Consider the following 137,871-nt stretch of genomic DNA (forward strand, 5'->3'; position numbering starts at 1 on the left):
TCATCTGTCAGGGATGCTCTGAATTGGATTCCTGCATTGAGCAGGGGGTTGGATTTGATGGCCGTGTGGGCCCCTTCCAACCCTACTATTCTATAACTTCCTCCTGCAGAAAGTGGAGGAAGGAACTAGAGGATCGGCTATCCTTGACTTGATCCTAACCAACAGACATGACTTAGTGGATTAAGTAGCAGTTACAGGACCTCTGGGGGACAGTGACCATGTTATACTTGAGTACTTGGTTCTAAAGGAAACAAAAGCTGAGTGTAGCCAAAGACGTACCCTGGATTTTAGGAAAGAAGGTTTTAATAAACCCAGAACAATGATCAGTAAGGTCCCATGGCAAGCGACTCTAGCAAGAAACGGAGTCTAAGGTGGGTGGGAGTTTTTAAAAAAGGAAATTCTCAAGGCACAATTTCAAACAATTCCAACAAGAAAAAAAGGTGGAAGACAACAGAACTGTTGTTGTTGTTATTACTATTTATACCCCACCTTTTGGGACACAAGGTGGCTTACAGAAAGTAAAACATATGTGGCTTCACAAAAAGCTTAGAGATGACCTGAAAACAAAAAAAATACACATATAGGAAGTGGAAGGAAGCCAAGCAACAAATAAACAGTATAAGCAGGTAGCACAGAATTGCAGGGATGGTGTCTGGAAGGCTAAAGCTGAGAAAGAGCTGAGGTTAGCGAGGGATGCTAAAAGCCACAAAAGGGCTTTCTTCAGCTATGTGCATAGTAAAAGGCAGAGGAAAGAAATGGTTGTTCAGCTATTAAATAAGGATGGCAAGACGATAACAGATGACAAAGAAAAGGCAGAGGTGCTCAATTCCTACTTTGGCTCAGTCTTCTCCCAAAAGAGGGTCTATGACCCCCCTGGCAAAGGCGAAGTACAGGCTGAAGGGGCAGGATTGCAGCTTGAGATCGATAGGCATATGGTCAAGGAACACCTAATTCCTTTGAATGAGTTCAAACCTCCAGGTCCAGATGAGCTGCACCCTACAGTAATAAAGGAAGTGGCAGAAGAACTCTCAGAACCGCTGTCTATTCTCTTTGAGAAATCATGGAGGACGGGGGAAGTGCCAGATGACTGGAGGAGGGCTAATGTTGTCCCTATCTTCAAAAAGGGCAAAAAGGAGGAACCTGGGAACTACAGGCCAGTAAGTCTGTAGTTTCAAGTACTTGAAGAGTTCTATCATATCTCCCCTCAGTCTTCTCTTCTCAAGGCTAAACATGCCCGGTTCTTTCAGTCTCTCTTCATAGGGCTTTGTTTCCAGTCCCCTGATTAGCGAGAAGGATCTTGGCATTGTTGTAGATCACAAGCTGAATGTGAGCCAACAATGTGATGTGGCTGCAAAAAAGGCAAATGCTCTTTTGGGCTGCAGTAATAGAAGCATAGCTTCCAAATCCTGGGAAGTACTAGTCCCCCTCTACTCAGCACTGGTTAGGCCTCATCTGGAGTACCGTGTCCAGTTCTGGGCACCGCACTTTAAGAAGGATGCAGACAAACTGGAGAGGGTTCAGAGGAGGGCAACAAAGATGATCAGGGGACTGGAAACAAAGCCCTATGAGGAGAGACTGAAAGAACTGGGCAGTACCTGAAAGTACCTGAAAGGTTGTCACAGAGAGGAAGGCCAGGATCTCTTCTTGATCATGCCAGAGTGCAGGACACGGAATCATGGGCTCAAGTGACAGGAAGCCAGATTCTGGCTGAACATCAGGAAAAACGTCCTGTTACAGCAATATGACAATGGAACGAATTCCCTAGCAAGGTGGTGGGCTCTCCCAACACACTGGAGGCACTCAAGACGAGGCTGGACAGCCATCTGTCAGGGCTGCTCTTACTTGGATCCCTGCATTGAGCAGGGGGTTGGACTCAATGGCCTCATAGGCCCCTTCCAATCCTACTATTCTATGATTCTATGCCCCTTTGACACCACCCGCATCTGTATGAGTTGCCTCCCCCCCGCATCATACTGGCCTCTGTCCCCTGACTCACACGGTTCTGCCCCTTCTCAGGACACAGCCCTGGTCCTCTGGCTCACTTCCTTGGTGATGGCCGCCCTGGAGGCTGGTTTGGCTGCTTGGTGCTGTGCAGCATCGCTCCTGCTCTGTGGGATCAGAGCCCCTGCTGCCTCCTACCGCAAGGCATTGGTGAGGGAGGCCCCCCTCCTGTCATGCCTACTCCTCTGCTGAAAGCCCTGGCCAGCCCATCTTCACAGCCCACCCCCCAGGGGAGGAGGTGAGGGCCCAGCCTGCCCCCCTCCTGCAGCAGACCCTGGGGCTAGCTCAGAGACTTCTTTGTGCCTCTTCTCTCCAACTGTGGGAGGCTGCCCCACAGATGGAGGCTGTGGAAGAAGAAGTGCTGCACCCCGACCTTGTGGTCGAAACAGAGGAGGGGCTGCTTCCGGGGGGAAGATAGCAGCCCACGTTCTGGGCAATGCTGCCTCTTAGGCTGGGCTGTGCCTGGAGGGGCTCCCGGGCAGCCGGCCAGCATGGATCCGATTCTGCCCGAAGGAGCCCCCTAGGCCCCCCTCAGCGCTTGTGGAGGAGCTGGGCGTGCTTCCTGCAGAGCGCCTCCCCCTCTGCCATGCTCCAGCCTGACGCAGCCGCAGAGAGTGGGACTTGCCCGCACCCTCCAATCACCACCCTTCTCCAGGAGCAGGCGTGCTCTTGTGGCCGCTCCCAGGAGAACAGCACCGGGCCAAAGACTGCAATGAGACCTGCTGCCAGTCTGGGGTGGTGGTGCTGAAAACCGCCCATTTGGAAGACAGCCCCTGCCTCATTGGGAGAAGCAGAGCCCCTCCCTCCTTCTTGGCCACCTGCAGGGTTAACCCTTGCTGCAGATGGGTAGGAGGTGTCCAAAGGCTGCCCGGCAAGCTGTTTGACTGGAGCTGGCCCACAAGCAGGGAGGAGAGGAAGGTGGGGAAGGCCAAGATCCAAATGCTGGGACCAAAGTGAACTGTGCAGACTGTGAGAATGGAGCCCCTCCCTTCCCATGAACACCATGCCACAGGTGGCAGCACAGAAGCCACGCCAGCCTTGGGCCTCCACTTTGCCCAGCCCGGCCCTGTGGCTTGCCTCCCTCCTCGTGGGGCTCCCATGTGGGCCCACACAGGCCAGGCCAGGCCAGGCCAGGCCAGGCCTTGCCTGTGGCTAAACAGCTGGCACAGCAAGGTCAGGGCGCCCAGCTGCCTTGTCACGCCAGCCCATGGCCACTGATTGGCAAAAGTTCCAGGCTGGAGCTGCACCCCTTCCCTTCCCTTCCCTTCCCTTCCCTTCCCTTCCCTTCCCTTCCCTTCCCTTCCCTTCCCTTCCCTTCCCTTCCCTTCCCTTCCCTTCCCTTCCCTCCCTCCTCCCTTCCTCTCCCTCTCCACAGAAGCCTTTTTGGCACAGAAAGCTATGGACAGGCTGCTAGCCACAGCTGCACTACATCAGTGAAACAGCTTTCAACCAACTCTGAGCAGCCTGCCCTCCTTTCCAGCCGAGCCAACTCTGTCCTTTTTCTGGTGTTCCCCCCACCCTCGCCCCCGCCTCTTCACACTTCTTGAAGCCACTCTCACATCCCCAGAAACCTGGCCTGCACTAGGTGGCCCTCGGCCTAATTGGGCAGGCCCCTGCTGGCATCCTCCTTCAGCACCTCTGACTCCCTCTCCCCGGTGCCTGCACCTGAGGCCTTGAGAGACATTTGATACGTGCTGCTAGAGAGGGGCTACTTGCATACAGCCCACCAACTCAACCCCACCAAGTGCAGAGGGGACCAGAAAAAGAACCGTACAAACAAAACCTTTAATATGGGAGAATAAAGAACAGCCCCAGGCGAGGGATCCGGCTCATTGGAAGGAGAAGCTGGTGCTGGGCAGGCCCCCGCACCACTGGCTGATGAACTGGAGGACCTCCTGGCAAGGGGGGCTGTGTGACATCTACAAGGGGGGGCGAGAGTCAGGACAGGCAGGGGGCAGTGCCCGGGCCCAGCCAGGCTTTTGCCTTGGGCCCACTCCGTCGCCACCCCCGCCAATCCCCCTCACCTTGACAGCCATCAGGAACTTGTTCCAGCTTTCCTTGTTGGCCTCTTTGCCAGGCCGCTTGAACTCCACCTTGTTCCTCAGCACAGGGTAGCCTGGCAGGGGGGAGGGGGAGGACAACTCCGTCAAGGCCCGTTGGGGCATGGGGCTGGTCTGGCGCTCCCCCCCCGCAGAAGCATGGTGGATGGCTGCAGGGAAGGCCACCCTCCAGCAGAAACCTCTCCCTTGGGTTCTGGCAGGGGCAGCCCTCCCCAGAGAGATGCCCCTGGGAGCCCCATGCAGCCTCCTGCTTGTGCTGGGCGGCAGTCTGACGCAGACTTGCTGACGCTGGCTGGCCCCACACACAGAGGCACCGCTGCGGACAATTCATGTGGAGGCAGCCAAAGGGAAATGCAGCTGTTGGGAGAAACGAAGAACAAATCCTGCCAGATCAACTGTGTGAGCTGCCGGGAAAGGCAGGCTTGATCTGCTCTGAACGGCAGGCGCCCCGAGCGTGGCTTCTGCAGGCCCCGGGGAGGCTCCGGCCAGGGCTGCTCTCGCCGACGTGCTGCCGAGGGAGCAGGGCTGGCGCTCCACCAGAGGGGGGGCGGGAGGAGCCTGCGCGCTTTCAGCGGCCATTAATGGGGTCCGGCTGCAATCCTACACACTTGCCAGGCGGGGGTCCCCTGCAGTCAGTGCGACCCGCTTCTGATTAGAAGAGCACAGGATTGCACTGTGCATTTGCACACACCCGTTGTGAGAAGGGCGGGGGCCCTGCTTGGAAGACAGCCAAAATGGGTGCCAGGGCAGGTCTCTCCCGCATGGGGCTGGAACTGCCCGCTACTGCGACAAGGCAAGCATCCTGCTCTGCCAGAATCACACAGGCACCGCCCTGAGAGAGGCATTCCCCACATCCTGCTCCCACACCAGTGGGAATGCCTCTTCCAAGATGCTTTGGAAGAGGCAGCCTTTCTTCCTGTGTGGGAGAGAGGGAAGGAAGGAGTGGGAAGGGCCTCTTTTAAGACAGCACCGATTTCTGCCTGAGGTTTTTAAAGGTAAAGAAAACCCTTGCATAACCTGCTGCCCTGATGAAATGAAAGCCACTTTATTGTCAGTCACAAAGGCTCTGCAAGTGCTTCATCAGTGTGCCAGCCTGACAACCCCCGAGGGAGCTTGGAGCACAGGGACTGGGAGCGACACAGAAGTGCCACCGGTTCTGCACCTCCAGCAGCCCCCCGTCCACAGAAGGAGAAGGTGCTGTCCTGCACGAGGGGAAGCACAGGGGGGGCTGCTCACGGCCCTGGCCCTCTCCCCTCCCCTCCCCTCCCCACCGCCACGGCAGGGCTCCGTTCTCCACTCAGTCTTCTCACCAGTGATGAGGCAGGGCAGGGAACGCACGCCCGTGCTCGCCGCCACCAGCGAGGCCTCGTAGGTGTCCCGCTCGTCCCGCGGCAGCACCTGCTCCAGCCTCTGATCCATAGAAACGGTGAGGACCCAGTCCCGGATCTCCTCGCGCTGCTCCTCCTGCCACAGAAGGGGCAGTGGCTCTCAGAGGGCGCCAGAGGGCAGCATGAGTGCAGCACTAGCAGTGGCTGCCCTCAGGGAGGGGGTGTCAGGCAAAGAGCATGTACCACCCATGGCCCCCTAAGCAGGGCACCCCCCCACAGGGCTGGGCGGGCAGGAAGAGCAGGAGCACCCACCGAGACGTGTTGCTTGGCAGGCAGTGGCACTTCAAAGGGGATGTCAGTATTCTGGAAGTCTGAGTGGTCCAGTGCATCCAAAGAGCCCTCCTCAATCGCCTAGGGAGAGCAGACACAGTCGGGGGGGCTGCAGAGCCCCAGCCCCCATCACAGCACACAGGGTCGGGGGAGGCAGCAGAGCCCAGCCCCGGAACTCACGTCAGTCAGATCGAGGAAGCGGTTCAGGAAGATGAAGGCCATGTTCTCCCAACCAACTCCCTGGAGCAATGAGAAGGGATGAGCTGGGTGTGGGGGGAGCAGAGGGCACCCTGCCACCTCTTGCCTGACTCTCTGCCACCAGTCCAAGCCGATCCCAATGACAGCCTGCGCAGTGACGCCTGCCACCGACGATGCCCCCCCAGTGCTGGCACCCCAAACTTGGCTTGTGCTTCAGTCAAAGAGGAAGAGGAGAGACAAGTTGCTTAAGGTGTGGGAACAGCCACTGGAAGAAGGTGGAGCCTGGATGGTCCTGGGGCTGATGGGCGGGGGGGTGGGGGAACCAGTCCCGGGCTCCATCCCCAGCACCAGCTCCTGACCAAACAGAGACCTTGTGTGGCTGGGTCAGAGGCGCTGGGCAAGGCAGCCCAGAAGGAGAGCACAGCAGGAGGGCCCAAGGCAGGGCCGAAACGGCACCGTCAGGAAAGGCTCCCCACCACCCACCAGGGGACGTGCAGCCAGCCAAGCCTGGGGTCGAGCACAAAGTCTGTGCAGGCAGCTGTGCTTCACCCTCCCCCAAAAGCGTTCCTGCCCTCGCCCCCGCCCCGCTAGCCTTCTTTTTGGCCTTGGAGTCCCGAGAGGAAAGCAGGGATGGGGCATGCTGCCGGGATGGGGCAGGGGCTCCTCAGAGGCCCCCTGCTGGCTCGGGGGGGGGGGGGCTGGCTCCTGGGCCCGGGGCCCTCGCTGCAACCAGGGCCATGCCTGGGCATGCAGGGCTCCCCTGGCAGCAGCATCCTTGGGCTCCCGAGGGGCCTCTGTGCTCTGGCCATGGACGAGAGGCCAGGAAGGGCCCTGGGACACCAAGGCAGCACCCCTAGAGTGTTCCTGTGGCTCAGAGGACAGGTGGAGGGGCCTCTGGGTGACAAAACACACCATCTTGGGAACAAGAACAGAGCAGCCATGCTGGGCAAGCGCTACGACGGCCTCTCTGGTCCAGCATTCCATCCCGAGTGATCAACCAGATGCCCCACAGGAAGCCCATAAGCAGGAGCTGAGCCCCCTCCCACTGAGGTTCCCCAGAGAGCCCTCCCCCCTTACTGGAGGCAGCGCATCTCCCTCACAACCAGCAGCCAGTGACAGCCTCTCCTCCATGGCTGTATCAAACCCACTTTTAAAGCCAGCCAAGTTGGAGGCCCTCGCTACCTCTTGGGATAGTGAATTCCACAGTTTAACTCTGCTGTGTGAAGGCCTCCTTCCTTTTCTCTGTCCTGTATCTCTCACCAGTTAGCTTCATGGGATGCAGAGTGTCACAAAAGGGAAATGTGCTTCTCCAGGCCTACTTGGCACAATTCTGTAAATCTCCACCATGTCTCCACCTAGTCACCTTTTTCCTACACCAGAGAGTCCCACAGGTTGTAATGTGCCCTCATAGCTCCTGGATCTGCTTCTATCTCCCACAGGTTGCCTTGGGGATCCTTGCCGTCCACAGGCAGGGTCTAAACCTCTGCCCTCGCCTCCCCTCACAGAGGCTGGCTAATTCATTGTGTTCCTAGGAAAGCTTCCCAGGAGCCAGCTAGTTTCCCAGAAAACTAACTGGTATCAGCTGCCCAGGGTCTTTCCCAGTCCAGCTCCCTTTTAACTGAGGGGGGGGGGGGCTGCCCCCGGGGTGGACACATTCATCAGGTGTACACATAGCCGCCGCCACCAGACCACAGCCTCTCCTCACCTTGGCTGCTGTCCCAGCTTCATAGAAGGCTTTGTCTGCAGGGATGATCTCAGTGTGACGCAACAGGGAGATGGAGAGCTTGGCTGCCACGGTGTCCTGGGGGCAGAGAGCTCATCAGACACAAGCCTCAGCAGCTGCTTCCACGCTACAAGAGCCACCCCTCCCCATGCTGGCCTGGCCCAGCCTCCCTCTCCCTCCAACTTGGTTGCCTCTGGCCTACAGGAGGCAAGAGAGATCCCTTGTGATCAACTCAGAAGCGCTGCCAGGCGAGATCTTCCAAGACCTGCAGAGCAGGGCTGACACTTCCCTGGCTGTGTGGGGGATGAGGCCTATGGAGGGGGCCTGGCTCTTTGCAGCCCTCCCCTGAGAAACCTGAGAGGGGACCAAGGATCTTTACAAAGAATGACCATGGCAGGAATGTTATTCCCTTCTCAAAGGGAGTGGGCTACGCCTTCCCACAGCTAAAATGGCTCCAGGTCAACAAGTGAGAGCTGAGGGGCAAACAGAAAAATGGACTCTTGACAGAGTTGAAAAGACAGCAATGTAAATGGGTGGGAGCTGGGCTGCAGCTTTTCTTCCTGGTTCTCCTCCTGGTGTGTCAAAATGCATCTCCGACAGAGTGGAATCTGTCAGGCCCAACCAACTGTGGCAAGGGGAAGCTCCTGCCTGCCACCGAAGCCCCACGGGCCTGGCCTGCCTGCTGTGCCCCTAGACTCGGGGAGTCCTCTGCTACCAGCCTGGAAAAGAGCCAAGGGGGATGTTTTCCCAACTCATTACCCATTAAGGACTGTTGCCGCACGAGCACAGAAACAAGAGCAAATGGCAGCTTTGTAATGGTGATCCCTATCTGAGAAGATTCTGTAATCTTACATAAAATGGAAGCAGAGATTGCCATTTGGTTTTGGCACAAGGTGCAAAATAAAATGAATGGAAGGTGGAAATGCTGGCTGTGCCAACCCCAAGGGTACGAACGGAGGGAAGGGGTCTTCCCATGGGGCGCCTCACGAGGGAGCAGAAGGCTGCGAAAGCGAGCCGCCTGGCCAAAGGCTGGGGACCTGTCACTCGTGCCTGGAACAGGAGCACGCCAGCACAAAGCGTGAACTCGCTCCTCGGCCAACCAGGTGACCCTCCCGTCCAAGGCTCAGGCTGCCCATAGCCCTTTGCCGGTGGGGGGGCGGGCTGGGCCTGGCTGTAAAGAGCCCCTGCCTGCCCACGCCTCCTCTCACCAGCTGCTTGACACTCTGGGCTGCAGCCCGCGTTGCATAGTAGTGAGACACGAGCAGCATGGTTTCAAACTCCTCGTGAGCAGGTGTGTTGGCTTCGCTGGACTTCACAAGGTTCTCGCACTGTGAGAGAAAGGGAAGCATGTTGGCTCAGCCTGGCGGGTGGGGGGTTTGCACAAGACCTGCTGCCTTTAGCAGGCCACAGGATCACACCGGGCGGGGGGGGGATGAAGAAGGCTCTTTATTGTCCCTCCACTGAAGGAACCAAGACGCCACAGGGGCTGACGGGCTCAGGACTGTGCAGGAGCAGGCAGCTTCTGGCCTACTGGTCCTGAGGGTGGGTAGAGCTGAGCACCGGAGCACATGCTCTGCATGCAAGAGGCCCCAGGTTCTCCCCTGAGCACCCGCATCCTTGCTCGAGGGCCTGGGTTGCAGGCCATGAGGGCCTGGGTTGCACTCCCCCAGCCTTCCCATTTGGACTACAACTCCCATCACCCCTGGCCACGCAGACTGGGGCTGACAGGAGTTGCAGTCCAAAACATCTGGAGGTCACCAGGCTGGGGGCTGGTCTAGATGGACCCGTGGTCTGATTTTGTACATATGGCAGAATTCTGATTCTCTCCAGAAAGAAAACCAAATTAAACATGTTGATCTCCAGCCCCCATGATTCCCGAGGCAACTTAAGAACACTGGAAGAGCCTGGAGCAAAGGTCACATTCTCTAGTCCAGTGCTCTGTTCTCATAGTTGCCAGCCAGGCGTCTATGGGAAGACCTCAAGCGGGACAGGGGTGCAATTGTATCCCCCTGGCCACGTGCGTACGGCATACAGAAGATATCGACACTGATCAACTGACACCAAAAGGCAGGCCGCCTCTGATAGTGGAGGAGGTCCGTAGCCTTATCCTCCTCCACGGGCTTTTCTGGTCCCCCTTTAAGGGCATCCAAGTTGGGGGCTGTTGCTTCCTCGTAGTTTGAGACACAGGTTCAAGGAAGAATCTTGTGTTTTAAAAATGGGCTTGGCTCAGCCACTCCGCAAGGGCCACCGAGTTGGCCTCTGCGTGAGTGGAATGCTGGACGAGGCAGGCCCTGGGTCTCATCTGGCACGACTCTTCTGGCACTCGGATGAGAGCAGAGAAGGCAGATGCCCATTGCCATGAGCTGGAGACCTTTGGCGGCAGCCCAGACAGGAAGACCTTGCCAGCGCTCAGACGGCAACCCCTCCAGGGGCCCTCTCTCATTACAGGCGCAGGAAGAACGTCCTGCCTCAGAATGGTGCCAGGGGCAGCCCCCAGACCCCTTTTGCCCTCCCCTATGTTATAAATTCTGCTCTGCAAGGTGCCTGAATCCAAGCCCTTTGGGCCTGACTGTGGCAGAAAAAACAGCCTCCCACAGCGAGCCTGGGCCCTTTGGAGACAGCAAGCCTCTCTCTGTCTGCTGAGCCCAATTCCTGCCCGACTGCTGTGTGGGAGGCCAGGCCTCTTGGAGGTCTTGCCTAAGGAAGTGCTGGGTGGCTGCAACAGCAGCGCAAAGAGCTGTGAAGCCACAGGCAGGCAGGGCTGCAGCCCACAGGCAAACCTGCTCTCGCTACTCACCAGGCTGAAGAGCATGTCCCGCAGGTCAGCCCAGCTGCGGTAGGCCTCTGCGCTGTCCTGGTTGGCCGTGTTCACCATCTCCACAAAGAGCCGCTTATAAATGTTGAAATTCTGCGGGGGGGGGGGGTGTCTTTGGTCAGAGCTGAAGCGAGAGACCCACTGGGCTGCCTGCGGCTCCAGCCTCTCACCCAGCCCCAGCCGCCCTTGCTACCTGGGCATTGGCAGGAACGCCATGCTGGACGTAGAGGCCCAGGGCTGCGTCCCAGCGGCCCTCTCGGATGAGGTGGGTGGCATAAAGGGCCACATACTTGTGCAGCACCTTGTAGCTCTGCGGAAGCAAGAAGAGCGTGATGCAGATCTGGAGAGTTGCAGCAAGCTGAGAACAAGTGGCGGGAGGGTGGAGAGACCCCCGCCCTTTCCTTGTGGACGGTGCGCTTTTCTGTGGGTGGGGACAGCAGACCCAGTCATGGCCAGCTCCATCCCTGTGGCGACTTGTCCCTGTGCCAGATGACCAGTGGCCGCGTTCCCCTGCCAGGGCCATGCAACAGCTCTGGCAGGCAGGCTGGCAGGCAGGTGACCGGCAGCCTGCGCTTGGCTGCAGCACAGAGGGGGCAATTCCTCCGGAAGGCGGACCAGGGCAGCTGGCGGGGGCTGTTTCTCCCCTCCTTTTTGCAGGGGGGCTTTGCCTCATCCCAGAACTTTGCATGACCCACAGTAATGGGCGGTGGTGGTCCAGGTTCCTGGGAGCTCTGGGCTTTAGGGGAAACCGAGTCAGGCCTGGCTCCTTAGGGTCCGCATTTCCACCCAGGGGCTGCTGGGGGGCCCTGGGGAAGCCTGCCCCCGCCATACCTGCTTGGCTGCTGTCTCAAGGCACTTCTCCCACTGCTCCCTCTCCACGTACATGTCGAGGGCAGCCACGACGTCCACGCCCACCAGCTGTCCAAGGGGGAAAGCCGGTGAGCCAGGCGGGCGCATGCGCACAATGTACACGGACCGTGTGAGGCGCCTGCAGGACATGGTTGCAACCGGACCAGTACTACACTACACACACACACGCACGCACACACAGGCCCATACAGAATCCTCCCAGGAACGCCCCCCCTTTGCTCTGCAATCCAGGCCTGTCTTTGAACTCAATGCAAGAGTCTGCTGCCAGTGATTTTGATTATGGCTTCTGCTGCCTCTTCCTTCCTTGGTTGCTTCAACCTGCTGGGTTTGTCCAGCTACCCTGCAGCTGATTGGGTGAATGTTTCCATAAATAACCATTGATGGGTAACGTGACAATTTTGTGTTCGATTTAGGTTGCACTTTTACAAGTGGCTGTTTTTGTGTTTGTGGCTGAAAAGCAGAAGAATATCCTGCCTGGGCACCTGAACTTGTCTCCCATCTCTGATGGGTTCTGCGCCCCTTGCCCTTCTCCCTCCTCCTCTTGGGGTTCCCTCTCACCGAGTCCACTTTGCCCTGGTCCTTCAGATACTCCTTGTAGTGCTGATCCACATACTCCTCGTACCTGCCGCAGCAGAAGAAAGGAAGGGCCTGTTGATTGTAGTCTGGCAAAGAAGGGCCCCAAACACAGCCTCTGTGCGCTCCCTCCCTGCAAGCCCATGAGCTTGCAACCCCTAAGTGCCCCTAGGCTCTTGTCCTCTGCAGCAGGACAGGCAGCAAGCGGGGAAGGGAGATCCCTCTGTGGTGGAGAGCCCGCCTGGCATGTTGAAGGCAAAGTCCAGGCTCAGTCCCCAGCAGCATCCCTCTCGGGGGGCAACAGGGCCGGCAAAGCAGGGCCTCCTTTTCTATGCCTGAGAGCTCCTTGATGTGCCAGTGCCAAGGGAATGAACTGGGAGACTTGTAAGGGCCCAGGCCCTTACATACCTGGGGTCAAGCTCCTTGGCCACCCGCTTGGCCTTGTTCCACTCCTCCCCTTCCATGAACGCATCAATGGCTTCCTTGATCAGGTCCAGGTTGAGGTAGAGCTCTGCTGCCTGGGGACAGAAGAGGCACTGCGGGGAGGGGTTTGCCACCATAGTGCAGCACAGAAGCATCCATGGGGCGGTAGGGCGGAGGAGGAGTTGCCACACACACTTGGCCTGGGGCAAGGCACACAGCTGGACTGCCCACCACAACCCGACCCCCGGCCAGGGTCGCTGCAGCAATCCCAGGCCAGTGGCCCAGCTGATCCCTGCACCCAGGCCTTACCGTCTCCTTACCACACTGAATTTCCTGATGCCAACCAGCTGGGGCCCAACAGTCCGCATTACCTCGATGCTCCGGGGCTGGCCAAGGAACTTGATGGCAAGCTCAGCTGCCTGCCACGAGAGAGGGGGGTCAGAGGCAACGCTTGCCCTGCCAGGCTGGAACAGGGGAGGAGCTCCAGGGATGACAGCAGCAGCAGTGCCTCCTGCTGTGCTGGCCGCTGCCCCTCATGAGGCCTCCCTGGACGAGGAGCTCTGGCCACCGGCACCACCGAGCAGCGAAACTGGGAAGGCTGAGCTCTCGAGCTGCGAGGCAACAGCAAAAGAGAAGCGCAAAGGGCCGACAAGGCCCCTGCCCCCACCATGCAAACCCCCAGGCTCTGTCTTTGCCAGCAGATCCTGCCTCCCACTTCAGCCTGCGTTCAACTCGCCCGGAGCCCCCAAGAAGCAGGGGCCGTGCCTGGACAGGCGGAGGACAGGCCTACCTTCACCCAGCACTTCTCCAGGAGGGCACTGCTGTTGCTTGGGTCCCGCACCTTCAGGTAACAGTCCACGGCACGCGCGTATTCGCCTGCCTGCTCCCATTCCCGCGCCTGCTCCAGGATGCCCTCAGCACCCCTGCCAGCCAACAGGGTTTCCGTCAAGGCCCAGGGAAGGGCAGAGAGAGGGAGGGGCAGAGAGAGGGAGGGGCCCCCCAGTGCTCACACGCAGGGGCCAGGGGAGGGGGCACACGAGGCCTCAGGCCACAAAGGTGCTGGCCTGCGTGAGGCCTGGCCAGCGACTGGGGCTCTGGGAAAGGCTACGTGGATCCCAGTGGGCCTGAGACCCCGTTGGCCTCCCACGTCCTCCTGGGCCCCACTGACCTGGGCCCCTTCTTGGCCACCTCCCGTTCGTACTCCTCTTGCAAGGCCTCCAGATCACCAGGCAGATACTCTTTGCAGACCCGGAGGGCATCAGTCCACATGGCCGCCTCCTGAGCGAAGGAAGTGTGCCCAGGGTCACCTACGACTGCCCTGCCCCCCACCAAGACGCACTGCGCCACCACAACCCCCACGTGAACCATCGGCCTCTCGTCTCTCAAGCCAGACCTGCTGCTGCTGGGGAAACATGCCCACCTTGCCCAACTCAAGGCAGCCACTCAGAGGGGGTCACTGGGGGCAGGACCCCAGGTGCTTTGAGAAGCTGCAACGGGGGCTTCCCAGGACCTGGCTCTTCTGCGGCATCCACACAGCTGGAGAGGGTGCCCATGGCCATGCCATAGCCCCCAGCCCATGGGACCAGCACCTGCAGCACACGGCCAGAACGGGCAGCAGCACCCCCACCCCCGCCAAGCTGGCCCATCTTCCCTGAGGCTCCTTTTCTCCCACTGCTCCCTCCTTCTTCCCCTATCTGGATACAGTCCCACCCACGTCCATCCCTTTCCACTTTGTCCCACACTGCCTTCCACAGGACCCTGAAGGTGCTGCCCTAGGACAAGGCCCCTCAAAGCTGGCCAGGGCCTCCAAGGACCCCCAGTGGGGCGGGGCGGAGCCTGCTGGGACACTCCCCCTCCCCTGCCAAGCTGAGTGGTCCCCCAAGGCCCCTGCTACCTTGTAGTGCTTCACAGCCAGGTCGAGGCGCTGAGCCCGCAGCAGCAGTGCCTCGGCTTTCTGGAGCTCCTTTTGCTTGAAGGCAGCATCAGCCTGGCCCACCAGCACAATAGCCACGCTGTCCGGGTCGTGGGCCTCGGCGACTCGCTGGGCCGCTGCCCAGTTCTGGGCGTGGGCGTACCTGGGTGGGCACAGAGAGCACAGCAAGCTGCTGGCACGGATCAGGCAGCCCCAGAGAGGAGAGGGTGCTGCAGTGGGCGCTGCCACGAGGAAAGGGTCCACGAGGGGGGAGGGAGAACTCACATCAGCACTGCTTCCTTCGGCTTCCCAGCCTTCACAAATGCCACTTCTGCCTCCTCAAACTTGCCCTGCATGAGACAGGCGGGTGGCACATCAACATCCGCTGCCTACCTTCCGCCAGGGAAGACAGCAGCCTCCCCACCTGCCCGCCAAGATCCTGACCTCATCCTCCAGGAAGGAGCCGTGCTTGAAGTGGATCTCGGGCAGCTTCTGTTTCAGTGAGAGCCTGGCCAGCTCAAAGGCAAAGGCAAAGATGCTACGGAGGAAGAAGCCGAGGAGGAGGAGGCACAGTGAGAACTACAAGCCACGGGGCCTGCTGGGGATGGCACCAAGGCACGTGTGGGCATGGGCGATGCCACAGCAAGAGCCACCCCTCTGGGCCATGCCAGAAAGGCCCACTGTGGTGGCTGCGTGCAGAGCAGCCTGCCCTGTGGGAAGCCGGTGTGGACCCCGCCCCGTGGGGGATCTCTGGGCCATAGGGCTGTGCACGTGTAACATGAGATGGGGGGACCCTCCCTGGACCCAGCCGTGGCCTCTCCTCACTTGTTGTCCGCGGCATGGTTGATGGCCATCTCTAGAAGCCCAAACTTGTTGAGGAGCTTCACAGCAGCTTCTCCGCCAAGGCTCTTTGCCCACAAGAAGGCCACGTGCTTGTGGGAATTTGCCCCGCCGTGAGCCTTGGCCACCTGTCTCAAATCAAAACAGAGAGAGGGCCAAGTCTGGGGCAACCTCCAGATAGCCTGCCCTGCCCCAAGGAAGGCACCCTCCCCAGATCCTTCAGCACTGCCTCCCCCAACGCAGGCGGCGTCATCGGTCCGCAGGGGCGGCGTCTGGGAGCCATGGCTAAGGCTGGAATGATGCTGCAGGAAGCCCGGCCGCCAAGGAATGGCTACTGGGAGCCGCTCTTACCCGGTAGGCCTCATCCCACATGTTGTTCACGCGAAACATGTTCACCGCCGCCTTCCAGTCCTTGGCTTCCAGGTAATGGTATTCAGCCTCCTGCAGGCGTCCATCAGCTTCCAGCTCCTGCCACCCAAGTGAGCTGGTCACTACACTGCCCATCCTGCTGCGCCCCCCTCCACCGCCCACTCTACCTTGCCAAGGTGCAGGTGTGTATCGCTCAGCAGGTCCTTGTGGTATTTGGCCAGCAGGCGGATCATCTCATCATACATCCTGCATTTCTTGTACATGGTGATGGCCAAGTCGGGCTCGTCCACTGTAATGTAGAGCCTGGGAAGGGCACCTCCAGTTGCTGAGGGGGGTTGCTGACTGCGGCCCTGGAGCCCTCGTCAACCCCTTCTCCTTCCCCTGCAGAGTCCCAGCCCAAGGCATGGGGCGACACCCACCTCTCAGCCTCCTTGTACTTGCCCTGCCGCTCCATCTCCTGGGCCTGTGTGATGTACAGCACGGACACGTCCTCTGGCCTCATGCACTCGGATGCTAGCTGCAAGAAGATGCCAGGGCTGGAATTGGCGTGGGCAACACAGCCAGCCCCCCCCCCCCCTGTCCCACTGACAAAGAGGGCTGTTAAGGGGCTGGTTGGCGCCCTTTCCTCTTGGAGCAGCCTCCTGCTGCCAGATCTACCCTGAGGTGGAGGCCAGAGGCCGCTGAGCTTCCGTGGAAGCTCAGCCAGCACGGCCAAAGGAACAAGCTGGAGTGCAGCTGTGCCCCTTGGAGGGCAGAGGCAGCTCCTCTTCCTCACCTTGTGCGCCTGCTCCCAGCGCCCGGCCTGCGTGTACATGCTGATGGCCTCCTTGGTGTGGCCTCCTTTGACATACAGCTCCTCTGCTATCTGCAGGGACAAGGGCCCAGTGAGCCAGCCAGCCATGGAGCAGTGGGTGCTGCAGGTAGGGTGGGGGGTGCTGGGCTTTACCTCGTACTCTTGCAAGGCTGCATAGTGCTGAGCAATCTTGGGGTAATACTTGGCCGCTGTGCTCTTGTCCTGCATGTCCAGGATGTAAATGGCCTTCTTCCACTGCCGTGCCCCCAGGGCCGCTTCAATGGCCTTGACAGCACACCTGGAACAGGCCACACTCCTCAGGGCAGGACTCCCACAGGCCCCGCACAGGTGCCGAAGGTCAGGGGTCAGCCGTGGGGCCCGCCTCACACGCACAGGCTGGGCCAGCATGCCCCCCTCCCTCCCAGGCCAGTACCTGGCCTCAATGTAGTGGTTGATGGCAGCATCCAGCTGCTTCTGCTGCACAAGGTGGTCCCCCCAGCCCTCCTCTAGCTTCACCACCTCTGCAGGGAAGACTGCACGCGCCAGCTCCACAGCTGCATGGAGAGGGGACACAGGCAGCACGTCAGGGCAACTGCAGGAACCCAGGAGACACCTCCTGGCCCACGACAAGCCCATCAAGGGCTGGGAAACAAGCTCAGCTCCTGAGGATGCCACCCTGGACTGGAGAGGCCCACCGGGAGGAGCAGATGCAAGCACATCTCGAAGGAGCTCACGTGAGTCCCCTCTTCCCCTACAGTGGCTGGCTTTGGGTCAAGGAGCTCATTTGTTTTTGCATGCTGTGGGAAAAGGTTTCCCTAAAGGAAAAGGTTTCAGGAAACATTAGACACAAAAACAAATCAAACCCTGGACTTGAGAAGCTACGTGCAGCCAGGGCAGAAGCTTCACAGAAGCCCTCCCCCTGCCCCCCCTACCTTTCAGAAAGGAGCTGCCTTTGCGATAGCACTCCAGTGCCCTTTGTGGGTTTCGGATCTTCTCAAAGAGCTCCCCAGCCTGAGACACAGAGGAGGGCCAGCGTCACTGGCAAGGTCTCCTGAGAGGAACTGGCTAGCAGCAGCAGCCATTTTGTGGAGGCAGAAGACCAGCCTTGGATGAGACATACCTATGGTGACCCGAGTAAGGAGATCCTCAGAGTACACTCCCCTCCCCCGGCCAGCCTGAGTCTGGGTGGACCCTGCAGCCCCCCAGACTACGGTGCCCTTCTCAAAGAACCACGACTCTGAACTGCTCCTGGGCAAAAGCAGAAGGCCTGGGGCCTTTCCTCCTTAGAAACCACAACAGCACCCACACCCAGAGCCCTTGGGGTGGGGGAGTATTTAATAATGGTCCAGAGATGGACTGTCTCACTGCAGCACTCCACACCTCATAGGAACACTTTAGCCTGATTGGGATACATAGAAGCGAAGTTTTAGGAAAAAGAAAAGCCGTAAGAGATAAGGAGAGGCTCGCACTGCCAGAGAAAACAAAATGAAATCCACAACATATAGGCTCAAATGGCCTACAAGAGAGCTTGGTCTTAGCCTGGACGGAACAGCCAGCCGGAGCCATGAGAGGTTGCCAAGACCATGGCTACCATCCTGCACACGATGAGGCGGATTGAGTAGGACAGACAGAAGGTCAATGTAGTATGGAGGTCAAGCAGCAAGGCCAGCATGGCCAGGACTTCTCATTCCCTGGCCCTGCTCCTCCTCGACCACGGGCACTGCCTCACCTGCTCAAAGAGCTCCCCTCGGACAAGGGCCGTGGCCACACGGTTGACGAGGTCCACGCTGCCCAGAAGCTCCTCTCGGCTCATGGCTAGCCGTGCTGCTTTGGCTGGCAGCCCCGCTTTCAGGTAGAGGCCAATGGCTGCTTGCAGGTCCCCATGGCTCTCCTGCACCTCGGCCGCTCGCTCCTCTTGCTGGGTCTGCAGCAGCCACTCGTAGTAACCCTGGCGCAGCTTCTCCAGTGCGGGATGGCTCTGGAGGGTGGGACAGTAGCGGTGTAGTGGACGCAGCTGGGAAGCCCCCATCCACAGCCCAAGATCACCAGCCACAATGCCCCCCCGCCCACCACTTACTTTGGCCTCTGCCACCGAGATGCACTCATCCCACAGGTGCAGCTCTTGGTACATCTCCATGGCCTCCTCCACGGCATTCTAGAGGGCAAGGAGGAGGAGAGCGAAGATTAGGGAGGGGGCATGGAGGGAGGGGGGCTGGCAGCCAGCAATCCTGGCTCCTGGCCTCACCTGCTCCAGGAAGATCATCTCGGCCAGCTTGTAGTTCTTTTCCAGCATGGCCAGGCGGACTCGGACCTGGTAGTAGTCTGTGGCATCCCCTCCCTAGAAGTGGGACAGAGAAGGAGGGGTCCCCTGTCCCTGCTGCCCCCCCCCCCAAACTGGTCTGCAAGGATAGCAGGCTCTCACCTCCTTCAGGCAGCCTCTGTGTGGGAGCGGGGCAGCTGGCCAGGGCAAGGAGAGCCAGGTATAGGTATGGGGCTGAGGCGGGTGGGACGGCATGCCTCGGAACACTGATAGGGAGGGGGGAGGGGGGAGGGGGGGAGGGGGGAGGCAGCAACCGCCTCCCCGGCACTCCACTCACGTATTCCTTGGTCACTTGATCTGCAATCTCATTGGTCTCATGGAGGAATCGGGCCTTGGCTACGTGCCCAAGAGCAGCAAAACACCTGGGGAGAGATCCAGTTCTCAGGGGGATGGGATGGTTGGATGGCCTCAACAGGGCTGGGAAACACTGCACAACAGCCCTCCATCTGAAACAGGGTGGGGGGGGGGCACTCACCCAGCCTCATCCTGCCTGCAGTAACAACTACGGCATAACAGGGCTTTAAGAAAAACGTAACTATTGGATGACACGAGGAGTCACCCGTCACCAGGGTACCCACTACATGGTGCCTGAGCCAAGGGAGTTCCTTCAAACAAGGGGGCCAGCCGAGCCAGGGCAAACCCCATGGTCCAGGAGGGCTGCATCAGCACAGCGCTCTGGGAGATGCTTCCTTGGGCTACTCAGAGCTCCTCCCCTGGCCCACCTTTCTGCGACGTGCAGCTGTTTGGCCTCCAGCGCCAGCCGGCTCAGCGTCTTCCACATGGCCTCTGTTTCAGCAGACATCTCCAGTGTCTCCAGGAAGGCAACAGCCCTGAGAGGGCAAGGCAAAAGGGCTGAGGACAAGGGCATCTTGCGGTGGTGGGGGATGGGTGGGCTCGCCTCACGTTCTGCCAGGGCCTCACTTGCAAGTGTTGAGCCCAGCCAGAGGTTGTCTGGGACCACTTCCTGATGCTCTCCACCTCTGCTGCTGGAATCCCCACCCCGCCCTGCCCCTCACCGGTGGTAGTCCCCATCGTCGATGGCAGTGCCAAACTCAATGAGCCCCTCGTCCAGGGTGTACGAGACGGTGTTCACGCCCTCGGTCACAATCACCTCAGTCTTCCCGCTGCTCCTCTCGAGGTCCACAATGTCGCCCTGCCAGGAGAGCAATGTCCCTCAGCGTGGCTCTGCCGATCATGTTGCCTGGGGGCCACCCTGCCCACAGGATCTGCCCCTGTCCCAGCTGAGGGCTGCCTGCAGCCTCACCAAGCTCCCGCTCCCCTTCACCAGCCCGAGAAGCCAGATGCTCACCTGGCTCCGGCATGGGGGCCAGCATTACCTTCATGGGGAACATGGTCACTCGCTCGGGGGTGTCGATGTTGTACCAAACGCAGAGGCTGTTCCGGTTCTGGGCCACAGCCACATCACTGCCAGGGACCCATTGCACATAGGAGCAGTAGCTCAGGATGGTGGTCTTGGTGGCGCTCTCAACGTCATAGAGGTGCAGCTGGGGATGGGGGTAACAGAAGAGGCACAGGCTCAGGGCTGGCCTCCAGACCTCTGGCCTGCCCCCCCCCCCCCCCCCCGGTCCTGCAACCATATCATAGAATCATAGAATAGTAGGGTTGGTAGGGGCCTACAAGGCCATCGAGGCCAACCCTCTGCTCAATGCAGGAATCCAAGTCAGAGCAGCCCTGACAGATGGCTGTCCAGCCTCGTCTTGAACGCCTCCAGTGTGGGAGAGCCCGCCACCTCCCTAGGGAATTGGTCCCATTGTCATATTGCTGTCCCATTGTCAGGAAGTTTTTCCTGATGTTCAGCCGGAAACCTTACCTTCATTTTCTTGTCCCGAAAGAGCAACTTGTGACCCGTCTCGTTTAGCTCCAGCCAGTCAATCTTGCTCTCATGGCTGATGGTGCCGATATTACAGCTCCCCACAAGGTCCACTGGGCGGGGGGGGGGGGGGGAGAGAAAAGCCAGGGGTCTCAGGACCAAAGTCTGGGACCGGGCAGGTGGAGAAGGGGAAGGAGGAGCCTTGTTCACCTGCTGCTATTGTCTTGATGTCCACCAGGTAGGCCAGCCGCTTGCTCTCCTCAGTTCCCCGCTGCCTCCTCTCATTGATGCGGACACTGAAGGGATCATGGGAACGACAAGGCTGGCTGTGTTGGGATGGGGCCACTGTCCCTTGTCCAGAGGTCCCCGCCAGAAGGAGAGGGCCTCGCCACTCACCTGATGAGATGGGGGTTCATAAACTCAGTGCGCACAGAGCCCAAAATCTCGTTGCTCCCATACTCCACCAAAGTCAGCTCCCCTGCGTTGAAGATCATGCAGACCTGGAGCAAGTAAGGAGAGAGAGGAGGCAGGCGCAATTGCCTGCACTACAGGAAAAAGAGAACGGAGGGGGGGCGATGCAGCAGCCTCCGGGGGCCAGCCCAGCTTAATATCCCTCAGCCTACGAGACCTTAGACATGGGGGGAGTCCAGCAGTCCCAGAGAGATTCAGCGGCCAACTTCCCACCCAGGCACTGCTGCTGTCCCTGCAGAAATGCCACTGGGCAAGAACAGACCACGCCTGTTCCCGGAAGCCAGGTCAAGGGAGGCAAAGAGCGGTGCTACTCCCCCCGCCCAGCCCCACTTACATTCTCATTGTCAAAGGAAAACTTCTCGTTCCCACCAGAGCCTGGCCAGGCCACCTGGGGAAGAGGAGCAGTCACATGAACTCCAGGCTGGCTGCGCCGCACTCACCCCACTGCGGGGGGGGGGGGGGCATGCTGTGCCAAGGCTGCCTGATGGCACAGTACAGCCCCCTGCCTTGGTGCTCCCACCAGTCATGGTGCTCAAACAGGCTCGGGGACCACGGCCCTCCCCCAAGGCACACAAAGCAGCTGGCTCCCCCCACCCCAACCAGCCAAGTCACAGTGGGCCCCAGGCAGCACTCCAGCTCCTGGCCTCTGACATGGCTGCAGTTCGGGAGGAGGCCAGAGTGCTGAGCAAGGGGCAGCAGGGAAGGGCCGTTAGCTGGCCCCGGCCAGCCAGGGGGAAAGGATGGAGGGTCAAGCAGCGGGGGGGCAGCATGGGCATGCAACAAAGGGGTTGGGCTGCAAAAGAAGAAAGGGCAGGAAGATGCAGCCCCACCCTGGGCGAGAAGCTGAAGCTGAACCCGAGGGCTGGAGAAGAGCAGAACAGAGCCAAAGGGCCCCTCGGAGGCGGCGAGGTGGGTGGAACTGGGAGCTCTGCAGGGCAGCCAGAAGCAGCCTGGGTCTCCTGAGCCTCCACAAGCAGAGTGCAAGGATGGAGCAGGGAAGGACGGCACTGCCAGAGGGGCCTCACAGGGCACAGGAGGTTTTGGGTGGGGGCCTGGCTCAGCCAAGCTGCTCCTGTCCACGTCTGCTCCCAAGGCCCTCAGTGAGGCCCTCAGGGCGCCCAGTCAGACTCCGCAACCCACGGCAGCCAGTTCTGAGCCAGCCACGCCTTGCCCCCCCCGCCCCCTGCACTGGGCCTGCCAGACCCCGACCCTCCCCCCCCGCGCACAGTACCTCGCTGAGCTTGGTGGAACTGAGGTCCCCCAGGAGCAGCGTGTCTGAGGTGTGGGCCACCAGGTAGCGCTCCTTCCCCAGGATCTTCACCTCGTCGATTTCGTAGCCATAGTGGGACTTCAAGACGACCCGCATGCCAGTGGAGAGATTCCTCACAATGACCTGGCAGGGGACACAAGCCAGCTGCTCCGCATCCGGCTCTTGGGACCGAGCCTGCAAGGCAGCTCTTCTGGCCCCACTGCCCTGCAACACTGACACAGTAGAGACTTGGGGGGGGGGCAGCCTCGACTGTCCCAGCTGGTGCCAGAGGAAAGCCCCGCTGACTTCCAAAAGGGGCAAGGCGAGTGTCATCGCCAGCTACCCCACAGCCCCTCCTGGGCCAGGGGCCACCTGCAGTCCAAGCCAGAGGCATTCTTATTCTTCGCCAAGGATGCTTAAGTAGAAAGAGCGGGACTTTGCCAGGTTGGCTCACAGGAGAAAATGCAGAGTAAAGACGTCCAGTGTGAGCGGTTTACAGGCTGCCCTCCCACGGTGGCATGAGCTTCTGTGAGCTACCCGACCGGAGAAGAGGCGGCTGGTGCCCTTTTCAGCTGCCAGTGGACTCCGAGGCATCAATGAACCTGCTTGAGAACAAACCTGCGCTTCTCAATGGCTTCATGGCTGTCCTGCACAACAGTGGCCTTTCTCCAAAGGTCCAGGATGGGCACCCACCCCGGCCTCCCCGGGAAATGGCTCCAGAGCACCTTCTGAAGGCCCCCCTCAGGGCCACTTATCTTTCCCGCAGCAGCAGATCTTAGGAAGGCCCCTTCCCTCCTGCACTTCTTCAACCCCCAACACAACCTCCCCACATCCCACCCCCAGCCAGGGCCTGCTCATTTCCAGCCAGCTGCTCAGGAGCCAGTCCTTATGTGTCCCCACCCCCCAAACACACACACACACCTGGCTGGGCCCCACGTAGGTCATCTCAAACTTGTTCTTGTAAATGCTCCTGCGAAGGCAGCAGTCAAACTGCTCCACTCCACCACAGAGTGTGCCCTGTGGGAACAAAGGCCTCCTTTAGGGGCCCTCCGGCCCACCACAACCTCTTTGGCCCCACCTGCCTGCACCCGAGGTGCTCTGCAAGGAGCAGGAGGCCTCCCTAGGATGCTCCATCCAATGAACATGACCCAGGCAGGGAAGTCTGCCACAAACGCACCGCACAGAGGCGGGAGCCATCCCTTTTCCAGGCCAGAGCCGTGATGGTGTATAGGTGTGGAATCTCCTTGGGCTTGGCTTCCTCCCAGGCACTTCGGCGGGGACTCCAGTTCAGCACCCTCAGCCTGGGGGAACCAAGGAGGGCAGTGAGCAGCCAAAAGGCAGCGTCAACCTGCCCTACAGCACAGCCCACCACCTGCCCCCCCGGCCCCCTCAGATACCACACCTGTCGAAGCTGCCGAGGACCACGGACTGGCCCCCAGGGCTGGAGGCTGCCACTGCAAACTCCTTCTCTGAAGCGTCTCGGCTGTAGTCGAAGGTTTGGATCACGTGGCCCTCTTTCCCGTAGGCCACAATCTTCTTGTCACAACCAGCAGCCACAATGCTGTTGGAGGCCCAGGCCAGGGCGTAAGGGGGGCAGGGGTGCATCACCAACTTTCCCTGTCCAAAAAACAGAGGTGGCAAGAGCAAGAGTGGGGTGAGCGGCAGGCTGGCCAGGGTCGAAGTCGGGAGGGCACAGCAGGGGCTGTGCCATCACAGCATTTGCTTTGTTCCAGGCAAGAGAGATTGGGCTGTGCCCCCTGCCCTGTGCCGCCTGAGCTGCTGAGAAAAGCAAGGAGCCTCCTCTGCAGGGCTGGGTCTTCTCCCGCTGTTTGGGTCAAGAGGTGTTTTCAAGCTGGTTATTCCCCCCAGACCCCCACCCAGTCTCCCTGTGCTCTGGGAACAGAGTGCCCTAAAAGGGTGGCCTAATTTCTCTGCATAACTCTCAGGGACACGCACTCATCAGCTGGCATAAGAGGCAGCAGGGCAGGGGTGGGGCTCAATTTGCTTGGGGGAGCTCCAGCAGCCACATTTGGGCTGGGGCTCCATGTGGGGATATTTTCTAGGGTGACTGCTGGCGAAATCGCACACCAGAGAAGTCTACTCAGGAGAGGAGCATGAATCAGCCAACGCCCAAGTCCCCCCCACCCCTTTGAGGCTCTGTGTCCTTCCATCTCAGAAGCATGGCAGGACCGGTTCTCCTGCTGATACAGACATGGCAAAACTACCCCCTGCCCCACCCCCGGTCCGGCAGGTGGACCACAGCTGCTAGTGCTGCAGTCACAGCTGCCAGGGACAGCAGCCTGCGCCCAGTCCCCACCTGCTGCCATGGGGTGGCCTGGCCCCGGCTGGGGGCCCTCGCTGCCCCTCAGGGACAGTTTCCTTCTTTGTGTGCCAGGAGGGACTTGTGCTACATGGCTTGCAGGGGGACGGGACACCGTTTCCTATGGCTGGGGGATGAAAGAAAGAAAAGGGGTTACTGAAGTGAGAGGGGCGTTGCTGGAGACACCCTTCGTGCACCGCTTTATTTCAAGGGTTGCCCAAAGGTGTTGTGCAGGGCTGGGGCGCTCGAGTACGCTGACAGCACGAGTAGAAGAGAATGCGACATTCTCTGCAGGGCAGGAAACGAAGCATGGGGGGGGACCTATCACAGCCAAGCAAGCGGTGCTGCTCCCACCCCAGTCCCTTCCACGTTCTTCCTCTCAGGGGAAGAATCCACCTTTCCCAGTAACTCCACTGAGGGCTGGGAAACTACCACTCCCAGAAGGCCTTCCTGAGGGATCACCATTTCCATGTGTGTGTGTTTTATAGGCCTTGTCTGGCTGGGGAAAGAGCGCTTCTGCACCTGTGACTCCCCAGAGCCTTCGTCGTCAAAGAAGTAGCGCACAATGGTTCCATCTGCATGCCCGGACAGGATCCCCTTTCCTGAGATGCTACAGAGGAGGAGGCACACAAGAGGGGATCAGCCTGGAGCCCCCTGGCTCATTTCTTCCCAGCCTCCCACCTGCCAGCCGGTCCGGCTTGTGGAGAGGAGAGTAACTATCACCTTGGAAGTGCATGGAGTCAGCCAGGGCAGCAGGGCCAAGGAGCCAAGGAGGAGTGGGGTGCAGCTAACAAACCCCTCTGCTAGGGCTAGAGAGAGGAGCATGCTGTGAAGGTGGACAGGTACTGAGCTTTCCCTTAGGGCAGAGCTACTGACTGGGGTATGGTGGGGGGGGTGGGATCAGGGCTTGCCACCCTTGGATATAGAAGTGGGGGCCTCTCCTCCCCCCACACTCACTTGGAGGCCAACGACACCACATAGGAATCCGTCCCATAAATGGTGGATGATTTGTTGGTTTTGGTGTTTGCCAAACGAACCTTTAAGGGAGAGAAATCTGGTCAGCCCAACAGTCTGTGATAGGAAAGGGAGGGGGATGAGAATAGAAGCGCCTTTGTAACTCCCACCTCCAGCAATGAGCCAGGGAGGACTAGGAGCTGGGAGGGAGGGGAGGAGGCAGAAGCTAGACCCAGCTGAGATGGACCACTTGGCTGTGCTGTTTCCCAGCTCCCAAACCCCACTCCTGAGGGAAAGGCCTGAAAGCCAGCTGCCCACCCTTACCTTGCCCTCAACGAGCCCAAAGACAATGGTGTTTTCCTCTGGCCACAGCAAACATGTCACAGCACTCTAGCAGAGAATGGTGGAAAGGGCAGCATCAGAGGCAGGAGAGAGCAACCCTCCCCTATGCTGACAGAGAAGCCGGGCTCAAGCCCAAGGGCTGCTCCAGAGGGAGCTGCAAAGACCACCCAGGCTCTGAAGAGGGTCAAAAAAACACCGCCCCTTTCTCTGCAGTCCTGCCCTCCCCTGTCCCCACAGGCAGAGTTCCATCCAGCCAGTCAGGAAAGTGAGGTTCCTGCCAGGCTGAGCTATTCTGGCTGACTCACCCACCTGCCCTCCCAAGCCCGGGCTCTGCTCAAGGCCGGAATATACCATGGCTCCTTCCCCCCCCCCCGAGCCATGGACACACAGGTTGTTTTGCTCAAAAAGTGCTTTAGAAAACAGCTCAGGAGCTACAGGGACACTGGCCAGAATGCCACTCAAGGGCCCAGCTCTTCTTAACTGGAAAATGTGGAGAAGAGCAGCCCCCCTGAGAGTCTCCTGCAGAATAGGGAAGAAGAAAAAGGAGGCTCTTGCTTACCGTCTGAATGAACTTGTTGCAAATCACCTTCTTGTCACCCCTGAACCAGAGTAAGCATAAAAAGAGAATGTCATAAGAATGTCATGCTGGATCAGACAAATGTCCATCTAGTCCAGCATTCTGTTCACACAGTGACCAACCTGCAGGCCTCCGGAAACCCACAAGCAGGAGTGCAACAGCAGCACCCTCTGTCCACATTTCCAGGCAAAATGTCCCTTGAGGAACATATCAATCTCAAGGGCCGTTCTGGGAATCCCACTGGATGAAATAATATGGAAAGCCATTGCCAGCAAAGACCACCTTGCCCCTCACCCCTCAGAGCCACCTGGGGCCTGAAGGAAGAACATAAGAAGAGCCCTGCCGAACCAGACCAAGGGTCCATCTAGTCCAGCATTTTGTTCACACAGTGAGCAACCAGCTGTTGACCAGGAACCCGCAAGCAGGGCACGAACGCAACAGCACCCTCCCACTCATGTTCCCTAGCAACTGGTGTGCACAGACTCACTGCTTCTGCTACTGGAGATAGCACATACCCATCAAGACTAGTAGCCACTGATAACCTTTTCCTCCAGGAATTTGTCTAACCCCCTTTTAAAGCCATCCAAATTGGTGGCCATCGCTACAACCTGTAGTAGCAAACTCCATAGTTTAACTATGCGTTGTGTGAAGAACTTCCTTTGATCTGTCCTGAATCTCCCACCAATCAGCTTCATGGGATGACCCCGGGTTTTAGTATTTTGAGAGAGGGAGAAAAATGTCTCCCTATCCACATTCTCCACACTATACATACTTTTGTACAGCTCTAGCATGTCTCCCCTTCCCCTCCTTTTTTCCAAGCTAAACAATCTCAGCTGTTGTCACCTTCGCCCATAGGGGAGATGCTCCAGCCCCTCGATCATTTTAGTTGCCCTTTTCTGCACTTTTTCCAGTTCTACAATGTCTTCTTTTAGGTATGATGACCGGAACTGGACACAATATTCCAAATGTGGTAGCACCATAGATTTGTATAAAGGCAGTATGATATTAGCAGTTTTATTCCCAATTCCTTTTCCAATTACGCCTAACATGGAATTTGCTTTTTTTACAGCAGCCGTACACCGGGTTGACATCTTCATTGAGCTGCCCACCACAACCTCAAGATCTCTTTCCTGGTCAGTCACTGCTAGCTCAGATCCCATCAGGTTATATTTGAAGTTGGGATTTTTTGCCCTGATGTGCATCGCTTTACACTTGCTTACACTGAACCGCATTTGCCATTTTGATGCCCATTCTGCCAGTTTGGAGAGATCCTTGTGGAGCTCCTCACAATCCCTTTTTGTTTTAACCACCCTAAATAATTTGGTGTCATTGGCAAACTCAGCCCCTTCACTGCTCACTCCTAATTCCAGGTCATTTATGATCTGGAAGGCCACCTTCCTTGCCAAGAGCAGGAAGCTGTATTGGGAAGAGGGAGGAACCTTGGGCATCTCGGGATGGGGATGTGGGGGGACGGCCTCTGGGAGGCAGCCAGGCGCCTGCTCCTGGGGTGGCTCTTGCCCATGCAGAGGCCCTTACCATTCCTCTCCAATCTTGTAGACAAAAATGATGTTGTCCGTTTGCCCAACTGCAATCTTCGTGGAATCTGGGGAGAATGCCATGCCTTTCACCACATAGCTCTTCCTGCCATACTGGAGAGAGAAGAGAAACGAGAGAGGCAGCATGGACTCGGGGCCAAGAGCAGACTCAGGGCCAAGGCAGGGACCCATAAAGTTACTTGCCATGGCAAGGGCTCCTCTCCCCACTAGCCAGCACGAAGCTGACTGTGGCGGGTTGGGCCCCCTGCCCTGCTTGCCCCAGCAGTTGCACTGTGCTTTGCAGGCCCTTGGAGCACCTACAAAGCTGAGTGTGAATATTGGCGATGTCCACACACACACACACACACTCACACACACAGTGGAGCAAAACCTAGTCAGCTTCTAGGATTAGGGCAGAGCCTGCTTCATACAGGCACGCAACCTGGCCTGAAAATCTGGTGTTTTCTGCTCATTCTGCATGTCTCCCTCCAACAGTGACCATTACCAAGAAGAAATGGTCACCGTGATAATAACATAGAATCATAGAATAGTAGGGTTGGAAGGGGCCTACAAGGCCATTGAGTCCAACCCCCTGCTCAATGCAGGAATCCAGGTCAGAACATCCCTGACAGATGGCTGTCCAGCCTCGTCTTGAAGGCCTCCAGTGTCGGAGAGCCCACCACCTCCCTAGGGAATGGGTCCCATTATCGTATTGCTCTAACAGTCAGGAAGTTTTTCCTGATGTTCAGCTGGAATCTGGCTTCCTGTCACTTGAGCCCATGATTCCGTGTCCTGCACTCTGGGATGATCGAGAAGAGATCCTGGCCTTCCTCTCCGTGACAACCTTTGAAGTACTTGAAGAGCGCTATCATATCTCCCCTCAGTCTTCTCTCCTCAAGGCTAACCAGGCCCAGTTCTTTCAGTCTCTCTTCATAGGGCTTTGTTTCCAGTCCCCTGATCATCTTTGTTGCCCTCCTCTGAACCCTCTCCAGTTTGTCTGCATCCTTCTTAAAGTGTGGTGCCCAGAACTGGACACACTACTCCAGATGAGGCCTAACCAGTGCTGAGTAGAGGGGAACTAGTACTTCCCGGGATTTGGAAGCTATTCTTCTATTAATGCAGCCCAAAAGAGCATTGGCCTTTTTTGCAGCCACATCCCATTGTTGGCTCATATTCAGCTTGTGATCGACAACAATGCCAAGATCCTTCTTGCTTGTAGTGTTGTTGAGCCACGTATCGCCCATCTTGTAACTGTGCATTTCGTTTCTTTTTCCTAGGTGCAGAACTTGGCATTTATCCCCATTAAATGTCATAGAATCATAGAATAGTCAGGTTGGAAGGGGCCTACAAAGCCATCGAGTCCAACTCCCTGCTCAATGCACGAATCCAAGTCAGAGCATCCCTGGCAGGTGGCTGTCCAGCCATCTATTTTGACTGGAAGAATCTCCCTGGGGTCCGAGGAAAGAGTAATTTCCGTTACTTCCTGACTTATCCTTTTTTTACTTGGAGGCGCTGGGTTTGAATGTTACTTTCTGCATGCAAAGCAGGGGCCCTTGACCTCCGAGAGCCCTTCCCGCATCCCAGGCTAAGGCTCTGCGACTGGCAAGTGGTGCCAGGACCACGCGGTGGGAAGCTTTGTCCCGAGTTTGCCCTAATCAACCCTTGCAGGAGAGACGTTTCTGGAAGGTCAGAAGACGGCCTTCTGTCAAAGAGCTATTTCGAAGTGAGTGACAAATTGTACCCTTTCCACGAGACATTAACACATGTCTCGGACTAAGCGCAGCTGTGACGGAAAGGCTCCTTGCTAATTAAAGGCTCAACAGAGCCTCTGTGGTGTAGAGTCGACGGGGAAGAAAAGTTTATATATCCTAAAGGAGAGGTGACTTAACCCACTTCTCTCCTAAAGCAATCCTACATGCGTTACCAGGGCTGTGTTTATACTGAAATTCCATAGGAATCGGGGGGACGGGGACGGGGACGGACAGTGTCAGTGTTTCCTCTCGTTTCTTTTTTTTAAGTATCTAGCCCTCATGACTGCAAAGATCAGCTTGAAAGTAGATGTAAAGCCGGGTGCAGAACTATTTTGGGGTGGGGGCGGACATCCCCCCCACACACACCAGTGGAAGGGTACTTTTGCACCATCCAAACTCCCTCCCAGCCAGTGAATCTGGTGGTTAGGTTTGCTCGGTCAGTTCCCAAAAATGTATCACCAAAACACTAGAAATTTGAGCTATGGCTCAAACAGCATGATGTGCTCAGGTTGCACAATTCAGCTTTTTTAGGGTGAAGATATTCCCTTGGGTGCAGAATTATATATACAAATGAAAGATAGACTAACAACAGAGTAATTTTGAAATATATTTAAAGCTAAACATTTCGGCTTCTGCCCTCACTAGTAGCTGTGATATTAAATATATATAATGGAACTGCAACCTCCAAGAATAAAAAGAGTTGCCGATTTCTAGGGATGCTTCCACAATTTTGTCTCTCCCCATCCCACCTCTTTTACATGCATAAAATGCTGCCTAAAAAAGCAATATTTCATGTGACTATACAAGCAGGTCAAGATTCAACATGTGTGGTGTTTTTCCAACACACAGGAGCACATGCATGTTTCTGTAAAACAAAAACAGCAAAAACAAACAAACAAACCATGATGCCATTATGCATATAAACATATCAAGAAGGTTAATTTTTTGAGGCGTTTTATCCCTGTGCTTTTTTTATAGTGTTTTATTCTCATGCTTTTTTGCAGTGTTTTATCCATGTGCGCCAGTAACATAGAGGGGGTGAGGGAAGATGCACATGAATTGAACTGCTATTGCTGTGGCAAGCTACTTATGCTCTAATTCTGGAGCTCATATTTAAAGTGCTCCACGTTGAAGTAGATTTCAGGAAAAGTAATAGGAAAGCAGAGTGATCCCAAAGAATGGAATCCCTACCATTCTCTGTATTGCAGGATGATCTAATTTGGTTAGCAAGCTAGTATCAAGGTTTTCACTTGATAATATTTGCCCTTCAGTCCTCGGATTCAATTTCCCCTTTGTTCCCTGCTTCCAAATGGGTGTTCTTCCTTGCTATAATTAGATGCTTTTGACACACTGAATCCAGCTTGTACAATGCTTGCATGCTCCTATGGGACGGGAGATGTGGATTCCCACAGAACTGGGGAAGGGAGACGTGGAAAAAACAGTCATCACTGGGGATGTCAGAGAAATCCGCAACAACGAGTTCAAATTTTGATAAATCCAACCAGTAGATTCTGGAGCAGACCGGCTTTCCCCGTTGGATGGATTCTGTGGACTTGCAGATGTTTTTCTGACTTTCCCAATTTTGTGCAAATTTCATTGTAGAAAAATATGCAAAATGTTTTTAAAAACCAGCCAAAAATGCATATTTCCCCATAGGCTAAAGCATGCCAGTGCACACTGGGGGGGGGGGGGGGACTTGCACATTTTCGCACATGCAAATTTGCACAAATGTGCATTTGTGCAAATTTGGAAACAAAATGTTTGATTCTGCCGATGGGTGGACAATGGAACGAAGGGCAGCACCAGACAATCTGCAAAACACAGACGGAACGGATTTTACACAATTCGTACATCCCTAGTTGTCATACATTCCTCAGTGGCTATTGATTCTGCTTGTTGTTGCCCATGGATTTTCTTTTTTTTTTTTTTAAGCCCACCAATCAAAATGGGGCAAAAGTCACTTGACTCTGGTGACTGCCGCTGAGGAACCATTGTGGGAGATCAGTGGGTGAAGTACAGGGGTTGAACAGACTGTGTCCCCTAAATGTGCCGCGACAAAGCTTCATGTCAAAAATAACATAAAGGTGGGATTTAAATTCTCTAAGTGAGCATGCATACATGAGCGCTGGGCCAGTCGTTACATAGAACCAACCAACTCGTGGCAGAGATGTATATCAGGGCTGCAGCATGGGGGGAGAGGGTGTAGTTATTTGCCCCTGCCCTAATTCCCTGACTTAAATGGTCCCTGAAAGATGCCCATATGTTTCATCTCCATGGTTAATAACAGCTTGGGGGTGGGTGGGACTGGATCATGGCCAGAGTCATTGCTAAGCCTGGGCACATCTATTTCTTAGGACCCCAGATCTACTCCCCCAGAAGCCAAGTGTCTGTTGGTACCAATGGAATGTTTTCTTTTTCTTGGCTCAATTGCAGTGCAGGAGGAGATTTTTAAGGTGAATTGCAGCTGGGGAGGGAAGAGTGAACACTCCCCTCCCCACATGCTGCAAACCCCTCCCCTCCAACTCTTCCCCTGCATGGATTTTAAGTGTAGAGGTGTGAAGGTTTGAAGCCTACAGAGGCAAGGAAAGAGCCTTCTTCCATGTCCTGCACTCTGGGACGATCGAGAAGAGATCCTGGCCTTCCTCTCTGTGACAACCTTTCAAGTACTTATAGAATCATAGAATAGTAGTAGGGTTGGAAGGGGCCTACAAGGCCATCGAGTCCAACCCCCTGCTCAATGCAGGAATCCAAGTCAGAGCATCCCTGACAAATGGCTGTCCAGCCTCGTCTTGAAGGCCTCCAGTGTGGGAGAGCCCACCTCCTCCCCAGGTAATTGGTTCCATTGCCGTATTGCTCTGACACTCAGGAAGTTTTTCCTGATGTTCAGTCGGAATCTGGCTTCCTGTAACTTGAGCCCATTATTCCGTGTCCTGCACTCTGGGATGATCAAGAAGAGATCCTGGCCTTCTTCTCTGTGACAACCCTTCAAGTACTTGAAGAGCGCTATCATATCTCCCCTCAGTCTTCTCTTCTCAAGGCTAAACATGCCCAGTTCTTTCAGTCTCTCTTCATAGGGCTTTGTTTCCAGTCCCCTGATCATCTTTGTTGCCCTCCTTTGAACCCTCTCCAGCTTGTCTGCATCCTTCTTAAAGTGTGGTGCCCAGAACTGGACACAGTACTCCAGATGAGGCCTAACCAGTGCTGAGTAGAGGGGAACTAGTACTTCCCGGGATTTGGAAGCGATGCTTCTATGAATGCAGCCCAAAATAGCATTTGCCTTTTTTGCAGCCACATCACATTGTTGGCTCATATTCAGCTTGTGATCGACGACAATTCCAAGATCTTTCTCGCTCGTAGTGTGGTTGAGCCACGTATCCCCCATCTTGTAACTGTGCATTTGGTTTCTTTTTCCTAGGTGCAGAACTTGGCATTTGTCCCTATTAAATGTCATTCTGTTGTTTTCTGCCCAGCGCTCCTGTCTATCCAGATCACTTTGAATTTTGTTTCTGTCTTCCAGGGTATTAGCTATGCCGCCCAATTTTGTGCCATCTGCAAATTTGCTCAGCATTCCCTGCACCTCCTCCTCCAAGTCATTCATAAAATGTTGAAGAGCACTGGGCCCAGGACTGGGCCCTGCAACTGAGGGTGCAACTGAGTGGTGGTCATCTGAACTGAGCGGTAGTCAACCTGTTTGGGAGGAGGCTGCCTCTCCCAAAAGGGTCGGGTTGGCAGTTTGGGGAAAGGCATGCTCTGCGGGGCTCTGCCTGTAGGGCCTCTAGGGGCGGCTGGGCTGAGAACCAAGGCCACGCCTGGACAGCTCTCCCGCTCGGTTAGAGCCCCTCTTGAGCCGCAGGGTGTCCCGCAGGGAGCGGCACGGGGCTCCGGCAGCACGCCCGACGTCGCAGGCCCGGCCCGGCCCGGCCCGCCCCGGCCCCCTCCTTCCCAGCCAGCCGCTACCTTGGCATCCGCAGGCTTGGTGGAGAACTTGTCCCGGCGCTCGCCGTGCTCGTCGTACAGGAGGACCACCCGGTCCACGGTGCAGACCGCGAACCTGGCGTTGCTGGGGGCCCAGGCCATGCACGTGACCTTGGCCGCTCCATCCTGCGCGGAAGACGCGGGGAAAGCGTCGGGCGCGCGTGTCGGGACACCCGGGCCGGCCGGCGAGGGGCCGGCCGACTCCCCCCCGGGGCCCGTGCGCTCAGCGCCCCCGCCCCCGCCCCGACGGCGGCTCACCTGCGGGGTGAGCAGCGTCCGAACGTGCCGCAGCTGCATCGCCGCGGCCTCCGGCAGGCCGCGTCCCCGCCCGTCGCCCCGGCAACGGCCCAGCGCCGGCCACCGACGATGACGCCGCCGGCGCCGCGCGGGACAGGGAGGAGGGCGGGCGCGCGAACCCGCGCGGTGCGTCGTGGGCCGCGTGACGCCATCCGGGGGCTGACGGCGGCCTTCCGGCCCTCCCGGAGAAACCGCCTTGACCGCGGGCTTCCGGTCGCGGAGCTCGGGGCCCTCCGCAGCTCGCGGGCGGGGCGGGGCGGGGCGCGGCTGCCCTGGAGCCGGCGACAGCGCGCGAGGAGCCTGGGGGCCCGTCTGCTCCCGCGGCGGCCCGCGCCCCGCCCCGGGAAGGACAGGGCGGCGCCCCGCCCGCGTCTGCCTCGGGCCCCTCGCCTGACGCGCGGGCGCCGCCGCCGGCCATGGAGGCGCTGCGGGCGGCGGGACGCGCCGTGCTCCGGAGCCCCGGCCTCGCCCGCCGCCGCCTGGGCGTCTCCCGCCTGCGCCGCCAGCGTGAGTCCGCTGCCGGGAGGCCGCCCCGCCCAGGGAGCCGCCGCTTTCCTCGGGCTTCGCCCCGCCGCGCCGGACCTGGGCCTGCCGGGAGCGGGTGGGGGTCGTGAGCGGGGCCCCCGCGGCAGGGGCAGCCGCAGGGCGCGGGGCTCCCCGCCCCCGGCAGCCCCGCGGCGCTGGCGGTTGTGCCGCTGGCCGTGGGACTGCCAGCCGGGGGGAGGCGGCCCGAGGGCGAGGGCGCCCCAGCGGCAGATGCGCTCTTGGGCTCGGCGCCAGGGCGGACCCGCGTGCCTTCCTCGAGAGGAGCCCGCCGCGTTGGGCCAGGCTCTGCGGGGGGATGCGGCGGAGGCGCCCGCGGTAGCCGGTTTAGGCCTTTCCGAGTGGCAGGGCGACGGCGGGCTGCCCCTCCCCCAGCCGAGCCTCCCGCTGTTGCTCCCCACGCGGATCGTGCTCCTCGCTGCACAAAGGGTGATCGCTTGGGCCCGGTTGGGGGCATTCCAGGGCTTGGAAGAGGCCAGGTGTGCGTAGCGCTCGGGCAGCGATAGAGACCCGTTGAATCCACGTTTTGCGAAGGAAACAGGAATGCAGGCAGCTGCCGCATCGAAGCGGCCCCTCAAATGTCAGTCTGCCTTGGCACACGGAAGATACGATGGGTTCAGCCCAACTTGGCACAGCTTTTGTAAGCGGTCTGTTGTCCCCATCAGCTCCTCTGCTTGTGACGTTCAGGCGGTGCGTGCTGTTGCCCATGCAACCAAAATGGCCCCACCTGCACGCCAGAAGGAGGTATCAGCAGGTCACTTGGGGAACCCCAAGTTTTGCAGAAATCAAAAAACTTTAGGAAAAAGCCTTCCTTTGTAGCCGGGAAGGCAATACATTTCTGATCTCTCTAAACACTCCCCTTGGATTGGCATGTGAGGGGGCCTAGGCCGTGCCCCCCTCTCCTACTGAACCAAGCTCCCTTGTCTTGCAGAATTCCCTGAGAGCTGGGCTGACATGCGCGAGCCCCTCCTGGAGGGCCTGGGTTTTGCCCTCAAGTACCTGGGCATGACACTGGTGGAGAAGCCCAAAGGGGAGGACATGGCAGCTGCAGCCATCCACCGGATCATTGCCATGGTAGGGATACCCCCCCCCCCGTGGTTTTATTTGCTCCTCCCTAAGTGAAAACGCAGCCTGGCAAAGACATCCCGAAAGGAGTCTCTCTGGGGGAAGTAGCTTCTCCCCCCACCCAGTGGCCATGGGTGTTGGGGTGCTTGAAGTCTTGACTCTTCTGACTCTGGAGGAGAACACAGACAGCAGCAGCTCCCAATCCAGTTTTATTCAGCCTTGCAGCCTGTTGCCACGTTTTGATGTTCGTACTGTTATGGTCTACTTAATTAACACTCAGAATGGCTTACAAAAAAGGAAAGACCAGTGTCATGAATGGTAAAATACAGCATTAAAACCAGGCTTAAAACAAACGGTCGTTACAAGCAGCGGTAATTAAAAACAGCAGTAGCACTAGATGCCCTTTTTGGGTCCAGCCATTCTCAACATCAGTCTGAAAGGCAACAGGGAGCCTCTAGGGGCCCGGGGGGGGGGGGGGGCTCCCTCACGCTCCCTCACGCTCCCTCACGCTCCCTCACGCTCCCTCACGCTCCTTCACTTAGCCATTCACGGTGATGGCCCCTCTGACAGCAGCGCCTCTGTGGCAGACAGTCCAGCTCTAGGGTGTGGGACCCAGCTGGCACTTAGGCTTTTAGAGCCCAAATACCAGTGTTTTATTTTGAGCCTGGAGGTGACGGACTCGACCTTGGGGGAGCTGGGGGTGGCGACAGCCGACAGGGAGCTCTGGCATGGGCTGGTCCATGAAGTCACGAAGAGTCGGAAGCGACTGACCAAATCATAGAATAGTAGGGTTGGAAGGGGCCCACAAGGCCATCAAGTCCAACCCCCTGCTCAATGCAGGAATCCAAGTCAGAGCATCCCCGACAAATGGCTGTCCAGCCTCGTCTTGAACGCCTCCAGTGTGGGAGAGCCCACCACCTCCCCAGGTAATGGGTTCCATTGTCGTATTGCTCTAACAGGCAGGACGTTTTTCCTGATGTTCAGCCTTTCAAGTACTTGAAGAGTGCTGTCCTATCTCCCCTCAGTCTTCTCAACGCTAAACATGCCCAGTTCTTTCAGTCTCTCTTCATAGGGCTTTGTTTCCAGTCCCCTGATCATCTTTGTTGCCCTCCTCTGAACCCTCTCCAGTTTGTCTGCATCCTTCTTAAAGTGTGGTGCCCAGAACTGGACACACTACTCCAGATGAGGCCTAACCAGTGCTGAGTAGAGGGGAACTAGTACTTCCCGGGATTTGGAAGCTATTCTTCTATTAATGCAGCCCAAAAGAGCATTGGCCTTTTTTGCAGCCACATCCCATTGTTGGCTCATATTCAGCTTGTGATCGACAACAATGCCAAGATCCTTCTTGCTTGTAGTGTTGTTGAGCCACGTATCGCCCATCTTGTAACTGTGCATTTCGTTTCTTTTTCCTAGGTGCAGAACTTGGCATTTATCCCCATTAAATGTCATAGAATCATAGAATAGTCAGGTTGGAAGGGGCCTACAAAGCCATCGAGTCCAACTCCCTGCTCAATGCACGAATCCAAGTCAGAGCATCCCTGGCAGGTGGCTGTCCAGCCATCTATTTTGACTGGAAGAATCTCCCTGGGGTCCGAGGAAAGAGTAATTTCCGTTACTTCCTGACTTATCCTTTTTTTACTTGGAGGCGCTGGGTTTGAATGTTACTTTCTGCATGCAAAGCAGGGGCCCTTGACCTCCGAGAGCCCTTCCCGCATCCCAGGCTAAGGCTCTGCGACTGGCAAGTGGTGCCAGGACCACGCGGTGGGAAGCTTTGTCCCGAGTTTGCCCTAATCAACCCTTGCAGGAGAGACGTTTCTGGAAGGTCAGAAGCTATTCTTCTATTAATGCAGCCCAAAAGAGCATTGGCCTTTTTTGCAGCCACATCCCATTGTTGGCTCATATTCAGCTTGTGATCGACAACAATGCCAAGATCCTTCTTGCTTGTAGTGTTGTTGAGCCACGTATCGCCCGTCTTGTAACTGTGCATTTCGTTTCTTTTCCCTAGGTGCAGAACTTGGCATTTATCCCTATTCAATGTCATTCTGTTGTTTTCTGCCCAGCACTCCTGGTCACCCTTAATCACCTTTTTGTGCTAAATCAGAATGGCCCCCACCCTGTAGCTTTTCCTGGTAGTGGAGGTACTCCGACCCCTGATCATCCAATCTGCCCTTCGCTGCACCTTCCCCTGTGGCGCAACTCCATTCTTGACGAGAGATACTCAGAAGGGATCAGGACTTCATAGAATCATAGCACAGCAGGGCTAGAAGGGGCCTAGAAGGCCATCGAGTCCCACCTCAACTTCAACATGTTCCAGAAACCAGATACAATCACACCAGCGCTTCACACTGCATGCATGTCTGTGGGGTGGGGCGTAGTATACAAGCAGAATTCCCTTATGTACAGTGGGAATGCTGTAGACATCATATACTTCGACTTCAGCAAGGCTTTCGACAAAGTGCCCCATGATCTCCTGATGAGGAAACTAGCTCAAAGTGGGCTAGATGAAACAACGATCCGGTAGATCCACAGCTGGCTACAGAATCGGACTCAAAGAGTGCTTATCAATGGGATCTCCTCAAACTGGGGTGAGGTGACGAGTGGGGTACCGCAGGGCTCAGTCCTGGGCCCAGTGCACTTCCACATTAGCATTAATGACTTGGAGGAGGTGCAGGGAATGCTGATCAAATTTGCAGATGACACCAAATTCGGCGGCAATGGTAATACTCTGGAAGACAGAAACAAGTGATCTGGATAGACTGGAGTGCTGGGCAGAAAACAACAGGATGACATTTCATAGGAATAAATGCCAAGTTCTGCACCTACAAAAAACAAACCAAATGCTCAGCTAAAAGATGAGGGATACTTGGCTCAACAGCACCATAAGCGAGAAGGATCTTGGCACTGGTGTAGATCACAATCTGAATATGAGCCAACAATGTGATGTGGCTGCAAAAAAGGCCAATGCTCTTTTGGGCTTCATTAATGGAAGCATAGCTTCCAAATTCTAGGAAGTACTAGTTTCCCTCTACTCAGCACTGGTTAGGCCTCATCTGTACTACTGTGTCCAGTTCTGGGCACCGCACTTTAAGAAGGATGCAGACAAACTGGAGAGGGTTCAGAGGAGGGCAACAAAGATGATCAGGGGACTGGAAACAAAGCCCTATGAAGAGAGACTGAAAGAACTGGGCATGTTTAGCCTTGAGAAGAGAAGACTGAGGGGAGATAGGATAGCACTCTTCAAGTACTTGAAAGGCTGTCACAGAGAGGAAGGCCAGAATCTCTTCTTCAGAGTGCAGGACATGGAATAATGGGCTCAAGTGACAGGAAGCCAGATTCTGGCTGAACATCAGGGAAAACTTCCTGACTGTTAGAGCAATATGACAATGGAACCAATTACCTGGGGAGGTGGTGGGCTCTCCCACACTGGAGGCCTTCAAGACGAGGCTGGACAGCCATCTGTCGGGGTTGCTCTGACTTGGATTCCTACACTGAGAAGGGGGTTGAACTTGATGGCCTTGTAGGCCCCTTCCAACCCTACTATTCTATGAGAATGAGCCACCCCACTCCATATGCCCCTTGGCAAGCAGCCAGCCATTTTCCAGCCTTGGCTGATTTGTCAGCTGCAACCTCCCTTAGAGAAGGCAGAGCTGGCATCAGTGGCCCAGGCTAGACTACTGCAAAGCTCGCTGTGTGGCGCTGCCTCAGAAAATACCCTGAAAATGCCACGTGGTCCAAACTTCTGTTCCTTGGCCCTCAGTCTCTTTCCAGGCTCAAAATTTTGTTGTTGCTTATTTGTAACACGCACTTCCACACCAGTGGGACTCTGCTTTTAACCTCTACTGAGTAGAGGAGCAGGCACAGGCTAGTCTAGAACAATCACAAAGCTAGACACAAAAAGGGAAAGAGGCTATGGAAGGACAAGACTCTCCCGTGGTGGTGACCTGCAAGGTGTGTGCATTGTTTGCTTTCTTGCCTGAGAACAACATGGCCTACACCTGCAACAAGTGTAGCTTGTTACTACTTTTTACTGGAAGAAAAAGTAAGTGGACTGGAGCGGCGACTGTCGACCCTCCGGGGAATAAGAGCACACAAAGAGTTCTTGGACAGAATGGGGGAACTACAGCAGCAAAGGGCAGACCAGAAGCCTGAAGAGCAACAGCAAGATGAGGCAGTGGGAAATGCGGAGGTGAATGCTGATCAGATTTGCAGATGACACAAAATCGGGCGGGTTAGCTAATACTTTGAAGACAGAAAAAAAATTCAAAGTGATCTGGATAGACTGGAGCACTGTCTCTATTATGCACTGGAACGCTGTCTTCTATTATGCATTAATAGAAGCTTCCCCTCTATTCAGCCCTGGTTAGGCCTCATCTGGACTAGTGTGTCCAGTTCTGGGCACCACACTTTAAGAAGGATGCAGACAAGCTGGAGAGGGTTCAGAGGAGGGCAACAAAGATGATCAGGGGACTGGAAACAAAGCTCTATGAAGAGAGACTGAAAGAACCGGCCCTGGTTAGCCTTGAGAAGACTGAGGGGAGATAGGACAGCGCTCTTCAAGTACTTGAAAGGTTGTCCCAGAGAGGAAGGCCAGGATCTCTTCTCGATCATGCCAGGATCTCTTCTCGATCATGCCAGAGTGCAGGACATGGAATAATGGGCTGAAGTGACAGGAAGCCAGATTCTGCTCTGACTTGGATTCCTGCATTGAGCAGGGGGTTGGACTTGATGGCCTTGTAGGCCCCTTCCAACCCTACTATTCTATGATTCTATGAGAGAAGCTGATAAAGCAATCCATGCTGTGGAGGAAGTGGAGAGAGGCTTTCTCTCCCTCTCTGGACAGGTGAGAGAAAGGAGGGCTTCTCCATGGAGCACAGTGTTAACAGAGGGAATGTCCTGCCACAAGATGTGGTGACCACCACCACCAGCTTAATGGGCTTTAAAAGGGTTAGGGGAGGATTGGTTGCTCAGGGGCCATTAACCTTGTTAGTGAAATAGAACTTGCATCTGCAGACACAGTCTGCTGGGTACCCGTTGCTGGGGGGTGGGGGGCGACAGCATGGGAGGGTACCTGATTTTCTAGGCTGCTTGTGGGGCTCTTGGAAGCAGCTGCTGCCCAAGACAAAATGATGGGCCAGGGGGACGTTTGGTTTGATCCAGGACAGTCCGTTGCACTGGCCCAATCCCTGCCCACTCCCTCTTTTCCTGCCCTCAGGCTCGGGTGGGGCCCAAGAAGTTCCAGAAGGTGCTTCTGACTGTCTCCCCTCGGGGGCTTTCTCTGCAAGATGCTGAGACAAAGGAGACCATTGAAACCGTCTCTATTTACAGGTGTGGTGGCAGTGGGGGGGTGGGAAGAAGCACCCGCGGGAGAGCGTTGCTGAGGGAGGGGGAGCTGCCTGTCCGTCCTCTGCCGCGTCTCCCTGATGATGTGCCTTTCAGCACTGCTGGTTGGCTGAGGACCTTCTGGCTGCCGGGGAAGGTGGTGGGTGGTGGGCGGCTTGTATGAATAGCCCGCAAGCCTGGTCAACTTGGAGACCCCCTGGGGCTGTGGGAGGGGCCGTGCTGGGTCGTTCTGTCTCTTTCTCTTCCTGCTCGGGGGGGGGGGGGCTCTGCTCTCCCTTGTTTGGCGCACTTCCCTCCTTGTGGCCTGGGGACAAGCGAGCATCCCCTGGGGCCCTGGCTGGCGCGTGCCGTAGGCAAGCTGCTCTCCATCAGCGCGCCAGTGGTGCTCTCTCCCTGGCTGTGCCCTGGGGCGCCTGCACGTGCAGTGTCCCACGCCCCCTGCGCTTTGGCCCGTGCTTGCCCTTCCCACAGCCTGGGGCGAGGAGGGGGGCCGCTGAACACCTTTTCTTGCCGTCTCCCAGGATTTCCTATTGTACCACAGACAAGCTGCAGAACAAAGTCTTTGCCTACGTGGCACAGAACCCCCGGAGCGGTGCCCTCGAATGCCACGCTTTCTTGTCGCCCAAGAAGAAGATGGTAAGAGCCCATCTCCTGATGGGGCAGGCAGAGGGCGGTGCCCAGGCCAGGGCTGCTCTCTTGTGGGCCTCAGGAGGCCTCGGGGGTGTGTGCCTTGGCCAGCGGCCCTCCGCCTTCCCTGTCTCCCTCCTGTCCTCCTTGCAGGCGCAGGCGGTGACTCTCAGTGTGGCACAGGCCTTCCAGCTGGCCCTGGACCTCTGGGAAGCTGCACGGGCAGGTACAGCAAACCATGCGGGGGGCCTGGACGCGTGCAGGCGCTCCTGATGCCACCCCCCACCTCCTGCACACGTGCAACAGGCCTGCTCTGCTCTGATGGGCCCCAGGCGGCACTGGCCCTTCCTTCCCGTGGCGGGGCAGGGAGGAGGGCGCTCCGGGGGCCGGGCTTAATCTCCTGAAGGGGTGGGGGCGGGTCCTCAAGTGATGGGGGGACAGTGCTCAGATGCTCATTCTCCTCTCCCTTCCCGGAAAGGCGGAAGGGAGCGGCCAGGCGAGTCCTCCTGGGGGCATCTACGATAAAGCCCTATGAGGAGAGACTGGAAGAACTGGGCATGTTTAGCCTCGAGAAGAGAAGACTGAGGGGAGACATGATCGCGCTCTTCAAGTCCTTGAAGGTTGTTGCAGAGAGGAAGGCCAGGATCTTGTCTCGATCGTCCCAGAGTGCAGGACACGGAATAATGGGCTGAAGTGACAGGAAGCCAGATTCCGGCTGAACATCAGGAGAAACTTCCTGACTGTCAGAGCAATACAGCAATGGGACCCATGACCCAGGGAGGCGGTGGGCTCTCCCACACTGGAGGCATTCAAGATGAGGCTGGACAGCCACCTGCCAGGGATGCTCTGACTTGGGTTCCTGCATTGAGCAGGGGGTTGGACTCGATGGCCTTGTGGGCCCCTTCCAACCCTACTATTCTATGATTCTAGGATCTTTCCTTTTCAGGCTCCAGGGAGGAAGCGGTGGCGGAGGCGGCGCACCCCATGGAAAGCACCCGCCAGCCAGCCAGGTCGCCTGTGGGCAGCCCCCCATTCCAGGCAGACTTTGAGGTACAGTGCTGGGCACGGCCCCACACGCTCCCCCTTTCGCGTGGTGCAGTGGCTGCGGCAGCCAGCCGAGAGGCCCCACCCCCGTGGTGCTTCGCCCTGCCTCAGCAGTGGAGGTGGGCCAAGGTCTGCAGGCAGGAGCCACGCGCTTCTGCTTCCCCCACTTCCTGCGTGTGCGGGGGGGGGCAGGTGGGCTGCAGAGACGCCGGAAGGATGTGCCCCTCCTGACTTTCTCTGGCACCAGGATGAAGACGAGGACGAGGAGGACGCTGACCTCCGGGAAGCCTTCTCTGGGTAGGCTTCTGAGGCCCATGCCAGCCTCTGCCCTTGATGCACAGGGGGAGGTTTGATCCAGGGACTTCCCTTGCCTTCGGAGGGGTGGGGGTCCCTTTGTGGGCCCCCAATGGCTGCAGGACTTGTGGACTGGGATGGGCCCGGCGGGGGCGGCACTGGGGATTTCTCTGACCGTCTCTGCTCTCTGCTTCAAGCTGCGTGGAGGAGGGGCCCTGCCCCCCTGGCCCAGGTAAGGAGCCGTGGCGGGGCTGCCCTCCCCCCCCTCCTTGGGGAGGGCCCTGCAAGGGGCTCAGGGCGGGCTCCCCATGTCCTCCTTGTCCCCACGAGGTGTGGAGGGCCCTGCTCCCCTCCCCAGTGGCTCTGCTGACACCCTTGTGTGTTTCAGGTGCTTTGGGGGGCCTTCCTTTGGGGGGCTCCTCAGTCACACCGTTCCAGTCCCTGCCTCCAGGGGCGCTTTCCTAAGGCTCCGGGTGTTGCGGCCGCTGCCCGTCTCCAGCCTCCTTGCCTGCCGCACACGAAGGGCCGGCTGGGCTCCTGGTCTGCTCTCCAGCCGCACGTCCCCCTGCCCAGCATCGCCTTCCGCAGCCTCTGCCCCTGCCGCGCTCAGGCACTCGGGGCCCCTGTGCTGGAACCCTGGTGAGGGGGGGGGTCTGTGAGCCCCAGGCCTGAAGTCTGGGGGGGGGGTGACAATGTGGGAAGAGCCATTGGACGTCCCCCCCACATGCTGCACTGGTTCTGGGGGAGCTGTGTGGGTGCTCAGACACGCTTGGCCTCTGCTGCCTCGCCCCCCTGGCCTGTGCGAGGAAGGCAGCCCCCGCCCCCCGCTGGTCACTCCTTACTGCCACATCACAGCTTCGTAGCAAAAGTAGTTTTTAATGTCCTTTTTTAAGGGAAATAAACCATTTTTACGGTTGCGTTTGGGTTTCTTCCTTGCAGTAGCCTCTGCCCAGGCCAGAGTGTGTGTGTGGGGGAGGGGGGCGCAATGCGTGCTGTTGGGGGAGATGGAGCAGCACCACTGTGGCTGATAGCTTCGGCCTGGGCCTGGATGAGGCCTGGTGCACTGTGGCCTGCACTCCTGGCCCTTCTCCAGGCAGGGGGCAGCAGCATTTGGGCCTCCGCTCTTTGCAGGCTGTGCCAGGGCAAGCGGCTGGCGCTGTGCCGAGGGGGCATCTCTTGGTCCTCCTTGAAGCCCTGCCCCGCATAAGCAGATCTTTCCAAGGAGGGGGCAAAGCAAAGCAGCCCTGGGCAAGGCCAGGAGGGAGGTGGAGCTGCTCTCCGGCGGGGGGCTGATGTTGTGCCCCCCCATCCTCCGTGGTAGCAGCCCCCTTGAGCCTGGGTGGGGCAGGGGGACTCGTGGGGTGTTTGCGGGCCGGCTCTTGGGAGGCGGAGGGGTGTTGCTGCCTGCCTTGGGGGTGAGGGAGGAGCGGCGGCATGGGCTGGGCTTCCCTGCCCTCGCCACTGAAGGCCCAGGGGTCAGTGCTGTCCCGGACAGGCTGCCTGGGCAGGAAGGGGAGGGCTGGCCCAGCAGCGCCTCCCCCCTCCCCTGGGGCAGCGGGGCTTCCCTTGCACTGCTGCGGGGGGGGGGGGTGAGGAAGGGGGAGGATGGTGCGTCCACGCAGGGCCCAGGGCTCTCGGTTCTGCCTCCCGCGCAGGCGTTCAAGGCTGCGCCGACTTGATCTGTGTGCGCCCCGTTGCTTTCCGTGTGCGCTGAGAGCAGGCGGGGGAGGCATGATAGCCCCAGCTGGACGGTCGAGGGAAAGGGCCTCGGAGTCCCTTGGGCGCAAGGCAGGGCGATGCGTGTGGAAGGTGCCTCAGTGTGACTGCCGCTCCCAGGCCGGGAGGGCTCCCAGGCCAGCCGCCCAGTGACAGCTTCTGCTTTGGTCAGTGGAGGCGTGGCCTGCCGCCCCGCTCCCCCGGCTGCTCGATGCTGTCTTTTCCAAGAAGGGCCTGGCTGAGCAGCGCTTCCCGTGCCTTCTTTTCAAGGCGGGGGGGCTGGCTGGCTCAGCAGCTCACGCTGCTCCCCTTCACTCCTGTGCCCGCTGCTCCCCTGTCCTAGGCAAGAAGACCCAGATTATTCCTGGAAGACGATGGGCGCTGCTGGTGCTCACGTACCATGGGGGGCCCAAGCAGCAGCCCCCTGGCCCCAAGTGGCTGTGGCGTGGGGGGAACCTTCTTCCCCTGGCACTGGCAGTCTTGCTAGGGGCCTGGTGCAGCCAGGAAATGCTGGTTGGCAAGCATCTGGCAGGAGCGGCTGTTGCTCTCCAGCTGCCAGACGGGGGGGCCCTGCTCCAACTACTGCTCCGTCACCATCCCAAGGGGGGGATGGAGGGACTCTGCGTGCCTTTGGCTGGAAGCAGAGGGGCAGGGGAGCTGGTGCTCTCACTTGGGAGGGCGTGGATGGAGGGGCACTTGGCACGCCAAAGGACACCTTTGGCACAACAGGGAGATCGGTGGGGGCCCAAATTGCTCTGCAGGGGGCCGCTTGTGGCAAGCCTCGTGGAAGGGAAAAGAAAGGAGCCCTGCCGCCGCCGCCTCGAGATCCCACTGGCCCTTTTCTCCCCGCTCCACTCAGGGAGATGCCTTCCCCCGGGGGCGCTGGCTCCGGGGCCAGTGCTGGGCCAGAGCGCTTGGCTCCCTCCCCTGCTCCCCACGGATGTGTTCTGAGCACCACAGTGTTCTGCAGAACGGCAGCGGCGGCCCGGGCCTGTGGTGCTCTGCCCACCGGTGCTGCCCACCTCCTCTCGTCAGTCCTCCTTGCCCCCCTGCCTCGCCCAGAGCCTGCCCGCCCGCTGGGCCGGCCAGGGGGCCCCACAGGCAGCGCGCTCAGCTCCCGCTCTGCCAGGGGACAGGGAAGTGGAGCCACGCCTGTCCTGAGAGCAGCTGCCGGGGGGGGGGGGCTGCTTTGCGGGCGTCTCCAGGCAGCTGCTGCATGGGGCTGGTTGCAGCCTCAGTCTCCCGCCTGGACTGCTGGGCAAGGGGCCAGCCAGAGACCAGCTTCTGCATGCACCTGTCCCGGCAGCTGTCCATGCAGGTCTTTCCCCCTGGGGCAAGAAGCGTTAATCTTTGCATGCGGGCGAGGAGACGGCCAAGAGCCTAGCGAAGTCCAAGCTGTCTCCCCAAGTGCTTCTGGCCTGTGGCAACAGCTACACTTCAATGATGTTGATAGACGGCGATTTCTTCTGTTTGAGAGAGCAAGAGGGTGGGGGTGGGGGGAGAGGGTGGGAGTGGGGAAGCATGATTCAGTACCAGAACTGAGCTCACTGTCCCGTTACACCCAAATCCACTTTTGCTTTTCATCCCAAGCTTCCTTCCATACAGGCAGCCTGATTTAGAAGGGGCGGCGGGGGGGAGCCTTTTCCTTGTTGTTAAACAAACCACCCAGAGATCTACTGGATTGGCTTCTGCCCAGCCCTGCTTTGAGGTGTCAGGTTTTTCTGCCACCCTTTTCTAAAATGAGCCCCCTCCCCTCTGCTGCACTGTACTGCTCCAGGGCACTTGCTCAATGGCCAGTCCACGGGCATTGCTAGGTTCTGAAAAGATCCATGGCACAGGCCCATAACAAATTTGCATGTGGTATATGTCTGAGTTGAAGTGTGGGTGAGTGCACACCTCTAATACGTGCATGCGTATACACACACAGAGATGCATACATACATTCATTAGTGCATACATACATTCTTCACCCCACTCCCCCCATAGTTTGGTGGTCAATTTGTATAAAAAATGCATAGCTCATACAGGTATCCCCAGGCAAAGAACATGCAAAGTTTCAGAAGGATAGGAGCAGGGGCTAGAGAATTATGATGCTTGAAATCTGTTATGAAAAAGCCTTAAACTGAAATGTGCTGGCACTGGAAGAATAACAATGGAACCCATGACCTAGGGAGGTGGTGGGCTCTCCCACGCTGGAGGCGTTCAAGACGAGACTGGACAGCCATCTGTCAGGGATGCTCTGACTTGGATTCCTGCATCGAGCAGGGGGTTGGACTCAATGGCCTTGTAGGCCCCTTCCAACCCTACTATTCTATTATTCTATGAACAGCCGTCTCATGGTCCCATCCTTGCCCTCCCACAAAAGCACAGTGATGGGAATCCATGGTAAAAATGTGCCCTAGGATTAGAAGGTGGACCTGTAAGTCATTGAACCACACTCCCTCCATCCTCCTGCAGCATTTGTTGTAGATCACAAGCTGAATATGAGCCAACAATGTGATGTGGCTGCAAAAAAGGCAAATGCTATTTTGGGCTGCATTGGTAGAGGCATGGCTTCCAGATCCTGAGAAGTACTAGTTCCCCTCTACTCAGCACTGGTTAGGCCTCATCTGGAGTACTGTGTCCAGTTCTGGGCACCACACTTTAAGAAGGATGCAGACAAACTGGAGAGGGTTCAGAGGAGGGCAACAAAGATGATCAGGGGACTGGAAACAAAGCCCTATGAAGAGAGACTGAAAGAACTGGGCATGTTTAGCCTTGAGAAGAGAAGACTGAGGGGAGATAGGATAGCACTCTTCAAGTACTTGAAAGGTTGTCACAGGGAAGAAGGCCAGGATCTCTTCTCGATCATGCCAGAGTGCAGGACACGGAAGAATGGGCTCAAATGACAGGAAGCCAGATTCTGGCTGAACATCAGGAAAACCTTCCTGACTGTTAGAGCAATACGACAACGGAACCCATTCCCTAGGGAGGTGGTGGGCTCTCCCACACTGGAGGCCTTCAAGACGAGGCTGGACAGCCATCTGTCAGGGTTGCTCTGACTTGGATTCCTGCATTGAGAGGGAGTTGGACTCAATGGCCTTGTTTGCCCCTTCCAACCCTACTATTCTATGATTCTATGTGACAGTCTCCCCTCTAATTTATACGGCTGGTGCATTCATGCTACAATTCCTATTGGTCTGCTAAGGGAGTAAATCCTAAGGCCTCCTAGTAACTGCAAAGCTACTGAGCTCAGAGGTAAAAAGCAGGCTTGTATTAATGCAGATAATTGCAATTTGGAGAACTCTAAAGGTCTGGGGCAGAACTCAAAAAAGATCCAAGGCCCATGCCCAGGTGGACCCTTCTTAACAATGCCTATGGGCCAGTCCCATGGGCAACACAGATCCCGCTCTGCCCCTGGCTCCCCAACTTAGGCCCTGTGTGGCCAGACTAACCTTGCTGCGTAGCAGGCCCCCCACTGGCCGCTCTGGAGTGCTGTGTTCCGAAGATGGCTTGATCTTCTCCTTGTTGTTGGAGTCATTGTCCTTGATGATGTCGTATTGCTTGCAGAAGAGTGCAATTACCACTGGGGCAATGGGGGGGGGGGGAGAAAGGAAGGAGTGGCTAATATCAGGGAGCGTCCTGGGCAGTCTGATGGTTGCCTGCCCTCTAATGTCTCCCCTGACACTCTCTTGGCCAGGCTGCCACAACATTTTCCCCCACCTGAAAAGCCATGGCGCCTCATGCAAGCAACCCCCCGCCCCCAGCTTGGGGTGTGATTCCTTGTCCCCAGAATGTCCAAAGGCTGCCCAGGGCACGTGGCAGCCCTGGAGCCCCATGCATGCTGAGGGTCTCTGGCGGGAGGCAGGGAGGACAGGCGTCAGGGGCCAAGCACAGAGTCCCTCATGGAAGCCCTTTCTGGTGAGGACCCAGGCAGAAAGTGCAGAAGCCACTTCAGGGCCCACGCCTCTCTCTGCCCAGTCACAGCGCTGCTCAGGCCAGACAGCTGCATGGGGCACTCGACAGTGCCATCCATGGAAATAATTTGCACATCGCAGTGGTGCCCCGAGAGGTGTTCCTGGTGGCTGCTCTGCACTGTGGGGTCTCAAGCTGGGGATGTACTACAGGCATTAGAAGAACTTTTGGGCTGGCCTGGATTGCAGTGATCAGAATCCAGCTGTTCACTCCCTTAGTATATGGTATAGTTTTACAGATGCGCTTACAGGTAGCTCTGCTTTTTATAATGTATTAATCTGCCAGTAGATTAGTAGAATTAATCCAGTAGTTAGAAGAGGGATAGAAAGGGAACGAAAAATACTCCGGGTGAATGACTGGCTACGAAGGTGGTGCCGACGAGAGAGATTTGGCTTCTGGGACCACGGGCTATACTTCCTGGAAGATGGGCTGTTGGCTAGGGATGGGTTGCACCTCACAAAGGCTGGGAAGAATGTGTTTGGCCACAGCATGAAGAACTTCATCAGGAGGGCTTTAAACTGAATCCTACAGGGAACGGAGATGTAATGATGGGGGTAACAATGGACGAAGGCTCATGCACTGCAACGGAGAGAACAGCTCTGATAGAGCTCAATAATAGTCTTTAGACACATGTAGGAAGAAAGCCAGACTATGAAGCACATGGTCTTCAATGTCTATATATTAATGCCTAGAGTATGGGAAACGAACAGAATGAACTTGAACTCTTAATACAAGAGGGAAATTATGACCTGATAGGTATAACTGAGACTTGGTGGGATGACTCTCATGACTGGAAGACAGCAATTGAAGGATATAACTTGTTCAAAAAGAACAGGAGGAACAGAAAGGGAGGTGGGGTTGCACTGTATGTGAAAAATACATATCCCTGCACAGAAATACAGGAGGAGGAGCTTGGTAGCCCCATCGAGAGCATCTGAGTTGAAATAAATGGAGCAAAGAATAAAAGGAACCTGGTGGTCGGAGTCTACTACCGGCCACCCAATCAAGGAGAAGACAAGGATGAAACTTTTGAAAAGCAAATAGGCAGTGTTTTAAGAAAGCATGATGTAGCAGTAATGGGGGACTTCAATTTCCCCGATATTTGTTGGGAGACAAATTCTGCAAAACGTGGCCCCTCCAGGAAATTCCTGACTTGTGTGGCGGATAACTTCCTCCTACAGAAAGTAGAGGAAGGAACTAGAGGATCGGCTATCCTTGACTTGATCCTAACCAACAGAGATGACTTAGTGGATAAAGTAGCAGGTACAGGAACTCTGGGGGAAAGCGACCATGTTGTACTTGAGTTCTTGGTTCTAAGGGAAGCAAAAGCCAGGTGTAGTCAAATGCGTACCCTGGATTTTAGGAAAGCTGATTGTCATAAACTCTGATTTTAATAAATTCAGAACAGTGATCAGGAAGGTCCCATGGCAAGCGACGCTAACGACAAAAGGAGTCCAAGATGGGTGGGAGCTTTTAAAAAAGAAAATTCTCAGGGCACAATTACAAACTATTCCAACAAGAAGAAAAGGTGGAAGACAACAGAAGAAGCCAATGTGGCTTCACAAAAAGCTTAGGGATGACCTGAAAACAAAAAAGGATACATATAGGAAGCGGAAAGAAGGCCAAGTAACAAAGGAAGAGTACAGGCAGATAGCACAGAATTGCAGGGATGGTGTCAGGAAGGCTAAAGCTGAGAACGAGCTGAGTTTAGCGACGGATGCTAAAAACAACAAATCTCCAGGGCCAGATGAACTGCATCCTAGAGTCATAAAGGAACTGGCAGAAGAACTCTCAGAACCGCTGTCTATTCTTTTTGAGAAATCATGGAGGATGGGGAAGTGCCAGATGACTGGAGGAGGGCTAACGTTGTCCCTATCTTCAAAAAGGGTAAAAAGGAGGAACCTGGGAACTACAGACCAGTCAGTCTGACATCAATCCCTGGGAAAATTCTGGAGCAGTTGATAAAGGAATCCATCTGGAAACACCTTGACAACAATGCCGTGATTACTCGAAGCCAACATGGATTTGTCAAAAACAAGTCCTGCCAGACAAATCTGATCTCATTTTTTGATCAAGTCACCTCCCTTGTAGACCGTGGGAATGCTGTAGACATCATATACTTCGACTTCAGCAAAGCTTTCGACAAAGTGCCCCATGATATCCTGATGAGCAAACTAGCTCAAAGTGGGCTAGATGAAACAACGATTCGGTGGATCCACAGTTGGCTACAGAATCGGACTGAAAGAGTGCTTATCAATGGGACCTTCTCGAACTGGGGAGAGGTAACGAGTGGGGTACCGCAGGGCTCAGTCCTGGGCCCAGTGCTCTTCCACATTTTTATGAATGACTTGGAGGAGGAGGTGCAGGGAATGATCAAATCTGCAGATGACACCAAATTGGGAGGGATAGCTAATACTTTGGAAGACAGAAACAAAATTCAAAGTAATCTGGATAGACTGGAGCGCTGGGCAGAAAACAACAGAATGGCATTGAATAGGGATAAATTCCCAGTTCTGCACCTAGGGAAAAGAAACGAAATGCACAGTTACAAGACGGGCGATACGTGGCTCAACCACACTACAAGTGAGAAGGAACTTGGCATTGTTGTCGATCACAAGCTGAATATGAGCCAACAATGGGATGTGGCTGCAAAAAAGGCAAATGCTCTTTTGGGCTGCATTCATAGAAGCATAGCTTCCAAATCCTGGGAAGTACTAGTTCCCCTCTACTCAGCACTGGTTAGGCCTCATCTGCACTACTGTGTCCAGTTCTGGGCACCACACTTTAAGAAGGATGCAGACAAACTGGAGAGGGTTCAGAGGAGGGCAACAAAGATGATCAGGGGACTGGAAACAAAGCCCTATGAAGAGAGACTGAAAGAACTGGGCATGTTTAGCCTTGAGAAGAGAAGACTGAGGGGAGATAGGATAGCGCTCTTCAAGTACTTGAAAGGTTGTCCCAGAGAAGAAGGCCAGGATCTCTTCTTGATCATCCCAGAGTGCAGGAGACGGAATCATGGGCTCAAGTTACAGGAAGACAGATTCTGGCTGAACATCAGGAAAACCTTCCTGACTGTCAGAGCAATACGACAATGGAACCAATTACCTGGGGAGGTGGCGGGCTCTCCCACACTGGAGGCGTTCAAGACGAGGCTGGACAGCCATCTGTCAGGGATGCTCTGACTTGGATTCCTGCATTGAGCAGGGGGTTGGACTTGATGGCCTTGTAGGCCCCTTCCAACCCTACTATTCTATGATTCTATGCCCAGATGGAAGGAGCAAAGCAGAACTTGGTGAAAACATACAGGGTCTGAGATCCAAACCAGACAGCATCACATACGGATGTGATCTCCCCAAAGGATCTTTGAATTCCTAGAAGAAGCACCGCTGAGGAATGGGAAGCAGAAAGGTGGCAGGGGAGCAGGGGCACTTAACACCCCCTACCATAGCTCTGTGTGAACTTGGCACTGAAAGCCCCCCCCCCCCGTCCCAAGCTAGTGGGTGGAAGGGCAATTCATACGGGGGTGTGTGTTGATTTTGGCCAGAGAAAAAGCAGATTGGAAAGGATTAAGTGCCCCTCCCCCACCAGTTCTCCACTTCCAACCCCCTGCTTAAGGACAGAGGTATATGAAATTATGTGTGGTATGGAAAATGCAGATAGACTTTTTTCACCCTGTCTCATAATACTAGGACCCAACAGGGATAGAATCAAAATTTTATGATTCTAGGGTCATCCCATGAAGCTGATGGGTGGGAGGTTCAGGACAGATCAAAGGAAAGACTTCTTAGAATCAGAATCAGAATAGTAGGGTTGGAAGGGGCCTACAAGACCCTCGAGTCTCGGAGGCAACTCATATAGATGCGGGTGGTGTCAAAGGGGCATAGAATCATAGAATAGTAGGATTAGAAGGGGCCTATAAGACCATCGGGTCCAACCCCCTCCTCAATGCAGGAATCCAAGTCAGAGCATCCCTGACAGGTGGCTGTCCAGCCTCGTCTTGAAGGCCTCCAGTGTGGGAGAGCCCACCACCTCCCTAGATCATGGGTTCCGTTGCTGTATTGCTGTAACAGTCAGGAAGTTTCTCCTGATGTTCAGCCGGAATCTGGCTTCCTGTCACTTGAGTCCATTATTCCATGCCCTGCACTCTGGGATGATCGAGAAGAGATCCTGGCCTTCCTCTCTGGGACAACCTTTCAAGAACTTGAAGAGCGCTATCCTGTCTCCCCTCAGTCTTCTCTTCTCAAGGCGAAACATGCCCAGTTCTTTCAGTCTCTGTTCTTCATACAGCGCAGAGTTAAACTATGGAATTTGCTTCCACAAGATGTAGTGATGGCTATCAATTTAGATGGCTCTAAAAGGGGGTTAGACAAATTCCTGGAGAAAGCTATCAGCAGCTACTAGGCTTGAGGGCTGTGTGCCAGAGGCAGTATGCCTATGTACTCCAGTTGCTGGGGATCATGGGTGGGAGGGTGCTGTTGCACTCACGTCCTGCTTGTGAGTTTCCTACAGGCAGCTGGCTGGCCACTGTGTGAGCAGAATGCTGGACTAGATGGACCCTTGGCTGATCTAGCATCAGGGCTCCTCTTATGTTCTTATGTTCCAAAGAGGTCGCGTGGGTGTGGGTGTGTGTGGGGGGCTGCCCATGTGCTTGCATGTGATACAGCCCCAGGCCTTAGGCTCTGGATGGCTCAGCCATTAGAACACCGTGCTCAGCCTCTGGGTCTGGGTTCTTGTCTTCCCCAAGCTGGTGTTCTCTAGGTGTGTTGGACTGCAATTCCCATCATTCCCAGCCAACGTGGCCAGGAGTGTCGCATGGATGCCCTCTGGACCTGAGAGTTCTTAAAGAACTCAAATGTGAACATGCAGATCTTCTAACAAAAATACAACATTTGTCCCTAAGGCCTGAGGCCTGGAGCGTGGCCAGTGTAAAGCCAATTTTTAAACAGGGGGTTCCTACCCGAGTCCAGGAAATTCCAAGCCAGTTAGCTTAATGTCTGTTCTGGATAACTTGGTGGAAAGTGTTCTTAAAGATAAAATGATCTGCCATCAACCTACTGCAGAGGATAATTTGCTTCCGCTCAAACAGCATGGCGCAAAGCCACGTCTGATCACTGGGCAGGGGTGGCAGAGAGGCAGCCTGGGGCACCCCAAGGAGGCGCCAGCCGCCCCCCTCAGCCAGAGGGTCTGGGAGGACTCACCCGCCCACATGAGCAGCACGGCCGCGATGATGGCGATCTCGCCGGCCTGCAGCTGCCGCTCCTCATCTAGGCCCTCCACGGTGATGTCCCCTGCAGAGACATGAGGGCTGGAGATTGGCCTGGGGAGCCTCCGTGCCCCGCTGGGCACGGTGGGATCGCCTCAGAGGCTCCGGGCTGCTCTGCCATGGCGCCTGCCAAGGAGGGGGCAGGAGCGGCTCTTTCTTCCCCTTGGCCAGTTTGCGAGAGATCTGCCTTCGCAGGGCTTGAGCTCCTCCGGGGGTGGGGGGCCCACCACCAAGGGGCAGGCAGGCAGAGCGAGAGGTGCTGCTGAAAGACCTCCCTGCCCATCGGGATGGGCGCAGAGGCTGAAGGGGGGAGACGGGCACTGGAGGGGGTGGTAGAGAGGCTCCCCAGCCTGCCCGTGGCCCAATCTCCCTTCTCCATCCCAGGCATGCTGACAGCTTCCTCAGACCTCCGAGGCCCTTGTGCTGAAGCAGCTCTGCCTACCTTGGTTGGAGCTGTTGGAGGGGAGCCGGTCGCTCTGCTTCAGGGTGCGGAAATGAACCCTCTTGCTGGCTTGACTCTCTCCGTGGAGACCAATACTTTGCACCTGGATGATGTAGTCTGCGTCCTCAGCCAGGTCCCACAGCACGCAGGCCCGATTCGTGGTGTTCACTTCCCGGATGAACCGCTGCATCTGCCCATCTTGCCGCTGCCAGAGCCAGGGAGACAATGGTCAGCAGAGCCAGCCGGGCAAGCTCGGGGGCGGGGGGAGGAAGGGGCCCTTCCTGCCCTGCTCCAGGGCCCCATTATGTATCAGGGAGTGAGGTGTTCTCATGGGGGGGGCGGGATTGTGGAGTCTTGGCCTGCGGGGGGGGGGGGCCCTCTCAGGAGGAGAAGTGGGAAGCCAGAGGGAGTGGGGGAGTGAGGGGCTCTGGTAAGGCTGTGGGTCAGAAGGGCAGTCCTGCCGCCGGCCTCCTGCTGTGCTCGAGGCAGTCCCCGTGCCCCCTCACCTGCTGCGAGACGGCATAGCCGATGATGACGTCTCCTTCGGGGACATCCCAGGAGATGGTGGCAGAGTTTGCCTTGAGCTGCGTGACGGTGACGTTGACAGGGGAGGGGGGCCTATCTGGGAGACAAGCAGAGAGGAAGCAGGACAAGATCAGTGCTGGAGAAATCTCCAGGCCCCTGCTGCTGACCTGACCCTGGCTAGCCCCTCAGCAGGCTGGGAAATGTGTACGACTCCCTCCCCCAACAGCGCAGCTGTAGCTGGTGTTCTGCTCTTCTCTGCTGTGCCAGCACCTGCACCCGCCTGGCAAGGCGCATCCGGCATCCCTTGCCTGCCAGGCCCAGGGCGAGACGAGACCCGCTGTGCTGCCCAGCGGGTGTTAATTTGCTAATGGAAGGCTGCCTGCAGCAGCCCCGGCACACCAGCCAGGCATGCAGCAGTGCTGGCAGCCAACACGTACGGCTGGCCTGTGGCTGGCTTGGCCCACTGCTCGTCCCTGTCACTCTGCCTGCCTCGCCCCCGAAGGAGGCGCAGGCCAAGTGCCGAGGCCAGGGCCGCATTCCCACTCCGAAGTAGGGCTGTGGTGCTGAGCGCGGTCCTCCCTGCCCTTCAGGGACCAAGGAGAGGTTGCTGGCGCTCCCGGCCTACCTGTGGGCTTCCCACTGGGGCACCTGGTTGGCCACTGTGGGAACAGAAGTCCCCTCGGCTCCAAGCCACCTCCCAGGCACTTTACAGCCCTTCACGCTGGCTGGCTTTTGCCGCCCACTGATTCATAGAATCGTAGAATGGTAGGGCTGGAAGGGGCCTACAAGGCCATCGGGTCCAGCCCCTGCTCCATGCAGGAATCCAAGTCAGATTCAGGATATCAAGGAGTGCCCTATTTACTGCTGACCCTGCTGCCCTGTTTCCAAGGAGAGTGCAGCAGAAGAGACATTTCCCAGGCCAGAACTAGAAAGGAGGAGGAGGAGGCTGCTGGGGGAAAGGGAGAGGCCGTGCTTGGAACCAGCAAGAGCTTTTCCACCTGCTCTGCCTTCCTTGGGCTGCTCCCCTGCCTGGGGCCCTTTTAAGAAATTCTCCATCTTTTGCAACATATTCATAGAATCATAGAATAGTAGGGTTGGAAGGGGCCTACAAGACCATTGAGTCCAACCCCCTGCTCAATGCAGGAATCCAAGTCAGAGCATCGCTGACAGGTGGCTGTCCAGCCTTGTCTTGAATGCCTCCAGCGTGGGAGAGGCAACCACCTCCCTAGGGAGCTGGTTCCATTGTTGTATTGCTCTGACAGTCAGGAAGTTTTTCCTGATGTTCAGCTGGAATCTGGCATCCTGTCACTTGAGCCCATTCTTCCACGTCCTGCACTCTGGGATGATCGAGAAGAGATCCTGGCCTTCCTCTCTGTGACAACCTCTCGAGTACTTGAAGGGCGCTATCCTATCTCCCCTCAGCCTTCTCTTCTCAAGGCTAAACATGCTGAGTTCTTTCAGTCTCTCCTCATAGGGCTTTGTTTCCAGTCCCCTGACCATCTTCATTGCCCTCCTCTGGACCCTCCCCAGCACGTCTGCATCCTCCTTCAAGGGGCAAGGGGGTCCAGGCTGTGGCTCTGCTGGCCAAAAATGCCTCTTGGCATCTGCTTCTCTCACTGGATCCTTTCCAGCTACCCTGAGGAAAAGCAACCCCTAACCCTGAGTGCCTTGCACATCTGGACTCCACAGCATGGTCTGCATCAGCTACTGGTTATGTTATTCCCTGCTGTGGATGTTCCAGGGTGCAGGACAGCCCACCCCACCCCACCCCTTGGAGCTCTGCTGTTTCCACACATTTCACACACTTCATTCATGAAATGCAAACATTTTGTGCCATTGTTGAGTTCTGACTTCTGCTTGTCCCCCGCTTCCTGAATAGTGTCCTGAACCTCTTCCTTCAGCAAGACTCTTTCTTTCCTTCTTGCTTTCCAGACAACTCCCAGAACTTCCTGCTGCTGCAGCAGGACTGTCTCCCTGTGGGGGCAGTGGGAGGAGGGTCACTGGTCATCCACTGCGTAGTGGGGAGGAATCCTGGAGCGGCGGGGGGGTGGAGGCAGGCAGGCAGGCAGGCAAAGGCCACACCAGGCACCTGCTTCTCTTCTTGCTCTGGTGGGGTGTGTGTGTTCTGTTTTGGTTTTAGTGTCCCTTTCTGAAGTGTTGTATAAATGTTATGAGCCACTTTCAGGAAGCCAGTCGAACAGAGGCATAATTCTATTCAGATGAACACCACAGCTTTCTCGCATTTATATTGCCACACACATTCACCTAGACAGATGCATTATTATTTTTTTCTCCTAGCAAAAGCTCCAAACTCACCTATTTCAGACCCCCACCTTCCTGGCTACTCTGAGAAAGCAGCTACCTACCTAGCAGACTGCATACATGTTATTCTATGCTATACAGGTATAAGGGTGCAATTATTCAAATTCAGCTTGAATTCATTACAAATATGAAATCTGCCAAGCAGGCCAGCGTGGGAGATGGAAGTCGGAGACCCCGTAACCAGGAAAGCTCCAGGAGAACTTCTGTGCACCTGCCTCCCCCCCCCCCCGCACTTTGGCCTCGTCCTGCGGCCCCTGAGCCGAGGGGTGCCTCGGGTCTGGCCAGATGGGCTCGTCCTGCGTCGCTGGCGAGGCTTTGGCTCCCCACGTGCTCCCTGCTTGGGCACCTCGAAGCGGCGAAGAGCCGCGTCCCCGGCCTGCTCACCGGCAAATCAGGCAAGGCCTGGGGACTGCGCGTGCGCGCATGCCGGCACCCGCGGGTGCGTGTCCGTGCGTGACTGCAGCTTCACGCGTGCCCCCCGAAGGGAACTGGCGTTTCGGGGCGGCCGGGGGCCTCGCTTCAGCGCTCAGGCGGGCGCAGCGGAGGGAAGGCTGCTCGCCACGCGCGAGTGGCCCGCTTCGCCTGCTCCTCGCAGGCCCGGCGCTTCGGTGAGCGCGCGTCCGCGTGCAGCACGAGGGGCCAGGCGCTTCTTTCCAGGAGGGCCGCGCGACGGGCGGCGGCCTTGGGCGAAGGCGGCTTCGCGCTCCAGCAGGCCAGCTGGCGGCGGCCCGCTCCGGACTCGGCTTTCACCCGAATGCAGTCGGCTGGGATGCCACTCCGGGCAGGGCAGTCTCGGCCAGGGGGCCGGAGCGGGCTGAGGACGGCTCCGCCGCGTCGGAGCGAGCCGCCCTGGCAGGCGCCCCGGGCCAGAGCGGACGCCCCCTGCCCGCGCGGGCGCTGGATGGCCGGCCCTCGCCCCGGCCCCCGGGGGCAGCCCCAGCAAAGGCCGGCTGGCCTGCGCGCGCGCAAGCGGAGGGCAGCTTCAGCGCCAAGGGCAGCGGGCGCGGGGCGGGCCAGCGCGCGGGCCCCGCGGCATGCGAGCCCCTTGGGGCGCCGCCCCAGAGCCACGGGGGGCTGTTCTCCCGCGCCCCCTGGCGCCCCGCCACTTACTTGCGCGCACGAGGCAGAGGTCGCAGCTGACCAGCACCAGGACGGCGGCCGGGCGGAGGTACGCGGGGACCGGAGCCATGGCCGCGGCCAGACGCTGTCCCCGGAGCCGGGCCAGGCGGCGGGAGTCCCGCGGGCGCAGCAGCTCCTTCGCGCGGCGGAGCGTGTTCGGGGGCTCCCGGCAGGCGGCTGGCCGGCGCCGCAGTCTCCGCCGCAGCGGCAGCCCGGCAGTCAGTGGCACGGGAGGGCCGCGCTCGCCGCCCGCCCAGCAGCAGCGACGGCGGCGCCAGAGGCCGGCGCGGAGCCGCCGCCGCCTCCTACTCCGCCGCCGCGCTGCTCCATGCAGGCGGGCCTGGCCCGGACGCCGCCAGACGGGAGCCCTGCCGCCGCGACAGAACTCCGCGTGGGGGACTGGCCGTGCGGCGGCCGCAGCAGCAGCGTCCTCCCGCTGCACGCCCAGCCCAGCCGCCGCCGAGCCCGGCCTCCCCCGCCCAGCGCCGCCCGCGCGGCTCCTCCTCGCCCGCCCCCGCCCGCGCAGGAGGGCGGCCCCGCCGCCAGCCCCGCGAGTCGCGACTGGCCTGAGCGGGAGGAACCTCGGCCCAGCGCCCACGGTTTGCGGAGGGGCTGCCGAGGGCGCCAGGCAAGCTCCGGCCTTCCTGCGCGGGATGGATCCGGCCACCTGTGGGGGCGCGGAGCTCGGAAGGGATGGTCTGTGGGGCGGTAAGGCGCTGGCTCAGCCCGCCTGGGGGCGCTCCGGCGCCCCGCGGGACTAGCCTGGAAGGAGCGAACAACCCGGGGGGCCGAAGACGCTGCCGGTTGGGGCCCCAAGCGAGTGGGTGGGGTGCCCCGGTAGGTGTCACGTCGGGGCGGTGAGGTCTGCAGTTTAGGACCCCTCTTAAAATGGGGATTACAGACTGACCGAAGTAGTCACTGGTAGGTGTTGCGTTTTCCCCTTCATGGATCACTGCCTTGTTGTGGCGAAGGGGCTCGCGTAACTCAGTGAAGCCATAAGCGATGCCGTGCAGGGCCACCCAAGACGGACAGGTCATGGCGGAGAGTTCTGACAAAATGTGGCCCACTGGCGAAGGAAATGGCAACCCACTTCAGTATTCCTGCCAAGAAAACCCCATGGATCACAAGGCTAAAAGAGATGACGCCGGAAGATGAGCCCCTCAGGTCGGAAGGTGTCCAATATACTACTGGGGAAGAGCAGAGGGAATTTCCAAGTAGCACCAGAAAGAGTGAAGCGGCTGAACCAAAGCCGAAAGGACACTCAGCTGTGGATGTGTCTGGTGGTGAAAAGAAAATCCGATGCTGTAAAGAACAATATTGTTTAGGAACCTGGAATGTCAGATCAATGAATCAAGGTAAGCTGGAGGTGGTCAAACATGAGATGGCAAGATTGAACATTGACATCTTGGGAATCAGCGAACTCAAATGGACAGGCATGGGCGAATTTAATTCAGGTGACCATCATATCTACCACTGTGGGCAAGAATCCCTTAGAAGAAATGGAGTAGCACTCATAGTCAACAAAAGGGTGGGAAAAGCAGTACTGGGGTACAATCTCAAAAACGATAGAATGATCTCAGGACGAATCCAAGGCAAACCATTCAACATCACAGTAATTCAAGTCTATGCCCCAACCACTGAGGCTGAAGAAGCTGAGGTAGATCGGTTCTATGAAGACCTACAACACCTTCTAGAACTAACACCAAAAAAAGATGTCCTCTTTATCATAGGGGACTGGAATGCTAAAGTAGGAAGTCAAGAAATCACCGGGATAACAGGCAGGCATGGCCTTGGTGTAACTGAAGCAGGACAAAGGCTAATAGAGTTTTGTGAAGAGAACAGGCTGAAGAGAACTGTCTGTTTCCCGCCTCCCAGCTGAGCAGAGCAGAGCAGAGCAGAGCAAGCTGCTCCAGCTGGTCCAGGGACTACAGAAGCAGGCAAACTCCCAGAGAGAGAGCGAACAGGGGGAGCAAACAGGAGTTTGCCAGGGGAGTTCGGCAGGGGAGGTCAAGGGGGAGGCCCCTAACATTTTTTTTTTAACTAACTTTTTCCCATTTATTTGTCTTGTAACACACACTTCCACACCAGTGGGACTCTGCTTTTAACCTCTACTGAGTAGAGGAGCAGGCACAGGCTAGTCTAGAACAATCAGAAAGCTAGACACAAAAAGGGAAAAGAGGCTATGGAAGGACAAGACTCTCCAGTGGTGGTGACCTGCAAGGTGTGTGCAATGTTTGTTTTCTTGCCTGAGAACAACATGGCCTACACCTGCAACAAGTGCAAGTTGATCACGCTGCTGGAGGAAAAAGTAAGTGGACTGGAGCGGCGACTGTCGACCCTCCGGGGAATAAGAGAACACGAAGAGTTCTTGGACAGAATGGGGGAACTACAGCAGCAAAGGGCAGACCAGAAGCTTGAAGAGCAACAGCAAGATGAGGCAGAAGTGGGAAATACTGAGGTGAAGAAAAATGGAGTAGAGGATACTCCTTGGAAAACGGTGACAGTTAGGAGAAGAAGAACTAGACGCCACTCTGCACCAGTGGAAGCGGTGGAGCTGTGGAACCGATTCCAGGTACTTGCAGATGAGACTGGAGGACAGCCTGCAGAAGAAGAATCACAGGGGAACCTGCATGAGAGTGAGCAAGAGGCTAAAGGTCAGTCAAACAGAGGCGATGAAACCCAGGCCTACAAGAAGAAGAAGAGAAGAGTGGTAGTAGTGGGAGACTCCTTGCTGCGTGGGATCGAGACCCAAGTATGTCGCGAAGACCCGTGGACTCACCAGGTATGTTGTCTCCCGGGAGGACAGATTAGAGACGTGACTGAAAGGTTGCCTGCACTCATAAAGCCCACTGACAGGTATCCCTTTCTTCTCATCCATGTGGGAACAAATGATACCGCCAAGCGGAGCTACGAAGAGATCACGTCAGACTTTGAAGCTTTGGGAAGGAAACTCAAGAACTTTGGGGCCCAGATAGTTTTCTCATCCATCCTTCCAGTAGTTAGAAGAGGGATAGAAAGGGAACGAAAAATACTCCGGGTGAATGACTGGCTACGAAGGTGGTGCCGACGAGAGAGATTTGGCTTCTGGGACCACGGGCTATACTTCCTGGAAGATGGGCTGTTGGCTAGGGATGGGTTGCACCTCACAAAGGCTGGGAAGAATGTGTTTGGCCACAGCATGAAGAACTTCATCAGGAGGGCTTTAAACTGAATCCTACGGGGAAGGGAGATGTAATGTTGGGGGTAACAATGGACGTAGGCGCATGCACTGCAATGGAGAGAACAGCGCTGATAGCGCCCAATAATAGTCTTCAGACACATGTAGGAAGAAAGCCAGACTATGAAGCACATGGTCTTCGATGTCTATATACTAATGCCCAGAGTATGGGAAACAAACAGAACGAACTTGAACTCTTAATACAGGAGGGAAATTATGACTTGATAGGTATAACTGAGACTTGGTGGGATGACTCTCATGACTGGAATACAGCAGTTGAAGGATATAACTTGTTCAAAAAGAACAGGAGGAACAGAAAGGGAGGCGGGGTTGCACTGTATGTGAAAAATACATATCTCTGCACAGAAATACAGGAGGAGGAGCTTGGTAGCCCCATCGAGAGCATCTGGGTTGAAATAAATGGAGCAAAGAATAAAAGGAACCTGGTGGTCGGAGTCTACTACCGGCCACCCAATCAAGGAGAAGCCAAGGATGAAACTTTTGAAAAGCAAATAGCCAATGTTTTAAGGAAGCATGATGTAGTAGTAATGGGGGACTTCAATTTCCCCGATATTTGTTGGGAGACAAATTCTGCAAAACATGGCCCCTCCAGGAAATTCCTGACTTGTGTGGCGGATAACTTCCTCCTACAGAAAGTAGAGGAAGGAACGAGAGGATCGGCTATCCTTGACTTGATCCTAACCAACAGAGATGACTTAGTGGATAAAGTAGCAGTTACAGGAACTCTGGGGGAAAGCGACCATGTTGTACTTGAGTTCTTGGTTCTAAGGGAAGCAAAAGCCGAGTGTACTCAAACGCGTACCCTGGATTTTAGGAAAGCTGATTTTAATAAACTCAGAACAATGATCAGTAAGGTCCCATGGCAAACAATGCTAGCGAGAAAAGGAGTCCAAGATGGGTGGGAACTTTTAAAAAAGGAAATTCTCAAGGCACAATCACAAACAATTCCAACAAGAAGAAAAGGTGGAAGACAACAGAAGAAGCCAATGTGGCTTCACAAAAAGCTTAGGGATGACCTGAAAACAAAAAAGGACACATATAGGAAGTGGAAAGAAGGCCAAGTAACAAAGGAAGAGTACAGGCAGGTAGCACAGAATTGCAGGGATGGCGTCAGGAAGGCTAAAGCGGAGAACGAGGTGAGGTTAGCGAGGGATGCTAAAAACAACAAAAAGGCTTTCTTCAGCTACGTGCATAGTAAAAGGCAGAGGAAAGAAATGGTGGTTCAGCTATTAAATAAGGATGGCAAAATGATAACAGATGACAAAGAAAAGGCAGAGGTGCTCAATTCCTACTTTGGCTCAGTCTTCTCCCAAAAGAGGGTCTATGACCCCCCTGGCAAAGGCGAAGTACAGGCTGAAGGGGCAGGATTGCAGCTTGAGATCGACAGGCATATGGTCAAGGAACACCTAATTCCTTTGAATGAGTTCAAATCTCCAGGGCCAGATGAACTGCATCCTAGAGTAATAAAGGAACTGGCAGAAGAACTCTCAGAACCGCTGTCTATTCTCTTTGAGAAATCATGGAGGATGGGGGAAGTGCCAGATGACTGGAGGAGGGCTAACGTTGTCCCTATCTTCAAAAAGGGTAAAAAGGAGGAACCTGGGAACTACAGACCAGTCAGTCTGACATCAATCCCTGGGAAAATTCTGGAGCAGATGATAAAGCAATCCATCTGGAAGCACCTTGACAACAATGCCGTGATTACTCGAAGCCAACATGGATTTGTCAAAAACAAGTCCTGCCAGACAAATCTGATCTCATTTTTTGATCAAGTCACCTCCCTTGTAGACCGTGGGAATGCTGTAGACATCATATACCTCGACTTCAGCAAAGCTTTCGACAAAGTGCCCCATGATATCCTGATGAGCAAACTAGCTCGAAGTGGGCTAGATGAAACAACGATCATGTGGATCCACAGTTGGCTACAGAATCGGACTCAAAGAGTGCTTATCAATGGGACCTTCTCAAGCTGGGGAGAGGCAACGAGTGGGGTACCGCAGGGCTCAGTCCTGGGCCCAGTGCTCTTCAACATTTTTATTAATGACTTGGAGGAGGAGGTGCAGGGAATGCTGATCAAATTTGCAGATGACACAAAATTGGGAGGGATAGCTAATACTTTGGAAGACAGAAACAAAATTCAAAGTGATCTGGATAGACTGGAGTGCTGGGCAGAAAACAACAGAATGGCATTTAATAGGGACAAATGCCAAGTTCTGCACCTAGGAAAAAGAAACCAAATGCACAGTTACAAGATAGGGGATACGTGGCTCAACCACACTACGAGCGAGAAGGATCTTGGAATTGTCGTCGATCACAAGCTGAATATGAGCCAACAATGTGATGTGGCTGCAAAAAAGGCAAATGCTATTTTGGGCTGCATTAATAGAAGCATCGCTTCCAAATCCCGGGAAGTACTAGTTCCCCTCTACTCAGCACTGGTTAGGCCTCATCTGGAGTACTGTGTCCAGTTCTGGGCACCACACTTTAAGAAGGATGCAGACAAGCTGGAGAGGGTTCAAAGGAGGGCAACAAAGATGATCAGGGGACTGGAAACAAAGCCCTATGAAGAGAGACTGAAAGAACTGGGCATGTTTAGCCTTGAGAAGAGAAGACTGAGGGGAGATAGGATAGCACTCTTCAAGTACTTGAAAGGTTGTCACAGGGAAGAAGGCCAGGATCTCTTCTTGATCATCCCAGAGTGCAGGACACGGAATAATGGGCTCAAGTTACAGGAAGCCAGATTCCGGCTGAACATCAGGAAAAACTTCCTGACTGTAAGAGCAATACGACAATGGAACCAATTACCTGGGGAGGTGGTGGGCTCTCCCACACTGGAGGCCTTTAAGACGAGGCTGGACAGCCATTTGTCAGGGATGCTCTGACTTGGATTCCTGCATTGAGCAGGGGGTTGGACTCGATGGCCTTGTAGGCCCCTTCCAACCCTACTATTCTATGATTCTATGATCATAGCAAACACTCTTTTCCAACAGCACAAGAGGCGACTCTACTCATGGACATCACCAGATGGTCAATATCGAAATCAGATTGATTATGTCCTTTGCAGCCAAAGATGGAGAAGCTCTATACAGTCAGTCAAAACAAGACCTGGAGCTGACTGTGGCTCAGATCATGAGCTGCTTCTTGAAGAATGTAGGGAAAACCACTAAACCGTTCAGGTATGACCTAAATCATATCCCTTATGAATATACAGTGGAGGTGAGGAATAGATTTCAGGGATTAGACCTGATAGACAAAGTGCCTGAGGAACTATGGACGGAGGTCCATAACATTGTTCAGGAGGCAGCAACTCAATCCATCCCAATGAAAAAGAAATGCAAGAAAGCCAAGTGGCTGTCTGATGAGGCTTTACAAGTAGCTGAGGAAAGAAGGGAAGCGAAGAGAAAGGGAGAAAGGGGAAGATATAGCCAACTGAATGCAGAGTTCCAGAGAATAGCAAGGAGAGACAAGAAGGCGGCCTTAAATGAACAATGCAAAGAAATCAAGGAAAACAACAGAATGGGAAAGACTAGAGATCTCTTCAAGAAAATCGGAGATCTCAAGGGAATATTTTGTGCAAAGACGGGCATGTTAAAGGACAAAGAAGGCAGGGACCTAACAGAAGCAGATGAGATTAAGAAGATGTGGAAAGAATACACAGAAGAACTATACAGGAAAGATCTGAATGTCCCTGATAGCCATGATAGTGCGGTCACTGAACTTGAGCCGGACATCCTCAAGAGTGAAGTCAAGTGGGCCTTAGGAAGCATCACTAACAACAAAGCTAGCAGAGATGACAGTATTCCAGCTGAGCTATTTAAAATTCTAAAAGATGATGCTGTTAAAGTGCTGCATTCAATATGCCAACAAATTTGGAATGCTCAACAGTGGCCACAAGACTGGAAAAGGTCAGTTTACATTCCAATTCCAAAGAAGGGCAACGCCAAAGAGTGTTCAAACTTCCGTACAATTGCGCTCATTTCACATGCCAGCAAGGTGATGCTCAAAATCCTACAAGCTAGGCTTCAGCAGTATGCGAACCGAGAACTACCGGAAGTACAAGCTGGGTTTAGAAGAGGCAGAGGAACAATCGCCAACTTTCGCTGGATCATGGAGAAGCAAGTGAATTCCAGAAAAACGTCTATTTCTGCTTCATTGACTACGCTAAAGCCTTTGATTGTGTGGATCACAACAAACTCTGGCAAATTCTGAAAGAGATGGGGGTACCAGGCCACCTTACCTGTCTCCTGAGAAACCTGTACGAGGATCAAGAAGCAACAGTAAGAACCAGACATGGAACAACCGATGGGTTCAAAATTGGGAAAGGAGTACGACAAGGCTGCATATTGTCGCCCTGCTTATTTAACTTATATGCAGAGTACATCATGAGAAACACCAGGCTGGATGAATCACAGGTCGGAATTAAGATTGCCGGGAGAATTATCAACAACCTCAGATACGCAGATGATACCACCCTAATGGCAGAAAGCGAAGAGGATCTAAAGAGCCTCTTGTTGAGGGTGAAAGAGGAGAATGCAAAAGCTGGTTTGAAACTCAACATTAAAAAAACTAAGATCATGGCATCTGGCCCCATCACTTCCTGGCATATGGAAGGGGAAGAAATGGAAGCAGTGACAGATTTTATCTTCTTGGGCTCCAAGATCAACGCAGACAGTGACTGTAGCCATGAAATTAAAAGACGCTTGCTCCTTGGGAGGAAAGCTATGGCAAACCTAGACAGCATAGTAAGAAGCAGAGACATCACCTTGCCGACAAAGGTCCGTCTAATCAAAGCTATGGTTTTCCCAGTAGTAACGTATGGCTGTGAGAGCTGGACTATAAGGAAGGCTGAGCGCCGAAGAATTGATGCTTTCGAACTGTGGTGCTGGAGAAGACTCTTACGAGTCCCCTGGACTGCAAGAGGGTCAAATCAGTCCATCCTAAAGGAAATCAAACCTGAGTGCTCATTGGAAGGACAGATCCTGAAGCTGAAGCTCAAATATTTTGGCTACCTAATGCGAAGAGAAAACTCTCTGGAAAAGACCCTGATGCTGGGAAAGACTGAAGTCAAAAGGAGAAGGGGGCGGCAGAGGATGAGATGGCTAGATAGCATCACTGATGCAATGAATATGGACTTGAGCACGCTCCGGGAGAGAGCGCAGGACAGGAAGGCCTGGCGTGCTGTGGTCCACGGGGTCACGAAGAGTCGGACACAATTGAACGACTGAGCAACAACAACAACAAGGTGTTGCGTTTATCAGAGCACACCCACCAGTGCCTTCTAGGAGACAAGCAACAACGGGGCCCTGTTTCTGAAAACATGAAGGCCAGCTGCAGCTCGGTCCTGTCTCTCGCCTTGGGCGAAACACACTCGTTTCTGGGCATGGGGGGGAGCAGAACTAGTAGGAACTAGCAGGCTGCCTGAGTTGGTACTGCTGACACTGACGGGCAGTAACAGCTCTCCAAGCGTCCTGGCAGGCGTTTCCCAGCCCGACTTGATCATAGAATAGTAGGGTTGTATGGGGCCCACAAGGCCATCGGGTCCAACCCCCTGCTCAATGCAGGAATCCAAGTCAGAGCATCCCTGACAGATGGCTGTCCAGCCTCGTCTTGAACACCTCCAGTGTGGGAGAGTCCACCACCTCCCTAGGGAATGTGTGCCACTGTATTGCTCTAACAGTCCGGAAGCTTTTCCTGATGTTCAGCCGGAATCTGGCTTCCTGTAACTTGAGCCCATTATTCCGTGTCCTGCACTCTGGGATGATCAAGAAGAGATCCTGGCCTTCCTCTCCAGGACAACCTTTCAAGTACTTGAAGAGCGCTATCATATCTCCCTTCAGTCTTCTCTCCTCAAGGTTAAACATGCCCAGTTCTTTCAGTCTCTCTTCATAGGGCTTCGTTTCTAGTCCCCTGATCATCTTCGTTGCCCTCCTGTGAACCCTCTCCAGTTTGTCTGCATCCTTCTTAAAGTGTGGTGCCCAGAACTGGACACAGTACTCCAGATGAGGCCTAACCAGTGCTGAGTAGAGGGGAACTAGTACTTCCCGGGATTTGGGAGCTATGCTTCTATAATGCAGCCCAAAATGGCATTTGCCTTTTTTGCAGCCACATCACATTGTTGGCTCATATTCAGCTTGTGATCGGCAACAATGCCAAGATCTTTCTCGCTTGTAGTGTTGTTGAGCCACATACCCCCGTCTTGTAACTGTGCATTTGGTTTCTTTTTCCTAGGTGCAGAACTGGGCATTTCTCCCTATTCAATGTCATTCTGTTGTTTTCTGCCCAGCGCTCCAGTCTATCCAGATCACTCTGAATTTTGTTTCTGTCTTCCAAAGTATTAGCTATCCCGCCCAATTTGGTGTCATCTGCAAATTTGATCAGCATTCCCTGCACCTCCTCCTCCAAGACATTCATAAAAATGTGGAAGAGCACTGGGCCCAGGACTGAGCCCTGCGGTACCCCACTCGTTGCCTCTCCCCAGCTGGAGAAGGTCCCATTGAGAAGCACTCTTGGAGTCCGATTCTGTAGCCAACTGTGGATCCACCGGATCGTTGTTTCATCTAGCCCACTTTGAGCTAGTTTGCGCATCAGGATATCCTGGGACACTTTGTCGAAAGCTTTGCTGAAGTCGAGGTATATGATGTCTACAGCATTCCCACGGTCTACAAGGGAGGTGACTTGATCAAAAAATGAGATCAGATTTGTCTGGCAGGACTTGTTTTTGACAAATCCATGTTGGCTTCGAGTAATCACGGCATTGTTGTCAAGGTGCTTCCAGATGGATTGCTTTATCATCTGCTCCAGAATTTTCCCAGGGATTGATGTCAGACTGACTGGTCTGTAGTTCCCAGGTTCCTCCTTTTTACCCTTTTTGAAGATAGGGACAACGTTAGCCCTCCTCCAGTCATCTGGCACTTCCCCCGTCCTCCATGATTTCTCAAAGAGAATAGACAGCGGTTCTGAGAGTTCTTCTGCCAGTTCCTTTATTACTCTAGGATGCAGTTCATCTGGCCCTGGAGATTTGAACTCATTCAAAGTAATGAGGTGTTCCTTGACCATATGCCTGTCGATCTCAAGCTGCAATCCTGCCCCTTCAGCCTGTACTTCGCCTTTGCCAGGGGGGTCATAGACCCTCTTTTGGGAGAAGACTGAGCCAAAGTAGGAATTGAGCACCTCTGCCTTTTCTTTGTCATCTGTTATCATTTTGCCATCCTTATTTAATAGCTGAACAACCACTTCTTTCCTCTGCCTTTTACTATGCACGTAGCTGAAGAAAGCCTTTTTGTTGTTTTTAGCATCCCTCGCTAACCTCACCTCGTTCTCCGCTTTAGCCTTCCTGACGCCATCCCTGCAATTCTGTGCTACCTGCCTGTACTCTTCCTTTGTTACTTGGCCTTCTTTCCACTTCCTATATGTGTCCTTTTTTGTTTTCAGGTCATCCCTAAGCTTTTTGTGAAGCCACATTGGCTTCTTCTGTTGTCTTCCACCTTTTCTTCTTGTTGGAATTGTTTGTGATTGTGCCTTGAGAATTTCCTTTTTTAAAAGTTCCCACCCATCTTGGACTCCTTTTCTCGCTAGCATTGTTTGCCATGGGACCTTACTGATCATTGTTCTGAGTTTATTAAAATCAGCTTTCCTAAAATCCAGGGTACGCGTTTGAGTACACTCGGCTTTTGCTTCCCTTAGAACCAAGAACTCAAGTACAACATGGTCGCTTTCCCCCAGAGTTCCTGTAACTGCTACTTTATCCACTAAGTCATCTCTGTTGGTTAGGATCAAGTCAAGGATAGCCGATCCTCTAGTTCCTTCCTCTACTTTCTGTAGGAGGAAGTTATCCGCCACACAAGTCAGGAATTTCCTGGAGGGGCCATGTTTTGCAGAATTTGTCTCCCAACAAATATCGGGGAAATTGAAGTCCCCCATTACTACTACATCATGCTTCCTTAAAACATTGGCTATTTGCTTTTCAAAAGTTTCATCCTTGGCTTCTCCTTGATTGGGTGGCCGGTAGTAGACTCCGACCACCAGGTTCCTTTTATTCTTTGCTCCATTTATTTCAACCCAGATGCTCTCGATGGGGCTACCAAGCTCCTCCTCCTGTATTTCTGTGCAGAGATATGTATTTTTCACATACAGTGCAACCCCGCCTCCCTTTCTGTTCCTCCTGTTCTTTTTGAACAAGTTATATCCTTCAACTGCTGTATTCCAGTCATGAGAGTCATCCCACCAAGTCTCAGTTATACCTATCAAGTCATAATTTCCCTCCTGTATTAAGAGTTCAAGTTCATTCTGTTTGTTTCCCATACTCTGGGCATTAGTATATAGACATCGAAGACCATGTGCTTCATAGTCTGGCTTTCTTCCTACATGTGTCTGAAGACTATTATTGGGCGCTATCAGCGCTGTTCTCTCCATTGCAGTGCATGCGCCTACGTCCATTGTTACCCCCAACATTACATCTCCCTTCCCCGTAGGATTCAGTTTAAAGCCCTCCTGATGAAGTTCTTCATGCTGTGGCCAAACACATTCTTCCCAGCCTTTGTGAGGTGCAACCCATCCCTAGCCAACAGCCCATCTTCCAGGAAGTATAGCCCGTGGTCCCAGAATCCAAATCTCCATCGCCTCTGTTTGACTGACCTTTAGCCTCTTGCTCACTCTCATGCAGGTTACCCTGTGATTCTTCTTCTGCAGGCTGTCCTCCAGTCTCATCTGCAAGTACCTGGAATCGGTTCCACAGCTCCACCGCTTCCACTGGTGCAGAGTGGCGTCTAGTTCTTCTTCTCCTAACTGTCACCGTTTTCCAAGGAGTATCCTCTACTCCATTTTTCTTCTCCTCAGCATTTCCCACTGCCTCATCTTGCTGTTGCTCTTCAAGCTTCTTGTCTTCCCTTTGCTGCTGTAGTTCCCCCATTCTGTCCAAGAACTCTTCGTGTTCTCTTATTCCCCGGAGGGTTGACAGTCGCCGCTCCAGTCCACTTACTTTTTCCTCCAGCAGCATGATCAACTTGCAGTTGTTGCAGGTGTAGGCCATGTTGTTCTCAGGCAAGAAAACAAACATGGCACACACCTTGCAGGTCACCACCACTGGAGAGTCTTGTCCTTCCATAGCCCCTTTTCCCTTTTTGTGTCTAGCTTTGTGATTGTTCTAGACTAGCCTGTGCCTGCTCCTCTACTCAGTAGAGGTTAAAAGCAGAGTCCCACTGGTGTGGAAGTGTGTGTTAGAAGACAAATAAATGGGAAAAAGTTAGTTAAAAAAAAAAATGTTAGGGGCCTCCCCCTTGACCTCCCCTGCCGAACTCCCCTGGCCAACTCCTGTTTGCTCCCCCTGTTCGCTCGCTCTCTGGGAGCTTGCCTGCTTCTGTAGTCCCTGGAGCAGCTTGCTCTGCTCTGCTCTGCTCAGCTGGGAGGCGGGAAACAGACTGAAGCTTCCCGCCCAGTCAGCTGCTGGGAGTACTCAGGCCACACCCCTCCAATTCAGTTGGAGCTCTCAGTTATAACTTGTTCTTTTTGAACAAGTTATAACTGCATCCTAGTGTAATAAAGGAACTGGCAGAAGAACTCTCAGAACCGCTGTCTATTGTCTTTGAGAAATCATGGAGGACGGGGGAAGTGCCAGATGACTGGAGGAGGGCTAACGTTGTCCCTATCTTCAAAAAGGGTAAAAAGGAGGAACCTGGGAACTACAGACCAGTCAGTCTGACATCAGTCCCTGGGAAAATTCTGGAGCAGATGATAAATGAATCCATCTGGAAGCACCTTGACAACAATGCAGTGATGACTCAAAGCCAAGATGGATTTGTCAAAAACAAGTCCTGCCAGACAAATCTGATCTCATTTTTTGATCAAGTAACCTCCCTTGTAGACCGTGGGAATGCTGTAGACATCATATACCTCGACTTCAGCAAAGCTTTCAACAAAGTGCCCCATGATCTCCTGATGAGCAAACTAGCTCAAAGTGGGCTAGATGAAACAACGATCCGGGGGATCCACAGTTGGCTACAGAATTGGACTCAAAGAGTGCTTATCAATGGGACCTTGTCAAACTGGGAGAGGTAACGAGTGGGGTACCACAGGGCTCAGAACCCCCCGGAGCTCCATTCCCTGGGCTTCTATACCCCTGCTCTGGTCAAAGGTGGGGCCCAAGGAGCAATGAGACAATCAGCCTCCAATAGAAATGGGGTGCACATGGTTGGAGCATTTGTCCACCAATCAGAAGCAAGGTATCCCATCTATCTCCCACAATTTCATGTGTCTGGGGAATGTGTCTGGCACCGTTACAGATGGGCTACTTTGAAATGTCCCAACATATGACCCAAAGTCTACCATCTGGGCATGCTGTCTTGATTGACACAATGTTCTTTGGTATATCTTCTTTGAACTCCTGGTCATCTTTGGCCATTTTTGGTGCTATCCGCCCAAACGCCTCCTCCTAGTTGTCGCTCGTGCTCAGGGCTACACTTCCCCGCCCAACTCGCATGGAGCAGGGACATTCTCTTATCAGCAGGTATACACCACGAGAAGCCAAAACAGCACTTCTCCTCTCAGTAGGCATCTGAGCATGCTCAGTTCTGCTGTTCATCTCACTTAGACACTCTGCCAGCCCGTCGTGGCCTTGAGCAAGCTCTGTGAAGCGGCTTGTAAAGACAGCTGCATTCCCCCCCCCCCCTTCAAAGACAGTCCTGCAAAATCTCAGTTAGAGTCTCAGTTAGTGAAATAACATCATTTAGCATAGAATCAAACTTCACGGTCTTCTCACCCGGTGTCAAGAGTCTGGAATATAAAGCTGGTTATGGAATATAAAGCTGGTCTTCTAGGGGCTGTTCTTGTTGGCCTCCCCCAGATTAAATCAGCCATCTTTACTCTTTGTTAACCCCTTTAGTATCAGATTAACAAGTGGTATGCAAATGCTGTGAATTAACTAACTAATGTGCGCTTGCACGTGCTCATGCATGCAAGTGCACTAATGTGCACTTGTAAATGAATGACGTTCTTGTGGAAAAGATTCAGTTCCATCAATGAGTGGACAACAAAGCAAAGGACACTTGACAATCCACGAAACACAGATGGAATGCACTGAAGAAAATTCATACATCCCTACCCATGCCTCCCTTTTACATTGCCAAAAAGGCATGCAGTTGCAATGTAAACTGCAGGCACAGGGGAAAGCTTAAAGCCCCCTACCCACCAGTCTAGGTTCCTGATCCATATGAGGTCCCTTGAGCTTATTTTTGTGTAAAAAAGAAAACCTAGCTACATCTCTACAGTAACATAAAGTTTGAAGTGGACATCATATACCTCGACTAAAGCAAAGCTTTCGACAAAGTGCCCCATGATCTCCTGATGAGCAAACTAGCTCAAAGTGGGCTCGATGAAACAACGATCCGGTGGATCCACAGTTGGCTACAGGATCAGACTCAAAGAGTGCTTATCAATGGGACCTTCTCAAACTGGGGAGAGGTATCCAGCAGGATATAGCAGGGCTCAGTCCTGGGCCCAGGGCTCATCAACATTTTTATGAATGACTTGGAGGAGGAGGTGCGGGGAATGCTGATTGAATTTGCAGATGACACAAAGTTGGGCGGGATAGCTAATACCTTGGAAGACAAACAAAATTCAAAGAGATCTTGATAGGCTGGAGTGCTGGGCAGAAAACAACAGAATGACCTTTAATAGGGATAAATGCCCAGTTCCAGTTTCCAGCTGAACATCAGGAAAAACTTCCTGACTGTTAGAGCAATACGACAATGGAACCCATGACCTAGGGAGGTGGTGGGCTCTCCCACACTGGAGGCATTCAAGACGACACTGGACAGCCATCTGTCAGGGATGCTCTGCTTGGATTCCTGCATTGAGCAGGGGGTTGGACTCGATGGCCTTGTGGGCCCCTTCCAACCCGACTATTCTATGATTCCGCACCTAGGAAAAAGAAACCAAATGCACAGTTACAAGATGGGGGATACGTGGCTCAACATCACGACAAGCGAGAAGGAACTTGGCATTGTTGTAGATCTCGGGCTGAGTATGAGCCAACAATGTGATGTGGCTGCAAAAAAGGCCAATGTTCTTTTGGGCTGCATTCATAGAAGCATAGCTTCCAAATCCTGGGAAGTCCTAGTTCCCCTCTACTCAGCACTGGTTAGGCCTCATCTGGAGTCCTGTGTCCAGTTCTGGGCACCACACTTTAAGAAAGATGCAGACAAAGTGGAGAGGGTTCGGAGGAGGGCAACAAAGATGATCAGGGGACTGGAAACAAAGCCCTATGAGGAGAGACTGAAAGAACTGGGCATATTTAGCCCCGAGAAGAGAAGACTGAGGGGAGATATGCTAGCCCTCTTCAAGTCCTTGAAAGGTTGTCCCAGATAGGAAGGCCAGGATCTCTTCTCGATCATGCCAGAGTGCAGGACATGGAAGAATGCGTGCAAGTGACAGGAAGCCAGATTCCAGCTGAACATCAGGAAAAACCTCCTGGTTGTTAGAGCAATACCACAATGGAACCAATTCCCTAAGGGAGGTAGTGGGCTCTCCTATGCTGGAGGCATTCAAGATGAGGCTGGACAGCCATCTGTCAGGGATGCTCTGACTTGGATTCCTGCACTGAGCAGGCGGTTAGACTTGATGGCCTTGTAGGCCCCTTCCAACCCTACTATTCTATGATTCTATGACCTTACACTGCCTTTCTGAAAGCAGAAATACAGTACAAAGGTCCCAATCCTTGTTCTTACTTTCTGTGTGGTGGGGAAAAGACATGCAATGATTGTTTCTCACACTATATTCATGTTTCACTGAACATGCATTCACACTCTGTGTACGCCCATTTCATAGAATCATAGAATAGTAGGGTTGGAAGGGGCCTACAAGGCCATCGAGTCCAACCCCCTGCTTAATGCAGGAATCCAAGTCAGAGCATCCCTGACAGATGGCTGTCCAGCCTCCTCTTGAATGCCTCCAGTGTGGGAGAGCCCACCGCCTCCCTAGGTAATTGGTTCCATGGTCGTATTGCCCTCACAGTCAGGAAGTTTTTCCTGATGTTCAGCCGGAATCTGGCTTCCTGTAACTTGAGCCCGTTATTTCATTTCACTTCATGCACCCACACTTTTCTTGGGCAGCAAAGATGCCCCATGTTGTCCTGGTCCTATATTGCTTCATGAAGCATCTAGAAGAGGTCTTCCTCTCATTGTTTAGCCCATCCTGCTAGCTACTGGTATAACTAACAAACAGGCCTGGGTCCATTCACAGGAGGATTCCTCTAGCAATAGAGTAAGGCTCAGGTGTTTCATAAGGCAATACAGGACCAGGAAAACATGGGGCATCTTTACTAGTCGCAGATACTCCATACCCCTTGTGTGGATATGGGCATGAAAGACCTGGAAGAAATGTGGATGCATGGATGGAAATTGTAAGCAAGCGTAATTCATGACATTGTACAACATCATCACTGATCACGGGGCATGTCAGTTAAGGCACCAGACTTTGCTTCCAATTTCCTGGATTGGTGAATCTTGAACAAACATGAGATGGCTTTAGCTCTGGTCTTAAACCAGCAGGCTTTAAAAAACCCCATTGAATATAAATTACATTGATTTAACAGTAGACAAATTTAATTTGATTATGTCAAATGTGACTTGGTAGGTTAAAAGTTAAAGATGCACGTCGGTAATTTTTGAGGTGGGTTTGATTCTGTTATGTTATTGTAATATACATTAATAGAATCATAGAATCATAGAATAGTAGGGTTGGAAGGGGCCTACAAGGCCATCTAGTCCAACCCCCTGCTCAATGCAGGAATCCAAGTCAGAGCATCCCTGACAAATGGCTGTCCAGCCTCGTCTTGAAGGCCTCCAGTGTGGGAGAGCCCACCACCTCCCCAGGTAATTGGTTCCATTGCCGTATTGCTCTGACACTCAGGAAGTTTTTCCTGATGTTCAGCCGGAATCTGGCTTCCTGTAACTTGAGCCCATTATTCCGTGTCCTGCACTCTGGGATGATCAAGAAGAGATCCTGGCCTTCTTCTCTGTGACAACCTTTCAAGTACTTGAAGAGTGCTATCATATCTCCCCTCAGTCTTCTCTTCTCAAGGCTAAACATGCCCAGTTCTTTCAGTCTCTCTTCATAGGGCTTTGTTTCCAGTCCCCTGATCATCTTTGTTGCCCTCCTTTGAACCCTCTCCAGCTTGTCTGCATCCTTCTTAAAGTGTGGTGCCCAGAACTGGACACAGTACTCCAGATGAGGCCTAACCAGTGCTGAGTAGAGGGGAACTAGTACTTCCCGGGATTTGGAAGCGATGCTTCTATTAATGCAGCCCAAAATAGCATTTGCCTTTTTTGCAGCCACATCATATTGTTGGCTCATATTCAGCTTGTGATCGACGACAATTCCAAGATCCTTCTCGCTCGTAGTGTGGTTGAGCCACGTATCCCCCATCTTGTAACTGTGCATTTGGTTTCTTTTTCCTAGGTGCAGAACTTGGCATTTGTCCCTATTAAATGCCATTCTGTTGTTTTCTGCCCAGCACTCCAGTCTATCCAGATCACTTTGAATTTTGTTTCTGTCTTCCAAAGTATTAGCTATCCCTCCCAATTTTGTGTCATCTGCAAATTTGATCAGCATTCCCTGCACCTCCTCCTCCAAGTCATTAATAAAAATGTTGAAGAGCACTGGGCCCAGGACTGAGCCCTGCGGTACCCCACTCGTTGCCTCTCCCCAGCTTGAGAAGGTCCCATTGATAAGCACTCTTTGAGTCCGATTCTGTAGCCAACTGTGGATCCACATGATCGTTGTTTCATCTAGCCCACTTCGAGCAAGTTTGCTCATCAGGATATCATGGGGCACTTTGTCGAAAGCTTTGCTGAAGTCGAGGTATATGATGTCTACAGCATTCCCACGGTCTACAAGGGAGGTGACTTGATCAAAAAATGAGATCAGATTTGTCTGGCAGGACTTGTTTTTGACAAATCCATGTTGGCTTCGAGTAATCACGGCATTGTTGTCAAGGTGCTTCCAGATGGATTGCTTTATGATCTGCTCCAGAATTTTCCCAGGGATTGATGTCAGACTGACTGGTCTGTAGTTCCCAGGTTCCTCCTTTTTACCCTTTTTGAAGATAGGGACAACATTAGCCCTCCTCCAGTCATCTGGCACTTCCCCGGTCCTCCATGATTTCTCAAAGAGAATAGACAGCGGTTCGGAGAGTTCTTCTGCCAGTTCCTTTATTACTCTAGGATGCAGTTCATCTGGCCCTGGAGATTTGAACTCATTCAAAGTAATGAGGTGTTCCTTGACCATATGCCTGTCGATCTCAAGCTGCAATCCTGCCCCTTCAGCCTGTACTTCGCCTTTGCCAGGGGGGTCATAGACCCTCTTTTGGGAGAAGACTGAGCCAAAGTAGGAATTGAGCACCTCTGCCTTTTCTTTGTCATCTGTTATCATTGTGCCATCCTTATTTAATAGCTGAACAACCATTTCTTTCCTCTGCCTTTTACTATGGACGTAGCTGAAGAAAGCCTTTTTGTTGTTTTTAGCATCCCTCGCTAACCTCACCTCGTTCTCCGCTTTAGCCTTCCTGACGCCATCCCTGCAATTCTGTTTATTTAAAGATGCAATTTAAAGATGGCCTTTAATTCTAATATTGGGTGGTAGTGTTTGTTTACCGCGTATTGTATCACTCCCACCTAGTCATGTGCAACTGGTGAATTTGGTTGATTTGCCTCACTTGGAAGTTTCGTTCTGGGCCGTTTTACAGAAACAAAATTCAAAGTGATCTGGATAGACTGGAGTGCTGGGCAGAAAACAACAGAATGGCATTTAATAGGGACAAATGCCAAGTTCTGCACCTAGGAAAAAGAAACCAAATGCACAGTTACAAGATGGGGGATACGTGGCTCAACCACACTACGAGCGAGAAGGATCTTGGAATTGTCGTCGATCACAAGCTGAATATGAGCCAACAATGTGATGTGGCTGCAAAAAAGGCAAATGCTATTTTGGGCTGCATTAATAGAAGCATCGCTTCCAAATCCCGGGAAGTACTAGTTCCCCTCTACTCAGCACTGGTTAGGCCTCATCTGGAGTACTGTGTCCAGTTCTGGGCACCACACTTTAAGAAGGATGCAGACAAGCTGGAGAGGGTTCAAAGGAGGGCAACAAAGATGATCAGGGGACTGGAAACAAAGCCCTATGAAGAGAGACTGAAAGAACTGGGCATGTTTAGCCTTGAAAAGAGAAGACTGAGGGGAGATAGGATAGCACTCTTCAAGTACTTGAAAGGTTGTCACAGGGAAGAAGGCCAGGATCTCTTCTTGATCATCCCAGAGTGCAGGACACGGAATAATGGGCTCAAGTTACAGGAAGCCAGATTCCGGCTGAACATCAGGAAAAACTTCCTGAGTGTCAGAGCAATACGGCAATGGAACCAATTACCTGGGGAGGTGGTGGGCTCTCCCACACTGGAGGCCTTCAAGACGAGGCTGGACAGCCATTTGTCAGGGATGCTCTGACTTGGATTCCTGCACTGAGCAGGGGGTTGGACTCGATGGCCTTGTAGGCCCCTTCCAACCCTACTATTCTATGATTCTATAAAGCACAAACTGTTGCCTGAAACAGTTCAAAATATGGGCTGTTGCCCAGAACAGGTATCTGAATGTGGTTTCTGTGCACATTTTTGTGGCTAACTGCATGCCTCCTGCGTATTTATGTGTGACTGGAGAATCCGGTTGAGTTGGCTCACGTGGAAGCTGGTATTCTGAGCCGTTTTTTGAGAATCTCGACAACTGCTTGGAACTGATACCCGAATGTGGTTTCTGTGGAAATTTTGTGGCTTATTGCATACCTCCCATACAGTCGTGTGTGCTTGGTGAATTTGGCTAACTTGGAAGTAGCTGTTCTGGGCCTTTCCATTCTGTTCCGAATGTGCTCTGGGCATGAAGGAATTAATAATAATGGCCTTTTTCAAGGGTTTCTGCCCTAAAATATTGTTCTCAGGCGTCTGTAACACACGCCATAGTATTTGGCATGGTTTTCTTTAAATAAAGAGGCCGTTCAAGCCCGTTCCAGCTCTCACACTGTCCCTTCCACTTGCCCCGACACGTGCACAACAGCCCCGTGAAGTAGGCCGTTGACACCCCCATTTCACGTCGCCTTGCCAAAGCCGGCCTGCAGCGAGCCTTCGCCCCTTCGGCCGAGCCCCGGCCTCCCCCGTGCAGCGCCGGACGGGCCTCTTGCCAGGGGCGAGACGATGCCTGCCCGCCTCGCCCCGTCGGTGTCGCGCGAGGAGCTTCGGAGGGGACCCAGCCCCGAGGGTCTGTGAGCGTGACCGAGGACGGGGGAGCTGCCTGACTGGCCAGGCCCCGCGGGCCGAACGTAAGGGGGCTCCTCCGCGGAGGGCGGCGGGGAGCCTGGGGCGTTTCGCGGGGCAGTCCGACGAGGCGGGCCCGGAGCTGCGTTGGAGCGCTGCGGCGGGGAGCCGCCCGCCGCGCTCGCAGGCCGGTGGAGCGCCCCGAAGCCTGCGGCCCGCCCTCCCAGGGGCTCATCCCGCGGGACCCTCGCCCGCCCGCGCCCGGGAGCACTGGGGTGGCGGGCCCAAGGCAGCGACGCTCTCCTCGGCCAGAACCGCTGGTCCCGGCCTCGGCCTCGGCGGACGCCGCTCACTGCCTCCCTCGGGGGGCCCGCGAGTCTCGGCTGCTCGGGCTGCGGCAGACTCGCCCAAGGGCTGCCCTCGGGAAGCGGAGGCACAGGCGGCCCACGAAGCAGCAGCCGTTTCTCCCCACGCCGCGATGCCTCATCTGCAGGCAGCCCCGTCCCGCGGAACGGGGCTGAAAGGAGGCCGCGCTCCCTCTCCCCCGCCCGCCCCGGGCTCCCCCCTCCCGGTCACCAGGAGACCAGGAACACGCAGAGGCGGGGCTCCTCCAGGGCACCAGGAAGGACCTGCCGGGGCAGCTTGCAGGTAGGCCCCTATCGCCCTGGGGCTGGCTGCCCCCCACCCCCGGCAGCAGGCCGGCCCGGCCCCCTCCGCACCAGCTGCCCCTTCTCCCGCAGGTTGCCAAGCCCCTCCGCGGTCCGCCCCTTCCTCCCGCCGTTCTTTCTCACCGAGCCACAGGCACCCCTGTGGGCCCCCTTCCCATCGCTCTGCCTAGCCCAACAACAGGGACACCCCGAGTTCAGCACGGAGTTGAAAGGAATATGTGCAAATACTCCACATTGCCCCGAGGCCCCCATTTGAATTCCAAATGCCGTATTTGGACTTTAGATTTTGAACATGCCTCTCCCCCCCCCACCGTAGCACTTGAAACGGGGTGCTTTGGGCGTATTGGCACCCCCTCATCACTCTGATTTTGACGAGAGTCAAATATGAAATCTGCTACGTTGTCGAGTGCCACCAAGTGCCCAGGATCAAGCCCTTTCACAGACTAAACCAGGGGCTCTGCAAGCAGCCAAGTCTGCTCAGACACAAGTCCCACTGAATTCAACGGGACTTACTCCCAAGTGAATGGATAAAGGATTGCAGCCCCAAAGGCCTGGGGAAATAGACATGCCTTCTCCTGGCACTGAAATGACCACAAAGCAGGTGCCAAGGCAAGGCTTTCTGGGGCAGGTATTCCATGGCCGGGGAGGACACTGCTGCCACTGAGGAGGTCCTTTCTGTGCAGCCTGCTGCGGCAGCTGCTCCCCAGGCAGTGGGGGCATCCAGGAAAGGCCGTCCAGAGACGACTGCAGGTACATGGGGAGAGGTGGCCCTTCAGAGGCCGTGGTCCTAAGCCACGTCCTAAGTCCAGGTCATTCTGAGCTGGGCCCAGGAACAGACGGTGCCAGTGCCGGTGGAGAGGCACAGGGGTGGGAGGAGCTCCTTTTGCCCAGGCCCAGCCAGCAGCCATGTTTGGACCCAACTGGTGTTCCTGGGCCGTTTTCAAAGGCAGCCTTGTGCGCAACACATTGCGGTAGCCCAGGCGGGAGGCTGGCAAGATCACTGAGCCAAGAGGTCCTTCTCCAGGCAGCATCCCAGCTGGCGAGCCAGATGATGCAGGCGGAAGGCTCTGAAGACCACAGTGGGCCTTGGAGCCAAGATGGATCAAAGGGCACCCCAGACCACGAGCCCAATTCTGCCAGCTCAGGCAGCCTCTTCAGAAGGAGACCACAGCGAGTGGTACTGGAAGCCCCTGAGAGGGCCAGGAGAATCAATGGAGCTGCACTCCACCAGTCCCATTTCTCTCCCGGCAAAGGAGAGGCAACCAAGGCAGTTTCCACGCCAAACCAGGCGTGGGACCTGGCTGAAATGGAAGGGAAGCTGGAGTCGGTCCCTGGCCAATAATTGCCCATACCCTCTGGAGCCAAGGCAAGCTTCTTCAGGTGTGGCCATACCACAGCCTCCTTTCAGGTAGCTTGGGAACACCCATCCGCGCTCTCCTAGCAACAGTCACCACCTCCTGGACCCAAAGTAACTCTGAGCTCAACTACTCCCCACTGCCCAGATCTCTCGGGACCCACTTCCTGCCAATTTGAAGAACAAGGAGTCTTGCTCCCCTGGGTCATCAGGTGCCTCCTCGACTATGCAGCCCTCCCCTGCCACCGTGGAAGAGGAATCACAGAATCACAGAACAGCAGGGCTGGAAGGGGCCTAAAAGGCCATCGAGTCCAACCCCCTGCTCAATGCCCAAGGAATGCCCTTCCCCAAGGAAGGGGAGAGGGTGCCCCTTTTTACTGTCTTAGGCTGCAAGCCTACGCTGGAGATGCAGCAGAGAGGGGACATGGATGAGGGAAACCCCACCAGGCTGGCGCAATGCAGGAGACGCCACCCCATGAGATATGATCGCACCTGTGAGGGCGGGCGGGGTGCTGCCAGTGCAGCCCTGGGCCCTGACGGTGCCTCTGCTATGTGGCCCCCCCTCGTATCCTGGCCTGGGTGAGAATAGGAAACAGCAGCCCTTGTCTGATGCCAGTGTAGTGGCGCCAACTCCAGCAGACCCCCCCCCCCCTTGCACAGAGCGTTGCTCAGCCGGTGACCGACTGACCGCCATTCATCCTACGATTCCAGGGAGGGTTGCGCCCTGAAGTTCATACCACGCTCCCCGCCCCCCGAAGAAGTGGGTGCCATGCGGGGAAGAAGGGGCGCCCCTACGCTTGGGCGGTGGAACTATGGTCTTAGGAGAGGAGGCTGCTTGGGCAGCGGCGCTTGCCTGCCCCGCCGCGCCCGGCGTTCCCCGCTGCTGCCCCATGCCGACCGGGCCACCTCTCGCTCCGTTCTGGCGCAGCGAGGCCCACGGCACCTTCCGGGCATGCTGCATCCAACGCCGGTCCGCCTTTCTCCCCCTGCAGGTCTCACGATGCCCCCCAAGCGGCGTGGGAAGGAGGAAGCCCGGCCTGCCCGGACGACGCCCGCAGCCGCAGGGGCCGCTGCCCCGGATTCCGCGCAGGGGGCGGCCGCGCTGGCGCCTCTGCAGGAGGAGCACGCGCGCCTCTGCCAGGCCCTGGAGAGCTTGAGAGGGCGGCGGGCGCGGCTGCGGGCGCAGCACGAGTTTCTGCAGCAGGAGGCGCACAGCCTCCGCGCCGACAGCCTGGAGTTCACGGCCTACCTGGCCAAGCGGGCCCAGCGGCGCCAGGGGGCCGCCGTCTCGCTGAGCGAGGAGAGCCGGGCGCGCTTGGCCGACATCCAGGCGCAGCAACGCCAGCTCGTGGCCCGCGCGCAGGAGCAGGAGGCGGCCCTCCGTGGGCAGCTGCTCCAAAAAGAGGCCGAGCTGGCCCGCCTCGGCGCCGAGCTGGACGGGCTGCGCGGGGTCCAGGCGCTGCAGCGCGAGCAGGCGGGCCGCCTTCGGGAGCTGCAGCAGGAGCTGGCGGCCGCCCAGACGCAGCAGGCGCAGCGCCTGCGGGCAGCCAAGGCCTGCCTCGGGCAGGAGGCGGCGGCCCGCGAGCGAGAGGCGCGGCAGCAGGCCGCGTGCCGGGCCCAGGAGGCGGCTACGCGCTGCCTGCGAGAGCACGGCCAGGCCGCCCAGCGGCAGAACCGCGCGCTCCGTCAGGAGCTGGGTGGGCTGGTCCAGCGGGTGCGCGAACTGCAGGCGCACAAGTGCCGGCTGCAGGAGCGGGTGCAGCGGCTGCGCCGGGAGCACGCGTCTCTGCAGGACTTGGCCCTCTTGCGCCGGCCGAGCCCGGCGGGGGAGCCCCGGGACGGCGCCCCTTCACAGGGGAGGCCGAGCGCGGGCGGCTGCGCCAGGCTCGGCCTCCCGAGCGGCCTGCCAAAAGGGCTGGCTCCACCCCGGCCCCGCCGTGATGTGGCCGAAGTGTTTTCTCTCCGAGAGTCTCGAGGCCTGAAGGGAAGGCGGCGGGAGCATTGCGCAGCCGGGCAGAGTAGTACCCGGGACTAGCCCGCGCCTCGACGGAAAGAGCCCGTTGAGCAGCTCCGGCCTCGGCCCAGGGACTAGCCACCCATCCGCGGGGGAGGACCCGGTCAGTTGGAAGGAGAGCTTGGCGGTTGGGCGGTGGGGAAATGTAATAAATAGGGCCTGGAGGGCGCCCAAGGGCGTGGCGGCGGCTCCAGCGGCCGCTGGTGATCGAGGCCCCTCTGGGTCTGGGCGGGTCGCTGGTGGAGTGTGCTGCTTGAAGCGGCGGCGGCTGGTGCGTTTGCACCACAGTGCAGCTTACGGTGGTGGGCCGTGCTTGGGGGCCACTCGGGCCATCCACCCTTTTCTGCCTGGCTGCCCTGCGCTCTCAAAGGAAGTCTCCAAAGCAGTAGTGCAACAAGGATAGTTGAGAATGCCTGAGCATTGGTAAAGGGGCTTGAGCATTTGATAGCCACGCACCTCCACGGATGCTCTACATCTATTTCAATCCAGGTTGCGGTCTGGCCCAGCCGTAGTCGCTCTGGTGAATGATCTACATTGGGTCCCTCTTGGTTCTGATGGGCCTCTCAGTGGCTTTTTTTACGACCACCAATCACAGTATCTGTCCAGACTGCCTGGCTGGGATGTGCTTGGGGGCACCATTTTGCCATGATGGTCTTGGCCCATCCTAGATGGTGGGTTCCATATTGTGGTGGTGCTGAGGACTCGTAGGCTTTTGGCCTATGGTGGCCTGCAGGGTTTCATCTTGAGATGTACAAATATTTCTGTGCTCATCCTAAAAGGGGTTTGATTTTTTGTGAATGGGCCATGAGAGCTCATCTCCTGCCCCCAAATAAATGTACTGTACATGCTTTGTGAGAGCGCTTGCAAATTGCTTGTAGTGCTGGAAGCACCCATCTCCGTCACCTTCCCCACAACCTTTCTTTGGGCAGGAGAAGGGAGAGGCTAGAGGGGGACTTGGAAAGAGCATCATTTTCCCATGTGGGGTGCTGAGATGTAAGGGGATGTGGAGAATGGGGAGGAGGAGCATCTCTCTCCCTCTGTCAAAATAGCAGAACCCAACAGGGCCATCTCATGAAGACGATTGGTGGGAGATTCCAGACAGATAAAAGGACTTTTTCATACACCACATAGTTAAATTATCTAGTTCAATACCACAGGATGCAGTGATGGCCACCAATTTGGATGGCGTAAAAGGGGGTTAGATAACTATCTGAATGAGAAGTCGATATGGCTACTAGTCCAGATGTGCTGCTGTGTGCTGCCTCCAGTAGCAGAGGCAATGAGCCCATGTGCTCCAGTTGCTGGGAACGTGGGCGGGAGGGTGCTCTTGCGCTCATGCCCTGCGCGTGGGTTCCTGGTCGACAGCTGGCTGGCCACTGTGTGAACAGAATGCTGGACTGGATGGACCCTGGGTCTGATCCAGCAGACCTCTTCTTATGTTCTTTTTTTATGCTACCTGTCTGATTTATCTCTTCACCAATGATTACTCTCCATCCCTGATCCCAATAAACTGTTCTTAATTTGCACCAACTGGGGTTGACTCAATACTTTGATAGCCCAAAGACTCAGTTCTGCTATGCAGAGGGCTAGTGTGCAGAGTAGTAGAAGGCAGGCCAAGGTAGACTCTGTGGAGATGGAGGAAGAGTGAGGCTGATTCTCTGACCACCCTAAAGGGGCCCCTGCTTTGGGACACAGGCTAGAAAAAGTCTCTGTGTGGCAGATGTGCTACTGTGGAAAGCGGATGCTTGTGTGGATTAGGAGCTGGCTGTGGGTCCACAGCAATCCTGACCTTTGGTTCTCTTGACAAGGAGGTCATGGCACGCTGGCTGTCATGGTGGGTGCGTGAGACAGGCTGAGGCAAGGCACAGCTGCTGCACTGACTTTTGTTTCTACAGCTACCGTTGTGCTCTTTGCTTTGCTGCTGAATACACAAAGGATCACAGAACTATGTTGTGCTGGCGTAGTGCCTACTGGTGCAGTGATGGGAACTGCCTATATTTCTCAGGCCAGAGGCTTGAAGGAGGCTCATTGCTACAGGGGAAATGAGAGGCATGGTGGGTGGCTGTAATGATGGCAGGAACCAAAGAGTTCCAAGAGTGGGTACGTGGAAGAACTAGTTCTGGAAAACATTAGCAAAGAATTAAAACCTGGAACTGCGGCCATCTGGAGCCACACAGCATCACGTCGAGGTTGCTCATTCCGCATTTGAGTCTCCTGTTGCATCATTTATAAAAATTCAAACAGCAAATATCACAGGCCAAAAGGAGTTGGGATTCTGTTGCACACGTCAATGTAGACGGGATGACTTTATGCAGGATTGGAAGGGGCTGGTTGCGGTTCAGGGAGCCTGTTGTAAGAATAGGCTCACTTTTGAGGCTCGGCAGCGGCGGAGTGACAATTGGGGGAAAGGGTTAGTGGGATGGATATGAACAACATAGGGCTGTTTTGAACCAGATGGTGTCCCTCACTGTCTCTGTTTATTTCTAAAATTGAAATGCTATCCTTGCTACTTGAAGAGTCTGAAGGGCAATGGAAATGTAAGTGGTGTGGGGAGAAGGGGATGTGGGCTACTAAGGACATTTGCAAACATCTGAGTTTAACTGGTTGGACAGTAGAATGCATTTGACCACAGGTATCCAAACTGAACAGAAGCAATTGTATGGTGGATAGCATGAGGCTAGCCAGTAAAGGAGAGGGGGGAAAAAGTCCCTACATACAAGCTTGGACCCAGTGAATCCGGAGGGCAGCTGATGCTATGGTTTACCAAGGGTTGATGAACTGAGCAAGATGGAAAAACGGTGAAAACAAGCAGCTGCCTTCACCTGAGCCAGATAGGCTCTTGGTGCATCCCGCCAAGTGTTGCCTTTCCCAGCCCGGCTGTACGTCCGAGTCCCCCTTTTTCATGGAGATGAAGTCTAGGACTGTGCCTGGACCCTTCTGCATGCAAAGCTGGTGCTCTGCTGGGTGGAGTGACAGTGGGCTCCATAGCTAAATGCAGCCCAATGCCCCATTCTCCCTTTAAAACACACCGAATCTGTTACTCGGTGGGGATGAGGTGGAGGGGGCCCTGTTTTAAAGTGAAAAGCTGTGATTTAGACACACGGACACCCTTCATGACTGAAAACGCGTATGTATTTTGTACTCAGATATCTGCAGTCAAGTGCAAAGAAGCGTCCCCTAAGATGTGAGAGATGTGGCGGGGGGGGGGGGGGGCTCTCAATGCAGACAATGGTGGTGACGTGAAGCTGGTTCTGTGGCTAGCATGAATTAATGGGAAGCCTTTGGAAAGCCTTCTCCTGCCCAGCCACCAGAGGGCGCAGAGCCTCTCCCCCCTCCATGCCCAGCTGACCTTTTGGCTGCAGAGACTTCAGGGGTGGGGCCCAGGCATCTCTTTGCAGTAGCCCCTGTCACCGCGAGAGGAGGAGAGAGTCCTTGCACCCCTCAGCCCAGCTGGAGCTTTGGCATTGCTGCACGGTAACAGGCCACAGGAGAGATCCATCACTTCATTGTGGTTTGCAGCAGAGCAGAACTGGCCACAGATTCCTGCACCCTCCGGGGCACCCCCCAGCACTGGTGCAGCAGCTTCTCATGCAGGTGAAATTCAGAGTACCATTTCCTGTCACCTGCCAGCCATGCATGCGCACCTTTGCTCCCTGGGTCCTGGGAGTTCCTGGAAATCCCTGCTATTTCAGGGGGACCAGCTTGCCTGCCCAGCCCCTCCTCCATGCAGAGAGCTGTGCCTTGTCCTGCTCCAGGGGGGTTGGCTCCCCTGCGTGCTTTTCCCAGCAGGCTTATGAGCCTGGGCTTCAAACTGTCCTCTGGGCAGGGGGTGGGCAGCACGTGGGCGGACCAGCCAGATAGAGGGAGGCTTTCCTGGTGTGCAGATGCCAACTCTCTCCCAGCTGGGGAGGCAACCAGCTCTGGGGATGGTTCTTGAGGGACAGAAGACTTTTCCTGAGCATCAGGCAGGCTTGCTGGCTTCAGCCTCATTTCCAGCCACGTTGCCAGCTGAAGGGCCTGAGATGCGTCCTGTTCGAGGGCAGGCGCTCCATGCAGCAGCATCACTGCAACGGCTCCCTCCGGCGCTCCGGTGACTCTCGCATCCCCAGAGACTTCACCTTGGCTGGTCTGCGGCAGCCATCTGTGGAAGTCTGGGACCTTAGAGATCCCCTGGGGGGAAGCCCCTGACAGTTGGAGGAGGCTCCTGGTGGCCTCGTCTGGCCTCCCCTTCAGACGGGTGGCTTGTGCAAGGGGAAGCCTGTCTGAAGAAAGGCATCCCTGGATCATATGCGGCACACTCCAGTTTGGCTGTTGCCTCTCCCAGCCGAGGAGGTTCTGCCTGGATCCTGCTTCTCCAGGCATGCTCTGAACCCCACCTAGGGGTGCCGGCGGAGCATTGGCTGGAGGTGGACATAGCCAAGACTGTTCCAAGGAAGCCAGGCGGCTCTGGGGACAACCCCCGCCCAGGCCCCCCCCCACAGGCCCCAGAAGAGCTTCCTGCTGCTCCACAGGCAGGGGCAGCTGCAGGGGGCCCATGTCCGGAGGCAAAGGCTCCTCTTCCAGGCCTGGGTCAGGAGCTGTCGTTGGCAAGCTTCTGCTCCCTGCTACCATGATCATCCTGGTGGGGCCAGTCAGTGCTGCACCTGGTCTCTGTTGCTTCGGGGACCTGCTGCCCCCATTCGCAGGGGACACGTCCTGCTGGGCTGCCTGGCCGCCGGGCAACACAGCGGCATCCGGCCCAGGGGGAAGGGGCCACTGCAGAGACTTCCTGACCCGCCTGGGGGGGCCCCACTTGTGGTGCACCATTTTCTCTCTCAGGTGACGTTCGAGGCACTGCCGCCTTTCCGCCCTGAAAAGGGGCCTTTGGTGGTCAGGGGCCTCCTGCAGCGCGGTGCATGCCAGGAACCCCGGGAGGGCTGGCACAGACCTCTCCAGGGAGCTCTGGATGAGTGGTGGCAGCCCCCACAGCAGCTGCAGCCGCTTCTGTTGGAGGTGAGTGTTGAGCTGGGCTCTCACCTCCGGGCAAAGCAGCAGAGGGTCCAGGAGAGGAGGCTCTATCACCACCCCACTGCCCCGGCTTAGAGGGGGTGGGAAGATGTTGGGTGGCTCCATGGCTTGCCGCTGCTCGCAAGGGGCCACCTGGGCAGAAGCAATGGGCTGCACCCCCCGCTCCCCAGAGGCTTGTGGGCCAGCGAGGCTTCGGTTTCCTGGCCAGACCTGGCCTATTTGGTACCAGCCGGCTGTGGGCGCCGGCCTTTCAAGTAGGCAGCACAGGTGGCTGGGTGCAGGAAAGCTCAGAGCAAGCCCCCTCGTTGCCTCCGTGCATTTGCACTCTCGAGGGAGGCCTCTGGCAGGCGGAGAGGAGGGCTGCTGTGGCTGAGCTTCAAAAGCACTGTGGGGCTGCAGCGAGGCCCTGCTCAGAGTCACAGCCCTTCTCAGGCCAGCAGCACGGCCCTCCCGGACTTGCCACCAGCTGCTCTCCGAGCAATCCAACTGAGAGTGTTCTGTTCCGTTTCACGGGCTTGTTGCTACACAGACACACTGTGAGGTCAGCACAGGCTCTGCTGAGGGTGTGAGCAGAGAATGGCCTTCAAGGGGCAGAGGGGACCGTGCTCCTGCAGCCTTTCCCACGTGCCGTGCTGTCTGGAAAGGAGCAGGAGCGCCCGGGCAGCCCCTTGCCAGCAAAGCTCCCGCATTCCCTTGAGGCAGGGCAGGAGGGGGAAATGGACAGGAGCCCCCTCAAAGGCCCCCAAAGGCTTCAGTAGGGGCAAGGGCCAGAGGGTTTGCCAAGCTGATACGGCCTTATTGATCAATCTGTTTTGATTGCCTTTATTTCAGAGATGTGGTTTGCTCAGGATGCATCTGTGGCCTTGGCTACCTTCTCTGCAGACGGTTATAGCTGCTCCCACCCCCTTTGTCTGGCGTGGGGTGGGGTTGCAGTGGTATTTAAGTCAATCTTCACCAGTAAGCAGATTGTTCAGACTGGGCCTGACGTTCCTACTTCTTTTGAGGTCCACTCAAAAGGTCTTTTGAGGTTTGTTGTCACATCCTGCAGTGAGACTGGCATGTATTTAAGGTAAAGGTAAAGGTGTCCCTAGCCAGTCGTGTCCGACTCTAGGGTGCGGTGCTCATCCCCGTTTCTAAGCCGAAGAGCCAGCGCTGTCCGAAGACGCTTCCGTGGTCATGTGGCCGGCATGACTGAACACCGAGGTGCACGGAACGCTGTTACCTTTCCCGCCAAAGCGGTACCTATTTATCTACTTGCAATTCCTTGCTTTCGAACTGCTAGGCTGGCAGGAGCTGGGGCTGAAGACGGGAGCTCATTCCGTCACGCGGCACTCGGGTCTTGTCCTGCCGTCCTGCCGACCTTCCGGTCTGCAGTTCAGCGTCTTAACCACTAAGCCACCGTGGTCCCTTGGCATGTATTTATCACCCCCCAAATCTACCGTTGGAATCGGACTTCCTAGATGAATCTTCCACCTGGTTATCTTTTTTTCTGGACATTAACTTGTCTTGTATTATAGCTGAGGATTTTAATATCCACCAAGAATCACAGCCAGGGAGAGCCAGGGCCTGCAGGAGAAGCCACCACCACCACCACCACCGGGGAAGAGGCGTGCTTGCCGCCGCTGGGCCTGCCGCCGCCGCCGCTGGGCCTGCTGCCGCCACCACCGGGCCTTCCTTGTGGACTTCTGCCTGGCGGACCGCCAGTCCCTGCAGGACCAGGCCCCCAGGTACCGAGCCAGCTGTGGTACTCCACCTGCCCCTCCCTGGAGGGGCTACATAAGCTGGCTGGCTGAGGTGGCCTGGGAGAGCCAGGGCCTGCAGGAGAAGCCACCACCACCACCGGGGAAGAGGCGTGCTTGCCGCCGCTGGGCCTGCTGCTGCCGCCGCTGGGCCTGCTGCCGCCGCCGCTGCCACCACCACCGGGCCTTCCTTGTGGACTTCTGCCTGGCGGACCGCCAGTCCCTGCAGGAGCAGGCCCCCAGGTACCGAGCCAGCTGTGCTACTCCACCTGCCCCTCCCTGGAGGGGCTACATAAGCTGGCTGGCTGAGGTGGCCTGGGAGAGCCAGGGCCTGCAGGAGAAGCCACCACCACCACCACCACCGGGGAAGAGGCGTGCTTGCCGCCGCTGGGCCTGCTGCTGCCGCCGCTGGGCCTGCTGCTGCTGCCGCCGCCGCTGCCACCACCACCGGGCCTTCCTTGTGGACTTCTGCCTGGCGGACCGCCAGTCCCTGCAGGACCAGGCCCCCAGGTACCGAGCCAGCTGTGCTACTCCACCTGCCCCTCCCTGGAGGGGCTACATAAGCTGGCTGGCTGAGGTGGCCTGGGAGAGCCAGGGCCTGCAGGAGAAGCCGCCACCACCACCACTGGGGAAGAGGCGTGCTTGCAGCCGCTGGGCCTGCTGCCGCCGTCGCCGCTACCACCGCCACCAGGCCTTCCCTGTGGACTCCTGCCTGGCATTTTTAAGGGGATTTTAATTGTTTTGTTTGTTTGTTTTTATTTTGTTGGGGGGGATTTTGTTGTGTTTTTAGGGGTGGGTAGCCTGCCTGATAGGCGGGAGCGAGGGGGCATGTGTCCACCTGATGGAGGCAGTGGGGGGAGTGTTGGGGGCCAGAACATACCGAGGCTGGGCGGCAGGCGCTGGCGGAGTGCTAGGGGCAAGCCATGCCAGCTAAGGGGAACAAGGGAGAGATGTGTAGTATCTGTCCCCTGCTCCGGGCCTGTCCAGAGCCAAAGGATGGCTGGGGGAGGCGTGACCCCATCTTCTGGCCTTCGTTTGCTGCTCTGCAATGCCAGGTCTGTTACCCAGAAAACCTCCCTCATCCATGACATGATCCTGGATGAGGGTGCAGACCTGGCATGTATTACGGAGACCTGGCTGGCCGAGGCTGCTGCTCCAACCCTTGCAGCCATGTGTCCAGCTGGATTTTCGTATGCACAGCAGCCGAGGGCTGGGGATCAGGGAGGGGGAGTGGCTGTTATCTACCGAGAGTCCTTGGTCTTCACCAGACCCCCTCTCCGGGAGACCAAGGTTGTTGAGTGCATGTACTGGAGGTTGGGCCTGAAGGGCAGTCTGGGGATTCTGCTCGTGTACCGTCCACTCCGCTGCACGACTGACTCCCTGGCCGAGGTGCTTGAGGTGGTCTCTGATGTGCGTGTACAGTCCCCTAACTTACTGGTGTTGGGGGACTTCAACGTACATTCGGAGGCCATCCTCACAGGAGCACCTCGGGACTTCATGGAGACCATGGCCTCCTGGGAGCTGCACCATATTCTAACTGGGCCCACCCATGTAGCCGGTCATGCACTAGACCTTGTGTTTGTTTCTGGAGAAGCGGGGAGTGATCTGGAAGTCGGGGGTATATCCACCACCCCCTTGTCATGGTCAGATCACTATCTGGTGATGTTGGACTTCTCGGTTCCACAACCCCTCCGCAGGGGTGGAGGACCCATTAAAATGGTCCGCCCCAGGCGTCTTATGGATCCAAATGGATTCCTGAACGCGCTTGGGGATTCTCTGGGGCATGCCAACGGCCACTCGGTCGAGACCCTGGTGGGTGGCTGGAATGCCGCAATCACTGGGGCATTAGATCGGGTGGCTCCGAAACGCCCTCTCCCCCTGAACAGGGCTCGGACTGCACCATGGTTCAATCCGCGGTTACGAGCTCTGAAACAGGAGGTGAGACGGCTAGAGCGCCGGTGGCGGAAGTCTCGCTCCAAAGACGATCAGACACGGGCTAGAGCTATATCTTCAGCCTATCACGTGGCGGTGAAGGCAGCAAAAAAGGAATATTATGCTGCCTCCATCGCGTCTGCAGAGTGCTGCCCCAGGAGGCTGGTCCAAGTGGTCCGGAGCCTGGTCGGTCCTGTGGCTCCGGAACCACTGGAGCATTCTAAGGCCTCCTGTGAGGCTTTGGCAAGGCACTTTGCAGATAAAATTGATCAGATTAGGTGTGTTACTCTGCACACTGTGGATACAGTTAGTGAGCAAGAGGCGGCCTGTGGCAAACCGGTTTTGTGGGATCGCTTCCAGCTTCTTCCTCCTGATGAAGTGGACAAGGTGCTTTCATCTGTAAGGCCAACCACCTGCTTACTTGATCCTTGCCCATCTTGGCTCATTATGAGCTGCAGAGAGAGACTGGGTGAGGGGATCAAGGCGGTGGTGAACGCCTCCCTTGAGGAGGGAGTGATGCCATCAGCCCTCAAGGAGGCAGTGATAAGACCGCTCTTAAAGAAGCCCTCCTTGGATCCTCAAGTTCTGAACAACTTTCGCCCAGTCTCAAATCTGCCATTTTTGGGCAAGGTGATTGAGCAGGTGGTGGCGGTGCAGTTGAAGGCACACTTGGAAGAAACTGATTATCTAGACCCATTTCAGTCGGGCTTCAGGCCTGGGCATGGGACAGAAACGGCCTTGGTCGCCTTGGTGGATGATATGAGGAGGGCTCTGGATAGGGGTGAATGCTCCTTCCTTGTTCTCCTCGACCTCTCAGCGGCTTTTGATACCGTTGACCACGGTATCCTCCTGGACCGCCTGGAGGGGTTGGGCATTGGAAACGCTGTATTGCGGTGGTTCCAGTCCTTCCTCTCTGGCAGGTACCAGAGGGTAGCACTGGGAGAGGAGGTTTCGGACCCGTGGCCACTTACTTGTGGGGTGCCACAGGGTTCCATCCTCTCCCCGATGCTATTTAACATCTATGTGAAGCCACTGGGGGCTATCATCAGGAGGTTTGGGGTGCAGTGTCATCAATATGCGGATGACACGCAGCTCTACCTCTCATTCAAATCTTCACCAAGGTTGGCCGTAGAATCCCTGTCCAAATGTCTGGAGACGGTGAGTGGCTGGATGGGGAGGAATAAGCTGAAGCTCAACCCTGACAAAACCGAGGTACTTTTGGTGGGAGACAAGAGGAGGCTGGGGGATGTTGACCTGGTGTTGAATGGGGTACAGCTACCCTTGAAAGACCAGGTCCGCAGCCTGGGGGTCATTTTGGACTCCCAGCTATCCATGGAGGCTCAGGTGTCAGCTGTGAGCCGGACAGCGCTGTATCAACTCCATCTGATACGGCGGCTGCGCCCCTACCTTCCCGACCATCTGCTCCCATCGGTAGTACATGCCCTGGTCTCCTCTCGTTTAGACTACTGTAATGCGCTCTACGTGGGGTTACCCTTGAAGACGGTTCGGAAACTGCAGCTGGTACAGAACGCGGCGGCTCGCCTGATTAAAGGCAGCCGCCGGCGAGATCACGTCACTCCAGTGCTGAAGGAGTTGCACTGGTTACCAGTTGTTTTCCGGGCCAAATTCAAGGTGTTGGTTTTGACCTTTAAAACCCTATATGGTTCCGGCCCAGCCTATCTTAAGGAGCGCCTCCAGCAACACCAGACAGGCCGCTTAACAAGATCAGCCTCGGATGGCCTTCTCTCTGTCCCATCAGCCAGGACAGCTAGACTGGTGGGGACGAGGGAGAGGGCCTTCTCTGTGGTGGCCCCCACTCTGTGGAACTCCCTCCCTAGGGAACTCCGTCATGCCCCCTCTTTAATGAGCTTCCGTCGTGCATTAAAAACGTGGTTGTTCAGGCAGGCATTTGGGGTGGGTTAGGGTATTTTTTTAAAAAAAATTTATGGTAAAATTTTATTGTTTTAAATTGTTTATGGTGGGTTGTACATCGCCCAGAGTGGCTGGGTGACCAGTCAGATGGGCGATTCATAAATTTAATAAATAAATAAAATAAAAGCTGTGGGAGGATTTCTCTTCTGTGTTACATATGCATAATTTGACTGTGTTGTCCTCTCCCCCCACTCATGTTGGGGGTAGGCCTTTGGATTTGCTTATTTGTAGGGGTTTTGAGTGTTTTCCAGCTACTGTTTTAGATAGTTCTGTAGTTCCCAGGTTCCTCCTTTTTACCCTTTTTGAAGATAGGGACAACGTTAGCCCTCCTCCAGTCATCTGGCACTTCCCCCGTCCTCCATGATTTCTCAAAGAGAATAGACAGCGGTCTGAGAGTTCTTCTGCCAGTTCCTTTATGACTCTAGGATGCAGTTCATCTGGCCCTGGAGATTTGAACTCATTCAAAGGAATGAGGTGTTCCTTGACCATATGCCTATCGATCTCAAGCTGCAATCCTGCCCCTTCGGCCTGTACTTGGCCTTTGCCAGGGGGGTCATAGACCCTCTTTTGGGAGAAGACTGAGCCAAAGTAGGAATTGAACACCTCTGCCTTTGCTTTGTCATCTGTTATCGTTTTGCCATCCTGATTTAATAGCTGAACCACCATTTCTTTCCTCTGCCTTTTACTATGCACGTAGCTGAAGAAAGCCCTTTTGTTGTTTTTAGCATCCCTCGCTAACCTCAGCTCGTTCTCAGCTGTAGCCTTCCTGACACCATCCCTGCAATTCTGTGCTATCTGCCTGTACTCTTCCTTTGTTACATGGCCTTCTTTCCACTTCCTATGTGTGTCCTTTTTTGTTTTCAGGTCATCCCTAAGCTTTTTGTGAAGCCACATTGGCTTCTTCTGTTGTCTTCCACCTTTTCTTCTTGTTGGAATTGTTTGTGATTGTGCCTTGAGAATTTCCTTTTTTAAAAGCTGCCACCCATCTCTGTTGGTTAGGATCAAGTCAAGGATAGCCGATCCTCTAGTTCCTTCCTCTACTTTCTGTAGGAGGAATTTATCCGCCACACAAGTCAGGAATTTCCTGCAGGGGCCATGTTTTGCAGAATTTGTCTCCCAACAAATATCGGGGAAATTGAAGTCCCCCGTTACTACTACATCATGCTTCCTTAAGACATTGGCTATTTGCTTTTCCAAAGTTTCATCCTTGTCTTCTCCTTGATTGGGTGGCCGGTAGTAGACTCCGGCCACCAGGTTCCTTTTATTCTTTTCTCCATTTATTTCAACCCAGATGCTCTCGATGGGGCTACCAAGCTCCTCCTCCTGTATTTCTGTGCAGATATATGTATTTTTCACATACAGCGCAACCCCACCTCCCTTTCTGTTCCTCCTGTTCTTTTTGAACAAGTTATATCCTTCAATTGCTGTCTTCCAGTCATGAGAGTCATCCCACCAAGTCTCAGTTATACCTATCAGGTCATAATTTCCCTCTTGTATTAAGAGTTCAAGTTCATTCTGTTTGTTTCCCATTCTCTGGGCATTAGTATATAGACATCGAAGACCATGTGCTTCATAGTCTGGCTTTCTTCCTACATGTGTCTGAAGACTATTATTGGGCACTATCAGAGCTGTTCTCTCCGTTGCAGTGCATGCGCCTACATCCATTGTTACCCCCAACATTACATCTCCCTTCACCGTAGGTTTCAGTTTAAAGCCCTCCTGATGAAGTTCTTCATGCTGTGGCCAAACACATTCTTCCCATCCTTTGCGAGGTGCAACCCGTCCCTAGCCACAGCCCATCTACCAGGAAGTATAGCCCGTGGTCCCAGAATCCAAATCTCTCTCCTCGGCACCACCTTCATAGAATCATAGAATAGTAGGATTGGAAGGGGCCTACAAGGCCATCGAGTCCAACCCCCTGCTCAATGCAGGAATCCAAGTCAGAGCATCCCCGACAAATGGCTGTCCAGCCTCATCTTGAAGGCCTCCAGTATGGGAGAGCCCACCACCTCCCCAGGTAATTGGTTCCATTGTCGTATTGCTCTTACAGTCAGGAAGTTTTTCCTGATGTTTAGCTGGAATCTGGCTTCCCGTAACTTGAGCCCATTATTCCATATCCTACCCTCTGGTATGATGGAGAAGAGATCCTGGCCTTCCTCTTTGTGACAGCATTTCAAATACTTGAAGAGTGCTATCCTATCTCCCCTCAGTCTTCTCTTCTCAAGACTAAACATGCCCAGTTCTTTCAGTCTCTCCTCAGAGGGCTTTGTTTGCAGTCTCCTGATCATCTTCAATATAATAGAATCATAGAATAGTAGGGTTGGAAGGGGCCTACAAGGCCATCCAGTCCAACCCCCTGCTCAATGCAGGAATCCAAGTTGGAGCATCCCTGACAGATGGCTGTCCAGCCTCACCTTGATGCCTCCAGTGTGGGAGAGCCCCCCACCTCCCTAGGAAATTCGTTCCATTGTCGTATTGCTCTAACAGTCAGGACGTTTCTCCTGATGTTCAGCTGCAACCTGGCTTCCAGTTATTTGAGTCTATTATTCCGTGTCCTGCACTCTGGGATGATCAAGAAGAGATCCTGGCCTTCCTCTCCGTGACAACCTTTCAAGTACTTGAAGAGCGCTATCATATCTCCCCTTAGTCTTCTCAAGGCTAAACATGCCCAGTTCTTTCAGTCTCTCTTCACAGGGCTTTGTTTCCAGTCCCCTGATCATCTTCGTTGCCCTCCTCTGAACCCTCTCCAGTTTGTCTGCATCCTTCTTAAAATGTGATGCCTAGAACTGGACAAAGTACTACAGATGAGGCCTAACCAGTGCTGAGTAGAGGGAAACTAGTACTTCCCGGGATTTGGAAGCTATGCTTCTGTTAATGCAGCCCAAAATAGCATTTGCCTTTTTTGCAGCCACATCGCATTGTTGGCTCATATTCAGCTTGTGATCGACAACAATTCCAAGATGCTTCTCACTTGTCGTGTTGTTGAGCCACGTATCCCCCATCTTGTAACTGTGCATTTGGTTTCTTTTTCCTAGGTGCAGAACTGGGCATTTATCCCTATTAAATGTCATTCTGTTGCTTTCTGCCCAGCACTACAGTCTATCAAGATCACAGTACCCCACTCGTTACCTCTCCCCAGTTGGAGACGGTCCCATTGATAAGCACTCTTTGAGTCCGATTCTGTAGCCAACTGTGGATCCACCGGATTGTTGTTTCATCTAGCCCACTTTGAGCTAGTTTGCTGATCAGGATATTATGGGGCACTTCATCGAAAGCTTTGCTGAAGTCAAGGTATATTATGTCTACAGCATTCCCACAGTCCACAGGGGAGGTTCTTGATCAAAAAATGAGATCAGATTCGTCTGGCAGGATTTGTTCCTGACAAATTAATGTTGGCTTCGAGTAACCACTGCATTGTTTTCAAGGTGCTTCCAGAAGGATTGCTTTATCATCTGCTCCAGAATTTTCCCAGGGATTGATGCCAGAGTGACTGGTCTGTAGTTCCCAGGTTCCTCCTTTTTCCCCTTTTTTGAAGATAGGGACATTAGCTCTCCTCCAGTCATCTGGCACTTCACTCGTCCTCTGTCAGGGTTGGATTTTAGCCCATGGAGTCCCGAAGCAGCTCTGATTCTGTGGAGGAGATAGAATCCATGGGAGAGGAACCCTCTCAGTTTTCAGAGGCACAGCTGAGGGGGAACCCCCCCCCCCGCTCACATTCCTGGGAGTGACAGTGACCCTGCCAGGGAAAGGGAGGGAGAACTTGAGATTTTAGATGCCAGGTGCAGTCACAAACGAGAGGTTACAGGATCCGAGCTGAGGCACTCAGCCCGGTTGGGTCAACATCAATAGCTGCGCCCCGAGGCCCCATGGGAGAGGAGGAGAGTTTTCCCTCCTACTCCTGACTTGGATTCCTGCATTGAGCAGGGGGTTAGACTCAATGGCCTTGTAGGCCTCTTCCAACCCACTATTCTATGATTCTATGATTCTACTCCTTAAGTTCAGAGCGTTGCTGCGCTTTTCTCCAAACGGGGACCAATTGACGTCCTAAGTCTTAGAAACCTCTGGTAGGCTGCCCCTTTGCATTTCCTCTGTTGTTGCTTTTTATTTGGTCAGTCATTTCTGACTCTTCGTAACTTCATGGACCAGCCCAGGCCAGAGCTTCCTGTCGGCTGTTGCCACCCCCAGCTCCCCCAAGGTCGAGTCTGTCACCTCCAGAATATCATCCATCCACCTTGCCCTTGGTCGGCCCCTCTTCCATTTGCCTTCCACTTTCCCTAGCATCAGCATCTTCTCCAGGGGATCCCGTCTTCTCATGATGTGGCCAAAGTAGTTCAGTTTTGCCTTTAATATCATTCCCTCAAGTGAGCAGTCTGGCTTTATTTCCTGGAGTATGGACTGGTTTGATCTTCTTGCAGTCCAAGGCACTCTCAGAATTTTCCACCAGCACCACAGTTCAAAAGCATCTATCTTCCTTCGCTCAGCCTTCCTTATGGTCCAGCTCTTGCAGCCATAGGTTACTATGGGGAATACCATTGCTTGAACTATGCGGACCTTTGTTGTCAGTGTGATGTCTCTGCTCTTCACTATTTTATCAAGATTTGTCATTGCTCTCCTTCCAAGAAGTAAACGTCTTCTGATTTCCTGGCTGCAGTCAGCGTCTGCAGTAAGCTTTGTGCCTAGAAAGACAAAGTCTGTCACTTCCTCCACGTTTTCTCCCTCTATTTGCCAGTTATCAATCAAGCTGGTTGCCATAATCTTGGTTTTTTGGAGGTTTAACTGCAACCCAGCTTTTGCACTTTCTTCTTTCACCTTCGTCATGAGGTTCCTCAGCTCCTCCTCGCTTTCAGCCATCAAAGTGGTATCATCTGCATATCTGAGATTGTTAATGTTTCTTCCAGCTATTTTAACTCCAGCCTTGGATTCATCAAGCCCAGCATGTCGCATGATTTGTTCTGCATACAGGTTGAATAGGTAGGGTGAGAGTATACAAGCCTGCCGTACTCCTTTCCCAATCTTAAACCAGTCTGTTGTTCCGTGGTCTGTTCTTACCGTTGCTACTTGGTCATTATACAGATTCCTCAGGAGACAGACAAGATGACTTGGTATCCCCATACCACTTGCCACAATTTGTTATGATCCACACAGTCAAAGGCTTTAGAATAGTCAATAAAACAGAAATAGATGTTTTTCTGAAACTCCCTGGCTTTCTCCATTATCCAGCGGATATTGGCAATTTGCTCTCTAGTTCCTCTGCCTTTTCTAAACCCAGCTGTACATCTGGCAATTCTCGTTCCATGAATTGCTGGAGTCTACCTTGCAAGATCTTGAGCATTACCTTACTGGCATGTGAAATAAGTGCCACTGTTCGATAGTTTGAACATTCTTTTGTTCTTCCCTTTTTTGGTATGGGGATATAAGTTGATTTTTTCCAATCTGTTAGTCATTCTTGTGTTTTCCAAATTTGCTGGCATATGGCATGCATCACCTTGACAGCATCATCTTGCAAGATTCTAAACAGTTCAGCTGGGATACCGTCATCTCCTGCTGCCTTGTTATTAGCAATGCTTCTTAAGGCCCATTCAACCTCACTCTTCAGGATGTCTGGCTCTAGCTCACTGACCACACCATCAAAGCTATCCCCGATATTATTATCCTTCCTATACAGATCTTCCGTATATTCTTGTCACCTTTTCTTGCTCTCTTCTGCTTCTGTTAGGCCCTTGCCATCTTTGTTTTTGATCATACCCATTTTTGCCTGGAATTTACCTCCGATGTTTCTAGTTTCTGGAAAAGGTCTCTTGTCCTTCCTATTCTATTATCTTGTTCCACTTCCGCGCTTTGCTTGTTTAAAAATAATTCCTTATCTCTTCTGGCTAACCTCTGGGATTTTGCATTTAATTGGGCATATCTCCCCCTATCACTGTTGCCTTTTGCTTTCCTTCTTTCTTGGGCTGCTTCCAGTGTCTCAGCAGACAGCCATCTTGCCTTCTTGGTTTTCTTTTTCTTTGGGACGTTTTTTGTTGCTGCCTCCTGAATAATGTTGCGAACTTCTGTCCATAGTCCTTCTGGGACCCTATCTACTAAATCTAGTCCCTTAAATCTATTCTTCACCTCCACTGCATATTCATTAGGAATATTAGTGAGCTCATATCTAACTGATCTGTGGGTCTTCCCTATTCTCTTTAGTCTGATTCTAAATTGTGTAATAAGAAGTTCGTGATCTGAACTACAATCAGCTCCAGGTCTTGTTTTTACCAACTGCATAGATGTCCGCCACCTTTGGCTACAAAGGATGTAGTCAATGTGATTTTAGTGTCGACCATCTGGTGAAGTCCATGTATAAAGTCATCTCTTAGGTTGTTGGAAGAGAGTGTTTGTTATGCACAGTGAGATGTCTTGGCAAAATTCTATCAGCCTATGTCCTGCTTCATTTTGTTCTCCCAGACCATGCTTGCCTGTAATTCCAGGTGTTGTTTGACTACCCACCTTAGCATTCCAGTCTCCTGTAATGAAAATAACATATTTTTTTGGTGTACTATCCAGTAGGTGCTGCAGATCCTCATAGAACTCATCTGCTTCTGCTTCTTCAGCATCTGTGGTTGGGGAGTATATTTGGATCACTGTGATGTTAAATGGCTTACCCTGAATTTGAATTGAGACCATTCTGTCATTTTTTGGATGGTATCCAAGCACTTCTTTAGCCACTTTATCATTAATTATGAAGGCTACTCCATTTCTTCTGTGGTCCTCTTGTCCACAGTAGTAGATCTGGTGGTCCTTTGATGTGAAGTGGCCCATTCCGGTCCATTTCAGTTCACTGACACCCAAAATGTCTATATTTAATCTTGACATCTCCCCAATAACCACATCCAATTTGCCCTGGCTCATAGATCTTAGAATCATAGAATAGTAGGGTTGGAAGGGGCCTACAAGGCCATCGAGTCCAACCCCCTCCTCAATGCAGGAATCCAAGTCAGAGCATCCCTGACAGATGGCTGTCCAGCCTCATCTTGAACACCTCCAGTGTGGGAGAGGCCACCACCTCCCTTGGAAATTGGTTCCATTGTCGTATTGCTCTAACAGTCAGGAAGTTTTTCCTGATGTTCAGCCGGAATCTGGCTTCCTGTCACTTGAGCCCATGATTCCGTGTCCTACACTCTGGGATGATCAAGAAGAGATCCTGGCCTTCTTCTCTGTGACAACCTTTCAAGTACTTGGAAGAGCGCTATCATATCTCCCCTCAGTCTTCTCTTCTCAAGGCTAAACATGCCCAGTTCTTTCAGTCTCTCTTCACAGGGCTTTGTTTCCAGTCCCCTGGTCATCTTTGTTGCCCTCCTCTGAACCCTCTCCAGTTTGTCTGCATCCTTCTTAAAGTGTGGTGCCCAGGACTGGACACAGTACTCCAGATGAGGCCTAACCAGTGCTGAGTAGAGGGGAACTTGTACTTCCCGGGATTTGGAAGCTATGCTTCTATGAATGCAGCCCAAAACAGCATTGGCCTTTTTTGCAGCCACATCACATTGTTGGCTCATATTCAGCTTGTGATCGAAAACAATCCCAAGATCTTTCTCGCTTGTAGTGTTGTTGAGCCACGTATCCCCCATCTTGTAACTGTGCATTTGGTTTCTTTTTCCTAGGTGGAGAACTGGGCATTTCTCCCTATTAAATGTCATTCTGTTGTTTTCTGCCCAGCGCTCCAGTCTATCCAGATCACTTTGAATTTTGTTTCTGTCTTCCAAAGTATTAGCTATCCCTCCCAATTTTGTGTCATCTGCAAATTTGATCAGCATTCCCTGCACCTCCTCCTCCAAGTCATTAATACAAATGTTGAAGTGCACTGGGCCCAGGATTGAGCCCTGCGGTACCCCACTCGTTACCTCTCCCCAGTTTGAGAAGGTCCCGATAAGCACTCTTTGTGTCCAATTCTGTAGCCAACTGTGGATCCATCGGATCATTGTTTCATCTAGCCCACTTTGAGCTAGTTTGCTCATCAGGATATCATGGGGCACTTTGTCAAAAGCTTTGGTGAAGTCGAGGTATATGATGTCTACAGCATTCCCTGTAGATGTAAGATGTTGATGTAAAAAGATTACACCTTTTGAATGTAAGATGTAAGCATCTTACATTCCAGGTTTCTATGGTGTGTTGATCTTTAGAACATTGGAGTCGTCATTCACCACCATCGGCTGCCAGCCGTCCTTTCGGCTTTGAGCTAGCTGCGTCATCACATCTGGGGCTAGTTGAACTTATCCTCTGTTCCTCCCCAGTAGCATTTTGACTATCTTCTGACCTATACCGACATATCTCTGGTTGTACTGATCCATTTAGTTTTCATGGCAAGAATACTGGGGTGGGTTGCCGTTTCCTTCCCCAGGGATCGTATTTAGTCTGACCTCTCTGCCAGGCCCTTCCCGTCTTGGGTGTCCCTTCACGGTTTAGCTCATGACGTCATTGAGGTGCTCAAGCTCCAGCACCATGAGGTAACGATCTCCTTTGCTGAAGATTTCCTCTGAGTTTCAGGCAATTAGCATTTGTAAGCTTCATTAGGTTGCAATGAGAGAACAGCTCCCTTGCTTTTCAAACAAGGTCCTCCAATCAGATTCCCTGCAGTAGTTGGGATCCCCAAAAATTGGGGGTATCAATGGACGTAGGCGCATGCACTGCAACACAGAGAACAGCTCTGATAGTGCCCAATAATAGTCTTCAGACACTTTATTTTATCCAGGGTACGCGTTTGACTACACTCGGCTTTTGCTTCCCTTAGAACCAAGAACTCAAGTACAACATGGTCGCTTTCCCTCAGGGTTCCTGTAACCGCTACTTTATCCACTAAGTCATCTCTGTTGGTTAGGATCGAGTCAAGGATAGCCGATCCTCTAGTTCCTTCCTCTACTTTCTGTAGGAGGAGGTTATCCGCCACACAAGTCAGGAATTTCCTGGAGGGGCCATGTTTTGCGGAATTTGTCTCCCAACAAATATCGGTGAAATTGAAGTCCCCCATTACTACTACATCATGCTTCCTTAAAACATTGGCTATTTGCTTTTCAAAAGTTTCATCCTTGTCTTCTCCTTGATTGGGTGGCCGGTAGTAGACTCCGACCACCAGGTTCCTTTTATTGTTTGCTCCATGTATTTTTGTCCAGATGGGGCCACCAAGCTCCTCCTCCTGTATTTCTGTGCAGAGATATGTATTTTTCACATACAGTGCAACCCCACCTCCCTTTCTGTTCCTCCCGTTCTTTTTGAACAAGTTATATCCTTCAATTGCTGTCTTCCAGTCATGGGAGTCATCTGACCAAGTCTCAGTTACACCTATCAAGTCATAATTTCCCTCCTGGATTAAGAGTTCAAGTTCATTCTGTTTGTTTCCCATACTCTAGGCATTAATATATAGACATTGAAGACCATGTGCTTCATAGTCTGGCTTTCTTCCTATATGTGTCTGAAGACTATTATTGAGCTCTATCAGAGCTGTTCTCTCCATTGCAGTGCATGAGCCTTCGTCCATTGTTACCCCCAACATTACATCTCCCTTCCCTGTAGGATTCAGTTTAAAGCCCTCCTGATGAAGTTCTTCATGCTGTGGCCAAACACATTCTTCCCATCCTTTGTGAGGTGCAACCCATCCCTTGCCAACAGCCCATCTTCCAGGAAGTATAGCCCGTTGTCCCAGAATCCAAATCTCTCTTGTCGGCGCCACCTTCGTAGCCAGTCATTCACCCGGAGTATTTTGCGTTCCCTTTCTATCCCTCTTCTAACTACTGGAAGGATGGATGAGAAAACTATCTGGGCCCCAAAGTTCTTGAGTTTCCTTCCCAAAAGGTCATTGGTTCCATTGTCGTATTGCTCCAACAGTCAGGCATTATTTCCTGATGTTCAGCTGGAATCTGGCTTCTTATAACTTGAGCCCATTCTTCCGTGTTCTGCTTTGTGGTATGATGGAGAAGAGATCCTGGCCTTCTTCTTTGTGACCTTTCAAGTAGTTGAAGAGTGCTATCATATCTTGCCTCAGTCTTCTCTTCTCAAGGCTAAACAAGCCTTGAGGAGGAGCTCATTACACCAAGCACACAACCACAACCTCTGTCCAGCAGGCAGATAGTCATACATGTGGCACTCAGTGCAATACACTGGATAGCCCCCATGCCCCTGCTTGCTTTCTACCTTCATAACTGTTTAATTTGGGTGTGTTTTACCAGAAAATGTAGTTGTTCTATAAGAAAGTGCGGAATTTGTTTCATTTCTATACCGCCCAATAGCTGAAGCTGTCTGGGCAGTTCACAAAAATTAAAACCAAACAACACACAATAAAACAATTTAGTTATAGTTGTTTATTTATAGATACTTTGTGTGAGTAGGGAGGGAAGAGTTCACTGACCAGGCTTCATCGCCCTGTTGCTAAACTCACACAGTTGCCTAACTCACTGGTTTGCTGATGTTTTGTTACTGGGGCTCCTCACTCTGGGAGAGCTGCCTCCCTCACAAGTGTGCCTCCTTATATAGATAAGCCGAACTACTACTGCAGGGAATCTGATTGAAGGACCTTGTTTGAAAAGCAAGGGAGGTTGTGTGTGAACTCTTCATCAGCACTAGCTTCCAGTGGCTGAGAATGTAGGTCATTTGCCCCCCTTCCCTGAAGTACGGAGCAGTGAGTGGGCAACTCATTTAGGGGAGATCCTCTATTCAGTGGGTTGCTGGAAGGGGCAGCAGGTAGATGGTTTGGGAAGGATGTGGTTTGTAAGGGCAGGTGTGTGTGTGTGTGTGTGTGTGTGTGTTTTAACCTAATAAGCTGAACTCTTAAACTTGCTTTATTTAATGGACTGCTCTTTAAGGCACCAAACCGGAGTCCAAACTGAAGCTAGGCTTCCCTTTTTCTGTTTATAAGCACACTCTTCCACTAGTTAGTGCTGTATAGTAGGTCTTGTCAATATAGAACTATGAATTGCTTTTATTCCCCTTTTCTAAGCTTGGGATTAGTTCCAAGATGTGGCTGAGGTTCTTTTCAGCCACTCTGAGATCTTAGTGCAAAGCTGCAAGGCCTGTAACTTTTTGCTGGCTTCACCTGTAAGTTTATAGAATCATAGAATAGTAGGGTTGGAAGGGGCCTACAAGGCCATCGAGTCCAACCCCCTGCTCAATGCAGGAATCCAAGTCAGAGCATCCCTGACAAATGGCTGTCCAGCCTCGTCTTGAAGGCCTCCAGTGTGGGAGAGCCCACCACCTCCCCAGGTAATTGGTTCCATTGCCGTATTGCTCTGACACTCAGGAAGTTTTTCCTGATGTTCAGTCGGAATCTGGCTTCCTGTAACTTGAGCCCATTATTCCGTGTCCTGCACTCTGGGATGATCAAGAAGAGATCCTGGCCTTCTTCTCTGTGACAACCTTTCAAGTACTTGAAGAGTGCTATCATATCTCCCCTCAGTCTTCTCTTCTCAAGGCTAAACATGCCCAGTTCTTTCAGTCTCTCTTCATAGGGCTTTGTTTCCAGTCCCCTGATCATCTTTGTTGCCCTCCTTTGAACCCTCTCCAGTTTGTCTGCATCCTTCTTAAAGTGTGGTGCCCAGAACTGGACACAGTACTCCAGATGAGGCCTAACCAGTGCTGAGTAGAGGGGAACTAGTACTTCCCGGGATTTGGAAGCGATGCTTCTATGAATGCAGCCCAAAATAGCATTTGCCTTTTTTGCAGCCACATCACATTGTTGGCTCATATTCAGCTTGTGATCGACGACAATTCCAAGATCCTTCTCGCTCGTAGTGTGGTTGAGCCACGTATCCCCCATCTTGTAACTGTGCATTTGGTTTCTTTTTCCTAGGTGCAGAACTTGGCATTTGTCCCTATTAAATGCCATTGTTGTTTTCTGCCCAGCACTCCAGTCTATCCAGATCACTTTGAATTTTGTTTCTGTCTTCCAAAGTATTAGCTATCCCTCCCAATTTTGTGTCATCTGCAAATTTGATCAGCATTCCCTGCACCTCCTCCTCCAAGTCATTAATAAAAATATTGAAGAGCACTGGGCCCAGGACTGAGCCCTGCGGTACCCCACTCGTTACCTCTCCCCAGCTTGAGAAGGTCCCATTGATAAGCACTCTTTGAGTCCGATTCTGTAGCCAACTGTGGATCCACATGATCGTTGTTTCATCTAGCCCACTTCGAGCTAGTTTGCTCATCAGGATATCATGGGGCACTTTGTTGAAAGCTTTGCTGAAGTCGAGGTATATGATGTCTACAGCATTCCCACGGTCTACAAGGGAGGTGACTTGATCAAAAAATGAGATCAGATTTGTCTGGCAGGACTTGTTTTTGACAAATCCATGTTGGCTTCGAGTAATCACGGCATTGTTGTCAAGGTGCTTCCAGATGGATTGCTTTATGATCTGCTCCAGAATTTTCCCAGGGATTGATGTCAGACTGACTGGTCTGTAGTTCCCAGGTTCCTCCTTTTTACCCTTTTTGAAGATAGGGACAACGTTAGCCCTCCTCCAGTCATCTGGCACTTCCCCGGTCCTCCATGATTTCTCAAAGAGAATAGACAGCGGTTCTGAGAGTTCTTCTGCCAGTTCCTTTATGACCCTAGGATGCAGTTCATCTGGCCCTGGAGATTTGAACTCATTCAAAGTAATGAGGTGTTCCTTGACCATATGCCTGTCGATCTCAAGCTGCAATCCTGCCCCTTCAGCCTGTACTTCGCCTTTGCCAGGGGGGTCATAGACCCTCTTTTGGGAGAAGACTGAGCCAAAGTAGGAATTGAGCACCTCTGCCTTTTCTTTGTCCTCTGTTATCATTTTGCCATCCTTATTTAATAGCTGAACCACCATTTCTTTCCTCTGCCTTTTACTATGCACGTAGCTGAAGAAAGCCTTTTTGTTGTTTTTAGCATCCCTCGCTAACCTCACCTCGTTCTCCGCTTTAGCCTTCCTGACGCCATCCCTGCAATTCTGTGCTACCTGCCTGTACTCTTCCTTTGTTACTTGGCCTTCTTTCCACTTCCTATATGTGTCCTTTTTTGTTTTCAGGTCATCCCTGAAGGGGTTACCCCTGTGGGTTACCCCTGTGGGATTTAGCTCTCTTTGCTGTGCCCTTGTTTTGGCTTCAACTGCTATTTCTGGATTATAAATGATTACCTGAGATAATTTAATAGATAACTATTAAACCCACAAGCAGGGCATGAGACCAGCAACACCCACCCCTCCCATTCATATTCCCCTGCAACTAGTATTCAGGGGCAAACTATCTCTGATAGCAGAGGTAGCATGTAGCCATCAGCGCTAGCAGCCATGGATAGCCTTGCGGTGGGATACAGATCCCATAGTAACAACTGCCCACCAAACGGGAATGCTTGACCTCTGTTGACAAGAACTGCTAGTTATTTTGGGATATGAAAAAAAACCCACAAGAAATGCTATTAAAATATAATGGGTTGGATAGATGTAATCAACGTTAAAGAGTATACCCACTGAAATCAGTGGGGCTAGTTGTAGTGAGTTTGGTTTTGGAAGACTGGTGAGGAGTCAGGTGTTGAGCTGACAGTGGCCTATATGCTGTTTGTAGTGCACAGAGACCCGTATAACTATGTCATATTGGGCATTTTGCTGTTGTCAGGCTAGTAGATTTCTTGCACACAGCATAGATGGTATCAGGGAGCATCTCACAGCTGCCTGATCTCATCCTGAGATAAGGATGCCGTTCCATTCTCCTGTAAGAAACTGGAGCTGAGGCCCCCCCGCTTCTCCTGAGAAGGGGGGGGGGGCAATTTGTTTTCAAGCCTGTGTTTCTCATGACAGGTTGTGGAACTGAGGAGAGACAATATAAAAACCCAGCAGGCTGGCATGCGTTCTCACACTGGGAGGAGGAAGGGTACCCGCTTGCCCAGAGACTTTGGGCCCTGGGAACAGCGCCCTGCTGCATTCTGGCCACCAATGCAGCACCCACTGAGGCCAGTGTGATCTCACTGTGTGGAGGTGAGCGTGGGCTCTCTATTGCATTTATTGTTTGTATCTGCATCCATGTTACAATTGCGTATTCAATACACTGTATGTCTTTCTTTTACACAAGCGGTCTTGTTTCATCTTGGTAACCCCAGAAACTGTTCTGACTGGGCCCTGAGCAGATCAGGCCTCCAGGTTGATACACTAGTCACGACTAACTTACATACCATTAATCTGAATCTAACCTATTCCCTCTTTCTCCTTCTTTCAGAATACGGGCACCTAAAAGGTTCATCCCATGAAGCTGAATGTTGGGAGATACAGGGCAGAGGACATCTTCATGAAGCACGTAGTTCACCTATGGAATTTACTACCACAAGGTGCAGTGATAGCCACCAACAAGGATGATTTTAAGATGGGATTAAACAAATTCATGGAGGATAAGGTTATCAATTGCAGCTTTTTGTAAAGGCTATCTATAAATAGATACCTATCTATACATCTATCTTAACTTCAGGATCAGAGGCAGTCCATTGTATACCAGTTGCTGGAGAACACTAGTGGAAGGGTGACACGGCATTCATGTTTTGCCTCGTATTACCTGCTTTTCCTGGAATCTGAAATGGGAGTTTAGGCATAGTAGATGCGGACACTACGCAGTTATTAATAAAGTGGAGTATATATTAAATTCACTGGAAAAGCCTTAGTTTCTGTCTGCTTCTCATCATGGCAACAATGGGTGGACGCTTTACCGCTAAAACAAGAAACCAGTTGAGCAATGGGCAACTCTTGATTGCCTGTTGGGTAGAATGCTTCAGTTATGTGGTGCAGGGCAGCTCTTCCTTTGTGAGTGTCTGGCCCAGCATGCAATGTGACTGTCCTGCTGCTGCCACGCTGGAGCAGTGCATCTTGGGATGACTCTTCCCTTGTCTGCTGCTGTGAGCCCTGCTTTGGAGGAAAACTGGCCCTTCCCCTCCCTGTCTTACTGACGTCAAGATACAACGGCAGGGAAGAGGCTCTCCTTTCTTCCCTTGCCCTTTCCCCACTGAGCAGAAGACGGGCAAGACCACGGCTACAGCCACTCTGACTGCCACCTCACACACAGGTGTGGAGTAGCTGTCTACCCTCCTGACTTATATAGACCCCCCACAGGGCAGGTAGCCACAGGAGAGACCACCAGGGCAAGCCGACACATCCAGCTGAGCGCTGTGACCCTTACATCCAAGTGACCGTGCACAGGACTGCAGCCTAAGTCACTGACAGCGCAATCCAGTGCATGTACTCGGAAGCGAGGCGTACTTCCAGATCAGTGGGCACAGGATTGCCCCCTTAATCAACGAATGGAGCCAGTGATGGCTTGGAGACCAGGGAGAAACAAGTTGGGTGGTTCCCATGGGCTGGCTTCCATTCCACGGCTCCTCCGGGGTGATCTTCCCTCTGCCCATTGCTCTGCCTGGGCTCCCTAGAGAGAGGATGCTCCCTGCCCCGTGGTGGCAGCAGCAGCGCCAGCTGCACGAGCCCACTATTTCCTCCCCCTCCTGTGGCTGGGCTTCAAATGGGGGGGCTTCTCCTCTTCACTGCTCCTGCTTTCGCAGTCTGGCAGCTGGGACTGGCTGGCCTTGGCTGCCTGCCGCTGGCTGTGCTCTGGCCCCAGCCTGGGTGACTTCTTTGGCGACTCCAGCCTCGGCCTCCTCTTGTGGCTCCGGCTCGAGAGGTGCTTCTTGCGCTGCTGCTTCGGCTCTGCTTCCGTCTGCGGCGGCTCCCTCAGCTTTTCAAAGCTCCTGGTGGAGTGGGTGTGAACATCAAACCAGTCCTGAGGGAAAGAGGCACAGCACCGATGCAAGGGGGGCACACAGCGGCATAGGCCCTCTCCCACCGATGCCACAGGAGGAAGGGAAGGCGCGAGCCCTCTCCCTTCCCCAGCAAGGGCAGGACAGCAAGGAGGAGCAGGGGAAAGTGTGTGCATGCGCACCCAGCCAGGCCCTGGCCCCACTCCTCACCTCTGCATGCACGCTGTTAATGTGGTACTTGACCCCGCTCTCGGACACGAACTCCTTCTCACACAGCAGGCACTGGTATTTCCCAGCTACAAACTCACCCTGCAGGTTGAGGGGTGGGGTGGGGGGAGTCACTAGAATTGGCAGCAGTGATCTTGAATGACAACAGACAACTCTGCCTGGAGCCTCAGCCTTTGTAGGGAGTTTTTAAGGACAAGTGTGCAGTCCTTGGGAGGGATCTCTGTCTTGGAGGCGGTGGCGGCAGCAGTGAAGCTCTGCCTCCCTCCCCACCCCCCACCAGGCTCCAGGACTGGTTGGCGATGACAGGAAGCAAAAGGCCCCAACAGGGTCTGACCTCAAGCTGGTACATACCAGGGTGCAACTGCCCAGGTGGGCCTTGAGGCCTGAGATGCTGCTGTAGACACCCTCACAGCCCTGGAGAGAAACAAAAGGGAGCGGCGGTCACACAGGGGACTGGTCTGGGACCTGGGCTGGAAGCGGGTTTTGGTGGCGGCAGCCTCTGCAGCTGCATGTGTCCCCCTGGAAAGGGACCCCTGTCCTTCCTTTGGAAGAAGCCAATGCAAAGGGATGGAGCCCCCAGAATTGTTTTGAGGAAAGATGAAGCTGGGACAGAACTCTAAGATCATGCAGCAAGAACCCGCCCACACACTTTTTCAGACATTTCAGTGCAGATTCCCCCCCCCCCCCCCCAATTTGGGAACAGGAGAAAGCTCCTCCATTGCCATCATCCAATCAGTAGCAAAGCCCCAACAGACTGACAGCTGTGAGGATCAATGAAAGGAAAGAACTGACCTTGGGTGCAGTGCAGACCAGGACACCCCCCACGCACAAGTTCTTCAGGGCCTAGCCTCCCCAAGCCCACCATTCCAGACTTACCTGGTTGGGGCAGTGGATCCGTCTGTACATCTTGATCTCTGATTTCCACTTGCACAGAACCTCTGGACTAACGGCAGGTAACTTAGGCCGTGTGTACTTCAGCTGAGACAGGAGGAGAGAGCAGAACCCGAAGGCAGAGTGAGGCCTGGAAGCGGCTGCCGTTGCCCGCCACACTCCCCCTCCATGGGAGCAGCCGCCCTCGCCACCAGCTGGCTGTCCCTGTCACAAGGGTAGACCGGTCCCCCCTGTGAGAACAAGCTCCAGGCCCAGTCAGGGGTGCAGGCATTCAATCCAGCAGCTCTTTCACGATGGAACCCCACTCAGGTCCCTCAATGGCAAAGAGGAAAATGCCCTGGGAGGCCAGCAGGGTCTGCAAGAGGCTATCCAGCTAACCCAGGAAGGAGACGGGATGCAGCTGTTTTTAACGTTTTTCTGTTTTCATTTGTTTATGATTTGTGTTTTCAGAAATTTTTGTAACTTGCCCTGACTGATTTTTCCATGAAGGCTGTATAAAAATGTTTTAAATCTACAAATACTGTGCTAAAAGGCCATCCAGGCAGTGCTCGAGAAGGGTGCAAGTGAAGGGATGCACATAAGTGACTGTGCACAAAACAGGGATTATTTGGTAAGGGAGGGACTTGAATGAAGGATGAGAAGCTGGACCTGCAGAGAGGAGCGGCAGGAGCGCCTCCCATTCACCTTCCAGAGAATGGCAAATTCATTCTCCTGGAAGGAGAAGGAAAGGCAGCTGCCTCTAGAGCGCCTTGGACAGCCATGGCCCTGAAGGAAGCAAGTGCTGAAGCCCCAGCATGTCAGGGGAGTGTGGCTCCTCTCCAGCGGCCAGAAGCCATGGAGCTGCTATGGAGCCATCCAGCCACTGCGCTCCATCTGGGGCCTGATGCTCTCCCACGGATGCAACACTCAGGTTTCTTGGGATCGCCGTTTATAGCCATAGGGGGCTTTGGGTATGTCGCTTTCTGAACAGGCCATCCCTCCGCTCACCTTCCGGTCATCAGGAACAAGATCCTGCAGGACCTTCCTTTTGGGCCACTCCTTGACCAGCTCCTCGTTGGCCAGCTCATGCAGGTAGTAGGCAGCCACCTTGGCAGACTGCCGCTGAACTCTGCCGCCTCCTCCTACTCCTCCACCGTGTGGCTCTGCACTGGTATCCTTCAAGTAGGCCAGCGGCCTGCCCTCTTCCTGGAGGAATGTGACCTGACAAGAGGGGCAGAGAGACTCTCCAGACACTGCCTGCCTGGGTTAACCCCCAAAGCCCTGCACAGACAGGGGTGACTGTACTCAGGCAGCAACGGTCCCAGGCCCCCTAGCCAGTGCAAACAGGAGGCAGAAGCACTGGGGCCCAATGGCACAGCTGACTGTTAGGCCTCCTCCTCTTTTTGCCTGCTTGCCCTTGGGGTACAGAGTGAAAGGGTATATGCGGGGGAGAGGGCATTCATATACCTATTTATTCCCTGGCCAGAACCCAGTCTCAGTAACAAATCACAGAATAGTAGGGCTGGAAGGGGCCTACAAGGCCATCGAGTCCAACCCCCTGCTCAATGCAGGAATCCAAGTCAGAGCATCCCCGACAGAGGGCTGTCCAGCCTCGTCTCGAACGCTTCCAGTGGGGGAGAGCCCACCGCCTCCCTAGGTAACTGGTCCCACTGTCGTATTGCTCTGACAGTCGGGATGTTTCTCCTGATGTTCGGCTGGAATGCAACCCACCAAGCGCAAGGAGCAGCCCCAGTATCAAGGTAAAAAAGTGAAGTGCATATTTATTTATTTAATTCACACAGATCATCATTTAAACTTATAAATCATCAACTGAAGCCAAAAGAAGGGAACAACACAGGGAGCTAAATCCCAGAAGGAAAATCCTGCAGAAACTTCAAGAGTTCTTGCAGCCCTCCTGTAACAGTTCAGCAACAAGACAAGGAAGACAGGGCAGTCAACCCTGCCCTGCCTTCTGCTAGTAAGTCACTTGGTTTTCCAGGTAAACACACCCAGTAAGAACAATAAAAGAAACTGCTATGCAGTAGAAAGCCAGCGGTGTGGGAGCTCTCTGGTGCATCGCACTGCATGTCACACGTACAACTACCTGCCAGCTGGACAGAAGTTGTGAGTGTGTGCTTGGTGTAATGAGCTCTTGGCCCTCAGGGAAGAGTTTTGTTCCCTGGAAGCTAAGGTCACAGACCTGGAGAAGCTGGGAGGGGCAGAGAGGTTAGCAGACCAGACCTTCAGGGACCTGATAGCAGCGTCCCAATCCCTGGGTGACAGCTGCTCTGCTCTTATGGAGACTGGGAGTCTCAGGGAAAGAGCACACCACTCTGAGGAAGAGGGAAATGAACTCTTAGAAGGGACCCATTCCTCAGAGAACAAACAAATATCCTCATGTGCCGAAGGCATGCCTCTGGGGAGTGGAGGTTTGTGGTAGCACGAGATTGCGCACCTGTGCTGCTTGCGGGCTTCCCACTGGAGCACCTGGCTGGCCGTTGTGGGAACAGACTGCTGGATGAGATGGGCCCCATTGGTCTGGCCCAGCTGCAAGGCTCTCCTGATGCACGTCACTTACCGGTCTGTGTTCAGATTTCAAGTGGTACATGAGGCCTGCCTTGGACCGGTACACTTTACTGCAGTGGTGGCACTTGAGGGCCATTTTCTCCAGCTCAGCGGCTGCTTTCCCACACTTCTGTGTGTGGTAGAGGTACCCCACGATGCTGGTGAAGTTGCCTGCACAGCCCTGGAGAGCACAGGTCAAGAGTTGAGTCCTGAGGAAAAGGAGAGCCAACCTGCCCAATTCTTGCTGGCCTGGAACTGTCAAGAAGCCAAGGGAGCTGCCACCGCCTGATGGGAGGCAGGACACTAGACACGCATGGAGAGAGCCAGCCACGGATCCACTGGAGGAGCCGGAGGCTGCTGCCCAAGGATGATGGCCAAGGTGTCCTTCCTGGACATGAAGCTGTCCCCCCCCCCCGCCCTTTTAGTAGATGAGCAACTGGGGTCCCAGGGGCAGCGGCAGCTCACCTCCCTTGCACACTTGAGCTTTCCCATGTGCTTCAGCACTCTCCGCAAGCGCTCTCGCTCACTCGGCTCGTCCAGCTGGCCCACCTCCTTTCCAACTGGCTACACAAAGGAGGGAAAAGGCTGATCCAAGGCCATCTTGGCTTGAGATGACAGCCAGGTCACGCACCCAAGGGTCTACTCCGCAGGGCAAGCCGAACGGAGACACATCGGGATAGGCAACGGAAGACTGGAAGCTTACGTAGCACGGAGACCTGCTTCCAGCTTCCCAAATGGGCAGCACCCATCACGGGCAGCCTCGATTTTCACTGCAGAGTTTCTGGAACCAATGCAGCTGAAACAAGGGGTTCCTCCCTGGAAGTTCTTGGGCTAACCCAGTTGGGGTGCAACTTGCTGAGGGATGCAGGCAGACTAGACCAGGCTTCCAGATGTCCGATGGCAGAAGCACTTAATGTGGACATCTGGGAGGCCACGAGGGCTCGCCTAGCCGAGCTGGCCAAGGCCTTCTGCAGGGGTGCAGCATCTACCTTACCAGGCTGTTGTGGTCTGCCATGACATGGTACTTCATTCCTGCCAGGGACCGCAGCTGTTTTCCACAGTGGTGACATGTGAACTTCTCCTAGGAATACAAGGCAGAGGACACACCTGCACGGTTCAGGCTGCTGGAACTTTCAAAGCAGCCTGTGCTGCTAGATCACTCTCCCTGACAGCCCCCTACATAACTGGGCTTCTTCCTGCCCCACTGGCATTCCTCTCTCACACAAAGACAAGCATATGCTGAGCAGAAACTTCCTGGAAACCGCCTCACCCCAATAGCCAAGGAAGGGTAGACAGCCTGACAATATTGTTCAAGCAGTAGCTTGCAAATGTCTGACAAGAGATTCCCAGAGGAGTAAGCGGGGAGAGATGCTGGTACATAAGAAGAACCCTGAGGCTGGATCAGACCCAGGGTCCATCTGGTCCAGCACTCTGTTCACACAGCAGCCAACCAGCTGCCCGCAGGAAACCCACAAGCAGGACATGAGTGCAACAGAGCTCTCCCACCCATGTTCCCCAGCAACTGGCATACATAGGCTTTCTGCCTCTGATACTGGAGGCAGCACAGAGCCATCAGGACTAGTTCCCATTGATTGCTTTCTCCTCCATGAATTTGTTGACTCCCCTTTTAAAGTTGGTGGCCTTTACTACTTTTTGTGCTTGCAAATTCCATAGAATTGTAGAATAGTAGTAGGGTTGGAAGGGGCCTACAAGGCCATCGAGTCCAACCCCCTGCTCAATGCAGGAATCCAAGTCAGAGCATCCCTGACAGATGGCTGTCCAGCCTCGTCTTGAATGCCTCCAGTGTGGGAGAGCCCACCACCTCCCTAGGGAATTGGTTCCATTGTTGTATTGCTCTAACAGTCAGGAAGTCTTTCCTGATGTTCAGCCAGAATCTGGCTTCCTGTCACTTGAGCCCATGATTCCGTGTCCTGCACTCTGGGATGATCAAGAAGAGATCCTGGCCTTCCTCTCTGGGACAACCTTTCAAGTACTTGAAGAGCGCTATCCTATCTCCCCTCAGGCTTCTCTTCTCAAGGCTAAACAGGCCCAGTTCTTTCAGTTTCTCCTCATAGGGCTTTGTTTCCAGTCCCCTGATCATCTTTGTTGCCCTCCTCTGAACCCTCTCCAGTTTGTCTACACCCTTCTTAAAGTGCAGTGCCCAGAACTGGACACAGTACTCCAGATGAGGCCTAGCCAGTGCTGAGTAGAGGGGAACTAGTTCTTCCCAGGATTTGGAAGCTATGCTTCTATTAACGCAGTCCAAAATAGCATTTGCCTTTTTTGCAGCATAGTTTAACTGTGTGCTGTGCGAAGAAGTACTTTATTTGTCCTGAATCTCCCACCACTCAGCTTGATGGGAGAATCATAGAATCATAGAATATTAGGGTTGGAAGGGGCCTACAAGGCCATCGAGTCCAACCCCCTGCTCAATGCAGGAATCCAAGTCAGAGCATCCCTGACAAATGGCTGTCCAGCCTCGTCTTGAAGGCCTCCAGTGTGGGAGAGCCCACCACCTCCCCAGGTAATTGGTTCCATTGCCGTATTGCTCTGACACTCAGGAAGTTTTTCCTGATGTTCAGTCGGAAACTGGCTTCCTGTAACTTGAGCCCATTATTCCGTGTCCTGCACTCTGGGATGATCAAGAAGAGATCCTGGCCTTCTTCTCTGTGACAACCTTTCAAGTACTTGAAGAGTACTATCATATCTCCCCTCAGTCTTCTCTTCTCAAGGCTAAACATGCCCAGTTCTTTCAGTCTCTCTTCATAGGGCTTTGTTTCCAGTCCCCTGATCATCTTTGTTGCCCTCCTTTGAACCCTCTCCAGTTTGTCTGCATCCTTCTTAAAGTGTGGTGCCCAGAACTGGACACAGTACTCCAGATGAGGCCTAACCAGTGCTGAGTAGAGGGGAACTAGTACTTCCCGGGATTTGGAAGCGATGCTTCTATGAATGCAGCCCAAAATAGCATTTGCCTTTTTTGCAGCCACATCACATTGTTGGCTCATATTCAGCTTGTGATCGACGACAATTCCAAGATCCTTCTCGCTCGTAGTGTGGTTGAGCCACGTATCCCCCATCTTGTAACTGTGCATTTGGTTAAATTTTGTACACCTCTATCATGTCTCCCCTTTTCTCTAAGCTAAACAGTCCCAGACACTGTAACCATTTCTCAGAGGGGAGTTGCTCCAGCCCCTTCATCATTTTGGCCTTTTCTAGTAGAATGCTCTTGCTATTCTGCATGCGCTAAAAACAACTTCTGCTTCCTGTAAATAAGATTACAGCACCTCCAACACACACAATATGGCTGCAACACAATGGCAAACCAATCCTGCCCTGCCTCTGTCATAGAAGGTAAGTGCTGCAAACCTTCGCACATTGTCTAGGCTAGCAGGCGATGTGAGGGAGGAATCAGCAGCCATGCTGCGTGCGTGCACATCATCCATCCTAAGGATGTGAACGAGGTCGTTAGCTGAGTCTAGCCAACCCCGCGTATACTTGACCTTGACCCTTCGTGGCTTATTCAATCTAGCAGGAAGGACACATGTCCATCTGGGTACAGGAGATTAGAATATAAGAGCCATAGTAACAAATTCCCCAGGCACATCTGATAGGCCACTGTGGGAACAGAAAAAGCCTTTGGTCTCATCCAACACAGCTCTTCTTCTGTTGTGAGTTATCCTCCTCTGTGATAGAAGTATAGAAAATTATGCATGGGGTGGAGAAAGTGGAAAGGGAAAATTCATTCTCCTTCTCTCATAATACCTGAATCCAGAATTTTCCAGTGAAGGGTGGGAGATTCAGGACAAACAGAAGTACTTTTTCATATGGCACACAGTTTTACTATGGAATTCACTGCCGCAAGGTAGCGGAGCTGTTCACATGTCACAGCAATATTCAGTGTCAAGTCATGGGTTAATTAACCCAAGATTTGGAGGGATGCACACCAACTGTGAGATGCTTCCATTTTCTGTAAATGACAAACCATGGGTTAACCACTGGGTTGTTTGGCCCCTAAATACCCCATTAGTCCAGGATCGCATGTCATGCTCACAACTTCTGAGCCAATCAGAGGTTGTTAACCAGAACTGGAAGCAGCTCACAGGCAGCATGCTTCCCCATGAATTGTGGAATAAACCCACGATTTGCCACTGTGATGTGTGAACCGGCTTATAGTGAAGGCTGCCATCTTGGACAGTTTTAAAACACGATTGCACAAAGTTATGGAGGATAAGACTATCGATAGCTACTAGGATAATGGCAATATATTTTCTCCAGTATCAGAGACAGTATGCCTCTCCATACCAAATGCTGGGGAACATGAGTGGGAAGGTGCTCTTGTCCTCCTAGTGGGCTTCCCAAAGGCCTCGGGCTGGGCACTGCAGGAACAGAATGCTGGACAAAAGAGGCCTTGGTCTGATCAAGCATGGCTCTTTTTAGGCTCTTCACATAAGGCAACATTCATAGGATCTGCCGAGTGCTGCAAGATATGTGATTGGCTACAGGATTACTGGCTTTAAAACGTGATTAGACAAGTTCGTGGAGGGGGAGGAAGGCAGGTTCCATAGCTAACTGGAAACTCCATGTTTAGAGGTTCTATAATAGCAGTGGGGGGGGGTTTGGGGCAAACAGCGGATTAGGTGTCTGTTCCTTAGTCTGATCAAGTGAGGCTCTTATGATTCTGTCATGCCTTGGGGGAAACCACTCTAGGGCTCAAGCAGGAGGGGATTTGGGCTCCCACCTTCTCACCTGCTGGCAGTTTGCCATGTGCTTTTTCAGTCCTTCCACTGTCTTCCGCACGACAGCTCTGCAGACTGGGCAAGTGACACGGCCCTTGTCCAAGATCTCCACATGCCACTGCTCTTCCAGGCTTCCTGCCAGAGGACAAGATGGTGGTGACGCAACATCTTAGTGTCCCCTAGAGGTGACAAAGCTGGGTCCTCCCCTTTCAGAAGAGCAACAGGGTTAGAAAGTGGCAACCGCAAGCATTAGGGGCCTGAAGCATCTTCCTTACAAGGCAAAGCTTTGGGGATATTCATTTAGAAAAGCAAGTAAGGGGAGCATCATGAAAGTGTAGAAAATTATGCATGCTTTAAAAGAGACTTAAGACAGCTTTATGGAAAAGAAAGCTATCAATATCAATTGATAGTGCTCTTCAAGTACTTGAAAGGTTGTCACAGAGAGGAAGGCCAGGATCAATTAATGGGCTGCATTAATAGAAGCATAGCTTCCAAATCCCGGGAAGTACTAGTTCCCCTCTACTCAGCACTGGTTAGGACTCATCTGGAGTACTGTGTCCAGTTCTGGGCACCACACTTTAAGAAGGATGCAGACAAACTGGAGAGGGTTCAGAGGAGGGCAACAAAGATGATCAGAGCACTGGAAACAAAGCCCTATGAAGAAAGACTGAAAGAACTGGGCATGTTTAGCCTTGAGAAGAGACGACTGAGGGGAGATATGATAGCACTCTTCAAGTACTTGAAAGGTTGTCACAGGGAAGAAGGCCAGGATCTCTTCTTGACCATCCCAGAGTGCAGGACACGGAATAATGGGCTCAAGTGACAGGAAGCCAGATTCCGGCTGAACATCAGAAAAAACTTCCTGACCGTTAGAGCAATACAACAATGGGACCAATTCCTTAGGGAGGTGGTGGGCTCTCCCACACTGGAGGCGTTCAAGACGAGGCTGGACAGCCATCTGTCAGGGATGCTCTGACTTGGATTCCTGCATTGAGCAGAGGGTTGGACTCGATGGCCTTGTAGGCCCCTTCCAGCCCTACTATTCTATGATCTCCTCTCCATCTTCCCAGAGTGCAGGACATGGAAGAATGGGCTCAAGTGACAGGAAGCCAGATTCTGGATGAACGTCGGGAAACACGTCCTGACTGTTAGAGCAATACAACAATGGAACCAATTATGTAGTGAGGTAGTGGGCTCTTCCACACTGGAGGCATTCAAGATGAAGCTGGGCAGCCATCTGTCAGAAATGCTTTGACTTAGATTCCTGCATTGAGCAGGGGGTTGGACTGAATGGCCTTATGGACTCAATGGAAATCGTCCACCCCTTACAACCCTACTATTCTATGATATGATATGCCACCAGGACCCCAAAGGGGTTATGTTCTGGGCTTTTGATCACACCATGAACCTCAGCGTGAACCTCCCATTTTACCTGCTGCATATGCTGATGGGTCTTTCTTTCTACAACAGCTTTTGGGCTTGAGATGAGACTGTTTTCCCATTTGCTGCCGTCTCCCTGGCAGAAAGACAAATAACTGTGAGAGCTTGCCTCTGTAGCCAGAAATCGTCCACCCCAACAGTGAACACCCTATGGCCAACATCAGAGGGAGACCAAAGCCAAGAGAATGGTAAGAGTGTTCACTACCCTTATGTGAGATTACCAACAAAGGAAGAATTGTTCATGGGGCACAGAACCATTTGGGAATGAAAAAGCTTAGAGTATACAGTACAACAGGCCAGGTATAGGCAGCAGCCTCCCATCATCAAGGACTGCGCTGCGTATGTTGGAAAGGGGTCTTCAGCTCTGGGCACCAGGAACATATGTGAACCCAGGGAAAGGAATCAAAAAGTGCGGCACTCACCAGGACCTTTCTGCCTCTTCCTGGGTAGCTCCTTGGAGCCTTCATTGCCCTCTTGTTGCTCCAGTCTGTGCTTTGCCTTGGAGAGGGAGTCTCCAGCTGAGGGCAGAACAGGGAGACAGCAAGCTATTGGGTGCTGGGGAACCAACGCTGCAGAGTAAAAAACAGGTGCGGAGACCAATGCCACCCATAGATAGCAGCGGGTCCCTGAGAACAAACGTTAGCTAAGAAGCACATACATTTTATGATAGTTTGCCCAGCTCCTTGCCCAGATTTCGTATTTACCACTTTTGTAAAAGAGTAAGATTGGTTTGAAACACATAAGAGGTTACCTTGACCCTTAAATAGTCATGGTAGATGAAGGATGGCTATTGAGACAGTTAGCAGAAATCTTCTACTCCTAACTTCACATTTAGCCCAATCCATCTCATAGTCAGAAAGTTTCTCCAGAGCACCTATCACTGCAAGTAACTTGGGGATGGATGACTCAGGCCCGGAGAGAATTAGCAGGTTTATCACTGTTGAACTGTATTCCTTTGTTTTGAAGCTCTCTCTACCTTTGCCTCCTAGTAGATCATTCAAGCTAACGGCTCAACTACAGTTGATATAAAGCAGAAGTAAGGAAAGCCTCTTCAACAAAGGCAAGGACACCGACTGAACGCTTTGGTGGCCAAATAGAGGATGCAGGATTTTTGTACATTAATTTGGCTTGTCCCCCGAGAGTAACAAGCACCACTAGGAACTTGCAGCTCTCTTGAGCTTTAAACAAAGGAGACCCCATATTCCAACGGTGTGCACCGAAGACTCCCCCAAAAGGAGGAGGAGGGGCCTCTTTCAAGGGAGGGACGAAGCTCAGGGGTTCAGTCGAGGTAGACGCCCTGCCCTGCCCTGCCCTGCCCTATCCTATCCCATACCTTCCTCCTGCACCTCTGCAGCCTTGGTGGTGGTGGGCTTGACCCCTCTCATCTCCAACCAGTAGACCATCCTGCGAATGGCTCCATTGTGCCCGCGATCCGGGGCTTCGTTTACTAGGCCCTTGGCAGCGGAGGAGGAGGCGGCAGAGGAGGAAGAATCGCGGAGGGACTCCTCGTCTTTGGCGTCCGACCTCGGGAGGCCTCCGGCAGCTGCTGCATCCAACGGCTTGGCCCTGCGGGACGGAGGGAGGCGAAAAGCCGATGGCCCCAGGGCACCGGCAGGGCGCTGCTGGCGCGTCGCGGAAGGGGCGGGCCGTCCACCGCCGCGAGGCCCTCGGTTCGGAGAAGCGCCGCTGCGGGCCGAACGGGAGGCCCTGCCCGCGGCCGCCCACAGGCCCCGCTAACCCTGTGGCTGCTCCTGCCGCTGTCCGGCCCTTCTGCGGCGGCCGGCGGCGCCGCGACTCCGGCCGGGACCCGTCAGGGAGGGAGGAGAGGGGTCGGCGGGAAAGACGCGGGGGCGCCAGCAGACCCTCAGCCGGCCGGCGCGCCCGGCTCCCCTCTGCTGCCCCCTCCCGGCTGCCGAGGCGAGCGGGGACCGGGCCCAGCCTCGCCGCGGAGGAGGGGGCGAGGGCCCGCGTCCTCGGCGCCCTCCGATGAGGTCATTTCCGTCGCGCGGCCCGGGCGCCGCCACCCGCCGAGCCGCCGGCCCAGAGGCCGTTCGCCCCTCGCCGCGTGGCTCCGTCGCGTGCCTCGGCGGTCAGGCGCGCGGGCCGTGGCCTCCGCCAGCCGCGACGCCCCTGCGACGGAAGGCGCGCCGCCTGCCCGGGGGCGAGCGGCGGCAGCATGGCGGCGGCCGGGGCGGCGAGCGCTCTCCCGGGGCCCACCGTGTGCGTCCTGGTGCTGGGCATGGCCGGCTCCGGCAAGACGGCGCTCGTGCAGGTGATGCGGGGCGGGGCGGGGCCGCGGGCTCTTAAGCGCCTCGGCAGCGCCTTGAAGCCGGGCCAGGCCTCGGCCCGGCGCGTTCCTGTCCCCGCCGCGGCCCAGTAGAGGCCCCGGCGGGAAGCCCATCGGCATGACAGGAGAGCAGCTGTAGTCCTGTCCTCCGCTCGTGCCTTCCAGCAACCCCCCCCCCCCCCCGCCTAGAGCCATCCGGACTAGCCGCCTGGGCAGCCCCCCCTCCCGGGCCGTTGGGCTGACGCACCGTCCCTTCTCCCGCAGCGCCTGGCCTCCCACCTGCACAACCAGCGTGCTCCTCCGTACATCATCAATCTGGACCCGGCCGTGCACGAGCTGCCTTTCCCGGCCAACATTGGTGAGTAGGAGAGAGTGCTGCTGGCCGCCCGGGTCTGGCAGCGGCTGCTGTGCCTGCTTCGTGGGTCGGGGGGCTCTTGCTTCAGCCCCTCAAGCAGAAAGAAGAAAGAGGCAGATGTGGCTTTGCTCAGCGAAAGAGCGACTGATTGGCCGCTCAAATGCCTCGATGCTGGGGAGGAGGAGGAGGGGATGGGAGCCATGGGTGTCTTTCTTTGGAGGGAAGAGCCTCAGGCTCACAGAACCATAAGATAGTAGGGTTGGAAGGGGCCCACAAGGCCATCGAGTCCAACCCCCTGCTCAATGCAGGAATCCAAGTCAGAGCATCCCTGGCAGATGGCTGTCCAGCCTCGTCTTGAAGTCCTCCAGTGTGGGAGAGCCCACCACCTCCCTTGGAAATTGGTTCAATTGTCATATTGCTCTAACAGTCAGGAAGTTTTTCCTGATGTTCAGCCGGAATCTGGCTTCCTGCCACTTGAGCCCACTATTCCGTGTCCTGCACTCTGGGATGATCAAGAAGAGATCTTGGCCTTCCTCTCTGTGATAACCTTTCAAGGACTTGAAGAGCGCTATCATATCTCCCCTCAGCCTTTTCTCAAGGCTACACATGTTGTTGTACAGTCGTTCAGTCGGGTCCAACTCTTCGTGACCCCATGGACCATAGCGTGCCAGGCCTTCCTGTCCTGCGCTCTCTCCCGGAGCATGCTCAAGTTCATATTCATTGCATCCGTGATGCTATCTAGCCATCTCATCCTCTGCCGTCCCCTTCTCCTTTTGCCTTCAGTCTTTCCCAGCATCAGGGTCTTTTCCAGAGAGTTTTCTCTTCACATTAGGTGGCCAAAATATTTGAGCTTCAGCTTCAGTATCTGTCCTTCCAAGGAGCACTCAGGGTTGATTTCCTTTAGGATGGACTGATTTGACCTCCTTGCAGTCCAGGGGACTCGTAAGAGTCTTCTCTAGCACCACAGTTCGAAAGCATCAATTCTTCGGCGCTCAGTCTTCCTTATAGTCCAGCTCTCACAGCCATACGTTACTACTGGGAAAACCATAGCTTTGATTAGGCGGACCTTTGTCGGCCAGGTGATGTCTCTGCTTCTCACTATGCTGTCTAGGTTGGCCATAGCTTTCCTCCCAAGGAGCAAGCGTCTTTTAATTTCATGGCTACAGTCACCGTCTGCGGTGATCTTGGAGCCCAAGAAAGTAAAATCTGTCACTGCTTCCATTTCTTCCCCTTCTATATGCCAGGAAGTAATAGGGCCAGATGCCATGATCTTCATTTTTTTAATGTTGAGTTTCAAACCAGTTTTTGCACTCTCCTCTTTCATCCTCAATAAGAGGCTCTTTAGATCCTCTTTACTTTCTACCATTAGGGTGGTATCATCTGCGTATCTGAGGTTGTTGATAATTCTCCCAGCAATCTTAATTCCGACCTCTGATTCATCCAACCCGGCATTTCTCATGATGTACTCTGCATATAAGTTAAATAAGCAGGGTGACAATATGCAGCCTTGTCGTACTCCTTTCCCAATTTTGAACCCATCGGTTGTTCCATGTCTGATTCTTACTGTTGCTTCTTGACCCTCGTACAGGTTTCTCAGGAGACAGGTAAGGTGGTCTGGTACCCCCATCTCTTTCAGAATTTGCCAGAGTTTGTTGTGATCCACGCAATCAAAGGCTTTAGCGTAGTCAATGAAGCAGAAATAGACGTTTTTCTGGAATTCTCTTGCTTCTCCATGATCCAGCGAAAGTTGGCGATTTGATCTCTAGTTCCTCTGCCTCTTCGAAATCCAGCTTGTACTTCTGGTAGTTCTCGGTTCACATACTGCTGAAGCCTAGCTTGTAGGATTTTGAGCATCACCTTGCTGGCATGTGAAATGAGTGCAATTGTGCAGTAGTTTGAACACTCTTTGGCGTTGCCCTTCTTTGGAATTGGAATGTAAACTGACCTTTTCCAGTCTTGTGGCCACTGTTGAGCATTCCAAATTTGTTGGCATATTGAATGCAGCACTTTAACAGCATCATCTTTTAGGATTTTAAATAGCTCAGCTGGAATACTGTCATCTCTGCTAGCATTGTTGTTAGTGATGCTTCCTAAGGCCCACTTGACTTCACTCTCGAGGATGTCCGGCTCAAGTTCAGTGACCACACTATCATGGCTATCACGGACATTCAGATCTTTCCTGTATAGTTCTTCTGTGTATTCTTTCCACCTCTTCTTAATCTCCTCTGCTTCTGTTAGGTCCCTGCCTTCTTTGTCCTTGATCATTCCCGTCTTTGCACAAAACGTTCCCTTGAGATCTCCGATTTTCTTGAAGAGATCTCTAGTCTTTCCCATTCTGTTGTTTTCCTCGATTTCTTTGCAATGTTCATTTAAGAAGGCCTTCTTGTCTCTCCTTGCTATTCTCTGGAACTCTGCATTGAGTTGGATATATCTTCCCCTTTCTCCCTTGCTTTTCGCCTCCCTTCTTTCCTCAGCCACTTGTAAAGCCTCATCACACAGCCACTTTGCTTTCTTGCATTTCTTTTTCTTTGGGATGGATTGAGTTGCTGCCTCCTGAACAATGTTACGGACCTCCGTCCATTGTTCCTCAGGCACTCTGTGTATCAGGTCTAATCCCTGAAATCTATTCCTCACCTCCACTGTATATTCATAAGAGATATGATTTAGGTCATACCTGAACGGTTTAGTGGTTTTCCCTACATTCTTCAATGTAAGCCGAACAAGGCTAAACATACCCAGTTCTTTCAGTCTCTCTTCATAGGGCTTTGTTTCCAGTCCCCTGATCATCTTTGTTGCCCTCCTCTGAACCCTCTCCACTTTGTCTGCATCCTTCTTAAAGTGTGGTGCCCAGAACTGGACACAGTACTCCAGATGAGGCCTAACCAGTGCTGAGTAGAGGGGAACTAGTACTTCCTGGGCTTTGGAAGCTATGCTTCTATGAATGCAGCCCAAAACAGCATTGGCCTTTTTTGCAGCCACATCACATTCTTGGCTCATATTTAGCTTGTGATTGACAACAATGCCAAGATCCTTCTCGCTTGTAGTGTTGTTGAGCCACGTCTCCCCCATCTTGTAACTGTGCATTTGGTTTCTTTTTCCTAGGTGCAGAACTGGGCATTTCTCCCTATTAAATGTCATTCTGTTGTTTTCTGCCCAGCGCTCCAGTCTATCCAGATCACTTTGAATTTTGTTTCTGTCTTCCAAAGTTTTAGCCATCCCGCCCAATTTGGTGTCATCTGCAAATTTGATCAGCATTCCCTGCACCTCCTCCTCCAAGTCATTAATACAAATGGGGAAGAGCACTGGTCCCAGGACTGAGCCCTGTGGTACCCCACTCCGTTACCTCTCCCCAGTTTGAGAAGGTCCCATTGATAAGCACTCTTTGAGTCCGATTCTGTAGCCAACTGTGGATCCACCGGATCGTTGTTTCATCGAGCGCACTTTGAGCTAGTTTGCTCATCAGGAGATCATGGGGCACTTTGTCGAAAGCTTTGCTGAAGTCGAGGTATATGATGTCTACAGCATTCCCATGGTCCACAAGGGAGTTTACTTGATCAAAAAATGAGATCAGATTCATCTCGCAGGACTTGTTTTTGACAAATCCATGTTGGCTTCGAATAATCACTTCATTGTTTTCAAGGTGCTTCCAGATGGATTGCTTTAGCATCTGCTCCAGAATTTTCCCAGGGACTGATATCAGACTGACTGGTCTGTAGTTCCCAGGTTCCTCCTTTTTACCCTTTTTGAAGATAGGGACAACATTCGCCCTCCTCCAGTCATCTGGCACTTCCCCCATCCTCCATGATTTCTCAAAGAGAATAGACAGCGGTTCTGAGAGTTCTTCTGCCAGTTCCTTTATTACTCTAGGATGCAGTTCATCTGGCCCTGGAGATTTGTACTCATTCAAAGGAATGAGGTGTTCCTTGACCATATGCCTATCGATCTCAAGCTGCAATCCTGCCCCTTCAGCCTGTACTTGGCCTTTGCCAGGGGGGTCATAGGCCCTCTTTTGGGAGAAGACTGAGCCTAAGTAGGAATTGAGCACCCGGTTGCAGAGACAGACCCAGCTGGCGCTGTTGCAGAACCCAGAGTCAGAGAGACCACAGAGTGAAGGAAAAAGAGATTCTTTATTTAACGCGCGGGCTTAAGGCTGGAATCATTTCCAAAGAGGCAGAAGCCCCGATTTACATTAGCACATTGTTTTTATAGACATTGTGACACATATGAAACGGCTCCTCCTCTCCCTCCCGCATGGGGTTGCAATCCTCAACATTTCTTCTCTTAGCACTATTGTTTATAATACAAGAACTGGGTTATAGGGTAGCCATGATAAGGAGAGAACAGAAGAGAACAGCAGAGAACAAGATATACAATTGTATGACCTTTGACAAGATAAGGAATTCCTGTGTCTCGTCAGCTTACAACAATATATTCAAGGGAGAAAGAGCTCAGCAAGAACATGAAGCATGAGACTGCATGAGGCTACTTAGTCTGACCCCCGATATGGCTGCTACATTCCCCCCTTAAATGCATAATTTCATTACAATTATAGCATTTCTGATAACTATACAAAGCTTTTTGCGACATACATATTACTTAGCTTCTTGTTGGGCTATTAGAGCGTAGGGGGCAGCAGTTTTACTAGCTGAGACATAAAACAGATTGGTTAAACAGCACATAAGACAAGGAACGCAGAGACATAACAGTACTTTTATGAACAACACTGGTAGAATTAGGATGAACAATGCTTCAAGCCAGCTAAGATCTGGAAGCCAAGGGATTAACTAATTGAGCTAATTGTTTTGTCTTATTGCTTTGTTAGCTACTATATTGTGCAGCTTGTTGATCTGTTCATCTACAGCATTGCCATTATCAGTTAAGTTAAAACAACAGAGCTTTTGGTGTGTCTCACAACTTAAATGATGAAGAAGGAAGTGGTAATCTATACCAGCTCTATTTTCTAGAACTGCACCTATTAGATCACGCAACTCTTTATTTAACAATGACAATGCTTGTGAGGTGGCATTTATGCTTTTGGCTAAGCTGCAAGCTAACCAGTTGATTTCCAGACCATCAGCCAAGGCTAAACCTGGAACCCTAACCAGTGACATTGCTAAGGCCAATTTTTCTGAGTCAGAATATAACTGCACATGACTATTACAATTTTTAGTTAGTTGGAGTGCTCGAGGCTGCCGTCGACGGATTTTCTCGGGCTACAGGGGAAGAATTGGCACCAGTTCAATTGGCGGCTGAGGCAACATGGGTGGTTATTAGACAAGTTGGTAGGAATGAATGACCAAGTGCGGGAACTACATGTCTAAAACCATCCATGAGGCAAAAGTATGTGGACATCATTAAAATATATGTTTTGAATTTTGTTACAGGAATTTCCCCTCCAGGAAATTCCTGACTTGTGTGGCGGATCACTTCCTCCTACAGAAAGTAGAGGAAGGAACTAGAGGATCGGCTATCCTTGACTTGATCCTAACCAACAGAGATGACTTAGTGGATAAAGTAGCAGTTACAGGAACTCTGGGGGAAAGCGACCATGTTGTACTTGAGTTCTTGGTTCTAAGGGAAGCAAAAGCCGAGTGTAGTCAAACGCGTACCCTGGATTTTAGGAAAGCTGATTTTAATAAACTCAGAACAATGATCAGTAAGGTCCCATGGCAAGCAATGCTAGCGAGAAAAGGAGTCCAAGATGGGTGGGAACTTTTAAAAAAGGAAATTCTCAAGGCACAATCACAAACAATTCCAACAAGAAGAAAAGGTGGAAGACAACAGAAGAAGCCAATGTGGCTTCACAAAAAGCTTAGGGATGACCTGAAAACAAAAAAGGACACATATAGGAAGTGGAAAGAAGGCCAAGTAACAAAGGAAGAGTACAGGCAGGTAGCACAGAATTGCAGGGATGGCGTCAGGAAGGCTAAAGCGGAGAACGAGGTGAGGTTAGCGAGGGATGCTAAAAACAACAAAAAGGCTTTCTTCAGCTACGTGCATAGTAAAAGGCAGAGGAAAGAAATGGTTGTTCAGCTATTAAATAAGGATGGCAAAATGATAACAGAGGACAAAGAAAAGGCAGAGGTGCTCAATTCCTACTTTGGCTCAGTCTTCTCCCAAAAGAGGGTCTATGACCCCCCTGGCAAAGGCGAAGTACAGGCTGAAGGGGCAGGATTGCAGCTTGAGATCGACAGGCATATGGTCAAGGAACACCTCATTACTTTGAATGAGTTCAAATCTCCAGGGCCTGATGAACTGCATCCTAGAGTCATAAAGGAACTGGCAGAAGAGCTCTCAGAACCGCTGTCTATTCTCTTTGAGGAATCATGGAGGACCGGGGAAGTGCCAGATGACTGGAGGAGGGCTAACGTTGTCCCTATCTTCAAAAAGGGTAAAAAGGAGGAACCTGGGAACTACAGACCAGTCAGTCTGACATCAATCCCTGGGAAAATTCTGGAGCAGATCATAAAGCAATCCATCTGGAACCACCTTGACAACAATGCAGTGATTACTCGAAGCCAACATGGATTTGTCAAAAACAAGTCCTGCCAGACAAATCTGATCTCATTTTTTGATCAAGTCACCTCCCTTGTAGACCGTGGGAATGCTGTAGACATCATATACCTCGACTTCAGCAAAGCTTTCGACAAAGTGCCCCATGATATCCTGATGAGCAAACTAGCTCGAAGTGGGCTAGATGAAACAACGATCCAGTGGATCCACAGTTGGCTACAGAATCGGACTCAAAGAGTGCTTATCAATGGGACCTTCTCAAGCTGGGGAGAGGTAACGAGTGGGGTACCGCAGGGCTCAGTCCTGGGCCCAGTGCTCTTCAATATTTTTATTAATGACTTGGAGGAGGAGGTGCAGGGAATGCTGATCAAATTTGCAGATGACACAAAATTGGGAGGGATAGCTAATACTTTGGAAGACAGAAACAAAATTCAAAGTGATCTGGATAGACTGGAGTGCTGGGCAGAAAACAACAGAATGGCATTTAATAGGGACAAATGCCAAGTTCTGCACCTAGGAAAAAGAAACCAAATGCACAGTTACAAGATGGGGGATACGTGGCTCAACCACACTACGAGCGAGAAGGATCTTGGAATTGTCGTCGATCACAAGCTGAATATGAGCCAACAATGTGATGTGGCTGCAAAAAAGGCAAATGCTATTTTGGGCTGCATTCATAGAAGCATCGCTTCCAAATCCCGGGAAGTACTAGTTCCCCTCTACTCAGCACTGGTTAGGCCTCATCTGGAGTACTGTGTCCAGTTCTGGGCACCACACTTTAAGAAGGATGCAGACAAGCTGGAGAGGGTTCAAAGGAGGGCAACAAAGATGATCAGGGGACTGGAAACAAAGCCCTATGAAGAGAGACTGAAAGAACTGGGCATGTTTAGCCTTGAGAAGAGAAGACTGAGGGGAGATATGATAGCGCTCTTCAAGTACTTGAAAGGTTGTCACAGAGAAGAAGGCCAGGATCTCTTCTTGATCATCCCAGAGTTCAGGACACGGAATAATGGGCTCAAGTTACAGGAAGCCAGATTCCGACTGAACATCAGGAAAAACTTCCTGAGTGTCAGAGCAATACGGCAATGGAACCAATTACCTGGGGAGGTGGTGGGCTCTCCCACACTGGAGGCCTTCAAGACGAGGCTGGACAGCCATTTGTCAGGGATGCTCTGACTTGGATTCCTGCATTGAGCAGGGGGTTGGACTCGATGGCCTTGTAGGCCCCTTCCAACCCTACTATACTATTCTATTCTATACAGTGGAAGGGGGCCAGGGATAGCTTTATATTTTCTGGAAAAATTTTTGACAATTAAGCATTCGTGCACACGTAGCATTTGTTTCAGCAATGATGGGGGTGCGTAGAGTGAACTCTGTAGGGGGTAGGATCTTTGCAACCACGCCCCAATTAGCATTTTGGGAATAAGTTAAACTTACACCATAAACTCTTAACATGGTATCTTTTTGAATTTTCCCAGGATGTCTACAGACAGGTATTAGGCAAGAGCTAATAAGCCTGTTTGCAGGTATACCTCTTGTCAAACAAAAATGTTTTACTCTTGTGATGTTAGCCAGGTGAAGCCAGTAATTATCAGCAAATCGCTGGGACAAACTTTCCCTTTCAGGGGCTGGCCCCCCTTTTTGCACCTTATTAAGGAGACACAATGCAACACTACTAACACTACAACACGCATGTTTGATCTTCTTTGGGATCTGACCGTACGCCAGGCAGCTATTCACCTGGCAAGCTGCAGTAGGGTCTAGTCCCCTTCTTCAATTCTCCAGTTGCAGGTCTGACCGTACGCAGGGGGACAGTCGCCCGGTGTGTCCACAGTAAGGTCTAGCCTGAGTCTTCTTACTGCTTTTTTAGAATGATTTTTAAAGGATTTTCAGGATTTTTGTTTATAGTCTACTTTCCCCCTCTCGCTCTCTTGACTCGTGTCCAATGTATCCAGGGTTTAATTCTAGCTGCTTTCATAGCTGCGGGGGTGGAAAGTATGACAGTTCTCAGTCTTTTCCATCTGGGAGTCAAAGGGTTATTTTTCCCTCTTTAATTCATACTTTAACTCTTGGTTGTAAAGGATGAACTTCTGTGATGGGAATGGCTTATTTTCTAAGACAAAGCAACGCTGGGCTTGAAGAACTTTGTTCAGTGTTTGGACTTCTTGTTTAAGGCTAACGTTTGCTTGCTTTTGATGCTGCTCCAGTGTCAATTATGAAGTCAATGTCACGGCCCCTCTCAAGCTGTCTCCCTCTTCGCCCATTCTGGCCCCTTTGATTTTCTTCTTTGTGTATTTGATTTATTTTATTTGGGCATTCATGCCACTAATGTCCATCCTGTCCACACTGGGCACACTGGTTCTTTTTTAAGAATCTTCTGCCTCTGTCTTCTTCTTTTCTTCTTTCGTTTACGTCTTCTTGGGCCTCTGGGTTGAGGGGGGTATACTGGCGATAGGCATTTGAAAGACGCTCCAAGTACGCTCTGGGGCCTCGGTGGCACCTTGCAGCACTTTAGACACTTTGGTCATATTAACTGACTTCTTCATACCTGCTTTTACGGCTTTTAACAGTAGGGTTTGATACTGGGTGAGGCGCTCTAGCCCCACTTGTGTTTTGGGATTCCAGCGGGGGGGTTTACTTACAAGGAGACTTTATTGGGTAACTTACAGCACACAGGCGTACTTAATGGTTGGATCAGACAGCTTCTCTGAACCACGAGCTATTGGGCTAAATGGGTTGTATACCATACATGTTACCCATGAGGCAGCACAACACTAGCAAGCATTTTCAGCATAGGCTAGAAGTGTTTGGTTCTCAGGCACAGCTTCCTGTAAACAACTTCGCTTCCCAAAGTGCTTGATAACACTTTTATTTATTAGTATGGGAAGACAAATTTTTTCTCTTTTTTTTGCTTTCTTTTTCTTTGCTGATCTGTCTGTATTGCAGATCATGTTTCAAACTTTTTACATAAAACTTTCTGCTCCATGCACCAGCCTTGTCTCTTTTTTGTCTTTTTCAAGTTAAACTTACTTAAACTTTTCTGCCTTACACTAGTCCCACTGACACACATTTGGGATAGGCCCCTCCTCTCCCTCTAGCTACATCTTCTTCATTTTAAAGAACTATTACATTATTGTGGCTACTTTACCCCAGGTAATAAGCTCCAGGCACAATCAGCTGCTTTTAATTTACCCTGGGGGCAACTATGGCCACGCTTCTTTTTTTACAAATGTTTTTTCTTTGCCTTTTGCCTTTTCTTTTTCTCTTTTCTCTATCTGTCTTCTACTTTCTCTATTCCTTCTTTTCTACTTGCTTTTGTCTTTTCGTCATCCATTGGGAACCACACTTAGTATCATTTGGAGTTGCAACTAACACTAATCTGCAAATATCACATATATTTTATGATATCTAAGAAATCATAAAATATACACAACAAACTTTTTCTGCAATTTAACACAATGAATGGAAAACACTTTTTGCATGGTAAGGCATGATGGAGCAGATCCAGCAATTATACTGCTCTTCTGGCTGAAAGCTCAGGGCTCATCAAAATCAAGGGACAGGCATACCCACACACACAAAGAGTTCTAGGTCACCATTTTTGTATCGGCAACTCTATGCTGCATGAGTTCTGGCAGAAGGAAATCTAAAAGTCACAGATCAAACTGTACACTGCTGTACACTGCTGTACAGTGTACTGCTGTACACTGCAGTGCCTGCTGTACACTGAGCTGACTACAAACATAGACACACGGTCCACAGCGATGAGAGTTCAAGTTTATCAAAAGCTTCACAGCACTGTCCATGGCAAGTCTTTGACAATTTAAAATTTTAGTCCATGTGCAGAGTGTCTCTAAAAAGCTCAGATGATGATGGAGGCAAACAGAGAAGGCTCTGGGCAATGAAGATGAGATGTTTCCAGCAAAGGCTCTCCACTTTTGCATCAGTTTAAAAAGGGAAAGTGTGGCCCTACACCCCTTCTGACAGACAAGGGCCTTTAACTTTTTAGCAAGGCCTCTGTCTAAACAGAGCGGCACAGCTCAGCTCTCTAGCCGTGACGCTTTAACTTGGGCAACTCTTCTGTAAATTTTATTTTACTTCTGTCAGGTTCTCACAGACATTTTAAAAACTTACTCTTTTTTTTTTTTCTCTTCTAACCTGGTACACGAAAGCACTGAAACACTGAGTGCCGAAACTCAGGATGCTGGGGGGTGATGGGCATCGCTTTATACTTGCATTTTTCAGGCAGCCATTAATCTTTGGGGAGGCGGTGGGGTGATTTGCAGGACTTCAAAGGCAAGCTTCTCAGTTTGTTTGTATTTGTAAATCCCAAGCTTAAAACAGGACACGATGAGGTACAGGGCAACAAATAACTCTTTGCTTTGGCAGGGGCAACAAATAACTCGGGTCAGCTTTCTTCGCTGGGGTCTCAAACAGGAAAACAGTCTTAATTTAAAGTTGTAACATCACTGACAGCGTCAGCCAGCCAGCTACACAGATCTCATTGTTTTTTAAGACAGTTGCTCCAATATCTTCTTCTCAATCAGGTTGGGTCTCTCAGCTTACACAGTTTATTGCAGCTTTCAGGAGCATGGTAGTAGAGCGATTTTGGCTTGGCCAGGAACATGCTATCTGGTTTCTCGGTCTCTTCAGCACACACATTTAGGCAGTGTAACACTGGACACTCAAATCAGTGAGATTTCTTCATTGCAGGGAATCCCACGGCAAAAGCTTAATGGTTACGCTTTTCAGAAATCATATAGCCGATGGTCAGTAGCTACAGGATCTATGCAATTCTAACACAGTTCAAAGCTAAACACGGTTACCTTGACAGAGATCTTCAACATGGTCTTTCCGCTTTATTCTGCTTTGGGACAGTCTTATGGCACACTTTTCACTCGAAGAGGGGTCTAGCCTGTGCTCTGGGGGCTGATTCTTCACCTTTATTTTCTATTTTGCCTTCATCTTCTGGGTCTTCATTTTCATTTTCCATTTCTTAGGGATTTCATCTCAATTAGGCGAGGTGATGATGTTGCACAACTCAGAATGTTGTGGGCAAGTTTCCTGCCCCCCCTCTCTCGGCGCGCTAGGCTAACAGCTACTTCTTCGGCCTTACACTCTCACGCTCCCATGCTTTGTTAAAAGCCAGGCTGTCCTGCAACATTTTTTTTAATTAACAGCCTCAGATCTTGTTCTTTTTTCTCTCAGCTCGACCTTGAGCTTTTTGCTGTTTTCTCTCTCTATTCTGAATCTTTAAAAAAAAACCTTTTCCTTCTTTGTTTGACATACATCTCAAGGGGGTGCAAGGTTTGCTTCCCCCACCACCCATAGCCATAGTTGAACCACAGCCTGTAGATTTTGCACGGCAGCCGTCAGTTGAGCCATCTGATCACGGAGCAACTGGTTCTCTTGCGCCAGAGCTTGCACCGCTGGGTCCCCGTCACCTTCTATAAGGCAATCGGAGAAGAGAGAGAGAGAGGAGAGAAAAAAAAAAGGAACAGGGACCAAGCTGTCAAGGGCTCCTTGGAGGCCTTCTCTCAGTCTAATCCAGTAGCCAAGTCCAGACACAGACAAAGGGATTCCTTTCAAAGCTTTATTCTTTTACAACTTAACAACTATACCGTTTGCAACTAGATCTGAGCAGCACAGTACCTATGCCCTAAGTTGGAACAGTTGGTCCCCGTTTGAAAGGGAATTACTGGCAGACCCTGAACTTAAGGACTAGGGAGAGTCCCTCCCCTTTTCCCTTGGATCCTCTGGGCACAGCCGTTGTTTGCACGCCAACAGGGCACTATGCCCTCCATCTGGCGCCGCTCTCTGCGTCGCGCATCCACCAAGTCTGCTATCCGCGCTCCGTTACTCCCTGGACTGCTATCTAAGCTAGGAATGTTGGTGGGAGGAATCTCCATCAGCTGTTGGCCCTGGGAAACAGGAGCGCGCTCCCCTCCCAGAAGCGACTGCTCTTCCTCAGAATCAGAACTACTCTGGGATTCTATGGGCTCAGTGTCCACCCTGACAGTCACAGAGAAGAAGGCCTGGATCTCTTCTTGATCATCCCAGAGTGCAGGACACAGAACAATGGGCTCAAGTGACAGGAAGCCAGATTCCGGCTGAACATCAGGAAAAACTTCCTGACTGTTAGAGCAATACGGCAATGGAACCAATTGCCTTGGGAGGTGGTGGGCTCTGCCACACTGGAGGCTGTCAAGACGAGGCTGGACAGCCATCTGTCAGGGATGCTCTGACTTGGATTCCTGTATTGAGCAGGGGGTTGGACTCGATGGCCTTGTAGGCCCCTTCCAACCCTAATATTCTATGATTGTATGACCATGTGCTTCATAGTCTGGCATTCTTCCTACATGTGTCTAAAGACTATTATTGGGCTCTCTCAGAGCTGTTCTGTCCATTGCAGTGCATGCGCCTACGTCCATTGTTACCCCCAACATTACATCTCCCTTCCCTGTAGGATTCAGTTTAAAGCCGTCCTGATGAAGTTCTTCGTGCTGTGGCCAAACACATTCTTCCCATCCTTTGTGAGGTGCAACCCGTCCCTAGCCAACAGCCCATCTTCCAGGAACTTTAGCCCGTGGTCTCAGAATCCAGGCTCCTTCATACTTTAATGTGTTTTATCATTGGTTTTATTGCTTTGCCCTGAGAGCTTTGGTTGACACATAAACTGAATAAATAGTAATCAAATAATAATTGATCATCTGGGTTGCTCTTTTTGGGTATCTTTTTCACCTGCAGGTTACTCTCAGGAGCTAGAATGACCTCACTATTCCATAGTCCAATGGCCTGATTCTTTGTTGGCCATTCCCTGGGGTTGGATGTGGAATGCCTTTGGAGAGGCAGCGGGGAGTTGGTGAACATGAGACTTTTTCGTTGTGAGTTTAGGTGATGTGAAATCAGCTAAATGCAGCTGCGAGATAGAAGGGAAAGATGGGAAGATACTAGCAGAGATGTATGAAGAAAGACTGAGGGAGTGAAATGGGGCATCCAAAGGCCAGTTCTTTTCTGTTAAGACAAGTGAGCTGTGTGTGTTTGAGTCCTCTGAATCTGTTTTGAGCCAGGCTGTTGCGTGGTGGTTGTGATAGTTGTGCTAAGTGTGTGCTTCAGAAAATGCCTGACTAGATAACTTATTTCTCTCCCTTTTTTGTTTTTAAAGATATTCGGGACACAGTGAAATACAAAGAAGTCATGAAGCAGTATCCTTGGCTTAGTTTGCCATCTCTGAAGGACTACGTTGACCACACAAGGCCATCAGTATGGGTGGTGGGGTTGCGGGATTGCGTGGAGCAACTGGGAATAGAGGAGCAAAGGCATTTTGGTGGCAGATTGAGACGTGGTGCTGGAAAGGGCTCTGACTCATGGCTGGCTATCCTGCCTCTTTCCTGTACCCCCAGGGTGTAGGGAGAAGTTGCCATCATTGGCCTGAAGGCCACTGGTCTTTCATCCTTAGTCAGAAACTTAGAGCCAGCACGAGCTCGATGGGGTAGGTAGCCTTTGGTACCTGGCTGCCAAGTATCTGTTAGAGGCTGTCCTAAGTGGAGTCCCAGTAGCCAAGAGTTTCTCATCACTGCCAGTCTCTCCTTCTCTGTCTTATTTATTTATTTATTTATTTATTTATTTATTCATTTCATTTCATTTCATTTCATTTCATTTCTATACCGCCCAATAGCCGAAGCTCTCTGTCTTACTTTGTATCAACTACTTCATTGCCAAAAACTCCATCTGGTGATTCTGTTGGGCTGCTCTACTGTCTAGCCAGAAGCATCCTTGGATAAGAAACTTTCTGGCCTGTCCCTGGAGTTAGGCTTGGCTTTCTTTGGCCACAGAAAGAGAACAGGGTGATGGCCTGTCTTTGCGTACCATAACTGATAGCAATAATGCATCCTGAAAGCATATAATAAGGCTGGGCAATGTGTCATTAGAATATCAGAAGAGCCCTATTGGGCCAGACCAAAAGACTACCTAGTCCACCATCCTGTTCCTCGCAGTGGCAACGAAGCAGAACATGAGGGCTTCAGTTCTGTCCCATTGCTGCTCCCCAGCAACTGCTATGCAGTTCTGCTGTCTTTGATACTGGAGGCAATATATAGCCATCATCACTAGTAGCTACTCATAGCCTTATCTTAAAGTACATGTCTAATCCCCTTTTAAAGCCATCCTAGTTGGTGGACATCACCACATCCTATGGAAGCAAGTTCTTTAGTTTAGCTGTGCAATGTGTGAATAAGTATTTCTTTTTGTCTGTCCTTACTCTCCCACTATTCAGCTTCATTGGATATTTCTCGGTTCTAGAATTATGAACGAGGGAGAAAATCAACTTTCTTTCCACTTCTCCACCCTATGCATAGTTTTATAAATTTCTTAGCATGTTCCTCCTCTTAGTCACATTTTTTCTAAACGAAATAGCCCTAAACATTGTAATCTTTCTTCTTAGGAGAGTTGCTCCAGCCTGCTGATAGTTTTGGATGCCCTTCTCTGCAGTTCATGAAATTGAGCCCAAATTCCTGATACTGTAACTTCTGCAGAATATATGTGGCAGCACAATTGCTGCCTCCAACTTTTGTTAGAATAGCTGAGCTCTTGCCAAAACCAGTCAGACCGCTGAACCTGGGAAGTAAATGTCTCAGTGGATATATAGTATTTCATTTTCAGCCATGTGGCTGTTTCAGGTGGGCTGGTCCTGCTTTGGGGAGAGTCTCTGGGGGTGGCATTTACAATATGGCTTCCTGCCCCTGTGGGATGGGGTGGGGAGAGAATACGCAGGCACTGGTGACTGATGTCTTCTGACTTTCCTGAACGTGCTCCAGGTATGGGCTAGGCCCAAATGGTGGCATTGTGACTTCTCTCAATTTATTTGCTACAAGATTTGATCAGGTATATGATTGCTTAGCTGCTTTCCTTGAACAGTGCTGTGTGTTGGTTAGGCATGTAGCTGCTGAATATTTTCTGCTGGGATGGGTGTTTGACATTCTGGGCCACATCATTGCTTATGCTCAGAGCAGATTTATATTTTTATCCACCGAAAAATTTAGATATGCCCACATAATTCTGGAGTGCTGATGATCCCTGGCTTTGTTAAAATAGCTGCTTTGCAAATTCCAGCTACTGTTTCTACACATAAACCATCCTTCTCTTTCTCATTCTGATCAGGTGATGAAGTTTATTGAAAAACGGCAGACTGCATCCCAGTGAGTCAATGAGAAATCTGATGCCATCCTAGGGTGGAGATGGTATAATAGAATATGAGAATATGGAATACGGAAGATGAGAGCCCTCTTGTGTTAGGGACACACATGCACCCCTCACCTTGAGCAGAGCTGCCTTAAATGGGTCAACCTAGGAAGTCCATTTTTACTTTTAGTATGTAGCTATCAAAAGCATTGGTCAGCCTGCCTGCCTTAATACAAGGCACTCAAGACACCTCATCGTAGATCTATAAAGAATCCCCAAAACAAAAACAATGCAGTATAAAATACAAACTAAAAGATATAAACAAAACAGCAGGTAATACCAACTGCATTAAAAGCAGGGGGCAAAATAAGAGCCTAAGGGTGCAATCCTATGCATGTTTAGACAGGAAAAGGACCTACCACTGCCAACATTCCTCAGACAGCCATGCTGGGACTTGTAGGGCTATTTCTGCCTAAACATGCATAGGATTGTGCCCTAAACTACATACGCAAATACCAAACAGGCCAAAGTCCTCTGGGAACAAAAAGTATTTCAGGGGCATGGCATGGCATTCTAAAGCTTGGGCCCAGCAACAAAAAGGGTCCTATCCTATATTCCTCCCAAATTAACCTTAGAGCGCTGGTAGGCCATGCAGCAGGGCCTCTCCCAATGACCTCAGGGACTAGGCAGGTTCATATGT

General features: G+C 53.2%; 6 protein-coding genes across 28 annotated transcripts in view; 3 read left to right on the top strand and 3 right to left on the bottom strand.

Annotated features, from left to right (window-relative positions):
- Positions 1–382: 382 nt before the first annotated feature.
- IFT172 (intraflagellar transport 172) lies at positions 383–34,320 on the bottom strand. 11 transcript variants are annotated; one of them, XM_084829583.1, is made up of 49 exons: positions 33,819–34,317; positions 33,543–33,686; positions 27,836–27,948; positions 26,282–26,321; positions 25,705–25,770; positions 25,384–25,463; positions 24,949–25,036; positions 23,509–23,723; positions 23,284–23,407; positions 23,028–23,123; positions 22,089–22,250; positions 21,192–21,245; positions 20,783–20,886; positions 20,597–20,682; positions 20,387–20,499; positions 19,893–20,060; positions 19,572–19,708; positions 19,278–19,385; positions 18,833–18,917; positions 18,481–18,573; positions 18,313–18,390; positions 17,965–18,213; positions 17,168–17,246; positions 16,669–16,789; positions 16,389–16,533; positions 16,218–16,307; positions 15,862–15,959; positions 15,610–15,745; positions 15,425–15,541; positions 15,059–15,201; positions 14,678–14,771; positions 14,519–14,583; positions 14,216–14,396; positions 13,490–13,599; positions 13,112–13,244; positions 12,642–12,740; positions 12,307–12,416; positions 11,884–11,947; positions 11,287–11,373; positions 10,649–10,765; positions 10,438–10,548; positions 8,849–8,968; positions 7,623–7,718; positions 5,900–5,959; positions 5,702–5,800; positions 5,372–5,525; positions 4,026–4,117; positions 3,785–3,920; positions 383–996 (listed from the first exon to the last, which is right to left on the bottom strand). In XM_084829583.1, the coding sequence occupies exons 1-48, from the start codon at positions 33,855–33,857 to the stop codon at positions 3,831–3,833; spliced, it is 5,253 nt and encodes a 1,750-aa protein (XP_084685709.1). In that variant the 5' UTR covers positions 33,858–34,317; the 3' UTR covers positions 383–996; positions 3,785–3,830. The 11 variants fall into 11 exon arrangements, 10 of the variants coding, with proteins under 10 accessions (XP_084685709.1, XP_084685711.1, XP_084685708.1 ...); XM_084829585.1 differs by lacking the exon at positions 383–996 and adding an exon at positions 1,596–1,707; XM_084829582.1 differs by lacking the exon at positions 383–996 and having other exon boundaries at positions 3,705–3,920; positions 4,026–4,418; positions 12,693–12,740; positions 33,819–34,318.
- LOC146360438 (low density lipoprotein receptor adapter protein 1-like) lies at positions 34,012–43,686 on the top strand. Of its 7 annotated transcripts, XM_084829596.1 has the most exons (9): positions 34,012–34,364; positions 35,332–35,474; positions 40,678–40,790; positions 41,327–41,441; positions 41,586–41,658; positions 42,379–42,482; positions 42,724–42,773; positions 42,968–43,002; positions 43,159–43,686. In XM_084829596.1, the coding sequence occupies exons 1-9, from the start codon at positions 34,274–34,276 to the stop codon at positions 43,233–43,235; spliced, it is 801 nt and encodes a 266-aa protein (XP_084685722.1). In that variant the 5' UTR covers positions 34,012–34,273; the 3' UTR covers positions 43,236–43,686. The 7 variants fall into 7 exon arrangements, with proteins under 7 accessions (XP_084685722.1, XP_084685720.1, XP_084685717.1 ...); XM_084829594.1 differs by lacking the exon at positions 42,968–43,002; XM_084829591.1 differs by lacking the exon at positions 42,968–43,002 and having other exon boundaries at positions 41,327–41,658.
- On the bottom strand, positions 43,629–58,578 carry FNDC4 (fibronectin type III domain containing 4). The gene is made up of 6 exons (XM_084829598.1): positions 58,103–58,578; positions 54,652–54,767; positions 54,146–54,350; positions 53,639–53,728; positions 47,921–48,051; positions 43,629–45,952 (listed from the first exon to the last, which is right to left on the bottom strand). Exons 1-6 carry the CDS (start codon positions 58,179–58,181, stop codon positions 45,917–45,919), a joined length of 657 nt encoding a protein of 218 aa, XP_084685724.1. The 5' UTR covers positions 58,182–58,578; the 3' UTR covers positions 43,629–45,916.
- A 20,208-nt stretch (positions 58,579–78,786) lies between these two features.
- Positions 78,787–84,196, top strand: LOC146360440 (uncharacterized). The gene is made up of 2 exons (XM_084841854.1): positions 78,787–79,284; positions 81,651–84,196. Exon 2 carries the CDS (start codon positions 81,659–81,661, stop codon positions 82,691–82,693), a length of 1,035 nt encoding a protein of 344 aa, XP_084697980.1. The 5' UTR covers positions 78,787–79,284; positions 81,651–81,658; the 3' UTR covers positions 82,694–84,196.
- Positions 84,197–104,970: 20,774 nt separating this feature from the next.
- On the bottom strand, positions 104,971–120,739 carry ZNF512 (zinc finger protein 512). Of its 5 annotated transcripts, XM_084840401.1 has the most exons (13): positions 120,575–120,739; positions 120,170–120,402; positions 119,259–119,354; positions 118,829–118,912; positions 117,407–117,531; positions 113,655–113,741; positions 113,126–113,224; positions 112,674–112,841; positions 111,104–111,316; positions 110,102–110,203; positions 109,577–109,639; positions 109,208–109,306; positions 104,971–109,020 (listed from the first exon to the last, which is right to left on the bottom strand). In XM_084840401.1, exons 2-13 carry the CDS (start codon positions 120,237–120,239, stop codon positions 108,730–108,732), a joined length of 1,497 nt encoding a protein of 498 aa, XP_084696527.1. In that variant the 5' UTR covers positions 120,240–120,402; positions 120,575–120,739; the 3' UTR covers positions 104,971–108,729. The 5 variants fall into 5 exon arrangements, with proteins under 5 accessions (XP_084696527.1, XP_084696799.1, XP_084696618.1 ...); XM_084840673.1 differs by lacking the exon at positions 117,407–117,531; XM_084840492.1 differs by lacking the exon at positions 113,126–113,224.
- Positions 120,740–120,821: 82 nt separating this feature from the next.
- Positions 120,822–137,871, top strand: part of GPN1 (GPN-loop GTPase 1) — a 44,479-nt gene continuing 27,429 nt past the window's right edge. For 2 of the 3 annotated variants that reach the window (XM_084841753.1, XM_084841602.1), the window contains exons 1-5: positions 120,822–121,108; positions 121,388–121,481; positions 135,157–135,196; positions 136,808–136,874; positions 137,151–137,188. In XM_084841753.1, coding sequence (XP_084697879.1) covers positions 121,013–121,108; positions 121,388–121,481; positions 135,157–135,196; positions 136,808–136,874; positions 137,151–137,188 — 335 coding nt within the window. In that variant the 5' untranslated portion in view covers positions 120,822–121,012. Of the gene's footprint in view, positions 121,109–121,387; positions 121,482–135,156; positions 135,255–136,807; positions 136,875–137,150; positions 137,189–137,871 lie in introns of all 3 variants that reach the window. The other variant, XM_084841677.1, reaches the window with a different exon arrangement.

The sequence above is a fragment of the Heloderma suspectum genome, chromosome 1, assembly GCF_057233095.1.
Source record: "Heloderma suspectum isolate Gila_16-S chromosome 1, 16-S_ref, whole genome shotgun sequence".
Taxonomy (NCBI): Eukaryota; Metazoa; Chordata; class Lepidosauria; order Squamata; family Helodermatidae; genus Heloderma; species Heloderma suspectum.

What these genes read in the sequence shown, in the direction of transcription:
- IFT172 (XM_084829580.1), bottom strand. Translation starts at nt 33,857, where the DNA reads ATGCAGCTGCGGCACGTTCGGACGCTGCTCACCCCGCAG. An exon ending in GGACGCTGCTCACCCCGCAG is followed by an intron (nt 33,687 to 33,818) that starts GTGAGCCGCCGT and finishes TCTTCCGCGCAG; the next exon opens with GATGGAGCGGCCAAGGTCAC. An exon ending in CCCAGAGTGTCAAGCAGCTG is followed by an intron (nt 7,719 to 8,848) that starts GTGAGAGGAGGC and finishes CTCTGCCCCCAG; the next exon opens with GACACCGTGGCAGCCAAGCT.
- LOC146360438 (XM_084829591.1), top strand. Translation starts at nt 34,274, where the DNA reads ATGGAGGCGCTGCGGGCGGCGGGACGCGCCGTGCTCCGGAGCCCCGGC. An exon ending in CTGGGAAGCTGCACGGGCAG is followed by an intron (nt 41,659 to 42,378) that starts GTACAGCAAACC and finishes TTTCCTTTTCAG; the next exon opens with GCTCCAGGGAGGAAGCGGTG. An exon ending in CTCCGGGAAGCCTTCTCTGG is followed by an intron (nt 42,774 to 43,158) that starts GTAGGCTTCTGA and finishes TGTGTGTTTCAG; the next exon opens with GTGCTTTGGGGGGCCTTCCT.
- FNDC4 (XM_084829598.1), bottom strand. Translation starts at nt 58,181, where the DNA reads ATGGCTCCGGTCCCCGCGTACCTCCGCCCGGCCGCCGTCCTGGTGCTG. An exon ending in CCTCTGCCTCGTGCGCGCAA is followed by an intron (nt 54,768 to 58,102) that starts GTAAGTGGCGGG and finishes CTTGTCTCCCAG; the next exon opens with ATAGGCCCCCCTCCCCTGTC. An exon ending in GGGGCCTGCTACGCAGCAAG is followed by an intron (nt 45,953 to 47,920) that starts GTTAGTCTGGCC and finishes TCTCTCAAACAG; the next exon opens with AAGAAATCGCCGTCTATCAA.
- LOC146360440 (XM_084841854.1), top strand. Translation starts at nt 81,659, where the DNA reads ATGCCCCCCAAGCGGCGTGGGAAGGAGGAAGCCCGGCCTGCCCGGACG.
- ZNF512 (XM_084840401.1), bottom strand. Translation starts at nt 120,239, where the DNA reads ATGGTCTACTGGTTGGAGATGAGAGGGGTCAAGCCCACCACCACCAAG. An exon ending in CCCATCAGCATATGCAGCAG is followed by an intron (nt 117,532 to 118,828) that starts GTAAAATGGGAG and finishes GTCCTCTGGCAG; the next exon opens with GAAGCCTGGAAGAGCAGTGG. An exon ending in GGATCCACTGCCCCAACCAG is followed by an intron (nt 109,640 to 110,101) that starts GTAAGTCTGGAA and finishes GTTTCTCTCCAG; the next exon opens with GGCTGTGAGGGTGTCTACAG.